Genomic DNA, 117852 nt, shown 5'->3' with positions numbered 1-117852 from the left:
AATCCCACCTCCTCGCTCTTTCTTTCCCACCACTTGATTTCCACTCCTGGATTTATATCTGGCTTTATTTTGACATCTTAAAGGACCTGAAAAAAAAAAAACATTAACGTACTTCACTCCTAAATGCAGCACTTGTGCTTATCGTCCTGCAAAAGTGCACAAATTGACCGGCGTGCTTTCTGGTCTCAGCGCAGAGACAATCTGCTATTTGTTATTTTGAGCACTGCTTGACTTTTACCTACAGCCCCCACTGATTCCTGAGATGAAGCCTAGAAGTGAGCAAGTCCCATGCTGTGGTACACTACAAAGACATTGTCTCTGTGATTCCAGGCAGAGAAAAGTGAGACGCTGAGACACAATAAGATGCACATGTTTCAAGTAGTGTGACCGCCTGCAAGTTTGTGGCTTTGTGTGAGGCTCATTAGTCCCTACCTTCAGAGTCCCGCTGTGTTTGAAGCATTTCTGTATGCTCCTAAAAGTTTTCAATCACTTGGAAATGTCCTTGTTTCAAACAAAAAACATATTTTGTTTTGATTTAATGAAGCATATTTGCTCAGAAGCAGTAAATCATTTACGATCTATGTTGGTGTAAGGAGGCCCATTTTCACCAACAATCACTCCAGTTTTTACAGCACATTGTTGTTTATGAATGCAAGTTTTAAAATCTAAAATTATGTCAAAGTTGAGTGAGCAAATATTAGAAAGAAAGCTGTATATATACGTAATCAGTCACATGCAATCAATAGAATCAATGCTTATAGACACGTGTGTTTCACAGCATATTTAAATCCTTCAGAAGCTGCCAGTCTTTCCACTGTTTACTTTCAGCAAAACAACCCATTATCTCATTAAGTTTGTGCAGGAAATAAGACAAAAATGGCAGCGCAGTCTGAAACCTTTGTAGGGTGGACATACGTGCATTACTGTGACTTTGCTCTGCACAACAAGAACAAAAACAAGCTTGTCAAATACCTCCAAACATGCTGGCATTATACACAAAGGCCAACATGAATTTAGTAGCTGTGGTTAGTAACAGGTAACAAAAGCAGGCAGTAGTGTCACAGATGGTGAAGGAAATGTTGCTGTTTCTGCAGCAGATTCTACATTTCTGGACTGGTTTCTACTTTTGCTTGAAAACCACAACATATTTTACAGCATCCTTGTAGGAAATCCTTAAAATATTACCACCGAGTGTCAGTGTGAAACACTTACCTGTCCATAAACATGAGAAGACACTGAACACCAATTCATTTGTTGCCATACTTGTATCCATGAATTTGCTTTACAAATCCGCTGGATGGAACAGTATTAACGTCACAGCCTTTCAAAAGAGCTGAGCGTGCGTCACTGAGGACAAGTCTTAACGTGACTATCTACCATAATGAAACATTTGAGGTGTTTTTAAAATTAAAAGTGTAAATATTCTTACTTTAAGGGTGTAAGTAGATCTAAAAGGTGAGGTTAATTTTGACGTATCCTTCTAAAAATACAGCAGAAATATAAAAACCCTGATTCTGCACGAGCACGACCCCCTTCCCAACACACCTGAAAACACACACACACACACACACACACACACACACACACACACTCTCATTCATAAGAAGCTGATTCAACACCTGAAGACAATGAGTGCAATGAGTAATGTAACACTCCTCAATGACCTACATACAGTACACTGCAGTATTAGCACACACTACTTACTAGCAGTGACCTGGATATTCCTTATGTTGTGTGCGCGCACACACACACACACACACACACACACAGTATGTTAAAGTGCAGACAGATATACGAGCTCGTCTCTCCTCTCTCTTTGTCGTTTTAGTGGAAGTAGGTATTTCTCTCACTTCTCTGCTGTGAGACTGAAATGTCATTAAACAGTGAGAGGCCCCGTTGGCGGGAGAAGGTGATGAAAGAACTGGCTGGTGAAGCCGGTCTGCAGCTCCAGTGGTGGGCAGCTCTGTTCGAGGCCCTCAATGGAACCTGTTTTGCCAGTCTTTGCAAATCTGGGTCAGCTCTAAAGCACTCGTAAAACACTGTTTGTCTTTTCCTCCCTTGTTCATCTCTCATTCTGTCTGTCACCGTCTACCTCATCTGCACACTGAACTCTCTGGGAAAACTTGATTGTGATCTGATGCTACAGTAAAATCCACATGTACTGATGAAATCTTTGTGTATTCCCTTTGACTTTGAGACAGCCCAGCCGACTGCCATAAACCAACTGGCTGGTCCCAGTATGTCTGGGGGCCAGATCGCTGAGTGCTTTCTCAGTGTGTGTGTTCCTTGGAGAAGAGAAAGAAACACTAGAAAGACATGGATACAGGGTAAGCAGGGATGTAGAAACACTGTGGAAAGATAGCCAGACAGGAAATGACCTCCCAGAGAGAGGGGGGCTTCCCCATGGGTTGTATTTCTCTCTCACACACACACAAACACACACAGACACTCACACACACACAGACCTATAACATCTGATGATGTCTACCAACAGTTATGCATGAGAATGAGGCCAGTCAGGGCGTGCTTTTGGTCTGTGCTGCTCAGTTTAAAGACCGCTCCATCACTTGTATCACAAGCCTTATTGAAGTATGATATCTTCAATGCCTTTGACTTTTATCCTTGAAACATTTGAGCAAGCACATTGTCACCATGGCAGATGAATCTTTAGCCACATCAATTCGCTAACTTCAGAAGAAAACACTGTTATTTACATAGAAGAGAGAACTGGAGTCATCACTCTGTAGCCTGGGTCATGATTCAGAGCATCAGCCTAAACAGCAATGATGCACAAGAGTGTGCTAAGCTAGTATGATTCGTAGGACTACACGATTATTAGTATTATTTAATCCTTCATTTAAACAGGTAGTCTCATATAGATCAATCTCTTTTCCAAGAGACACGTGTACAAAAAGAATGTGCAAAAATAGAGACAGACAGCTACATAATAAAAAGATATTTTAAAAAAATAAGAAAAACATGTGCAACAATAGCTGCAAATAGACAAATGAAATGTTCCAGTGAAACCAGAGAGTGCAGCACATTTCCTTTGTGACTCACCCTATTTATAAGCAGTGAAATATTTTAAATCCAGTTTTTCCAAGTTTCAGAGTGAATGAGAGTTACAGCTAATGTTAAAAAGTCCTGCGACCTGACATTGTAAGTACTCTGTTTAAATTCAGTCACAGAGCGGGGGTAAGCAGGCAATCTCTGCAGCAAAGCTGTGTAAATAAACATCTTGTGCTGCTCTCTTCAATTTGCTAAGGAGCACCATGCCACATTTTCATTTAACATACAGTGCTACCTTGCTAGTTGGCTGGGCTCTCTATTGCCTTCAGAACTGCAAAGATTCAGCAAGGTGCTGGAAACATTCCTCAGAGATTTTGGTCTATGTGGATGTGACGGAGTCAAACAGGTGCTGCAGATTTGTCAGCTGCACATCCCAAAAGTACTCTATTGGATTGAGGTGTGGTGGCTGTGGAGGCCATTTGAGTACAGTCAACTCATTGTTATGTTCAAAAAAACAGTTTCAGATGATCTGAGGATGGTGATGTGGCGGGTTATCCAGTTGGAAGCAGCCATCAGAAAACGGGTACGCTGTGATGATAAAGGGAAGAACATGGCCAGCAACAATACTCAGGTAGCCTCCGGCAGTTAAACAATCCCCAGCTGGTAGTGAGGAACCAAAAGTGTGCCAGGAAAATATCCCCCACATCATTACACTACCAGCCTGAACCATTAATACAAGACAGAATAGATCCATGCTTTAATGCTGTCAGATTTTAACCCTACCATCTGAATGTTGCACCAGGTTCCTGTTATTATCTGACAGGAGCGACCCAGTGTGGTCTTCTGCCGCTGTAGCCCACCTGCTTCCAGAGTCGACATGTTGTGCTTTCAACGATGCTCTTGAATTATTATTACTTTCCTGTCAGCTTGAAGCTGTCTGACCATTCTCCACTGACCTCTGGCATCAACCAAGACATTTCTACTACTCACTAGATATTTTCTCTTTTCTGGACCATTCTCTGTAAACCCCTGAGATGGTTGTGTGGGAAAATCCAGCAGATTGACAGAGATTTTGTTGTTGCTGAGAGAAAGCTGAAAAATCTAACAGTCACAATATTGCTAAGTATTGACAAATTTAAAATCATGGGCAACCTGACAGGTTATGGAGATGAAGGGACTTGTGACCACAAAAAATATGGGAAGCACTGGTACAGGAGTTAAACATGCTAAATTGGGGAGCCTGGGGTGGTCAGACATTCTTTACTGGGAAACTAAGTGTTGTCCTCTTCAGTTTTTAATTTTAAATATGTCTATGAGACTAATAATATATGAACTGAAAACACGGGTGCTGATTAAAGATACAAAGCATTTTAATTGGGACTGCCATGTTCAATTGACTTGATTTGTCACAAATATCTGTATCATAGCTACAAACATGCAACTCTGACACACATTTTGATGCCAAAAATACTTAATTTTTAGATAGTAACAGTAACGTTAATGACACACTTTATTTACCACTGATAATTTTGTTCTATTCATGTAAAACAGCTGCCATGGTGTAATTTTGTTTTTAATTTTGAATAAATGAAAGCTTTATTAGGAAAAAGAAACATAATCACAACAAACCATGTGATTAAATGTTCAATAAGTTTCTGAGCTTCTACACCAACCCCCACATGGTTTCCCTTGTGCCACCCCACTGAAAAATCCTAGAATCGCCCCTGGATTTAAGCTCTCTGCCTTGTGTTCGCAGATGTCTTGGCAGCAACATTTCAGAGCGGCCCTGAACACGAACCTCCGCGCACACTGCAGCTAATGGTTCCTCCGTCTGCAAAACCGTGCGCTAAATATCCGCACGCTTCACTCACTCTCTGTGAGACGATCTCTAATCTGGCACCTCTCTTCGCCTGTATTAACACACGCTTTAGAATTCCTGCCCTGCAAATGCGAACCATCTGTGCCCCCACGAAGCAACAAAAGGCGCGTTAATGAGAAAATGGTAAATCGGCTGAGCTGCATGTTGGTGGTATTCCTACTGTAGCAAAGAGAGAGAAAGAGGGAGCATGCAGATGTGTTTATTAAACTTTTTTTTTACTAAGCTTGTTTAATGAGTGACTGCTCTGCTCTGCCTGAACCGTTCTGCAAGAGAGAGAGCTGAAATTTTCGGGGTTCCCTGGGGATTCCGTGGGAAGGAAATCTTGCTGTCTGCTTTGTCCATATACCAGATCTCAGACCCCCGGTGAATGAGGGGGCGCGCAAAAACTCGGTCAAAGGGTTTCTCAATCTCCGTTACTGCACGCCGTGTGTGTCTCATTACCTGCGTGCACGCGCAGATCTCTTCTGGATCTCTGTGCACATCTGGTTTTGGCGGGGTCGCAGAGTTGCGGGGGAGGGACTTTCAGTGTGTTTGAGGGTGTGAGTGTGCGATCATGCTCAGCGTCTGAACTCTGTAATTCGCAGCAGATGACCACTTGGGGGGATGTAGGCTTTACTTGGGGAGGTGGCTGTTCCCTCGGACAGCATCAGAGCGCATTGGGCAAATTCACCGCGCTCCATAGATGATGCTGCTCAGCGATGGCGCTGCGCGCTTGAAATGTACACTTTACAGAGCGACACGTGAAATATGGAAGAGTCCAGCGTGACAGAGGAGAGGGGCGACTGCACCTGAAACACACAAAGCGAATGCCGCTTCAGATCCGGGCTGTGCCGGCCGCGCTGTGGGAATGGATACCAGCAGTTTCCTGGCGGGGATGTGCTTTTTCCTGCTGTCGCTTAATGGGTTTCTGTCCTCCTCGTTGGCGACGGGCTTTTGCCCAAACCGCTGCGACTGTCAGCATTCACAGCATCTCATGTGCACCAATCGCGGATTGCGCACTGTGCCCAAACCCGCTGCGCAGATGCCCGAGGAAGTGCAGATTTTCAGCCTTGGGGGCAACTTCATCTCTAACATCTCCGCCTTTGACTTCACACGGTACAGTAACCTCGAACGGTTAAATCTGCAGTACAATCAAATAAGAGTTATTCACCCAAAAGCATTTGAGAAACTTCCCAAGTTGGAAGAGCTGTACTTGGGACATAATCTTTTAACAGCTATACCCGCGGGAAGTTTGCAGCCCCTAAAGAAATTGACTATTCTCTATGGAAACAACAATGCAATTAAGAAAATCACACCGGCGCTGTTTTCCAACCTGGATAATCTTATTAAATTGCGCCTGGATGGCAACTCTCTAGAAGTTCTGCAGGACTCTGTTTTTAAGAGTTTGATCAATCTACATTATCTTCATCTGGAATCCAACAAACTGCAGCACATTCACAGAAACGCTTTCTCTAAACTGACCAGCCTCCGCTTTTTAAACCTGGCCCACAACAAGCAATCAGCCGTGCGCAATGTCCTCACTTTCTCTCAACTCAAAGCTTTGACGACGTTGCTGCTGTCTGAGAATGAAATTCGTCATATTGGCAATCATGTCTTCCAAAACCTGAAAAAACTGTCCAAGCTTTCCCTCAGCAACAACAAAATCTCCCAAATGGACAGTGGTGCTTTGAGGGGCCTGTCGAGCCTCACGGAGCTTCTGATTGACGGCAACGAGCTGGTGGAAATTCCTGCCGTCCTCCTCGACCCCCTGGAGCGTGTCGAGGAGCTGGACTTCAGCCGCAACCGGATATCCAGCGTGGACTCTCTGGCTTTTTCGAGACTTAAACACCTAAGAGTATTGAAGCTGAAGGACAACTTTCTCACCAGTCTGTCTGGGGACATGTTTACCCTCAACAGCGCACTTTACGACTTGGATCTCCAAGGCAACAACTGGACATGTGACTGTCGCCTGGAGCAACTGAGAAATTGGATTGCTGCTGCACACTCTCAGGGCAAACTGCTGACTGTGTTTGTGCAGTGTCATTACCCAGCAACTCTGAGGGGGAAATATCTGGACTATGTGAACAGCTCCCAGCTGCAGCCCCTTGGGAACTGGACTCACTTATGTACGAGTCAAGCTAGGCCTGAGGAGAGCAGGGCAGGGGCAGTACTAGTGAAGCTGGGTGGCACTGAGAGAGGAGAGGGAGATTCACGGTTGCAAGAGGGTGGAGAAAGGACAGGTGAAGATGATCAGAAAGGTGTGAGAAAGAGAGGGGAAGTGGAAGAAACAGGACGTTTAAGACCAGGGAACAGGGGTAGAGTCATGGTATGGAAAAATGGAGAGAAGAGGAAAAAGGAGGGACAGGAAGAGGTGGGGATCCAAGGAGACCAAGGAGGTCCAGAGGTGGCAGAACCTTCTTCTTTCCTGGACATAAGGAAACCAAAGAAGAAGCCACGGCCTGCTGCAGAGGCAGCTGAGAAACGTGTTAAGGGGAGACCGAGGTCAAAAGTTATTTTCAAACCCAGTCCATCAGCCACAATGAGCCAAGCAAGCATCGGGCTAACCACCACTGTTTCTGCTCACTCAGGAGAGCAGTTAGATCTCCTTAGGTCAGATCAGGATGACGCCCTACCTGTTATCACAGACCCTTGTGTTTTCAACCGCCATTTCATCACTAATGTGTCTGTGGATCACGTCACATCTAGTACCGTCACTGTGTACTGGACCACCAGGGATCATCAGCGCTACACACCAGGGCTCAGGCCAGGCCTTGATGAAGTCCACTACCGGGTTCTGTTTGACAGGTTTGGCATCCAGGATCGTTTCCCCCGCTATGTTTACGCCCACGGCACGGCTCGCTCCGTGACCCTCCGAGAGCTCAGCTCAGATGTGACCTACATGGTCTGCGTGGAGGGAGTGGTCGGAGGCTCCGTGTGTCAAGTTGCACCACGTGACCACTGCGCGGGGCTAGTCACCCTATCTGAGGGAAATGGCCGTGGAGCTACGCTGACCTCTGACCTCCAACTGGTGACGGTGGCGATGCTCGCTGGGAATGCCGTGCTGCTGCTGGTCATCGGCGGGGTGTGGCTGGGGAGAAGTCTGAGGAGAAAGTTGCAGAGGAGGAAGTCAGCCGTGCACGTGCGCCACATGTACTCAACCAGGCGACCGTTTCGCACCGCAATGGCCACGGCGTCTGTCTCCACCGACTTCACCAGCTATCAAAGCAGCCGGCCAGCACGGCTCGCACCGCTAGAGGAGGGGGATCTCATCGAGTTCCCTGGCGACCGCTTTCTGGACAGCAGCAGTGTTCGCAGAGACAGCGAAATGCAGAGATTCTCTGACTAGAACCATTAAAACGCCAAATTAGCCTTAAAAGAATCTTGACACTGAAAAAAATGGGAATTGCTTCATGTTTCCATCTGTGATGTAGCCTTTTTAACATAAACTCCTCTCAGCTGAGCTCATGAGACACCAGAGGAAGTCCATTCACTCTGACTTCCCCTTTCCCAGTTTGGAGCCTTCCTCTTTAATTTCCTTGCTTCTATGAGTCTACATGCGTTGTTTTTCTTTTTTGTTTTTTTGTGTGTGTACGTGAATGATGTACCACTGATTTCAACTATGGTGCTAATATTCAGTTTGCAGACATCATATCGTCTCATATTTGTACAGTGTGTAACGATGGCTGCTGGGTGGCAGAAAAATCTCCTGTTTTTACCACATCTACCGTGTTTTATACTTTTATAAGGAACTTTGTATCATTTTGCATTACATGACAAAGTAAAAATCCCCAACAATGTGACTGATTTGTCATTTGAGTGTGTATGTTATTGTATCTGCGGGTACTAAAACCCAGACTGTATATAAGACTGGGGACAAGAGCAGCAACAGAACATTAAAGAAGTGAGTGAGCTGTGTGCGTGTCAAGATGAGGTCTGGCAATAGTTAGGCAGTCCCTTTGTTTGAGTCTACAGGGTGGAGTGCCGCCTACATTTAGTACAAATCATACACAGACACACATATTGACAATTGCCTGCACACAAACTTTTCATAGCATCAGACAGTCAAGATGTTAGACATTAAAGCTTCTTGGTTTGTGACAGCTGACCTTAAAGGGACAGTTCACGCCAAAATCAAAACTGCATATTTTTCCACTTGCCTGTCCGTCATTTTTTTGGTTGTTTGTTTATTTGTGTTTTAGTCCAAGCAGGTTCCTTCCATTGAATATAATGGAAGCGAATATGGCGGGCATATGTTTAGACACAAGATTTGGGAAAATCAGTACAGATATTACAATAATAACACATAACTTCTTGAAAGCAGCTGAGTCACAGTGTTGCAGACATCCAGGGTCTGAAACATGTCCATGGATGCCTCATCAGGCAAGTTGTAATAAAACATTTAAGATACTGAAACTAGTATTCTTTCCCTTATATTTTTATCTTATTTCAGTTAGTTTCCAAGTTCACAAAATCATTTAACTTAGCTTTAATTTCTTTCAAAAGGCCAGTTTTTATTTTTATTTCAGTCAACTCAATGTTTTTTGTATTTTTTATAATATTTATTTTTTAGTTTAGTTTCAGTTAACTATAATAACCTTGGAGCTAGCGTATGAGGGAGGACATCATGCCTCTAGTCATGGATAGATGATGCATAACAACCCCACAGCGAAGCTTGTGGATATATTTGAGTAACTAGGTCATAAATCATTAAAAGAGTTTAGTAAAATACATTTTGAGGGGGTCTTTGGGCATCGCAAGAAAAGTATCGCTTACTTTTACTATTTTCAAGAGAAGCCAGTCATGTCTTTGGCTGATATTTTCAAAAACTGGTTAACTCACACCAAAGTGATTTAGAGCGCTGAAGAACAATAGGTTAAATTTTGGGAGAGCTATCCTTTGAAGTCTGGGACACTTTTGTTAGTAGTTGTCCAGTTATCCAGGATCTAAGCAGACTTTGAGGTGGTACACCCTGCACAGGTAGCCAGGCCATTACAGGGCTGACCTTCACATCTCCACAGGAAGAACATGCAGAAAGTTCCTCTTAAGTCTTTCTGTCTGCGTATGAGACGAGACAGAAACAATCCTGGTCACACTTTGATGACTGCTCTTATTTTTGCTTTCACTAATAAAAAACAGTCACTAGATGGCAGGATAGACCGCACCGTGAGTACAGAACCACAGTCTCACTGCTCACAGCCACCAGCTGACCAAAATTAAACACAAACAAATATGAATCTGACAGATCTGACATTGTAAAAACATATTTCAATGATTCACAAAAAGATACCAGAATAATATTTTTTTTATTTTTGCATTACGTTTACAGCGATTGTCAACGTCTTTACAGTACAAAAAGTGTAACTTCTGTGTAAATTAAGTTAAACTAGCAGGGACTGAGACACGAAGTGTAGTTTATAATTACTCAGTGACTCAGGGCAGTCACAAAAAAAGTGCCTTAAAGAAAATACTGTTTTCAGTGGCTTTCCAACACAGTTGCGGGTTTAATTAACTAATATTTACAAATCAATGAAATGGGAAATTTTAGGATAAAATATTTATCTTATAATTTGAATTACCTGTAGAAAAAACACCCAAAACAACAAAAACTTTGTTGTGTTATTTAAGGTAAGCTGCCTCTGCTCAAAAATGGAAAAAGGTGCACTTGGAGCTGCCCAATTAAAACAAACAAAAACAAGTTATAGTCTCTTTTTCTGAATTAGTGCAAGATATGCCAGAGAACGATACTAAAAAGATGTGTCATGACTGTGTATGTGCATAGCGAGTAGGTAGGAGGCAATGTTAGGCTCATGTCAAAAGAAAACAGACATTATCTGAATAAACACAGGATCCAGTTGCCATGTAAAAATCACAGTTTTAACAAGGCTTTCAGAAAGGGCATTTTATGCACCTGTTTAGAGAAATGAAGCAACAGATTTCTCTCTCTCTCGCTCAGTGTTTCTGATCTTTTCACAGAAAATCTGCTGATCGTGTTGAAAAATACCTCAAGCGTTCACGTGGATTTATAAATTCATCCTATCCAGTTCGGGATTTCACCTATACGTTGCAGGCTAGTGTCCGGGCTGGAGGTCGTGGCCCGAATCGCCTCCAGACGTCGAGGAAGTGGAGATGCTGTTATGCTGGATGGCTTGCAGATGAGACCCAGGACCTGCAGGGGTGGGACTTCCTCCTGGGCTCACCCCTGCAGCTGGACATAGAGACAGCTGTCAAAGTCACTTATAAAGTGCTGACTCTCTGCTTTTTGGTGTTGGAGATTGTAGGCACGTTCAAATAAAAAGCCACGGCATTTGAGATTAAATGAAAATAGCTCCTTTATTTTAACAATTGAATACTGTACATACATGTATAAAGAACAGTAGAAATATATGAATATGAAATGTGCCAATATTGCATCTCTCTTTGTTCTATGAAACTCTTGACACATATGTCTTTGTTTGCTTAGGCCACAGCGTTTCACTTTTTAAATATCTTTCATTACAGGTCAGTTTCAGTCATTGTTTGACATAAACTTGAAGCTGCCTGTGGAGTGCAAGAAAGGCAACTTGTTCCCTGCTAGCTTCATGCAAGGCAAAACAATGCTAGTAGCATGGTACTACAAGTTATCTCAAATACCATTGCGGTGTGGTTCATTAAAACAGAATGACAAACTTGATATTCCTTTAAATTAAATCAAGAGTGCAGTGCTTTTTTCCCCCTGATCTCTTCAAAAGTGCATTGCTAATTTTTTTGGACACAGCGGGGTTTAAAGCAAGAGTTACTTTACTCTTTTGTGCTGTTTGTTTAGCACTGTAAGACACAGTTTAAAGTGGACCTATTATGCTCATTTTGCATGATAATTCCTGTTTGTCCCTTCGTCTCCCTCCCCTTAATAGTCAGCTTTCTGAAACAACTGTTCTGCACAGAACAGAAGATTTGAAAAGCAGGTTGGGTGGGGCTTCTGTGCTCACAGCCATGGCTGCACACCTGACATAACCACATAAGGATATCCCCTCTTTTTGACATCATACAAACCCATGTCCATGAGGAGAAAACAAACTTTTTGCTCACATGTACATACATAAAAAACTGGCACCAGTTTTAATAACAGTGCGTATATATGACAGAAAATACGAGAAAGCATAATAGGTCCACTTTAAGGTCCCGGGTGTGTAGAGCAGTGGTTCTCAAAGTGGGAGCACCAGGTGTCTGCATCCAAAAGTCAAAGGGCAAATAATTTGCAAAAAAATAATTTTATCATAAAAAGTGCATATTTACAGATGGGGACATTTACTCCTTCCTGGGTTATCTTTGGGCTGACAGAAGCTCGCCATCAGATGTGATTGTGACACATCATGTCAGTCTATCATCAGCTATCACACACTTTTCTCAGGGTGTAATTAACCATTCCAGCTGTTCGGCTTCTTGTCTTTTTAACATGCAGGCTAGCAAGTAGCTTTAATTATTATCTATATTAAGTCCCCAGGTATAGCTACATTTAAATCACAAAATATGAGGGGTTTCTTAGGACATTTTCTCCCCTCTTAGGGGTTCTTGGCCTCGAGAAGTTTAAGAACCCCCTGTGTCATAGCGAGTGCATGTGTAACTGTGGGGAAATCCCTTCAGCACAAGGTTTAATGTGTGAATTACACCCTCAGTGGTGGATGGAGATGACTGGTGTCAGGCATCTGGAAAAGCTGGTGAGATTTCTACACAGGGTTGCAGGGAAGGGGGGTTTTACTCACTGGGGTACCCCTGTGCCTCCCTCTGCCGAGCAGTGACAGGACAGTCCTTGTGGGTGAGCAGAATCTGCTTCAGCTGACCCACCTCCGACCTCAGTGACGTCACCTCGTTCTGGGAGCAAACACAGTGAAATGGTAAGCACTCTCGAAGTGTAGGCTGTGTTGATGTGAGTGTGTCTTGTGCGCAGAGCACATCCCACCTGTAGCTGAAGGTTCGTGTGCGTCAGCTCTTCAGCTTTCTTCTCCAGCGATGACACCCACAGCTTCCTCTTCTGTCGGCAGCGGGTGGCTGCGGCCCGGTTACGTTCCAGAAACTTCTGCCTTCGCTCGTCAGGGTCCTGCTCTACTGTCCTCCTTCGACGGTTTCCGCCTCCTCCTACACCTCCTCCACCACCTCCGCCGCAGCTACCCACTGCCTGCATTGCATGAGTGTGAGATGGCTGGGAAGGCTGCATCTGCTGTGCAACTGGTGATAACTGCGGAACAAAAACAACAACTTTTTCAAGTAACTGTGCTTGAATACACAACAAACCCAGCAATCATTAAATATAAAGCATTATACCTGCGCAGGAGCAGACAGTGGAGGTGCAGGCGGTGAGCCTGGGTGTAAGTGTGAAGGCGGTGATTGGTGAGCCTGAGCGTGAGGTGGTAAATTCCCTGCCTGGTGTAGCTGGTGGCTCTGGGTGCTTCCAAGATGCTGTGGGTGGGGAGCATGGCACCGCTGTTGGTAGGTAAGAGGCACAGGTGGAAGCTGTGAGTGATGAGGCTGAGGATGGTGATGATGGTGGGGATGGTGGTGGTGCTGCTGCTGTTGTGGTTGTTGCTGTTGTAGTGGAGGTGTCTGGTGACGCTGTGGCATCATCTCTATCATGTGGCCCATGGGTGGCACATTGTTATTGATGGTGATCATTCCTGGGTGATGCTGTTGGTAATGGTGGCCCAATGTCTGCTTGGATCTCTGAGCAGAAATAGATAATAAACAAAAAAGAGCAAGTCAATTAATCATGTGATGCTATTAAAAAAGTTAAATTATTATCACTTGTACGTGCAATGATTTAGAAATCTGAAGAGATCTAACCACTATCCACTCTGATATCAGCCTGCAGAACTGTGTTCAGAGGATAATAAGTCTATACAAGCAACTAGAGTAAGAAAATACAAACAATTAACATGAATTCATCTGAGGAAGATTTTCCTTTTTCTTTTACATGTTGGATTATAAAGATAATTATTTACCCCTGACATGGTCAATATGTTACAGAATGCTCAGAAGCCCTATAGCCACATGGAAAGGCCGTAAAACTGCAGTTCCTCAAATGACCACATGAGGCTGGCTTGCACAGTGAGACAATCCCAACAGACAGCTATTCAACTCAGTTCAACTGTATTTATATAGCACCAAATCCCAACAACAGTTGCCTCAAGGTGCTTTATACTGTAAGTTAAAAACCCTAGAATAATTCAAAGAAAACAGAGAAAACCCCAACAATCAGATGACCTCCTATGAGCAAGCACTTCGGTGACAGTAGGAATGAAAAACTCCCTTTTAACAGGAAGAAACCTCCAGCAGAAACAGACTCGGGGAGGAGCGTCCATCTACCGTGACCAGTTGGGGGCAAGGGGAGGAAGACAGGACAAAAACACACTTTGAAGGAGAACCAGAGATGAATAATAGCTCATGATTAAAATGCAGAGTGTGTGAAAACACATAGGAACGGTGAAGAAGAAACGCTTGGGAAGTCCCCAGCAGCCTAGAGCTATTGCAGTGAAACTAAAGGAGGATTCAGGGTGACCTGATCCAGCCTTGACTATATGCTTTGTCAAAAAGGAAAGATGACTATGTTAAAACACCCAACTTAACAGAACTAAAAAGCAAGATTAAACTCTCCTGGAAGAATGGTTTTGGTCTCTGTGAATACTCCCCTCATACCAACTGTATGGTGGTTTCATTTCTTTGTATTTCTGTGGCCAGTTTTGGCCAGTCATTGAACTGGACCTCTGGATTGAGCATTTTTAATGGAATTATCAATTGTTGTGTGGTTTATGCCACAAATGAGCAATTCAACAAGTGACTGTTTCCACTTTGTTGGGTGAGGGTTTCTTTTTAGTATTTTATTAGTACTAGTGTATGGAAAAAATAATAATGCTTCTGTGGAAACAGCATCTACGATGCTTTTATCAGGTGTTATCAGCGGATAAACACTACAAGTTGATAATTTTAGCCCTTTGGATGTGTAGCTGCTAGGCAATATCATGACATCATAATATCTGAGCTAGATAAGAATCACAGACAGTATAAAAGATGGCCGTAGTTACCCTGACGTCACACACTGCTTTGAGATCCCGCTTTGAAGCCTCAAGGTGGCGACGGTGTTTTTGCTTGTGAAGAATGGACGTGACAAAGAGAGGGGCAGGTCTGACTATTGGCTACTGACTTGTGATTGTCAGCTCAATAGCCAATGTGGTCTTTTGAACCATAGTATGATCAAGATTTATGAAGCAGACCTCATTTTTTTATTATCTGTATGACGCATAAACTGAGTCTATAAACTCAAATGGAAAATGTTTACAAAGGTCAAGTGAGCAGCTGTTTTCCTTTCCACTACTTGCCTGAAATTCCTACATTTCATTTTATATATTATAGTAAGAAAATTACTAATTAGCAGCCATCTGTGGCTGTGCAGTTCACCCATACAGTGTATGGATACAGCCTTCTAAGAACTCATCTTTTTTTCCCCAAATATGGTAACTTCAGACTCCAAACTAAAAAACAAAATGTGGCTACAGTCAAAAGACTTAACCTAATGAGTCATAGTGTTCAGTCTATGGTTTATCCTTAACGCCTGCTAAATTAGTAACAGCAGGTTATCTCTGAAGCAACGGTCCACTTCAAGCCGCGTCCCGAGGCACTGCACCTCGATGCAAACAATATCTGCGGGTCAAACCCTCCTTCTTTTCCATCCTCGCCACTTCTCCTCAGCGTCCGCAACTGCGAAGACAACTGTTGATGAGAGGGATAACGTGTTCCAATAAATGCTGCCGTCTGCAGCTTGATACCTTCACACTTTATCATTCCCATGTATCATCTGACTAAACAGACTGTACGAGCTAAATTAAACCTCATCTCACCTTTCTCCAACACTCAGCAGAGAAAAGCAAGAGAGGGAGAGGTCATGTTTGGAGCATGACATCACCCCCCCCATTCCAGTCCCTCCCTGGCAATACTGTTATCTGCTCCCTGTTACACAATATTTCTTTAAGAGAAGAAGCAGATTTTTCTCTCTCTCGCTCTCTCTCTCTCTTCACCATTCAGTGAAGTAAAAAGAGAGCACATTTAACTGGTGCCAAGGATGAGGTCATTGAGCTGTCTGTGCCAGCTTTACCAGCCAGCCAGGCTGCCAGTCATACACACACGCACAGCCACACACACACACACACACACACACACACACTAAATAGAGCGGGACACGAGTCCTTCAGTTGTGTTTACTAGATAGAAACACCCTGACACTGAGGCCGGCGATTACATCATGGGTCTCCTTGGCTTGGATGACACACCACGTTGATATTTCTGTCTGAAGGGATCAGTGAATGAAGACACAAAACTGTACATGAAACACTGATCCACTTGTCAAATGTTTACATTTCCACTTGAGCTGAGTGTAGCGTTACTGTACAACAGAGGCATGTTAACACACTTTCTGATGTTATAAAGAAGCAGAGGCCTGTTTCGAAAAAGAAAAATCTTCCCGAGGACCAATATAGTTCCTTAGATTTATACTACAAGACACATTCACCTGTTCACACACACACACATTCATGCAGCACTTTATTCTGTGTACTTTAGGAACGTTACCTATAACACATACACTCACACACCAGTAGCTGCACTGGGGGGTTAAGTATCCCGAACTGAACCACTGACAAACCAATTTGTAGATGACTCACTCCACCTCCTTGTGTCCACTGAGGACATTTGTGGAACAAATGTGTTGCATTTTGGTGAATGTTACAAACCTGACAAAATGTCAAAGTGTTGTTTGAGGGTTAAGATTCTGCATCAGGGTTAAGGTTTAAAGTAAGGAGTTACTTCAGTTATAAAAGCTAAGGTAAGGTAAGAATGTGTTGGGTCAGCGGGTACCCTTTTATATGTGTGTGTGTGTGAGAGTGTAAGAAAAGAGGGTCAGAAGTGAACCTGCCACCCGAGTGGCTCCGCAATCTGAAACCACTTTTCAGTTGCCACTCTGTACGCGAGCTCCTCCACAAGAAGCCGCAACCTGCGTCCATGCCTGTGTGTGTGTGTTTGTGTGTGTGGGGCTATTTCACAGTTTTCCCTTTTAAAGTTGCTTTTGATAGCAAAATATCTTTAACTATTAATTCCAGATGCAGGTGAAATGAGGAGATGTAAAATTTACAAGCGAAAAGATCGCACGCTTGTTGACGCAAGGGAAATAAAACAACTGAGAAAGCCACGGGGGAGCATGTAGACTGTGACTTCCTGTGGTCCAATGTGTGTGTGGGTGTGTGTGTGTGTGTGTTTGGGGGTAGAGTTACATTCTATTTCCTGTCTGTCCTGATTAGAAAGGACCATGGCAAAGGCAGAAGGTGAGGCCGGGTGTCTTTTTTGTTAAGTGTTACATAACACTATGAATTTGTCTTTATTGAAAAATCACCCACATTTTGAGCCACTTATAGAACAGATTAGAATAGAACGCTACTATTTGTCATTCTACAGGAGTACAACCAAATTTGGAGCAACTCTCTGAGCAGTGCATAGAGTTAAGACAAAAATATATTCAAATACATATATATCAATATAAAGATATCAGAATATGAGATCAGTATAAGTTATAATACTCACACAAACACACTCCTACTTGACAGAGTTTAGTAATATTGCACCGGATGTTCTGAGTGATGATGGTACACAGTGTTATGAGCTGGAGCATGATGGTAAAGGGTATATATAATGGACATCTCTATTCTAATTGAGCTTACTATAAGCCTCAGTCACCCAATCACAGACATTCATATAGCACTTTAGTTTACACCTAAGTGTATCTTGGCCAGGTCTCCCTTGAAAAAGAGGTTTTTAATCTCAATGGGATCTTCCTGGTTAAATAAAGGTTAATAAATAAATAAATAAGTGCTTTGTCTAACAATAAAACACACCGAGTGCAGCAGGGTTCAGAATCCTGCCACAGAAGGATTCAAAGTGCAGACTGGGATTGAACCTCCAACCTTTCAATTGTTAGCTTACCTCACTCAACCTCACTCTGCCTCCTGAACCACAGACACCCAAAACATTAGGATAAGATAGAATATGCTGGGAGTTGATAAAGCATGCAGAAATCCACTTTTCATAAACAGCTGTGGTGTAATGTATTATTAGTGTAATGCTAATATAATGTTATTAGCTCCAATAATGGAAATAGTGGGAAAATTAGTCAGACTGACTGATGATCACCTACCTGGGGTGAAGAACAGGAGGGGTTGTGTACAGGAGCCGGTATACCCATTGCACAAGACATCTGCTTCTCTATCTGAAGAAGAAACAGTCAACACAAAAAAGAATCTTTCAGCTGTGACAAAGGGAAGCAGCAGCTTGTATCCACATAAACCTCAAGTATGAAGAGTTCCCCCAAAGGTCACATCCATCTGGAGTTTTGACATTTTGATTAATTTATCCACAAAAGTGAATTTTCCTGTCTTGGGTCCACTATACCTGCATCTATAAATCATCAGGCATGCGTGTTTGAATGTGTGGGAGTCTGAACATGACAAACACCATCCTCTTCCATACTTACAGTCATGTGCTGAGCAGATGCCCCTTGCATGGCGGGGTCTGGCAGGGTGCCAGGTAAGGAGGCTGGCAGCGGCTGCCTGTGTCTGTTCCGCATGTGAAGGAGGCACGACAGCGGCCCGGGAACCGGCCTGTGGTGAGCCGAAGAGGGAGAGAGCGATAGAGACGGGTCATGCTAGGGAGCCATCCACAGCCAAAGTTTCATAAAACCAGGTTCAGAGAGAGGTGCAAGTTGAAACATTTATAGCTGGGTCTTAATGGCAGATGGAGGTGAGATGTGAGAATGGTCATAGCGTCTTATTTTTAGGGGAAGCTGTATCCAAATCTACAAACAAAAAATGCAGAATGGCTCTGTTCTGGGACCTCCCTGCCCTTTAATGTGTAGGACCTTTGCACAAAACAGAGCTGGTATCAGTGGCAACAGATATGCCACTGAGGTAGGGAAGAGGTGGGTTGCAAAGTGGCTTGCAGATGTGCTACAGCAGCTAAAATAGCCCTCCCAATGTTTACAAGGCAATCAGCTGAGCCATCAGCTGATGATGTAGGCTAGCACTGAGATCAGCTGATCTGCTACCACTGCAGGTGAGGGTAACTTTGCCTGAACGAACATCATGTTTGATTTCTACTACTTACTTCAAGCATTTTTTCAAAAGGAAAAGATAAGTGATGTTAGCTGGCTGGCTTACCTTCGTCTGAGCAACGAGTTGGCACAGTTTCCTAAAGTAAAGCAGGAGTATGTCTTTCTAGGAGCAGCGTTTCAGTCATCCTGTTTATTTCATACACTTAACAGATTTTACTGGAACTACTTTCGTCGGAGGAAATAGTCCCTTACGAAACTGTTGACAGGGTGTTCTGCTTATCGTCCAGAATATTAAGATCTCTAGGCAAAGATGTTGCTGTTCAACTTTTTTGACATGGGGAGTAGCACAACCTAAATTCCACTGAGCCTCATTGTTTTGGGATGGTGGAGAAGTCTCAGAGGCAGATGTGTCAAAACATTGGCAAGCTGGCAAATCAAAGCCGCCAACCACTAGAAACAAATGTTACTGAGGAGTCTCGGAGAGCCCTTAAACACTCCAATGTGATCAAAAAGCATTGATGTGTTATTGTATGCCAGGAGAGAGCTGTAAACAGAGTTTTGAGGTGAAGCGCTGACAAGAGAAAGAGTGATGAAGTTTAAAAAAATGGAAAGAAAAGAAAGACGTGGAGAAAAATGACAGCTCGAGTGGGAGGAGCAAAGCCTGCAGATCAGAGCGGGGGGGATCCAGAGACCCAGGGTGCCATGTGCTGACCTAACCCCTCTGGCTCTCTGCCAGTCGGACAGCGTGGGCCTGCATGGCCACGCTGAGGTCATCATCAATGAGGTCATCACCGAATCTGGGGGTATGCGACCCTTTTAGAATACAACAAAGCGCAGACAAACCAACAGCATTTCCTAACATAACCACAACAGTTCTACCAGGCCAGCAGCCAGACACTCAGACCAGGTCACTATGGAAACCGGTGGTAAACACTTGGGGAAACAGCCAGACGCCCGATCCAGAGTTCACTTAGTAACTCTTAGCGGGTTTCACTGACTAACATGCTGTCTGGATTCAGCTGGCACTGATTTATGCTGCCATAAATGACTGCCAGCTCGCTCCCCACTGTCCTGTCACGTCCTGTCTGAGCCTGGACAGATGTTTGGAGCTAATTATGTCACTGACTCACTTGTGGCACCTTGGTTCATCTAATCAACAACAGATTCGACAGAGCCTTTTGTTTGTCTACAGTATGCATTGCAAGCAGAAACTATTGGTGGGCAAGATGATGGAGGCACTTTTATGTAAGACTGACATTTGGGCGGGAATCACTATTTACTATATTTAGCATAACTAAGCCCCAGAAAAGGCACACAAAAAATCTTTTTTTAATCACAACGTGTTCAGTTTGATCTCAGAATACCATACATCTGATCTCCTGTGAATGAATAAGGCCTTAAAATAGTCATAAATGCTAAAATGACATCGCTGTAATAACTAGGACTGGTAGAGGAAATGTTACACTAAAAAAGGAAAAACTATAAAAGTCAAAATCTTCTCAAGCAAATGTAAAATGGTTCCAACTTGTAGAAATACGTGAGTGCACCCAGGTCTGTACAGGCGTATTTATAGGTGGGCTGTTTTCATTGTACATGTACAATGACAGTAAAGAGCTATTCTTGTCAGGTCGTTGCCAGTCTAGAGAGTAAGTGTGAGTAAACTTTATCTATGCAGCACTTAGAAAGAAAACAAAGAGCAGGAAAAGAAGCAGTATAAGAAACAAAACTGATTAAAAGACCAATGAAACCAACAGGGATTATAACCAAAAGCTATATATTAGTCTATACCAAGGTTTTACCAGATTTAACTGACCTGACAATAAGGAGAAGGCACTTCCACAGCTCAAGCATTAAAAGCACTGTCCGTTCCTAACTTTGAGCAAAGCTGGTGGAAAATTTAAGTTAAGGGTAGGGTTCCCTCTGAGGTCACAAAATAAATCTTTAGGATTGTATGATTACTAATGGCACAAGAATAAAGACAGACAGGCCCAAAAATGCTTATTATTATTATTATTACAGGATTAGGGGTAAGGTTAGGTTTTGGTCCTCCACATTCTAAACAGGCAAATGTTTAGACACTAGAGGCTGATACCTTTCAAATGAAGTCTCATGCAAAAATCTTCTGAATCCAGTTTTTCCATTTAAAGCACAGCAGCTTAGAGGTTAAAGCAATTAAAGTTTACACTGAAAAAACAAACAACAGAAACATTCTAGAAACATTCATAGAGTTAATCTGGATAATCCACCGGCCTAACTGTGAAACGCTTTAGTCCCAATAAAGCTGTAGGCTTCATGTTGTGCTTATTGTCCAGAATATGAGGTACACCGTTTCTGTTAGCGATTAAAGCTGACTGAAAAGGATAGATTTGTTGTATTAGCTGAAAAAAATGTTAAGAGGCAGACAAAGAAATATGTGAAAATGCAAATAAAAGATTTTTTAAAATAAAAATATAATTATTAGTTTAATGTTCAGTTTTTTAAAGTTTTATTTTTAAGGTAACCTGTTATACACGTTATTATAAACAAGTGAAATTATTTATTTATGTTGCTGTGGCAGGCATGAGTTCATTTCTCTTTATTTATGAAATTAGAGATGAAAATGATTTGTATTACCTAAAGTTGCAAGTAATATTAGTCAGTAAACAATTAAATAAGTACTTGAAAACACTTTTTTTCCTTATCAAACAGAATGCTGTAAATATACAGCATAATGAACAGCAGAATACATAATGAACCCTGTATGTGTGTATTATGAGAACTTGTGACGCCGGACTGTTTACTAGGTTTCACAAATCCATAGCCGGACTGTTAGGAGGAGTGGGAGCAGCTGCAGGGAGCTGGTCAGATGAAAGACAGGAACTCCTCTAATCTGTCTGTAGAACTGGGTGATAACCAGGGAGCCAAGGAAGCTGCCCAGGCGCTGAGAGACTCCGGTCTGGTTCTGAGTCTTTGCAGACATGTAACAGAGACAGTAGTTGCATGGTGGGGTGGGTAGCGTCTAAGGGACTGAGTGGCTTTTTATGCAGTGGTTCTTCATCACTTTTGGAGTTACTCTATTCTCTCACTAAACCGACGTATAATTTTTTTTCCTGCTCCTTCCTCTCACTTCGTTAATGAAGTGATGAATTATGCAGCGGAAACGCCAGCTTGTGAGCGACGGAATGATTTATAATACGTCCATAACAGGAGGAAAAAGAAAGAATGAGAAAAGGAAATGTGTTTGCGTGTGCGATGAAGGGAAAATGTAAGATACACATATATGTGTTTGGATGCCTGTAGGTAAATGTGTGTGTGTGTGAACTTACTCGGAGTGTGTTAGGGTGGAGGTAGCCTGGGTGATGACTGATCCAGACTGGGAGGAGGACAGGGCTTGCTGGGCGGCCAGGCTGCAGCTAGGGGCCATCATGGGGCCATGTGTCTGGGGATGATGCAGTGCATGAGTCTGGGGATGATGCAGCGGTGGTTGGGGATGTGGGTGCTGAGGCTGGGGTGGGTGCTGGAGCTGAAGTTGGGGTTTGAGCTGGTGCTGGCTCATACAGGAGGGCCCATTATGAGAAAGCGACTGTGGAAAGAATTAAAAAAAAGACAAACAGCTGGGACCATTGTAAACTTGTGGGGCAGTAAATGATTGAAGTCATTTACGATCAGAGATTACGGTGCCAGTCAAAGTCCTTTTAGACACTAAAGCAGACACATAGCAGCCATCTTGAGATGCGTCAGAGCAGTTTTTTTTTAGCATTACCTATATTAACTTTAAATTCATTGTTCACAGGGAGATTAATATTGCTTATATACACTCACCTGTCAAATGTGTCAAATCACTTAAAAGGTTTCTGTCTATCAGTCCCCACCGTGTCTTATAGACCTCATAGTACCATATCATCCCAATACAGCACTTTGGTCTCAGACTGCTCATTTACTTATGGTTCCTAGGGTACTTAAAAGTAGAATGGGAGGAAGAGCCTTCAGCTTTCAGGCCCCTCTTCCGTGGAACCAGCTCCTATCTTTAAGATTACGCTTAAAACTTTCCTTTTTGATAAAGTATATAGTTAGGGCTGGATCAGGTGACCCTCTCATGATGCACTAAGTGTTTCTTCACTCACTACGTGTTTATACACCACTGTGCATTAAATCATTGGTTATTATTAATCTCTGGCTCTCTTCCACAGCACGTCTTTTGTCCTGTCTCCCTTCCCTCACCCTCAGCCACCCCCAATCTGCCCCCCTCTGAACTTAGTTCTGCCAGAGGTTTCCTCCTGTTAAAAGTGTGTGTTTTCCTTCCCACTGTCACCAAGTGCTTGCTCATTGGAGATCATCTGATTTGGGGTTTTTTGCTCTATTATTGTAGAGTCTTTACATTAAAGTGAGGTGAGTGATGCTGTGATTATGTTCCATATAAATAACAATGAATTTAACTGTCTTTGCCCCCAAAATCAAGCTTTAAAAAGCTTTTTCCCCCCCTGGTAGTCATACTACTACTCTCTATACATGCTCTTTTAAAAGTCTCCCAAATATTTTGATTTAATTGCTTTGAGTGCCACATTTGTCTCTTATAATTCCTATGGTGACAGCGATGAGAGTGTGTGCACTTGTTTAGTTGTCTCGGAGTGTGACGACTAGCTGTTTAATTTACAGGGTAGAATGTGATCGCTCGGTGTGTCTTTCCTGCAGCAGGTCAGATATCTGCAGCCGTCTGACCGGGCCTGACTCCCTCACAAACAAGTGTCACTCAAAACACAAACTCTCAGCAGCACTGGGGGATGGATCTGCATCGTGTCTTAATCCTTGCTTCTTTCGAGCTAACATCAGACTAGAACTGATGGTTTATTTTAAGTGAAATAAAATAATATGATAATAAAAAACTTGTCAGACTTACCTGCTTCTTGTTTTCCTCCTCTTGTGCTTGAAGAAATTCTTCCTCGATCTCCTTGAAGAGACCAACCTCTTCGCAGTTCTGCAGAAATCGCGTCGGCGTCGGAGTCTGGTCTAGAGTCATTGCATCCAAATGGAAACAAAAGAGAGGAAAAAAAAAAACGTCTTTGCTTTTTAAAAAAAATTGCAGCACTTGCCAAAACAGACAGTAGTTTAAGCTTTTTTTGCTTTCTAAATTAACAGTGGTGCAGGTCGTTATGAGAAGAAGAGGAACGAGTCTCCTCTCAGCTGAGCTCTCCGTCTCTGTCTGATAACATCAGTCTGTCTCTCCCTGTGCCGTCTAAACACATAGGGGTCAGAGGTCACATGAGGGTTTTTGTTTTGACAGGGGAGTTCCTGCAGGAGGCGTGACAGGCTGCAGGACGGAGGTGCAGAGGGAGAGTCTGCAGAGGCCAGAGCTCGTGCTGTTGTTTACATCCAGACAAATCTTTGGGGAAAACATTGACACCAACAGCCATATTCGCCTCCGAAATTGTCACAAAAATGAAGCCAAAACATCGCAGCATGGCTTCCATGACTTTTATGATTTCACCTTTCTTGTGTAGTTACACTTTTTTCAGCACCACGACTTCCACTGGCGACGGGGTAATACTTTGGTTGTATTGCTTTGCATTGATTCCTGCACCACCGCAAAAGCCAGCTTACACTCATATGTTGCTTTAGTCCGGGCTGAAGATGAGGTGGAAATTCTTCTTGTTTTGGCACTGGGGCTCGTACTTACTCATATTTTCTACAAGCAGCCAAGCCACTGCTTCCTGCTCATGGTCAGTATGTATTCACAGAAATGTTAATGTGGAAGCACAATATTTAAAAACTGTGTTTAAATGATCATCTGGAGGTTGTTTTGACATTAAAGATACTAATACTACTACTGTAGCCTCAGCACTTACTGCATAACACAGAAATGTGAGGCTTGCAAAGTTCATTTAGATGCAGAATCAGCATTTTACAGCCATTCACAATGGGATTAATCTTAATGGGGCATTTGTTTCCCTGGAAATCACTGCAAATGTGTTTGATATAGTCTGAGTGAAACTGTCAACTGTTGTTAGAAGCTGACTTTTTTTAAGAGCAAACCTTTCCTCAATTCTTATTTTTGCCATTGAAACGCATGACCGGACTCTGAATCTACACACAGACACACAAAACAAGCTAATGAAATTTTCTCTGACTTAGCAGATCTTGAAACAGGAAGAATCCTTATCTTTCCTCTTGTAGAAAAAAACATCCTTAAAAAAATAGGAAGAGGATGAATTTACAATATCAGTGCTTTTAAAACAATTGGAGAAGGTTCAGCAGTCTTGCTGCTATTATCAGTCTGTTGCATAGAAATGAATTAGAAACAATTAAAAAAATTTGGAATTTTATTTTCACTCCTTATTCATATTTGTGTTGTAAATACAGAGCACAGTAATGATTAATATACATCTGAATGATGGCTAAATTGTGCTAAATTAAAAGCATGAGCTCTAGAAGCAGTGAAATACTGTGTTTTACATGGGCCGTGCAGAGACCGGTGCACCTACTCTCCACGTTTTTAAATCAAAGTGCTGTTATCTGTATTTTGGCTCTAATCTGATGGAGTATACTGTACATGCTGCAACACGAGACTATTTGCAGTCTGTCTGAGGGAAGGAAGCTTGCTTCAGTGGGTTATCTGATTTCATACTGTATAGTATATCGTCATCTTTTAAAAAATATATATATATCAAGCATTGATCTTGAAAAGGAGGAAGTTTCACCACAGAAATGTGCAGCCAGGCGACACCTGAACCGAGTGACATAAAGCGCGACTTAGAAGAAGATGCGGTCACTGGGAGACCAGGATGAAATCTCAGAGAAGCTCATTTTCTTCCTTACCTGTGAATGCTGCATCTGTCTTTATGGAGGGGAACTTGAGGGTCATCTCATGCTTGTGCCTGTGGATGATCAGATGTTCCTCTAACTGGAAGCGCTGCAGCACACCAACACAGGAAGAGAGATGTGAAGGGATGTGTGCAGCTGTGTGACACGCAGGATGATTTTCTCAGTTAAAGCAGCTGATTACCTCTTAAGCTGACTAACAAATCATGATGCTCTTAGTCTGTTAAGTATTTTAGGGTATTTATCACTTCAGAAACATTTGTATTTATCAGCAACTCCTCCTATATTCTACAGCTTGATCGTTACTCATTTCATTGATGATTAAGTCTGACATCCTGGGGTTTTTTTTAAATTACCATTACAGTCCTTGTAATGCCACACGTACATAGCATCCTACTGACCTGAGAGCAGCCTGGGGCGCCGCACAGATAAGGCCTGTCCTGTTTGTCATTCATGTCATACACAAGCCTGCACAAACAGAAGAAGTGAGAAGAATTTATTTACCTGCAGTCTCAGATCACAGCTCAGATGAGCTCACCCAGCAGGCAGCCTGAGGTTCTCTGTTTTATGTTTTGTATTTACACGGATAATTCACATACTGTTCACCTATTATCGTGCCTTTATTGTGGAAGCCGTGTGTAATGAGATAGTTGCCACAGATGATGGATGTTTCTTCCTGAGACACAATATTAAGTTGAGGAAAATGATCCCTTTGGTGCCAACGGAGGGGGGGGTGCAACAGTCTCGGGTTGTGAGAGCACACACTAGGTATTCATTTTTATTAGGATGAGCGCTATAGCGTACAAACCGTGTTTTTTCCAGCCTTTCATTACTCATTAGTAATTACATGTAAACACAAAAAGGGCATCAAAGCCTTCCAGCATTGTGAGCTTTACTTTTCACTTGGAGTGGGGACTAAGTGTAGTGCAATTGTTTCAGGCTACAATTAGGCTTTCATCGGGGTATCAGTTAATAATACTGGTGTGATGAAAGGATAAGTGCTCGCCATGTCTTACATCAAGTCACTGGGATAAAATTATCAACACAAATGCAGAGGAGAGTCACAGTAATAAACCAGCTTGCAGTGCCAACCCAGAACCGACCCAGTCGCCTCTGCTGCGAGGATATTAAGCCGCCGATGTGGGGCAATTGCGAATTATTTGAAGCGCTACTGCTGTTGAAGCACAAAGTAAGAAGGTCTTCAATTCCTCAGCCAGGTGACAAGACCTAAGGGTCAACAAATGTTACCGGCGTCGCTCTGGGAGGAGATGGTGGTTATGAGAAGCATATTCACAGGTTGCACACTCCCCCACCCCTTGTGTACGCGTGAGCCGAGAGCAATGAGAAGACAGCAGCGGGTGCTGATGTTATGGGAAAGACTGAGAGCTGAAGAGACAAGTCGGGAAAGAGAGGGCGAAAGTAAAGGCTTCCATAAGAAGTGGAAAGAAAGTGTGTCTGTGTATGTGTGTTTGAGCGAGAGGACGGGTGGGAGGTGGAGAGTGACATTAGGTTGATGGCGAGGAAAATGGAAAGGGCAAGTGGCAGTGATCGAGAGAGGGAGAGGAAAGCAGGAGGAGGAGGACACAATGAATGGAAGAGAGAAGGAATGAGGGTGGGAGGCTGCGAAGGGAGGGCTGCACTTCAGGCCTACTCGTGACAGGTTTGAACCTGCCTCAGCCCCCATTTTCCAACCCCAGGCAAGTAGAGGTGACTTCATAGGTGTGCGTGTGCTTGTGCGCTTGAAAATAAACCAGTAACTAGGTGATCACAACACCAAAATTCCAGCTAGATCGGAGATTGATCAGAGTATTTAAGGTTTGGATTCTCAGCCAATACAGAAAGCAGGTTTATTAGTAGTTTTATGTATCAGCACTATGTAACAGCTGTACTCTAAGTGTTTCATAAGCTCACATTTTACAGACAAATGTAAAAATTTAAAGCCCAGCATCCAGTTTTTAACCCCTCTGCCCCCTCTTTCTGCTCTTGTACAAGATTAGCAGACTCAGCACATTTCCAGCAAAACCTTCTGTCAGAGCGGGCACTTCAATGCGCAATGACGTCATCTTTAACGGATGAACTCAGCAACAGACCAGACAACATACTGTCAGTTTAAGACAGGATTTACGTTGACAAAAAAAAGTTTTCCCGCCTCGTTTTTTAACTGTCATTGTTCTACACTTACGCTCGGTTACTATGATTCACAGAAAAACACGCATAACTTTTAATATCACCTGTAAGCATCAAAGAAATAATGTTTAAAAAGATGCCAGGTTTAGTTACTCACTACATTTCTTCAAGTCCCCCATATCTGATGGCTGAATCATGACAGCAGTTGGCATGGAGCTCATTCTGCTCAATTTAAATCGCGGTCCTTAACCAAAAAGTCCTCCGGACGGTCACTGCCTGCGTCTCAAGAACATGACCGGTATTTGTGTGTGTGTTTATGTGTGTTTGTGTGTGTGTATGTGCGTTGTCTTTTCCTCCTACCGCTCCGTAAAGGAACCTGTTCAACTCATAAACAAGCCCGGCACAGCTGTACAGAGAGTGCTGTCACACCCCCCAAATAGACAGGAGCGCTCAACCTTTCCGCTGGGTGATGAGACTTCATCGGGACACCTCGCTAAAAAGTTCCGCCGTCAACTTTTCTTTCCTTTTTCTTTTTCAACCGTCAAAATAAAAAATAAAATAAAATAAATAATAATAATAATAATAAAGGTACCCGGGCAATTTCGGTCAGCGTCAGGAGAGCGGTTGCCGCGGAACTAAAAAGTTTTGTGAATGGAAGTAAAAGACTTACCTACAAGTAGAGAGTGGACGAGCGGCGCTCCAGAGAGGAACCACGTTGGACTGGAGCGAGATTACAATACGTTCTATTTACAGAAGCATTACATCACCCTCCCGGTGACGTCACGTGGGATTCCTGAACTTCTAAATCATTGCGGTCCCGTACGGAGAGAGGGCTTGAGAGGGGCGGGGTTACGACACGGTGAGGGGGACGGGACGGAACAGCAGCAACAGCAGCAGCGTGGTGCTGGACCGGAGTCAGTGACAGACCCACCGGGTAGACACACCAACGGCAACGTGACGGGACACGGGGCAGACCGGGTGGGCGGATGAGACCCAGTTAAGTGTTTTTTTTTTTAATCCTGTCCCCACTTTTGGTGTGTGTCTGAAACGGGACGTTCCAGCGTCTGTATCGAGTTTACGTGTCTAAATGAGCGAGAGCCTCCGGGTCTTTTTCTTCTTCTCAGAACTTTAGACAGTTAACGGTATGAGACTATTTGCTTGAAAATAAATCTGAAACCCTGAAGTGATTTCAACGAAACTTTAAGTACGTCCTGTCATCACCCAAAGCAACATAATAATAATAATAATAATAATAATAATAATAATAATAATGTAGGGGCTTTTTAGAAAGTACTAGTCTTCCATTTAGAAAGTCAGTGTTAGGGTCCAGACAGTAGCTACTTTCAGCTGCTTTATTCACAAGAGATTGTCACAGTGGGTAGCTCCCCATGTTTGATTTGGCACAGTTTTTACGCCGGATGCCCTCTCTGCCCCAAAGCCACAAGGATCTGTGGTCCCTACTGGGACTCTTTCGTTTGAAAGGTGAATGTGCAAACCACTACAGTTATACTTTTTTTTTTTCTTTTTTTTTTTAAATAAAACAATAATACGCATTATTTTTTAAAATACGACAGCTTAAGACATGGTGATAAACTTCTAGAAGTAGTTGAGTACTTTTATTTTGAAAATGTGAGAGTTTAAAAAACCTGTCCAGGTCATACATCCGGTATACATAGACATACAGATATAATAATAATAATAACAATAATAATAATAATAATGATAATACCAGAAATAACATGTGACAATAAAGACAATATTACAGACTACAAACTAATAATGTAATAATAATCCATTATGAGCACTTGGAGACAGTAGGAAAGAAGAACCATCTTTAAACAGGAAGTGATTGTAAAAAGAAAATCAACTCAGTTTTATTTATATAGCATGAGACCTTGAAATCTTTTTGCAGGTCATTCTGCTGACCTAAATATCACTAAAGCTAATGGTTTTATTTATGTCTGAGATTTAAAGTGAATGTTCAAACTGTATAACGCAAATTAAACATAAGAAACAATCAAATTGAACTTGTTTGTAAAGTATATGTAAAGGTGTGTCCCTTACACCAGTGACCTAATTAAAACAAAGGTAAAATAAACAAGAGAAAACATAAACAAAAGCAACAGAAATATAAATGTAAATTTAAGATTTAAAGCACTTTGAGTAACTTATTATTGACTCTAAAACACTGCTATAGATAACGTTTAATGTTAGCATCACCTACTGCACACTGGAAGCCATTGTGTTGGTGATATGATGTCATATGTGATTATCAGGGCAAAGAGTCATACTCTGTCTATCTATCCATGGAAGAACGGTTTCAAAAGTTATTCTGAAGGAGTGTATGAATCATTTGACAGTTTTTGGCATTTTAGGATGATGCATTTTTCATACTTATCAGAGAAATTTCCTAAAAAAGGGTGACTGTTGTTTAAAATAAATACAAAAAAAATTATCCCATCAAAATGGCATCAAAACAAAAACACAACAAATCATTACCACTAGCTAAACCATGTTTGGTCAGCTTTTTCCGGTGCTTCGGCCAGGCTGGAGCTGAACAGGGGGATTCTTGTTATAGTTAAATTGCAAAATGGGACCAAACCCTACTGACTCATCATCCACCAATCGTTTACAGTATGCAAATTCTCATCACCCCGGCAACAAGTAGAAATAGGAAGTTGTGATGATGTCACTCTGTGTTTTGAGCTTCTCTTCCCCCATGTGAACGTGAGTCACAGAGTTTTGTTTTTCAGCGAAGATAAGGGATGTTTTACAGCAGATGTACATGCCCGTGAAGAGTGCACGGGCAGACTAAAAAGTGTATGACGGCAGCCAGGAAGTCTCTGGCTGGTGCCCTGAAGCAGACAATGCCAGTGAGATTACAGCTACCTCCATAACTCAGGGGCTCTACCAGCCATTACCATCTGGCATCTTCACCCCGGATTGGCTTTTAACAGCCAGTCTGGGAGCTTTAGAGAGCTGCCTACTCAGAGCCTGATGTCACCCAGTCTGAAAAAATATGGTGTTTCAGGTTAAAGGTAAAACAAACTTTCTGACCTCCATCTCTAGGTAGCTTAATCCTCACTTTGGCTACATTACACATCTGGCTCAGCTGGCAAAGTCTATGCATGTCATGCATGGTTGATTTCTGACTATTCCTATTAGGTGCACTTAAAAAATAGCTAACTGGTAACAGATACTTTAAAAAGTATGCAACTTGCAGAGATCTGATTATGTAATGTAGTGAGTTAAATTTACATGCAACCCATCCCTCACATGCAGACCCACATAGTAACAGAGCCCCAGTGTGTGTGCGTGTGTGTGCCTGTGTTTGTTCTGTGTGTATTTGGTTTGCAAACTGTGTTGGGCATTGGTCTGTGCACTTGTTGGACTATTCATTTCCAGCAAAAAAGAAAAAAGAAGAAAAAGAAAGGAGAAAAAAAAAGGGTGTCTGGCAATTCCAAATCCCAAACTATAACCTAAGATTGTGCGCCACCCACAGGCCTCAAAACAGGTGATGTCATGCACCACAAACTCTCGACATGTTTCTCCCTTCGCCTTTTTACAACACATGCTACCACTTCTCATTTACGTAATGGTGCTTGGAACTGCGTCACTCTCACAGTTCTGATACACGTGTGCGTAATGAGTGTGTTTATCCCGAGTGTGTTTCTGTATGCTTGTGTGTAAGAGAGAACATCTGTGTTGGGCTGATGAAGTCACCGAATTCATGTACTGTACATGTGTGTGTATGCGTGTGCACTGGTGACGCCACCATGTTTTGGCATGTTTGCTTTCAAAGGCTGTTGCAGTGTATTTTATATTTCGTGTTTTAGTTACTGTGTCTCGTTTTGGTTGAGTAGACAGAGAGCAGTCAGGAAAAAAAAAAAACGTATCTCCGGGTCTTAAGGTTGTTTGCTGAAGTCACTGGCCAGGTTTATGACAGTCCATTTTAACGCTCGATTAACAGGTCCAACACAGGCCAGCCGGCTCTGGTTAGCCAACCCCAGTGATTTAAGAACATTCTCCTCTCTCTGGGAGCTGCACACAAAGCTATGCGGTACTCTTCTCATCACTGAGCCCATTATAGGGTAACATTAATCACTTAGCTTTATGGATGTCATAGATTCTGTTGTCAAAGGCTTATCCATGTCATTATACATACACACACCTTGGTCTTTTGAAGCCCCTTTAGACAAAAGCATTGACATGGTTTAGAAACATGTAAGCTGCTGGCTCTAGCCCACGACACGGCAATAAGTGAATCATTTCCATTAAAGCTAAATCACAAGGCAAGGAAGGTATTTTTATGGCACATTTCATACACATTTAAAGGGATTACGTACAGCATAAAATACATTAAAAAAAGAAATACAGCAGACATTTACGCTAAGCACACTGCTAAAGTAAATACTTGGAGACAGGTATTTACCATTATGAATATATAAAGAAGAAGTCAGCATCTATTCTCTTCATGAGTTATTCAGGCTCCTTCAGATTCCAGATTGTATTCACCAGAAGCAAATATGATAGCTGCCATAATCTGTTATGTTTTATTAAATCTCGTAAGACAAAAGTAGTCAATCTTACATATATATCATATATTCAAAAGGTGGTTATTACCTGTAATTAAGGGGTAATAATGTATCAACACAAAAGCTGAAAAGAGAACTGATCAGTGCCTGTGTGTGCACTATTTTTTTCAGGTGTAATAGGCATAGTCTTTATCAGTGAAAAAGACAGTGTAATATACATGTACAGTACTGTATATAACCCACTATAAGTACTTAGTTTGACCAGAACCCATTAAACTAAATATGTGTAAACAAAGGTGTTTGTAAGAGATAATGTGGGCCCATTATACTGAGAGGTAGTTTGAAATTGTGATATCTAGCTTACAAAATAAGCACATACAAGTTGATGTTTAAAAGTTTGGCACTGATCATGTGAAGGACAAATATGCTGTATTTATTAATGCAATTTGACCAACTTCTTAAAAGCAGAAATAGAAGCTAAAGTTTGTTTTTATGATCTTATATCACTGCGTTAGTAGACTTGTGAATTCTCTTTTTATGCTAAAAAATCTGTTAAAACCATAACTGTGATTTCAGATGTTGCTCTTTTTTTGTCTTTGTATTGCAGCAGGGAGGCACAGGTTAGCACCAAAAAATTGGGACAGAGACAACAAAAGGCTGGAAGAACAATTTGCAACTAATTAGGTTAATTGGCAGCAGGTCAGTAACATAATTGGGTATAAAAAGAACATCTGAGAAGACTTTAAGTATCACATCATCTGCAGTGCAAAATACCATCATAAGATTCAGAGAATTTGGAGAAATTTCTGTGTGTGAGAAACAAGGCTGAAAATACTGGACACCCATGATTTTCAGGGCCTTAGACAAATCACTGCAATGGTTTCAGGAACACTTCCTGAAATTACTGTCTGTAGACAAGGTTTGAGCTCTATCAGGCACAGAAAAAGCCATTTGTGAATATGATCCAGAAAAACCATCATCTTCTCTTGACCATAGATCATTTAAAATGGACTGAGGCAAAGTGGGAAACTGCTCTGTGGTCAGACAAATCAAAACTTTTAATTCTGTTTTGAAACATGGACATCTCTGTAGTCTTCTGGTCTAAAGAGGAGAGGGACCACCTGTCTTGTTATCAGCATTCAGTTCAAAGGCCTGCATCTCTGAACATATGGGGGTGTATTAGTGCCCATGGATTGGCAGCTAGCACATCTGGAATGATAAAATCCTCTAACAGACAGGAATAGGACATAGTCCAGCACCTGGTCTCCCTACTTCCTAGACGTTAAAAAATGACAAAACATGGCCCCCTCCAAATATTTTTTGAGATGTTTTGCTGCCATCAGATTTTACATGAGCTAATGTTTTTCTTAAAATGGTACATTTTCTTACTTTGACAATTTGTTATGTTTTCTGTGTTATACGGTGAATAACATATGGGGTTTTGTGATTGTCAAATCATTGCATTCTGTTTTTATTTACATTTTTAGAGCATCATAGCTTTTTTGGAATTGGGCTTGTATTTATTTATTGTTATTATTTATTGGGCTTGTAAATATTTTATTTTTTTTTAACTAAAAAAGAGAAATCTGTTTTCTTTTGTTCTACTTGTGTGGTTTGTATATTGTGTTTATAACGTATGTATATGTGCCAAGATTAGACTTTGATTTTTGATATCACTCCACAGTCAGTGCGGGCTCACACATGATACCAACAGGTAGGCAGGTCGTGACGTATGCCACCAGCCACCCCTCCTCCTCCTCCCACCGCCCGCCTGCCTCCCAGCTGCGTCCGCCGCTGTCCTGTCTGGCCGCCCGGTGTCTGCTCCGCTGCTCCGCGCTCTGCCCCGTTCCTATCCCCGGACCCGAAACCTCTGCCTCCTCGTTCACCACCCCGGCTCCCGGACCCCCCCTCCAACCCCCTCTCCGCCCGGTGAATGCACCAGCGCCGTGAACATGACGGGCATCGCCGCCGCTTCGTTCTTCTCCAATTCCTGCAGGTTCGGGGGCTGCGGACTCCAGTTCGAGTCTCTCGCCGAGCTCATCGTCCACATCGAGGACAATCACATCGGTGAGTGGAGCCAGAGGGGGAGAGGGAACTAGACAGCTAGCTGGTATTAGCTAGCCCCCCCCACTCCCCTCTAGCTAGCTAGCTAAACGCAGATAGGCTCAGCTCTGCATTCCGCTATTCCTGCTTCTTGCTCTCCGTCAAGGCTCGCCGGAGAGGGAGTTATTTATCAACTTTTATATCTGGAAAATAAACTATGCTTTCTGAGATGTTGGGGCCGACTCGTCTGATTAGGAGTCAGCTACAGCAGTTACCTTTGCAGCGGTAACTCGACTAGGAGGGCCGCGTAGGTCTCATAGGTGAAACTAGCATCCCGACCAGACAGCGGTTTCACAGCTAGCGTTGCTGAGCACTGTTTACATTTCCAGGCCTGACGCAGTGCAGCCGTGGCTTTTCTTCATACCGCTTGTGCATTTGAGCTGCCGAAAACTCTTGACTGTCACATTTCTGAAAGCGTCACTCCCCCGTGGCTTTTCTGTTATTTTGGTGTCTAATTCCCACCGGCACTCCATCAGCTGAAGTTGTAGCAGACATGCAAGGACATAATCAGATTTTCTTCCACAAGTACAAGCGCTGACTTGTTGCACCGCTTATTAGATTTTGGTCTGACAGTAAACACTGATGACTGCCCCCTGGCACGTATAAATACACTCGTAATCAGTTTGCCCACCATTTAACATAAGAGGCACAAAAAAGTTGCAGGGTAAACACTCTGGATTATAAAGAGTCATGTATTTTTTAATGAAGTGGTAATTGGTGCAATTAGTAACTGCTATTATAGCAGCATTGTATGCGGATTCTCAAAAATGGGGGGAAATAGAGCTGGTTTAGGTGCATTTTTGAGCTGTTAAATATAAAAATACCTGTCCTTGCATGCACAATAATTAAAACCTAAGTGAATAATTTGAATTCTTGATAAGGGAGTGCTTTCCTCCTATTGCCTCGAGGTGGCAGAGAAAAGCATGCAGATTTAAAGAACAGAATAAACTGTCACTTCCACCTAAACACACAATAACACAGTGCGTTAGATTAAACTATGATCCACCATAACAAATAAGACTAGAGATGCATTTACGCATCTCTGAATCACTCAGTAATCTGATGTGGGCTAATCATTATTTGTGGCGAGTATCCATCCTCATGAGGCTGTGTGAAGGGGGGGAGCGAGGGGTTTACATAGATGCTTCATTGAGCCAGTCTCCATGGCAACTGGCGGTCCCTAAAGGGGTTAGGGGCAGTGTATTGGGCTGAGTTATTGCACACCTGCTGTCTCACTGACAAAGAGTGCTGTCGAGCAACCAGCTGTGTTGAGGACACCCAACGTGATGTCGCGTCACGTGGAGAACAGGACTGATAAACACGAGTGATGTAGTTGGTGTGGTGTTTCCTGGTGGGGAGACGGAGGAGCAGGCAGGGTGGGCTGCTCTTCATCTTACCCATATGCTCCATGGATCACTTCCAAATAAACCCAAGGGTGGAAGAAATCAAAACATGATTTTTCACCATGTCCTCACAGAAATACAGGGATTAATATTGCTTTCTCAGTTCAACAACCCAAACACCACAGACACCGAGTGATGTATGCCCCATCTGGCTCTTAGCCTGACCTTTGACCCTAACTGTCAGATGAACAGAATAGCGGTTTACCAGTCAAATATCCCGGATTAATGAATTGCCCCTCTCCTGGCTTTGTAGCACGGTTGGTTATCAGGGGCGGCACAGACATAAAGAGTCTAATCAATACTGCTTTCAGATCAGTTACCATAGGGCTTAGAGTGACACATGGAGGGGATTGAGAGTGTGGGGGGTGGGGAGGCAAGTGACATTTGGTTTTGACTTCCTTTTCGGTTGTGAATTAGTGCAGTGGCGTGTGATCAATAATCAATCAAAGGATAAGCTAATTTGATCGTCCTAACAGACATCAGATAAGCTGTTTAAGGTCTTACAGATGACAGACAGATGTGATCGTCCTTGTTCTTGCAGTGCGACAAGAAGCTTGAGATATGAGATGCTAGTAGTTGTAAAAAGTGAGTCAGTGGGACTTAAGTCAGGCGTGGAGAAATCAGTGTAGGCCTCTGCTGGAAACAGTTAGTTTTTGCTGCAGGCTGTGGTGCCCTCTTGTGGTAGGGCATCTAATGTGCTACACGACCAGAAAACTCCCAAATTTCTGCCTTGTGTTTGGACTCCTGTTCTAATCCGTTATCTTCTATATCGTTTTTTTTTATTTGGACTTCTGCCTTGTCTGACACATAATAGCTGGCAGCAGGCAGGCCAGATGAGTGTGTCGTGATCCCATCTGTGAGAAACCTAGGAAACGTGTGGATCTACAACACTGATCTCATCCTAGAATAAAGGCCAGGAGCCTACCAATGACATGCCCACACTGTTTAGATTACAGCCGAATGCAATAAGGAAGTGGGGTTAGGTGCACTGTGTTTAGTGTGGTAGATTTGTTGTGCTGGGAGTGTAGGTAAGGTCTGAGGAATGCAATGATGTCAGGCTTCTCTGCCTGCGTGCACGGCGGCAGCAATGTTCTCACCTGCACAAGCACGTACCTGCCCCTTACCTCAGCAAAAAGGACAGGGAGGGGGGGAGGCAGGTAGAGATTAAAAGCGGGGAAAGAGGTTTAAAAGAGAAGGTTGTGAAAGTCAAAACACGGGTGTGAGCTGAGTACAGGGAAATCCCAAAAGATATCACCTTTGTTTGGACAGATTTTACTTGAATCCTTGTTTTTCTTCTGCATTCGGAGTTAAAGGTTGAGCTGAAACTACGGCCTTGTAACATGATGTAAACTCTGCTGAGGAATGCTGATCGTTAGTTTGCAGTGATTTTTTTTTTAAAAGGTGTTGCTTTTCGATTACAGGGATAATTTTGTGGGTACGATTGGCAAACCACTAGAATTTATTTTTGCATTTTTTTCTTTGTGATGTTGCTTACAGGGAGACAGCATGTTTGAGGATGTGTAGATTATTCTGTTATACTATGTAAGTTAAAGCTGAATATGTTAGATATAACAAAATTTGTACCGGTAAGTCATGTGCTGAAAAGGTAACTGATCAGTCGATTATTTTTACAATTATTTTTCATTTTTAATTTACATTGTAATTATTTTTTGGACAAAGTTTCTGTATTAGACGGATCATTTCAGCTCTATGTATATGTGATTTTTATCATTTTCTTTTGTATGAATACATGCCAGAATGTATGTGTGCATTAAAAGAAGGATTTCAGCTGTTTGTTCTTGCTTTAGTTGCCAGGTTGTTTCCCATCCTGCTCCTGTCAGAGGTGTGAGAAGGGAAGGGGTGCATGTTTGTGCATGTGAGAGGCTGTGCTCACTATACTTCCTGTATGACCTGTCAGGGTGTAGCGAAGCAGTTATTGGACTGGCATCCCAAACTGGAAACTGCAGACCCTCTCTTTTCCTTCACACACACACACACACACACACACACACACACACACACACAGTCACACACACTGTCTTTCGGAAGTCGCACGATCTGAGCGCCCCACCAACCACTGGGAAGCGTAATTACAGAGGAGTTTGCCTTTCCCTCCACCCATATGCCCCCATCTCTCTGCTCCCACTCCTCCTCCTCCTCTCCTCTCCTCTCCTCTCCCTCCATCCGGTTGCCTGCTGCTTTAGAAACACGTTAAAATGCTCTCCGAGGCTTAATTAGCAGGCTGCATAACAAGCCATGCATTCTTGGTCTGGTTTCAGCACATACACACATGTAAAGAGACACATACACAGACCTCTCTACACAATGGGCTTGTGCATGTGGACACATGCAGACGGAGTACATTCAGCAGGTGGCAGCAGTGTGCTGTTTGTGAGAGGTGGATGTGTGTGTTGTGAAATGAGTGGCTGCAGATTGGGCACAGCTATTAATAACTAAAGTGTTTCCACACTGGTGATACGTTGAAACAAAACAGATAAGGAAAACATGTACTGAATTACAAATATACACATGCATGTACATTGCCCTGCTAAAATACTGTACTGTAAATGTGAAATTGGCAGCTTTGAGGTTCAGTTAGCAAATATATATATATATATATATATATATATATATGTGTGTGTGTGTCTATCTATGTATGTATGTATGTATGTATGTATGTATGTATGTATGTAGCTTACTGGGTGTACATATGCAGGTCTTCTTCTGGCCACAGCAGCAGGATCAACAGCATGCTCACTTTCTGTCTAGCTCGGTGAGTGGAAGTTGTAAAACCGGCTAACATTTACTGCAGTTCTCGCTCTCCGCACCTGGCTAACCCCATTTCCACCAACACCCCTCCCCCTTCTCTACACACACTTACCTCATCCACAATCCTCAGCACCTTGAACATCCCAAGATATTAATTCTGGCATTTTTTTCGTCACATTTTTGCCATTCTCATATTAAATTGCCTTCAGCTGATGTTTCTTTCACAGTTAATCCTTTGAGTCAGTCTTATCCTGCAATGTAGTTGGAAAAAAAATGCGGAATTAACAGAATTTCTGCATTGATTACTCATAAAATGTGGCCTAATCTGCATCTTTACAAAAAAGTTACAATTATGGACCGCGATAATCTGACTAAACTAAAACCACACAGTTGTGGTTTTCCTGTTTTAATTGAACACATTGAGTGATCACTAACAGTATCGGCTAATAAAAGTAAGTCAGCTTTTGAATTTAGTCACTCATAGAAGGAGCAACAGTAGCTGCTGATACAGTGAAGAGGGCCCATATAAAACTCTTGATTGGACAGCACTCTTCAGGTTAGCCGTAGCATCTCAGTTGGATTAAAGTCACTGTCTTGGCCATTAAAACACTTAATACTTACTTTGTGTCCTTTGGGTTATTATGTTGTTGCCACTCTCCTAAGCCTCAGTTCATGGACTCCTCCCCTGACACTTTATTGTATTATGTTTTGATAGCGTTCAATGTATTGTTCCTTTAATGATTGGCATCAAGGCTGTGACGTGGCAAAGCAGCCGCAAACCATGATGCTTCCTCCTGCTCGCAGTTTGTTTGCCTACAAGGTATTGCTGACTTTTCTTCTGCTTCATGTGCTGGTTTTTTGATGGGGAAGTGGAGTGGTGGAAGTCCTGGTATTAAGTAATTTTTTTCTAGTGAAGATGAACGAACATTTTAGCAAGACTTCTGCAGGTGTTTTGTTGTAACCCTTCGGTCTTGTTCTCACCTCTTTCAGATGTGTGCTGTGGTTTGATATTTGCAAGACACGCTGTCAGCTTTATGCATCTCTGTACTGCTTTTTCTTGCAGTCACGGAATGGTTCAGACCTGATTGTAACAACTACTCTTACCAGTAAAGGTTCATAAAGAGATACAATTAAAATGAAGCCGAACTGAGTTCAGCTTATTGCTGCAGCCCTCTACAGTAGTCCTAGTTTCTTATATAGGCCCTTAGGAACATTATTTGTCCACCTCTGGTTCAGACTAGCCAGTCATTCTTGAGATGAGCAACCTACATTAGGCTTTTCATGCATGTCTTTAAAGAAAGGGCTACAGCTGCATCCCAGACTTCCAGTCCCGTGTCGTTAATTGGAACACCTGACTTTCAGTAGCTTTTGGAGAATTTGGTACACTTAGTGTTTTTCTAGCCTGGACTGTGAGTAATTACTCAGTGTGTTCAATAAAAGCACGTAAAGTGCAAGTTTTTGTTTGTTGTTAGCAGAATCTGACCAATATAAGATTTTTCAGAGTGATATCTATAAAAAAAATCTGATATTACAATATATTAGCTGAACATATTTCCCTAACATTTGTTATGTGTAGTTATTTATTTACTACACAACCTCAACACACAGAACATGGTTGAAAAGCGTTTCTTCAGTCCTGTCTTTATTTTTCACATTTATTGGCTTTTATAAACACTGATACCGATAGACTGATACACAGATAACACTGGCTAATCGTATGGGCTTGGCTCTTGTTTTGATTTTAGTCAGACTTTTGATTGTTTTCAATTAGGACAGAGGGAAAAATCAGTAGCATTGAAGTCCTGGTAATATGAGGATATTCACAAACTTTTTCTTGCAACTGTATAAGTTTGACTCTGATTGACTATTTTAAAAAGATCACACTAATTAGGTTTGTTTCTATCACCTCCTCAGATGTGTTTTGTTCTTTGGTTTAAGTTTGTGAAGCAATGTGAAGATGCGACTGTGGACTCCGTGGAAATCTTTTAGATAAAAAAAAAGGTTATAAATACTCTAATCCAAACTCACCTGTCATTCCTGTCATCTTTTTGCTTAATCTCAGAGCATATATAGATTTTGTTTTAGTAGATTTTCCCCGTTGTTGTCTAGTCTACTCAGTGGTTTCCAAAAGGTTACTAAAAGATGCAGGTAGCTCTCACTAAAACATGTCTCGTGACTCAGGGATGGAGGTTTATCTGTGTGTATGTGTGTGTGTGTTTGTGCACAATTATGCGTGCACAGAAAGCTCTGGTCTCTGCATCTGAGCAGCAGGTAGGATTATTAAGTCTCAGCTATAAAAAACTGTCAGAGACCACCTCTGCGGACCACCTTGGTATATAATCTTGCTTCCCTTTTTCCCCTTTGCCTAGTCTTTTTATTTTGAAAGTCACATATATAGGACTATGTTTTGCACCAGTTGAAGTGGGCAAGTTTCTTTTTTTCTGGGTTGTTTTCTTGTTTGCTGGTCTCCTTAGTGTTCCTCCTCCCGCACGGTGGGAAGTCTGCATTCTTTGTTTAATTATGAGGTGTGAAAGCCTGAAAACTGAAGGGCTGAGAAGGCCAACACACCACAGTTGGAAGCATCCAGGGGTGTGTTGTTAATTTTTGCACAGAGATGATCTAGTCCTTGGATCTAAATTGAAATACATCTGCTAGCTATTAAATATGTTGCTGCAATTATGCCTGCTAGTGCACACACTCACACAGACATAGATGGCTTGGCTTAAATCTACTGTTTTTTTTAAGCTCCTTCTGAACATTCCCAGGTCGAACACTTGATGGCACTGGTAGTTCACATATGTAACCCACCCGCAGTGTTTTCATGCACACTTGCTTCTGTTTTCCCGGGGGTGTGAGATGGGACTTTGAAGTACACACTGCTTGCCTCAGGCGGTGGAAGTTGCCGACTGTAGCGTTACTGACTTAGCAAGTCATCTGGAAAAAGCCTGTATGTACTCCTCAACTCATACAGTGTGTACATTCATCACAACCGCCTTTACTCTCAAGTAATTTTTTTCGTAACCACATCCTCCCCCCGGCAACGATTAAGTGGTCTTGGGTCACTTCAGCAAAGGCATTGGTTGTAAATTAGATAGGGCTTGGTCCTGTGTAATAACGTGCCGTTTATGAAAGTATCTGAAATGTATCTGCAGGGTGCCACACATTGAGACTAATACAGTGAACGCAGTGTGAGACACATCTAGTAATCTATCAGCCTGTCTGGCAGAAAGAATACATGTGTGAGTCAGCTACATACTTAGAGTATTCACAGAACATTTTCCCTCCACAGGGAGTGGTGATTAATCTGAATGTCTCCTTCTCACACAGACACAGATCCGAGGGTCTTGGAGAAGCAGGAGCAACAGCAGCCCACCTATCTGGCCCTAAGCTACATCAACAGGTAATGCACACACAATCGTACACATTCACACACGCTCAAAAGCATCCGTCTACAGAGGGCACCATTGTTCCACCAGTGAAAGTTAATGTGCGTGTGAGTGTGTGTATATGTGGCTTGCGGAGAACATCTCCAATGACTTACTTTTCCCATACCCACAGCAGTGACTCATCCACAGACCAGCACAGAAAACCACACAAGACAATCACTTTTGACTCCCTGTGCAGCCAGAGGATTACGGCATGTGTGTGTTTGTGTGTGGTGAACCGATGTGTCACGTCCCACTAAATGCCTCGTTAAATCCCTACAAGATGTAACACTGAGAGAGATAATGGTGGAATGAAAGAGAGAGGTTTGTTTTCTGTGATAATTGTTCAAGTGGCGAGGCTATAAATGTCATTCGTATTTACTGTACATGTTTTGACAGAATATTTAAGGGACGAGTTCATTCAGCAGCAAGGCCCTGTCTTCTCACACAAACGGACATTTTTCTCATAGCAACAGTGGAGCACAGCTTAACGCCACATGTTAGAAAAACGAAATTAGGATATGAATCACAATTTATGAAAAAGGATAATAAATAATAAATTAACAGGGTTTTATTAAAGCGGCGATACTTCTGTATTCAACAGAGGGTACGAGGACAGATTAGCTAAACTTAGAGTAAAAATAAGTAAATAAAAAATAACATTTAAATAAACAGTTAGCAGCTGAATAAACTGTGCAAAGACAGCTAAAAGAATACATATATTATTAAAATCGTAACAAAAAACCTAAACTGTGAAACAATATATGAAATTGCTAATTACTACTTAAACCTGTTAGCTAAATCCTTATTCAAATTTAGCTGTATAGCATAAATTTGAATAAGGATTTTGATTGCTAATAGTATGGATAAACATTTAAACAGCATTACTAAATAAATTGCTACAAAAGTAAGCTGAAGTTAGGAATTAAGAGCTAAAAGTAAAGCTTTGAATTGAATCCTTTAGCTAAAAGCATGGATTTTCCACTGCAGTGACTAGCTAATGTCAAGATAAACCGTTCAACAAATTTGAACTAGCTAAAAGTGACTTATTAGCTAAACATAATAAAGAGGTGAAAAAAGCTGGCTGAAAATGTGTCTATCAGCTGAAAATCTTACCCAAAAGTATAGATTAACACATACAACTAAATGGAGTGGAAAAACTGTTGAAAGTGGTCAGTAAACAGTAAACAGAGTTGTAGCTAAAAGTTGGGATTAAAATGGGCTACATCATTAGATCAATAGTGGATCTGTGGCTGTACATCAGTTTAAAAAGTATGAGAACTACTGTTTTAATGTATAATTTCATGTAATCACAAGCAAAATCTGAGTAGTTAGGCCTCAGCTGCACAGGGCTAGAGACCAGTGGCAGCCTCTAGTTGGTAGGGTTTGTGCCATCCATGCAAACCACAGGCAACAGTTGCAATCTGCAAGTGACCAAAGCAATCACTAGGTTTTTGGTGCAGTACTGTAGCATGGTTGCTGGGTAGTTATCAACCAGTCTCTAAACCTCTGTGGCTGTAGCCTTAGCAGGGAAAGGGCAAAGCTACAACAATTACCAAAGTTATAATAAACTTTCAATTAATTACCTGATTACCTTTCAAATTAAAAGGTCAAAGTTATTAAAAAAAAAAAAACAAGTGGAAGAAAATGTGTTAACATTTATTTGACCGACATTGCTTATATTTATAAGGTGTTCAAGTTGATGAGAACACAGCTGTCACATAAGTTTAGTATTACATGCAGGTAGGAGACGTTTCCACTGATTAATAATGAGAAATCGGATAATGCGAACTAATAAAATAATTGTGCGACGTCAGGTTCATGACGGATGCAGCACGCCGGGAGCAGGAGACCATGAAGAAGAAGGCCACACCCAAGTTGTCCCTGTCCATCACGGGCGGAGTGTCCAGGAACAGCACGGCCACACCTCCCCGCCACACCAGCGGTAACCTGACGCCTCCCGTCACGCCCCCCATCACCCCTTCCTCCTCATTCCGCAGCAGCACACCTACAGGTATAACCGGTGTGTGTGTGTGTGTGTGTTCAAACGTATGATTGAAAGGGAAAAAGATGGATTGCTTATATGTGTGATGGGAACGGATATGTTGAAACTGACTAGAGCAATTTAACCCTACTGACAGAAGGAGAAAAAAACATGGGAAGCATATTCATCAAACTCAGACAACGCACTGAAGAGCGAGTGAAGATATTTGTAATGCAAATGGAATGCAGCTTATTTCATAGCTGTCTAATGGCTCTGCATCTCAAAGTGAAAACTACAAAATACCTGCTAGGAGAGCACAAGCCTGCTAATCTTATATTCAGCAGTGTCTCTGTAAACATTGACCATTATTTTTTCGATATTTCTGGCCAATTTTACGCTAATACTTGCTCTTTTGCAAATCATCAGGAAAATCTGCTGTCACAGTGGAAACCACTATGCTCCTGTGTGTGTGTGTGTGTGTGTGTGTGTGCGTGTGTGTGCTGTTTGTGTCTTGGGAATGGTGGCTCCTGCAGTGAGCAGACCAGTCAACACTCTGCTAATTACATAGCAGCTGTCACGCTGTGTGTTCGCATGGGGCCGTGTGTTGCACAGCCTAGAAGCAGATGTCCAATTCCAGCCCAAATGGTTCCAAACGTAGTGTTAGGTCTGGGCTTACACATCAGCATGGCTACACACACACACACACACACGCACACGTATATATATATATGCGCGCGCGCACACGCCCCCTTTCAACATGTGCCAGGGTGCCATCCATTTCCTCAAGCTGAGGTGCAGCATTTCCTGTGAGATGGTGGGGGGTCAGTGGGCCTTTATGTCTATGTGTGTGTGTGTGTGTGTGTGTGTGTGTGTTTGTGCATGCATGTGAGTGGAAAATGTTCTGCACTTAGTAAAGCACTTTTTCCAGGCTGAGCAATGGGGATCACTCCCACTTAATGATCTCTTTCTCAGTGCCAATCCCCACATTTTGACTCACAGGCACACACGGAAGCACATCACACCATTTCTGGCTTGTGCGTTCTGTGATATGTGGGCTGCTTATGCATCCGAGCAGGGGACAGCACGCAGAGAAATGTGTTAATAAAAAGTCACTTATCGTTTTCTGCTTCTCAAATTCCCAGGGCGTTGCATTCCCTTGGGTATGTCGCTGTCCAAAGCTGGGTTGACAAGTGTTTTTTTGTTCTGCGTGGCTCCATTATGCCTTTAGGCAGCGAGTATGATGAGGAGGAGGTAGACTACGAGGAGTCGGATAGCGATGAGTCGTGGACCACAGAAAGCGCCATCAGCTCTGAGTCCATCCTCAGCTCCATGTCCATGAACGGGGCCGATGAAAAGCCGTTCGCCTGCCCCGTCCCTGGGTGTAAGAAGAGATACAAGGTAAGGCTGAACCTGAGGGCCGAGCAGGCATTTCCACGAAGGCATGAGGTTTTACTTCTGAATAAATCCACACTAGAGCTTTTGTCTGAGTATCACATGTGTTTGAAAAAGCACATTATAAAATCTGAGGGTGATTAATATTTTCTGCTTCACTTAATTTTTTTTATTCATTTTTTTAATAACAGCTGGCAACAAAAAACTCATTCAGCTTGCTCACTGTCCAAGCTGCTTAACTAATGGACAGTGTGGGAACATTTCTCCCTAATACCCTGAAGACAAAAACAGCAGCGTGGGAAAAGCGACCTTTGTTGTTGAGGGGCATTCACAGAGGATGAGACTAGCAGTGATATAACAACCAGACACCGCAGGATTTCAGCGAAATTCAGGGACTGATGGTGACGACACTGAAGTATCCATTAGTGATGCAGTGGGCGGGTACATAGTTGAAGTTATCCAACTTTAAAGCGGGCAAAGGAAATTGTTGATTGACAGAAAAATGGTAAAATTAGCATGCAAACATGCTAATATGAAGCAGTCTTAAGGTTTACCTTCCTAGTTTAGTATTTCAGGACGATAACTTTAACTCCCTACCACTAAACACAAAATAGCAGTTTTGCTGATCTCATGTAAATCAGTGATATTTCTGGGCGTTTTTAGTCTTTATTGTCTTAGGACAGTGTATAGAAGACCACAAAGCTGGGAGAGAGAGAACTGGGAAAGACATGCAGTAAGTGTCCTCAGGGTGGATTGGCGAGACATCCATCCCTGCATCTGTCTGTGCACTATTCATAAGCAGTACTGTTCAGATTTTAGTGAAACTTGCACCCAGTAATGGGTCTGCACCCAAATTGTGCTTAAGGTCAAGTTCATATTTGCAATTCTCAGTAGATTTTAACTTGGTGGCTTCATGATATAAGGAGACTCAAAGTATTAAACAGCTGGTGCACATGGGATTTTTCTGTTGTGTACCACATGATAACTGACAACTGATCTGCTACCTATTGTTTTAAAATAAAAAAGGCTCATCGATTGAAATCTACCATGTTTTATCATCGTGAATGAGATAAAGTCAACTCACTGGCGCTACTCTATCGTGATGTGTGTAGTGAAAAACGAGAGAGGAAAAACAAATGTTGGATGAAACCTATGTTTAGTAAAATGTTTCACATTCGTATTTTCATTGTATTTTCATTGGAATTCTGTCCATAAAATCTGGGATAATGCTCTGGTGTTTTATAGATGCTGTGTGCAATCAAAAGTGGTAATTATAACCCCATTTTTCTTCTTCATCTCTGCATGCGACCACTTTCCTCAGAATGTGAATGGTATCAAATACCACGCCAAGAACGGCCACCGCACACAGATTCGTGTGAGGAAACCCTTCAAGTGTCGCTGTGGCAAAAGCTACAAGACCTCGCAGGGCTTGAGGCACCACACCATCAACTTCCACCCGCCCGTCTCCACCGAGATTCTTCGCAAGATTCAAGGCTAAGAGCCTGCGCTCACACCAATCAACTTCCCCTAAAAAAAAGAAGTCCTGACTTTCCTTACCCATCCTACGTACACTAAAGGATCAAGTGCATGCTTTAAGTTTTTTTTTTTTTTTTTTTAAATCATCATTTTTTGTGTGTTACGTTAGTATTTTTTTCTATCTATGTTATATCACTTGTATTTTTTTGGGAAACAAAAAAACTATCTTTGTAGTATTTTTATTGATGTACATTTGCACATTCGTATATGCTATCACATTATTTTATTTTCTATCGTTCGACTTAAATAAGGTGCTAACTGTAAAAAAAAAACAACAGAAAGAAAAGACAAAAAACAAAATGATAAGAAAGTAAAGAGGAGAAAAGACGGAGACGTGAAACAGGAAGTGCAACCAAGCCCTGCCTTCCTCCTGCTCAGCTCTGAGTGGGATGAAGTTGGCCTCCAGTGCTGATGTAAGCTCAGCGGTTGTTACACTCCCTTTTGAGCTGCAGAGTCCAGCTGAGCTTAGATCTGTGCCTTCACGGTCATTTGTGGGGGTGAAAGCGCTGGAGTTAAGTTATACTTTTAATAGATATATCGATATATAAACAATAGACAGATATGTATGTGTACATAAAAATATATAAAAGTATTCATGAGCATATACATAGTTACACTTTATTTTCAAGCTTTATTTTATATATTTTTGTCAGTGTTTTAGATTTAGTGTTCATTTTTATGTATCAGTAAGTGTTCCTTTCATTCCTCATTTGCTGATTGAGCAATTCTGTCACCTCAGAGGTCAAAGGTCAAACAGCTGGTTGACTTTAGGTTCTGAGTTTTTGTTTGTTTGTTTTCCTTACATGTTCTAGAGATTAAGAGCTAATGCTCCTTTCAGTTTGACACCGATCTGTGTGTCGTTTGACCATTTTATCACGCGGAGAACGTATTAGAACACGGCCCGATCCGTATCCGCATTAAGCCATCGTTATCTCCAGCGTTTCTTCATTCACAGTGCCAGAGCTGCGTTCCACACGCTTAGCCACAAAAGTAGGTTAAGCGGCACACTGTATTCCAGTTGCCAAGATCTTTGTAGTTGTTTTGTTTTTTCCATGATCGTTGCCAACAGCTCTCCACTGCCAAACATTGACCATACCATGTGCCTGATGAGGGGATGAGGAGAGAGGGAGGGGGAGGGGGGGAGGGAAGGAAGGTGGATGGGAAGAGTGTTGTAATAATTCCACCCCGGAGGTCGCCCCAGACGTGTGGCAATGATTTTCTTGTACATCGCACCTCCAAAAAGAAGAAAAAGAAAAAAGTCACGGGAATGAATGGATGTACACGAGAAGAATGTTTTTCACGCATGTTTCTGTGTCGTATGGAGACGTGTGAAAGAAGAGGGTGGGTTTTGTATTTGAAAGAGATTACCATCTACGTGTCGTTTTTGTGCGTGTGTGTTTTAGACAAAAGCATTCCAGTCCATTGTGTGTGCGCGAGAGTGTGAGAGGTGTGTGTTTTCAGCAGTATCCAAGTCATCAGCCTAGAGAGTATTACTGTAATCTGTGTCTCATTGCTCGGATGTGTCATGTTTCTGTGCCTGGCTGCTGGTTCAACTCCTATGGAGCAGGGTGGTTGGCTGGCTTGTTGCTCGTTGCTCCTGACTGGGATTTCATCATTCCGAGCAAGAGCGCAGTGCTTCAACTCGCCAAGACACATTTGTTCATTACATCATCATTTCCCTCATTGTACAAAAAAGTTTAGATTCTGCTCAAGGCTTGCAGCATGAGCCCCCCCGTTCATTTGATAGGTACAGTGATCTCCGACATGCACACACCATCCTGTCCTCCAGTTTGGCTGTAGGGATTTTTACTTACACAATGTTGTTAAAAGGCAGACTGCAGGATCGCCACATACCCTCAGCGAGTGTGCTACTACATAAGCACAAATCCATGCCTATTTTAAACCACCAGGAACCTGGATCTGTAAAATCTTGGCACCAGGTTACGAGGACATCTGTGGAGCTGCTAGCCTGAGATGATGGTAGAAGACGCTTCAGTCCGGCCTTTGAGCGTAGGAGAGAAGGTTCTCTGCGGGGACAGACTGAAAGCTGAGCTGTCAAACACTCGTAAAAACAAAACCCATCCTCAGCTTCAGACTCGGGAGGGCCACTCAGACATATGGGAGAGGAGAAGCGGAGGGTGTGTGCTGGAGGGGAGATGAGGGAGGAACTTCAATATACCGTGTACAGTGAATGTATCGTAACGTGCGTCTGTTGTCAAGTGCTTTTAAATTATATTTTCGTATGTAACGTGGAGACTGATGTTTCCTTTTTTTGTACGGGGGTACAACAGGTTCTGAGAAGAGTGACTTGTAAATGATGTCAAACTGTCTTTCTATATAAAAGAGAAGCTGCTTAAATGTAAACAGGAAACGACTGAAAAAAAAAAAACAGCAAAATAAAGTAAAAAAGCTCCACATCTCAGACTCGTGTTCATTACTTATTCAGCTCAGAAATGAAGAACAAAGCATCAAAATGCATTTAGACAAGCTGACTTTATTCATAAAGATCTTTGCAGCACACACTTAAACCATTCTCACATGAAAAGGCCTGCGTCGGACACGTGACATACATACACAGGTTTGTCTTGTGATGATTGGGCATGTGCGTTTCTTTTACTATTTCTTTTAAAAAGCCTGATTACAACACGCATAATGACTGAAATAAACAAGCGGTGGTGATGAAGCCCCGTGAAAACGCACATAAACGACATTCAGTCATAAGGGCTAACAGACTGTGACTTTAAAACATGAAAGTACGTAACAAGTGTAACCCCGTGTCCGGCCGCCAGTTTAGCCAAAAACGAGGTTCATTATCTCCTAAGCCCAGCTTCGTACGCCCGACCTAAGATCAAGAAAGTGCACGCCAGGAAGTAAAACATCATTGGTCCTGTCTTCTTTTAAATATGAGGGAGGTAACGATGAGGGGAGGCGGGTTCACGACGTAATTCACAGGTATCGCCACAATTTATATTTCTTTTCATTTATGTACAGTACATTCAGAATAAAGCCTTATTTAGTGCAGATACATGAAAATGTAGTGCTGTTTTCTTTTGTGTTTAAGCCATCATCATACGTACAATATTTCATCTCCACCACACACTTCTTCACTTTTTATGTACACACACAGGCGACTCTTTTAAGATGTCACATATTCATATTCACTCTGCATTTATGCTCTTATCTCTCGCGTCTTGTGAAGCGTCATACTCTGAGGACAAATAAAGGACGACTCACTGCCTTGGATGATTTCTCACTTGGTGTATGCATGTTCAGAGAAGTTAAAAGAACAGGGACGTTTAGGATGCTTTCCCTCGGAGTCCCAGTTCAGCTTTGTGGCTGTGAATTGTTTTGGAACACAAAATCTATATATTTGTGCATTTAATCCTTTGGAGGAGAAAGATGCTAGAAAAGCAAAGGATTGTGGCACTATTCCTGAATGTTAATGATTGTATGTTAACGTGAAAGCTGCTAAATAACTTGGGAGGACTAGCCGCCTCAGTACAAACTCTGCTTCCTTTCAGAAGTAGACTACATTCTCTTAAACGTTCCAAACAAAAAGGGAAAAAAAAGAAAGAAAACCCAGAAAAATCACAACAAAAGGGAAAATGATTGTATGTTAACAAGATAAATCAACCAAACCCGAGTCAAAATCAACTAATAGCGACACACATTTACCCATACAGTATGCCGGAACCCCCTCCCCTTCATTCGATTTGCTCAAAGTTGAGGACGTGGCCGTCAAAGTGCGTGAGGACGTGCCGCTCGAAGAGCTGCTGCTGACAGTTGAGCGGGAACTGCTCGGAGCAGACGGGACACACCTTCCAGTGGCTCTCGACGTGCTGCTCGAAGCTACGCTGCTCAAAGTGCGGCGGGAAGATCACCTCGCACAGCGGGCAGCGCTTGTGAACGTCACTACTGCGGAAGGGGATGAGGGGAAAATGGATGGGGTAGGGGGTTGGTGGAAGGGGTGATGGATATACGAGAGAGATAAAAAATTGAAAAAGAAATGTGAGTTTCCGTGTGGATCATTGTAATGGAGTAGGCCTCTTTTGCTCCACAGACCAGATTATGACTAACTAACAAAAGCCAGAGACGTGTGCCTCTTGAAAAGCAGCTGTTGAGTCACTTGCAATAAGCAACTGTGTTACCCCCCCTGCAGGGTAATTATTGGCTCTGTGCGCTACTCTTCCCGTAAGAGCAGAAACAGATAAATTAATTCTGTCTTCATGTGATCCTCTGTGTTCATAAGGAAGAAATCTCTGACTGTGTCATTTAGCATGTTATGTCATATATACCAGGGTTCAAATTGAAGAGGTCTTATTTGGAGCAGTTTAAGTTGTGGAGAGAAAATTAATCAACGGCTACTTTGATACAAATCTTTTTTTTGTTTTTCCAAGGCAAAAACTCCCAACAAAGCAGCTGTCTGTGCGTCTCTTTTTATTGATGCTCTTGTGTGTTCTTTTTGTTTCCTTCTTTATGTGTCGTGTCTTCTAGGACACCTTGTGTTGAAAATGAATGTCCTACCTGGAGTCAAAGCAGAAGCTGCTCCTGGTTTCACTGCGTCTGTTGGGCTGATGATCACAGGACTGCTGAGCCCCATCTCCCACCTTTGGCACCCACACGCACACAAAGAAAAAGAAAATTTCCAATATTTGCTCACAGATCTGAATGCTTTAATGAACACCACCTCTAAAGACAATTACAGGAAGAAAGGAGCGCGACTAAAGTAAATGAAGCGTGTGTTACTAAACTATGTGTACCTACGTTTCTATTATGTGACAGTAAACAAGGATGCCCCATTATCCGACAGTCTCTAACTCATCTTCTGCCTGTCCTTATGCAAAACCTCCTCTAATTACTCTCCCCCAGCTCTTGTTATCTTCATCTCTCTTGAGCTCTGAAGGAGTGACATTAATTAGAGCTTCATGCAAATGAGTTCAAAGCGCCGTCTTTTAAGGCCAAGCTGCATTTCCCTCTTTTAGCGAGGTAGAAATCCTCTAGAGACGGAGAGAGGTGAAGTAAACGCAGGATTAACGTGGCAACAACAAAAAGCTGGTGTAGGAGAGCAACGGCTGCGATCGCATCACAGTCACAGTGATTTAAAATATGGCTCCAAAGTTATGTAGAGAGGTCAATTAAAGCTGCCAATCATGGTTTTGTATTTATTCAGAAATACAATGCATTATTTATATATAATACCACTCCATACACTTAATATAAAATTACAGCCAACAATGTGTTTTCCAGTTTTGAGCTAGATACACCACTTCTCACATTTTGTGGCTCCTCTGGTGGATGCTCGAGGGTCTCGGGGGGACTTGTGCTGCGGGAGGGTTGGATGCAGACCACCTCTCGATCCCAGCCAGGTGCTCCCGGACCCGGGCTAGACGGTGAGATCGGAGGTGCGCAGGGAGGGGTGCAGGATGGAGCCTCAGGTGGGGGACGGGACACGTGCTCAGGGGAAAGTGCAACATCCACCCGATCTAAAAAGATTAACACATTAAAGCAGCAGGGGAGCAGCAGGGACACAGAGTGTGAGTAAATCATTTCAGTTTCTGACCCGACCTCTTGTGGTGTCGGTGGAGTAGGGATTGCCGTACTGCAGCTCAGCGGGCCTCTGTGGCACCAGCGGCGGAGGGGAGGGATCCTGGGGGTAGGGCAGAGGGTAGCGCAGCACCATTGGCTGCCGGACCTCAGCACCCTGAACAGCAACCTCCTGCTCCCTCTGCCTGGACATGTAACGCTGCAACTGCTACAGAAGAGATGCGAGAAAGCTTTACACTTTACACTTCACAGCCACACCTCATTTAAAAAGTCCTGGATATCCTCCTGATGCTGTAAGTACAGAACCACAGTCAGTCTCAGTTTTATAAGTCGTTCAGTTAACATTTCAGCAGAAACTTTTTCACAGTTGGAGCCACAAGATGAGTAAGTGCTTTCATCTTAAGAGTTAAGTTTCCCGTCTACATTGTTTCTGCCCTTTGTGATTATATCTGAAGCAAGCGCATTAGTACCCTACTCATTACTGTAATGGGTGTCAAACTCTGGCTCCCTCTGCTCTGGCTTTGCTGATAGAAGCACTCACCCTCTCCCTTTTTTGTACCTCCCTCCTTACTCTCCCTATTCCTCCCTGATCTCCTCTCTTGATGACTTCATTAGTGCGCTGCTATCAGGTTTAACATTTAAACCAGGGTTGGGAAGGTGAAACAGACACGTTGTGTGGCATTTGCACCATCTAATGGCACTGTACCAGTGGGCGAAAGAAGCAAGTATAGATGTATTAATTAGAGGAGAGTGGGGAGTGTTGAGTAAGGAAGAAAAAGCTATGGAAATGGTTCATACACCTCCTATAATTGAAAGCAATGATACTGGTCTGGGCTTCAGCTCAAAGTCTACATTGTCTAAGTATGTGAATTTGATTGTAAGTAAGAGCTATGTTGAGACTAAAGTTTTATAACCTTAAGTTGCGGTCATTGATGCATATGCACTGTTTTACCTGCAATGAATAGATCCATTTATGCACAACTTGTGCCTGCTTAGAAATCAGAGAATGCAAAAGTTTCTAGAATGCTCAGGCACTATGTGTGTATTAATATAATATAATATAATATAATATAATATAATATAATATAATATAATATAATATAATATAATAAGCACTTCAATTCAGGCCAATATGGCCACAATTTATGTGCAGACAAGTGGAAAACCTGAATGAAACTGCTGAGTTGCTGTTAAAGCAACAATGTTGCAATGAAATTCATTTAGATAGCGCTGGTGGTTCTTTACCTCCTGTAATTGCGCTTTGTCTCTGAGAGCCTGGGCAAGGTTGCGTTTCAGTTCGGTGACCTCGCTGGCTCTCTCTGCCATTTGGACCTAGTGAAATAAAGAAAGAAATGATAAAGACAATCAACTCACAGCACAGTACATCTCAGCATTTTTTTTTTCATTTGACGTACAGACCTGTAAGATGGGCTCAAGAATCCCTTTATCAACAGCTCCGCTCATGTTCAACTGTATTAGCTTAAACTCATTTAAAACCAGGATTTGCCTACACTTTTTTTTTTTAGTCATAACAATTTTATCAGTTTTTCCATAACTTTTATTTTTATTCTAACTGCCAGTCTGTATGGCTAGCCAATAACTTTTAATTGCCAGCCACAGCTATTAATTTTCAGCTTTTTACCTCTTAGTTGCACAATACCACTACCCCGGGCGGGGTTAGCATGGACACCCAACTTTGTGAACATGATGACTTAAGGACGAGGCAAAATAGGATTTTCAAATTCATACCATAGGTTCATCTACTAAAAATCTCAGACCAGTTTGGATGATTTTGATCTTGATCTCAAAGTCAAGATTAGAGGTCAAGTTATCTAGTATTAGACACCAGTATTTTTATTCCTACAATTCATACAGCTTGTAGTTGATAATAACCTCTTTATTTGTTGCTTTTATTTTGTGCCAACTGGTGAAGACCGAAATCAGCCTTCATACATCCAGGTAAGTGAAAATATTTGGTTTTAATTTCACCTGGTGCAGCCTCAGATGTGTGGGGCTTTCTATAAAACACATAACATAACATAAAGCTGAAGCGGACCAGGGGATCATAGTAAATCTCTTAGCCTTAACAGAACTGACCCTGTGGGATAGTTTACATGGCCCGTTGCCCGTCTTCTCTAATTTCACCCCATTTCAAAGGTTCCAGATTCCCTCCCTTCCCATGGTTTCTCTTTCTGCTTCATGTCCATCTGTCTATCCCAATTTTTTCTCTCTTAAATTTAGTTCGCTTCTTTTGCTTCCCCCACTTGTTCTCTTTCATCTCCTTTTGTCCTCTCTCGCGTTTTCCTTCTATCATAAATTTACGGCACGGCATTAGAAGGTTAAGTTCAGGTGAAGGGAGTCCGCAGCAATGTAGTACTATGCACCCCCCCACACACCCCCCACTTCAGCCTATTCCTCTCCCTCTCTCCTTCCTCTGGGTGGCTGATGTAAACAGCCGTAAAGCATGCCGCTCTGCGGCTGCCTCGCTTGTCAGTCTCCGGGGCTATTAAGAGCAGCTTGGGACCCGGGGTGCTCGCCCCAGACAGGAGACTCTATCAAAGTTGAGGGAGAGCTGTATTTACAGCGCCGATAAACACACACTCACTCATGGAGATTAAATGCTATTTGGTACTTTAGTGGAGGTTCACATTCAAAATGCAAGGTCTCTACTGAATCACGCACACATACCACACATGCTGGCTCACCCATTGGAAGGTATGGTCCATACTGTAAGTACTAGGGCAGTTAGACATTTGTTGTTCTTCAGGCTTTGTGGTTCAGCAAATTCCATTTGAATGAATGGGTATTACATTAAAGTGTTTATGCATGGCACAGCAGTCCGTGGTACAACAATGTTTTTCAGGCAGCTGTGTTTTATTTTAATGGTAGATTGTGCATAAAAGAGCATTAAACTGAATTTGACAATGAAAGCAGCACAGAGGGAGCCATGCATGTTAAGTGAAGATTAAAAAAAGAAAGAAAGAAAAAAATCTACCAATAGTAGAGGTACGAATCCCCACGATATGATATTATCACAATACTTCACGCATGATACGATATTATTGCAATTTTTAACAATTAGTAATACACTGAGTATAGATGTATAACATACAGGAGTGTCCCAAAATGCACTATATACTTCCTTTTTTCTATTTAATTCCAGGTTTTATTTGGAAAGACTTGAGGCCATGAGCATATGACAGTTTTGGTTTTACAGTTTTTGTAAGCGTATCATTTTTGTGCCCATGGTCCGCCAAGCAACACTGGAGCAGCATTGCTCCAGTGTCACCGACTACACTGCTCCAGCGCATAACACAATTTATGCAATCCATGGCAAATTTCTCGAAACAGGATCTGCTCTTGACAAATCACGCAGCAGAACACCTGCTATTACCACCAGTGATGAAAACACCAAACTCCTGGAGCAGGCGTTTGCGCAAAGCCAGGGAAGTCTATATGGAGCACTGCACTGGAACTGCACATGTGGCGGTATACAGCTAGTCTTCAAGGTGCTGGAACATGAAGGCAAGTCTAGCAAGTAAAACTGTAACGACTCCTTTGTTGATGCTAAAAATATGAATAAACTCAATTTCTGTAATTTTTAGGAATTTATTAAAATCGTATAGTGAAATCTGTATATTGTGAATATACTGCAAACTATGTCCTCAAAGTTATACTTTGTCAGTATTTATTTTAACCAGTATATCTCATTTGTGTTATTTTTTTGCTGTGGAATGAGACCCAACATCTTCACAATCACATTCTTTTTTAGCTTTACTTAATCTTAAGGTTATGTCTTTGTGTCTTACTCTGAATCGCTCCTCCTCGTCAGCCAGCCGTTGTTTGAGTGTCTCGTTGATTGCGCACTGCTCCCTCCATTTCTCCTCCATCATTGCCAGTTCCTCTTCCACTGAACGAGTCTGCTCCTTCTCTGCCTCTTCCATGCACCTCTCCTCTACCTCCAGCAGCCCCTGCTCCTCGACACCGTCCCTTGACTCCTCCATATTCAGGGCCCCTTCCAACTCACTGCTTTCCTCAGCGCCCAGCCTCTCGTTCTCCACCTCCACCCAGCTCGCCATCCTCAGGCTCTCTTCCGGCAGGCTCTCCTTCCTTTCCTCTTTTTCATTCTCTTTGTCTTTTTCATTATCATCCATTTGTTTCACTTGACTTTCCACCTTCACCTCAGCTTTCTCTTCAAGGGTATTCAATGTCTTCTGTTCCTCCTTCTCTGTGCACACTTTTGTATCAGCATTTGTGACTTCCTTGTTGCTGACTTCTGGGGTGATTGTCATCTCAACAGCTTCTTGTAGGACTGCAGCAGCTATATTTCCTGTAAAAACCCAAAGTTACAATTAAGCTTATTTAAGTGTAAAGAGTTTTACCCAGAGAAATATGAGCTGAAGGCATTAACCATAATTCAGTTCCTTAGCACTGGGTGGAAAACAGTGGGTCTTTCACTGAAACCCTGTGGAGAAAACTGCAGCAGCACAAGTACAAGGGTACAGGGTGGAGTTTTTATGAGCGAACTTATTGCAGCCTGGCAGAAGTGATCCAGAGGTGCACAAGGACACGAGAAAGAGACTGCCAAAATGAAAATTAGGTGTTTAATTTTTAAAGAAAGGGCTCCCAAACTTTATGATTTTTGAATGGAAGACATATAAAATAACCATCAGTTGCCCTTAGTCGGGAGCTCCATTCAGTCCATTTAATGGACTGAAATCTTGGAGCACCCTTAAGGTCCAACTGATCAAGAAGGCACATGTAGAAGACCGCCTTAAGTTTAGCATTTACCTTTTAAATGATTCACAGAAGGCTTGGGAGAAAGTGAAAAGTCAGATGAAATCAAAATCAAGCTCTTTGGTGTCAATTCAACCCATTGTGTTAGAAGGAGAAAAAATGCTGAGTATGTCCCAAAGAGCACCATCTGCACAGTCAAGCACGGAGGTAGAAACATTATGTTTTGTGGGGTTTTTTCTGCTAAAGATACAGGATGACTTTCCGCATTGAGGGACCATAGATGGGTCCATGGATCTGGACAAGAACCTTCTTTCCTGTCCAGGTGAGTACAACCTGGACAGGTCGCCAATCTGACGCAGGTCTAACAAAGACAAACACACAATGATGCACACTTACATTCGCAACTATGGCAAAATAAAATCACCGATTAACCTAACCCCACTAATTGTATATCTTTGGACTATGGGAAGAAGCCCAAGTACCCAAAAAGAATCCACACAAACATGTGGCGACCATGCAAACTTCACACAGAAAAGCCCTGGCCAGATGGTGGAGTCGAACTGTAAGGCAACAGTGTTTTAGCAGATGACGTGGTTCTGATGAATTCATCAAGCCATGACCTCCAGCTTACAATGGGGCAGAAGGTGAAGTGATTAGGTTAAGAATTACTGCCTTCAAGTCTGAAGCTGGAGTTCTCAGCTGAAAAAGGGTGGAATGCCCACTCTAGGTTGGGAATAATTTGTTGTCTCAAGTGGAGGAGTTTAGGTATCCTGGGGTCTTGTTCACCAGTTAGGGGAGAGTGGACAGAGAGAGTGACATGTGGATTGGTGCGATATAAGCAGTGATACGAATGAAAAACTGGTCTGTTATGGTAAAGAGAAAGCCAAGTGCGAAAATGAAGCTGTCAATTTACTCACTGATCTTGTTCCTACTGTGTCAAAAAGAGAGGGATTTGAGGTTTAATTTGTTTAATTTGAAATGGGTTCTAGGATCATTTTATGACTTTTGGAGTTTTGGATGATTTAGAAATGGTAAACTAAGGTAGGAAGTGTTATTTTCATGTGTAAGTCAAAGGATTAAAATGAATTGAATCCTGTTTAGAAGATAAAATGCCGGTGTTCATGAGAAGTTGTACACCAAATTTAAAGGGAAATTGTGGGACATTTTTGAATAAAAAGATATGCTTTGGGGAAAACTAGCGAAGATTTTAGGAGTAGAAAAGGTTTTATTTCTTTTTGATTTCTAGAATAATGCAGGATTACACACACAGATATTACATAGATTTCTTTGTAGGGTAGAGGAGAGAGCTTCTTAAGAGAGTGTTAAAAGTGTCGCTGACTCAAATGAATAATATTGGAGATTATATATGTAGAAATGATTTTTTCTTACACATTGCGATCGTGCTCATTAACAGAGTTGATGTTCGGTCCATTTAAGGTCATAAGCTTCGATGAGCGCGATGTCTCAGTCGATATATTGCGGGGGACTTGGAGCAACAAAAGGATAAACAGCATTCACGCTTACAAACACACATGATTTAAACATAGGCGAGGCCAAAGGCCTGGAATTCATTTAGCTTTTAACTGTATAGCTCCTAACTTGCAGGGATGGCGTGGAGTGTAATGAATGAATGCATAACATGCTTACAGACACAAACATGACATAGATTTATTTTATAGGGTAAAGGTGGAACACATGTTGCTTTGTTTCTGCTTAGCAACTACTGAGGCGGGTGAAACAAAATGTTGTAGATAATGGAAACTTGTCTAACCGGCATTAACAGTAATTTTTGCATGTTATGTATATGCTTGAAGCAAAAAGAGGCGTAAATCCTGATGGAAAATTTTGAAGTGTGCTTTCTAGCGGAGAGTTAGGCTGACATGGGGATGGTGTATATTTTACCCTGGGTGTGTTTAATAGAACTAAAAGTGCTGCTCACACACATAAAGAGCATTGAGATTAAGTAAAGTTAATATAAAGGATAGAGCCCAGAACATGATATTGTGAACCAACAGTGAATAATTAAGGGAACAATAGATGAACACAGTAGATTAGTGAGGTGTAGCAGAGAGAGGCTGTTTGTTTTTCTATCCTTTACAGGAGAAGATTTCCACTAGAGAGGGACCTAGAAAAGGAGCAGAGACCACTTAAGCATGAAGTGTTTTCAAGTGGGAGCTGGCGTTTTATTACTGGACCACCTAGATGACCTGAGGTTGTTGTCTGATTTGCTGAGTCAGAGGACGGCTAGAGAGGGTCAGAGCGAAGGCAGTGGACCTGGGAATGGTGGTTTCGGGGCCCATGATGCCATTAATGGATCTAGAGGTGACAGAGTGGGTCGAGGAGTGACACAAGAAAACGGTGTGGTGACGTCTGAGAGGGAATTGTAGGATTAAAGAAATTATTTTACGGTTACTGTTCATAACCATCATCTTTATCGTTGCATTAATTATCATTTCATCAAAGCATTTATTGAAGCTGTTGGCATTATGTTATAATTTGTATTACAGGTGTTATCATAATCACATATTAACATGTTTATTACAGGTGCAGTTATAACCACTTTAAATCATTGAGTTAAATCTATAATCTTAAAAGCTTATATGCTGAGTATATTGTTACAGTAAAATAGTAGCTGAGCAAAGGCCTCAGTGTATTCAGCAACATGTTGCACTAGAGTTTACTTGACAACAGGTGACGGAAGGAGGACAAGTCCATGGGGACCTCAAAGGCCTGAGATCATCACCATATTCGGAAGAGGGTGCCAGAAAGGGGAACTTCTGTGTCTGCACTTATCTCTTAGAATTGATCATTGTCTGTAAAAGAGGCAAACAATGTTCTTAAGATGCAAATTATGTGCTTGTAAACGCAAGAGGGGGCGTTATAATACCCTGATGTTATAAAAGCAATCTGGAGTGTATTTTTGGGCGGAGATTTACAACTGATGTTTTGCAGTTTACACCTCCCCACGCTGCGTGTATTCATTAAAATCAATTGTTTGACCAAGCTCTTCTGGACCATCGTTGTTTTACTCTCGTCCTCAATTTCGGACCCTTAACACTACTCTCACCTATGGTCGTGAGAAACTGAGATTGTGAATACAGGTCCTCAGAAGTGTGGGTGGACTCTCTCCTAGAGATAAGGTAAGGAATTCCCATTCAAGAGGGACTCGGAATAGGGCTGCTACTCTTCCACATTGAAAGGAGGCAGTTGAAGTGGTTAGCCTCAGGAAATGCTAGAGAAATTACATTCTCAACTGGAGGAGGAGGCTGGAGAGAGGTCTTGGCATCTTTGCTGTCTCCCCAACCTAGACCTAGATATGGCAGAAAATGGATAGAAGGAATATACCCTTTATCTGAATGTATGTACCTCCTGTTGGTGACTCTGGACTAGGGGTCAGTGGCTCCAGTGTTGTCTCAGTAGATGCATTTCTCTTCGGCTCCTGCAAAGACACATCAATGAAATGCAATTTTTGCTGGTTTAGGCACATATGGAACAGAATGTAATGTTTCTTTTCAGCCTGATGAGCACTGCTAAACATTACTCACCCCTTGGGACTCCGCTGTGTTCAGTTTGGCCACCTGTCTGCGGAGGCGCTGACACTCCCGGTATTTCTCCTTATAGTGCTCAGCAGCCATGTGGAGACGCAGCTTCAGCTCCTCCACTTCCCTCTGCAGCTCAGCCTCTGCCTCTGACACCACAATCATGCTGGGTGTCATGTCCCCATTGGTCCCAACACCCTGAACACACAGTGTTAAAGAAATCGATTAAATAAAAACAAACAAAAAACAGTATTTGTGAATTTTTATCTCTATTTTAATATAACAAATATTTGAGACTTAGAACGACTTAGGCAGGAGTTTTGTAATCTAACACAGTTCAAACTGTTCAGCAATAAATTATAAACAAACAAAAAAAAGGCTCAATTCCAAAATCTTCTTTGCACTGTGTTCTTTGTTAAAATGGTAAACAGCTCACATTTCTCTTGCTTAAATCGGCTGTCCTCAGCTCTCATATAAAAATCATCCTTCTAAATAGAACTGAAAAGTGTGAAAATTCCTTTCCATGTTTAGCTACAGAATTCCCTAAACTTTTTTTTCCCTAAACACAGGGACAGATATTAAGGAAGTCGACCACTGACCACTTCCTTCTGTGCAGTGCTCCTCATGCGGTCAAGCTGGCTCTCCATCCGTTGGCACTCTGCCTGGGCATCAGCTAAACTGGCACGGAGCTTGTCGGCCTCTAAGCGGGCGCGGTAAAGCTCGGTCATCGTGTGGTCGCGAGTACTGGCTGAGTCACGCAGCTCCGAGGCTAGCAGAGAGGCCTGCTGCCGGGATGCCTGGAGCTGCTCCTCAGCCTGACGGAGCTGCTCGCGTACACGGGCCAGCTCTGCCTAAAGACAGAAGGAAGAAATTTAAATATAGTGCAACTGATTTTACTAAAGCTATACCATCAAAGTGCTAACTCTGCGATTAGTGGACACTTTTGTTTAAATTTTGAGTACTATTTTAGTGTTGGCAGCAATAATATGCACAAGCACTTTTACTTTGTCAGCTTTGTGTGCCAGCAGCTCTTTCTCCAGGCTGTCTCTCTGTGCAACGCAGGCCCTGAGCCTCTCCAGCTCCTCTTGGAACTGAGCGATGGTCACCTCCCGGTTCAGCTCCACCGCCTTTAGCATCTGAAGCTCTGCGCTCAGCTTAGTGTTCTCCAGTTCTGTGCTGCGCAGGTGGGCCTACACATATGGCAAAACAGTTAAACAGAATAGGTCAAGTAAGAATGCAGACAAAAACACACCCTCCGTTGGTAAAAAAAAAAGAAAAAAAAGTCAGCCTTTGATGTAAAACACTTCTTCACCTTATAGAGATCTCGCTCATCCTTCTCATTCTTCAGCTGGCTCTCCAGACTGTCTCTCTCTGCTGTCAGCTTCTTTAAGCGATCACGCAGACTGAAAGACATATTGAAAAACAACTTCTTTAGTGCTTTCTTGTGTCTTATATTATAAATCTAAAGTTTTTCTTACAGAAAGCTATTTAGTAATTAAGTGGACACCTTAAACAAGGCTTTACTGATGGGTATAACCTGTGTGTATAAGGCCAGAAAATATCAAATGAGAGCCATCAGATGTCAGTGAAATATGTTAAAGCCAAGCTGACATATTCCTGTGCAGCATCTGGCACAATTTTGTATGCATGTTTAAACCTGGGAAGTAAACATGCATGCAAAACTATTCTACACATATTCCACATCTGTGAGGCTGATGTTAAGCTCGCTTAGATTTATGTAAACAGTCTGTCTTCAGATGGATGACTGATGGTTACATGTTGCCATTCTTCACTCACCAATCCAGCTCTGTCTCCTTTTGCAGGCCCCTCTGTGTGACTCCCAGCAGGTCCTCCTCTAGCTGGCGTACCCGGTCCGTAGCCTCTGTCAGCCTCCGCCTTACCTCCTCCCTCTCTTCTGACAGGCCCTGTGAAGAACGCAGCAGCTCCTGCGGGCCAGAGAGGTAGCTGTACATCAGCCTGACAGCCACTACAGTCAATCTCAGTAGCTGAAGAGCTGAAGTTTGTGAGAGTCTCATGATTGATAACAGATGATAATATTTCATTTAAGGCTAAAGAGACATGTGGCTATATTGCATGTAACACCGCTGTACATTTTCTTTATATTCTTAACCAGAATTCTTAGTAGAGCTCTCTATTATAGCCCTGCCAAACCTATTTTCATGGACATTCACTATATTTCAAATACTACTGTATCTACACATTTCTTATCATTTGTACAGCATAAATAGATTTTTTTAAATCAAAAGTTGTGGTCAGAAGCTTACACACACACACAGAAACACACTCCTCTTGGCCATGAACGTCATGGTAATTATGGACTTTTTGTGATTTTTTTTAACTGTCCTTTTTCCAGGATAGAATAACTTTACAGTATACATATTTAAGGACTGTCAAAAGCTACATACAAGCTCAAATATATTCATACATTCACTTAAATCTTTTGTGAAGTGATCGTTAGTTAGAACTATGGGAAAGTCCAAGGAACTCAGTGAAGAGAGGGAAGTCTAAATTTACACAAGTTGGGAGGGTCTTTGGGAGACATTTGCAAAGAACTACAGATTTCAAGATCATCAGCTCAAACAACTGTATGTAACTCAGCTGTGTCTTTACCAAGGTTTGGAACTATCACCCTCATATGAGAGGAAATTTGTTATGATGTTCAGGATCAACCCAGGAAACACAAAGCACCACTGTCCACAGTGAGCAAGTTTTACACTGCCATACACCTAGAGGGTGCTGACCAGGAAAGAAACCTCTGCTCCAAAACTGACACCTTGAAACTTGACTGAAATTTGTAGCTGCCCACATGGACAAGCCAAATGCCTTCTTCATCTCTTGTGACTTTTATGCTCACACAAAACAAAGATAGACAAGATAGATTACTGGAGGAATAAAGATGAGGCTTTCAAACCTAAGAACACTGTACTAACTGTCAAGCATGGTAGTGGTAAGATCATGCTTGGTGGCTGGTTTCCTGCCAGTCATACTGGTACATTGCATAGAATGGATGGTATAATGAAGGAGGACTATCTTCAAATTCTTCAACTTGGACACATGGGTGTTCCAATGGAGCAATGATCTCAAACATACATCAAAACTGGTTTGGGATTGGATTAAATTTATAGAATAGCCTTCCACAAGTCTTGATCTTAATCCCATTGAAAACTTGTGGACTATCCTTAAATGCCAGATCCATGCCAGGAAGCCAGTCGATTTAAATGAAATACCAACTTTTCCAGGAAGAGTGGTCAAATATTAATTTGAATTATGCCAGAAAAAAGTCAGATGGAGGTATTATTTGTTAAGGGACATTTAAATAAATATTAAAAGTATATATATATTTTTAGTCTGTGCAACTTGTGTATCCAATTCTTGTTTGTCATTAAAGATCTAAACTATGCAATCATGCTATCCTGGAAAAAGTTGAAAGAAATCTTTTAAAGACCCAAATTACCATTGCATTTGTGCCCACGATGACTGTATGTAAACTTCTGACCACATGTATTTAATTATTTATTACTGTTCTTGACCTCTACGGCATATTTCTAGTGCAGCTGTAACATGTGAAATCCCCTCTAGGGGTTCAATAAAGCCTTATCTCATCACTCATAAATAACTGGTTACAAGTTATGACTCATTAAGTCTTTTGTTGGACACAAAGCACAGAATAACTATGTAGATATCAAAAAATGTTCAGTAGCATTCAGTGGTGAAGTACAAAACAATTTACTGCTATCAAACAACAGATGATATCAGTTTTGTTTTCTCCGTGTGGTGTGCCTGCAGAGGAAATACCTTGTTTGAACTTGCTGCGAATTAGCAGTGAACGACATTAAATCATGCATAGCTAATATTGGTTGTGACAGGACAACATACCTGTGCACACACCCTTACTTTATTTTGTAGTATGAGCCCTTAACACACCCATTCTCTTTCACACACTAGGAAAGACAGACACACAGCTACACAGTCAAGGACATACAAGAGACAGACAGAGTGCACATGCACACTCCAACGCATACTCAGGCCCGTCTCCCTCTGGGCTTGGCTCTGCATAGATTACTGTATGATTTTTACGGCTGGCGTTTGGGAAGCACTTTAGCAGTGCGTAAAGACCTTATAAAAAGTATAGTCGTAAAATTAGCAGCCACAAAATATGTACTTATGTTTTCACGTTAAGAAACTCAAAGGATATTTTCATCAGCGAGCCACGAGCTAACGCACCTACTGTAAATGTTTTACAAATGACACACACACCCCTATTCACACAGGTCGTATATCTACAGATGGACATGCCTGTTGAATGAAAAGCAGCATGGTAATAACAGAGCGTGTGTGTGTAATTTATGGCGATTTTGTCCTTCATAAAAAAAAAAGAAAGAAAAAAAGAAAAAGGGGGAAAAAAAGGAGCAACAGACTAACTCAAAGCAGCCTGTGGACCTACACCAGGAAGCTGCACTAGGGGGCGATAAGAGACTGGCTTCAAGCTCAGAAAAACCTGGCAACTTTCTGGGTTTCACTTCTCTCTGCCAACTCCCCTCTCCTACTTTTATTGAGCTAGCTTGAGGTGACTGTTTTTGGGCGTGTGTGCCAAGCTACTGCTTATCAAATGAGGATCTCATAAAATGCTAAAATGTGACTCATCCTGGTGAGTGAGTGAGTGAGTGAGTGAAGAAGGTGTGAGGGACAGAGCGGATGAATTGGGTGTAGAGGTTCACTGATTTTTTTTTTTACTTTATTCGTTTTGACAGATGTTTCTAAACGTATCATTTTAACTTGGATTAAAAATTTATTTCCTCGTCATGCCAATTAAGAAACTCTGAGGGAGAGAGAAAAAAAAGGGAGAGGGAAGAAAATAAGACAGTGAGAAAGCAGTGGCCACTGCATCGCGTGACTGAGTGGTGTTTGTCCCTCAGGCTGGGCAGGGCTCTTTTTTCAGACAGGCGGTTTTGCGGACTACCCTCCTCTCATTCCACACACAGACTAAAAGGGTTTGCAAGCGGGTGGCATAATGAGTGCGTTTGTGTGTGTGTGTGCATGTGTGCATGCATGCTTGTGCATGTGTAAATGCACATTAGAGGGGCCCTGTTGTGTAGAACCTGAATGTGAGTGTGACAGCGTAAGGGGACGAGGGGGACGGGGGTTTGTGCAGGCGCATGCACGTGGGTGTGTGTGTGCGTTTGACGTCATGTTTGTTCACTCTGTGGTTGCGATGGCATCGTCCCTGACGCCAGATGCCCAAGAAAAACTGTGTCCCAATTCCGTTCTGGCCCACTGAGTCAGGTCGTTAAAGAGGGAGAAAAAGACACACACACACACAAACACATGCACAAACACACACACTGAGCAGCTCTTTGTGTGTCTGTCAAACATGGAAACAGATTATACATGAATTTAGCCCTTTGAAGTTTTCAGACCTATGATCACTGGTGAGGAACTGGCTCCAAGCCTGTGTCCATCTACACACTCACCTGTACACACCCATACACTTAAATACAACTACACACACACACCCAAACGCACCGAAACTGTCTTAACTCTGTTCAATCTCAAGGTTGCATATATACCCTTATCGTCTTTATTTATTTTATCCATGTATGGACATTTGAACTCTATTGAGTATTCCCAAATATTTTTGCTACTACAGGGCTTAGGGCGAGAGAAGACTTTGGATTTTTTAAATACCATTCTAAATAAAACTTGTGACTTTTAAACTGAAGACAGAATGAGCTCTGTTACTTAACGTTAGGAATATTAATTGCTTGGTTTGTGGGTTGGCTGGGCTGAGGTTACCATCGGACATTAAAACAAGTTCATCATTGTAGGCGATGACAACAAGCAGATGAGAGATATAGGCTACGGGGCTAATCCAAAATTGCTGACGTAGGCCTGTCATGTCACAACTGGATAAAAACCTGTGGGCTATTTTAAGGCTGGGAACATTGCTCAGGGTTCCAAATTTAACCGCAATGTCAAAAAAAAAAAGAAAAGAAAAAACGAGAAATACCAGTTATTTATTTTTAGATTCATTAATTGGAATGGACACTTATACAGGAGTTTTCTACTCCTAATTGAGAAACTCAAATTGCTTTTTACTACAAGCCCCTTTTCACTTAATCACGCACACACACATTCTTACTTTATTCTAGGCCTAAGCTCCTTGTCTGACATTCATGCACGCACTCACACTACGATGAATGCATCAGGGGAACTCAGGATTCTTGAAATGTTGACTGCAGGAGCTGGGGATTGCACCACCGACCTTCTGATTAGTGGACGGCCCGCTCTACCTCCTGAGCCACAGCCGCCCTACAGGTTTCCCTCCCCCTCCGTGGGAGCCTGTACTATTCAGAACTTAGCCCACTCCCTCTAACCTGGTTATGTGTCCGCAGCAGGCAGCACGTCTCCCTCTCCTGCTCCCTTTCCCTGGCCAGTCGCTTCTGCTCCTCCTGCAGCTGTTGCTTCTCCTCTTGCAGGAGACGCATAGCTTTGAGCAGTTCCCTGCGCTCCTGCTGTGCTTCTTCCACACGCTAACAGGCAGAAGGAGAAGCAGAAAAACAATCAGATTGACTCAATTTGAAGGTGATAAGGTTATAAAAGCATTTTTGGTCACTTTTATCTTCTGGTCTTCTGCAATTTATTACATTTACCTCTCATTTTTTCCCCTATTTAGAGTGCTGATTCTATAGTCAGTTACACTGCAGATCGCTGTTTGGTGACTCAAGACCAGAGGGGTTAAAAAAACTGGGGAAATAAATAAATAATAAAATTTTGTGCATTCTACCTCTAGCAGGCCTGTCTTGGTGGTGACGACCAGTATGTCGGAGTTGCTGTCATCCTCAGTAACAGTCAGCAGCTCTTCGGTGGGCGTGGCTGACCTGAACTGGAAGGGTGTGCTGGCTCCTCTGATGTCACCAGCGTGAGTGACATAACAGAACTGGTAAAACTCCCCGTCAGATTTAGGAACATAATAACCTGCACAGCAAAGAAAAAAGAACCTAAGTTGGCACGTAAGGGGGGCATGTTGTGCCCTTCCTTATAATCGTTCACATATACACTGTTACTCTTCTCCTGAACCAAAAGCGTAAGTGTCAGGTGCAGCACGAAGAACTTAAACTGTGAATCATGCAAAGCTCCTTCTTTATAGACCAAGAATAAAAACACGCAGCTGGAAATTAACATAATGGGTTCTTTTATAGACCAAACCTGCTCAAAACTGTTCTAGACTGCCTATATTTACAATATCACCCCAAATATCCATCCAACTGTTCTGCTTCAAAGCAGAGAAAGAAAAAATCACCAGCACTGAGAAGACTTATTCAGAGGATTTAGCTAGAAAATACATTACATATGCTGGTTTCGAGCATTCCAACGTTACACTGGAAACTAACTGAAGCACATTATTCAAGTGTGAGCCTTGGTCCTCTAGGGCAGTAGAGGAATATCCAGAAGCCAACCGGTTTTACTGACTCCTGACACACCGCAGCGTGCTCTCATATTTTCACTGTGTAATATCTGACCGTTCCAGGCCCAGTAAAACCAGTTTGCAGGCCCTCAACTGTCTGTGTCTGTATGTGTCTGTGTGTGGTTTGAGAGGTGCTCAGGTCCCAGGCCTCTGTTTGCGGTCGTGTTCCCTTATTAAATAAAAGTGCTGGTTTTTATATGCACTGTAAAATGGAGGAGTAACTTTGGAATACCCTGGGTTTGTATAGTGGTTTAAATAGTATGTAAGTGTGCGTGCGCGCGTGTGTGTGCGCTGTACCTTGAAACACCACAGCCCTGTGCACAGTACTTCCTGGTTCATAGTTTTCAGGCATAGGAGACCAAACGAAGGTGTAGTAATCTCTGGCTGTGCTCCAACCCACCTGAGGAGACATTAAAAACAAAAATAAACAAACGATCCCACAGTGTAAAAGTTGTGTGCTGTAGTTCAAATCACGCTGAATAAGGCCAGATTTCCAGCAAACATGTGTTAATCGTTAGATCTGATTTGAAAAGATGCTTGATGAAGCATTCTGGAGGACTACATCCAATGTTCAAAGCAAGAATGGAAACATTTAAAACCCCTCATTTCTCCGCACACCTCCTCCCCCTTTCACTCCTTCCCCTCAGTTCCTGCCCCTTTTGGACCCACAAAAAAGAGGGGCAGCAAAGGTGTGAGAAAAGGGTGGGAGGGCAAGGGGGGCTGGTCTGCATACAATCGTGGGCTCGTGGGGGCTGCAGAGACTGGCCCATGAAGAAATGGGGGGAAAAAAAGGCGAGGGAAGCAGGAGTGTGGATACAAATAAGGTGAAAATTTTACAGAAAATGAGAAGGGAAATGTAATTCCCTGGATTTCACGTGTTGTTAGAAGACAGATGATGAAAGGTCATCGTGCCCGTCCCAATTCAGGTCCGTGCATCGTAAATCTGTCACGTACAGCCGCGCACGCGCCCCGTCTTGGACGCACGTGCACATGCATACCTCGCTGTAACTCAAGTACGTGATGCATGATTGTGACATTACATAACTACGTTTCAGCTGTGGCGAACTCAACCACCTGTGGAAATGCAGGACGTTTTCTTAAAAGACAAAAAAGAAAAAGAAAAGAAGAGTTAACCAAAGAATATCACACTTAGATGATCAACAGGCAACGCTTGCTGATTTTCTTTTTAATGAGCCAAGTTTTTAAAAAACTATTTCTGTAGGAAAATATTAAAATAAATGACTTTTAACTGATTAAATCATTAAATGACTTTCAAGTACAAAAAAACAGTCAACAAAAACAAAACACGGAAGCTTCAGGTGACGACAGTAAATCACCCACGCTACTCAAAACGTTTGTCAGGCTTTCAGGATGATAATGTTGTTGCACTGAAACGTAATTGCAGTGTGTGCTGCATCAACCCCATTACGCTGCGTATAATGCTGCTCCAAACAAATGGTAATTGTCAACGTGAAATCTTGCTGCCAAGAACATTCCTTCCACCCCCAACAGCATCTGAGTGGGAAGCGGGGCTGCGATGGGACTCCAGCCAGGTTTGTTCGTGTGGTCATGTGTATTTGCTTAAGACAGAACAGACATAAATAATTTTGCTAATTGCAGAGTGAAGTTGACTGACACTTGGTTAGGTATGGTGTGGCATTCCAACAGATGAGTGCTGTTATAAAATAATCACAGGCAAAGCAGCTATCAATCATTCATCCAAGGTGTGAGGGAACAGCACGATGACACTTTAATTATACACTCACACAACGGGTTTCTCCCTGCCGACCCAACGAACATGCCACAACCAAAAACCTCCACGGGGCTTTTCAGGGAGATGAATGTGTGTGTGCATTAGTGTGTGTGTGTGTGCACGTGAGTCAAACATCAAACTAAATCAGGCTGTCAGTAGCCAAATAAAACAAATATGTTGAAATGTTTTTCAGTGACGCAAAGAGACGAAAGAAAGAAAACTAAGCAAGCTTGATTGTAATGGGAACTGTTGATCTTCACTGTGTATGTGAGTACTGTTTCAATGCAACCCCATCTAGGAGCACATTTGTTATAGCAGGATCCTTATTGTGGGCTAGAATATTTTCGACCACTAGGGGGTGTCTGTACACAACTCAACTGAGCACTGCCTCTCTGAGCCACCTGAGTCATCCTCTTAGCAAGTCAGCTTTGTTACTCGGTCTCTCGGCTTCATTACTCAGTCTCTCTAGCGTTCAGGTAATGCCTGTGGATGTCGGAGGTAAGAGGAAGAAAATATTCTTTTCCTGAGTCATCTCTGTGGAACAGTTTTGCCTCCAGGACTCACAGCAGAGAGTATTCAACAGTGAGTTCAAGACGTTTGAGGAAAAAGTAAAATGTAAACAGTCATTTTTTTAAAATTAAGCAAGCTTACAGTTTCCAAATACCCAGTGAAAACCATGCAGGGGAAGTCTGATATTTCATACCTCTGCCAGAGGCTCTGAGGTCTCTCTCTGTGCCATGTACAAGCTGAGTTTCTAGATCAAAAAGAATATCTAGGACATCAAGGCGTCTTCCTATTTGATATGTATGTAGAGATGATATTAAATGTACAATTCTGCTCACAATGGTACAAAATCCTTCAAACAAATTTCTGCATCCAGATCTTGACTGACTCCAAAAGTTAATCACCTCTAATTTAGTCCAAGTCCCTTGGAAGTCATCCTTCCAACAGAAACAAACAAACTAAACCCACCAAACTAAGGAAAAAGGAGGTAAAAATCATTCAAGTGACTTCCAGTGGCCATTACCATTTGTAAAACCCCTTTAAATACTAAACTTGATTACCTGTCAAAAAGAGAAAAAAAAAGGAATAATTATTAGCTGAAAGGGTTAAATATTCTTGTAACAGACAGTATACACTGATACTGCAGAGATTTTGCTGCTGTAAAATAACATCTCTGTGAACACACACAAAAGACAGACGTATACGTCAAAAGGATTAAAGAAGCGTGGTCTGCTTGCTCCCTGCCATGAAGCTCTAACCATCAAACAGGTTTCATTAGCACGGATTACAATAATTACATTTTCCAATCGACTTTTTTTCCAAATAAACGCGGCGTCTTTATTCCTTTTTAATTGAGCTGGTGGATTTGAAGTCAGTTCTTAAACAACGATAAAATGTTTGTCTTTTGACTTTACGAGACATTAAGCTTCCTCGTTCACATTTCCTGTTAATTACGTGTGAGATTTGATGGCCCCGATAAAAGGACGGAGCACGGGGGGATGCTGCTTAGCAGGAAGCAGCGAAAAGGATGGAAAGAGATGGTGAGCCAACATGCCAAAAGAGTGTGTGTGTGTTCTTAATAGGAATCAGAATGGTTCATAAAGAGTACCAAATGATTGCCTCATCCCCCCCCTCCAGTGAGACCTACTGTAACCAGCCCACCATGCACACTCTTCCTCCTTCTGCATGTAGAGCAACCACACCAAAGCTTGCGGTGAGGTTTTAGGCATGTAGAGAAGAGCTCAGCCATTAGCGTCAAGGCGGATGTACGTGTTAATGTGCCAAGTACAAACCTATGGCCAATTAATAAAACGCTAACACATAATCCATGTCAAAAAACACTCGTATAATGGGCGGGAAATTGTTTTATTCACTAAGTATGTCTCAGTAACACAAATGATTCCTATTATATAAACGTCTGGTCTTTAACCGATTATGCCTGCCTTTGTCTTTGAAGCGTGGTCTGAGTAATAGCAGCTGTAGAGTGTGTGTGTGTGTGTGTGTGTGTACGTGCGTGTTGTACCTTGAAAATGCCCACCCAGTCTTTGGGGTGGGGAGTAATGTAAGGGGTCAGGGTGTAACGACACTCCAAGGGTGCCTGGGGTAGGAAACTCTTTCCCACATTCTGAAAGATAACGTGGGCAAAGTTGGACGTTTCCATCACGCTCACGCTGCTGCCTGGCGATGAATCCACCACCTGGAACGATGACATTGTTTCCTGTTGGTCACTTCATTTGTCTAGAAAAGGGAAAACAGCATAGACAGAAATAAGTATGGAGTGAAAAAGCAAAAATTTAACACAAAAACTGTTCCAAAATGATGCAATCTACTAGAATCAAATGATTCCAAGTGTCTCAATTCCTTTATGCTCTGCTGGCATGTTTTTCTTTGACAGTTGTACGTTGCAAAGCAATGACGTGCCATAAAGCTACATGCCAGTTAGCTTTTGCACTCCTGAGTCACACGCAATCCTTTTGTTGACACTGTGTTCAGACTTTGAGATGATAAAGCAGTTGCACTTACACTAAAGATCTGCGTAGGCCTGACTTTCTCTCCCACTCATAAAAGTGATGACACCATGTTTACCCTTTCTGCACCTGAAACAGGTAAAAGTGTACACAAGTGTATCTCCCACAGAGTGAAGAAGCAGGCAGTCATGCTGAATGTCTAATTGTGTACATCAAACTGGAAAATTCAGTTCTTCAACTATAGACTTTAAGGCTCACTGCTTCTCAGGAACCAAGTGTGCTATACCACCAAAGCTCTGCCTTACGGATAATCCTGTCGCTGTGTTGCTATACTGTGGCATGCTTAATTTTAATTGCAAAGTCAATTCACTAATCATAAAAAAGATATTACGCAGGCAGTAACAATCACTTTATAATTTTTCTTCTGCAGCTCTGGACTATCAGGAATGGTGATGATATGATGAAACCATAGCAGTGAAGGTCGAAGGAAAAGTAATTATTACTATTATGTTTTATTCTAGAAGAGTAAGTTTATTAACATTTGTTTTTCTATGGAGAGAAATATGTCTCAAAAAGGTTGTAAATGCGTACAACATGATCCACAAGCATAAACTGAGCTTTGCAAATGTGTGCAATGATTTGTGTGTAACTTTTGAGGACTCAACACACAAATACAAAGGAGTCTGAGCACAAGTAAAATGATTTTACAAATACGTACATCCAAACTGATACTGATCACTTACACACAATATATTAAGTTTAGCTCACAAATCCCAAATTTTTGACTTCTAAAAATCTTTCTATGCGTACAAATGTATAAAACCACACGTAACAGCTCTGTCGCTCACTTACAAAACTTTAAATGCAAGTGAATGAATCGCCTGATACGGACAGACCATGTTGCATGCCCACATTTAAGACAAATTGAATGCTGCCAGCTGCTTTCAAGTGCCAGTGCAAAACTGGGACATCTGGGTAGTTGGGGGGGGGGGGGGGGGGGTCCAAAAAAGAGAACTTTTGTTTTTCTACAAAAACAGAGAAAATGTGATTTACCAATTACAGACATTACACAATAGCCTATAAATATACTTGCATAGTTCACATTTCTGTATAACTGCATATCTCATATTTCTGTATAGTTTTTTTTCATATTTATATCCTGTTCATAGCCTGTACATAGCTTGTACTCACTACAGCCTGTACATACTTATAGTTAGAGCATATTCATAACATATTTCATACCGTGTACATTATAACATACCCATTTCTGTAATATACTTACATATCTATATTATTGCTAATATATATTGTAATATATCTATATATATATATATGGATGCAAACTGCATTTCGTTGCCCTGTACCTGTGACATGTGCAATGACAATAAAGCTGAATTCTATTCTATTCTATTCTAAAATACAATATGCGGTTTCGATAATCAGCTTTTACATGTTGAACATTCTTCTGCTGGGAAAAATCAGCCAGTGCTTACAAACAAATCATTGCACACATTTATAAATCTTAGTTTATGCTAGTGGATCATATCCTATGCATTTGCAACCCATTTTGAGATGTATTTCTCTCCATATTTTTCCTTGCTTTAAACATATTAGACCACTTGATTAATTACCAGTTATTACTGGGTTGAACCCTCTTTTACTGGAAACAGTTCTCCTAGGTTTCAGTCAATATTGACATGATAGCATCATACAGTTGCTGAAGAGTTGTTGGCTGCACTGGGTGGGAATCTCCTGTTTCACTACATCCCAAAGGTGCTCTATTGGCTTGAAATATGGTCACTGTGGAGGCCATTTGAGTACAGTAAACTCACTGTCATATTCAAGAAACCAGTTCGAGATAAACAAGCTTTGTAACATGGAACAGTATCCTGCTGGAAGCAGCCATCAGAAGATGGGTACACTATGGTTATGAAAAGATGGACATGGTCATCAATAATGGAATAATGCAGTAATAACAGGCTTTTTGTTTAAAAGATGCTCAGTTGGCCAAAAGTGTGCCAACAATATATCCATCACACTGTAGCAACTCCATCAGCCCGAACAACTGGCAGAAAGCAAGATGGATCCATGCTTTTATGTTGTTTGAGCCAGATTCTGACCCTTCCATCCAAAAGTTGCAGCAGAAAATGAGAGTCATGACGCATCTTTTTTTCAATCTTCTATTATCCAATTGTGGTGACCCTGTGTGAACTGTAGCCTCAGTTGCCTGTTCTGAGCTGACAGCAGTGGTAGCTGATGTGGTACTCTGCTGGTGTAGCAAACCTATAACAAATTTAGCTTTTTTGCATAACTTAGTTGTAAAAAGTTGTTATTTGAGTTAGCGCTGCCATCCTATCAACTTGAATCAGTCTGGCTATTGTCCTCTGACCTCTGGAATCAGCAAAGCATTTTTGCCCAGAGAACTACTGCTCACTGGATATTTTCTCTTTTTCTAAACAATCTCTATAAACCCTAGAGATGGATGTGGAGGTAATTACCATTAGCTCAACTATATCTGTAACACTCAGACCAGCCTATCTGGCAACCACAATCACAAAAAGTCACTTTCTTCCTCTTTCTGATGCTTGGTGTGAACTTCAGCATATCACCTTGTCCATGTCTACATAGATAATGTGTTGCTGCCACGTGGTTGACAGATTAGGTATTTATGTAAACAAGCGATTGAACAGGTATACCTAATAAAGTTGCCATGAGTATATATGTCATTATCAATTAAGCAGACAAAAACAGGCCATCCTCAGGCTGTGAAAACAGAAAAAAAAAAAAAACATCTGAGAAATTGCTACAATATTAGTAATGAAAAAGTTTGGTACATCCTGAGAAAGAAAGAAAGCACTTGTGAACTCAGCAAATCAAAAAGGCCTGGACGTACATGGAATCCAACACTGTTGCATGCTTGCAGAATTACTTCTATAGTAAAGAGAAACCCTTTCACAACAGCCAACCAAGTGAACAATACTCTCTAGGAGATAGGAGTATTGATATCTAAGTCAACCACAAAGGAGACTGCATGAAAGTAAATACACTGGGTTGCTAAAACAAACAACAACAACAACAAAAAACATCTAAAAAAGCCAGCACTGTTCTGGAAAAACATTCTTTGGACAAATGAAACCAAGATCAACCTCTACCAGAATAATGGCAAGAATAAAGGATTGAGAGGGCGTCAAAAAGCTCATGATCCAAAGCATACCACATCATCTGTAAAACACAACGGTGGCAGTGTGATGGCTTGGGCATCCATGGCTGCCAGTGGCACTAGGACACTAGTGTTCATTGATGATGTGACACAGGACACAAGCAGATGAATGAATTCTGAGATGTTCAGAGATACTGTCTGCTTGTTGATTGGGCGGTGTTTCATAATACCGATGGACAATGGCCCAAAACATACAGCCAAAGCAACGTAGGAGTTTATTAAAGCAAAGAAGTGGAATATTCTTGAATGGCCAAGTCAGTCACCTGAGCTTAACCCCATCGGGGATGCATTTCACTTGTTAAAGACTAAACTTTGAACAGACAGGCCCACAAACAAACAGGAATTGAAAACCTCTGCAGTAAAGGCCTGGCAGAGCATTAAAAAGGAGGAAACCCAGTATCTGGTGATGTCCATGAGTTCAAGACTTCAGGCTGTCATTGCCAGCAAAGGTTTTCAACCAAGTATTAGAAATTAACATTTTATTTTCATTAATTTAATTACCAATTACTTTTGAGCACCTGAAATGAAGGACTTGTTTTAAAAAATCCTTTAGTTCCTCACATTTTTATGCTCTTTTTTTTTTAACCCACTGATATCTGCACTTCAACTGCATATGAGATGTTTCATTCACTGTGGTGATGTACAGAACATAAATTTAAAAAAAGGTGTCTCTCTATTATGGGCATCTCTTTAAAGACATTTTTATGCAGTACTACACTGCTGAAAAACTAGGGTGTTAAATAGGAAAAAGCAGAGGTATCAGTGACATTATAATTATAATCTCTTGACATTGTTCAGGAGTGTATAAACCCCCATATATGGAGAAACCGCCCCACCACTGTGATGAAACAGCTGACTTTAAACTGCACAGTCAGGGCTATTGTTCGTGGTCAAGAAGAATGATGCAGCTGCTTAGCATCACGGTCACCAAGTCATCTCCGTAACTGCGAAGCAAGCTAAAACGACAAACCCTAAATCCCTGCATTTCCTATACACCCAACCCCGGACTCATAAACATAACGTGCAAGTGTCTAAGTCATAAACTGATGCTCGGTTAAGCTAAACAGCTAACGTACAACGTCTGACCACTGATCCGCTTCGACCAAAACACGACGAAGGCAGCACACAACGGCTAAAGTAGAGCGCAGCCCTTTGAAACGAGCTCAGTTAGCCTGGAGTTAATCTTATTTGTTATGGCTAAGGAGCTAATATTAGCTTGTGAACAGGCCATGTCCTGTCAAGTCACCAGCTAGCTAAACATTATACTAGTCGGACAGCTAGCTGGCTGGCTGAGAAAGGAGACCAAAGATTTTCACAAGCGTTATTTTAGTCTGAATTTAAAAAGGGTACCCTTTTCATTGGATTTCCACTTGCAAAACAGAGTGAATGTCTGCCGGCCTGGCCGATGTTTTTGCCAGTGTCCCCGTTGTTGTCAAAGCTCTGGCGATGATGCGTCTCTCTCTTCCTGAAAGAGAAAATGATGCTGGACTTCCGGGATGCTGAGAAGTACCAGTGATGCTGCTGAGAATAGAGGAGACGACAAGAGGTCAACGTAACAACTTTATTATTTACTCGGGTGACTTAAATTACTTTAATTATTATCCTCGTTTGTTTTCACTTCGCAAAAATCGCATCTGACTTAATACGATAAATGTTTAGGGTCATTTGCCAACTCTAACAACATGCCATTAATTTAAAAACATTAAACAGACTGCGCATTTAACCTCGGTTTTTAATGTAATGATTTTACGCTTTTTTTTTTCATTTAGAGTCATGGCAGTGAATGATTGTAAAGACTGGAAGAGCATTTATAGGTAAAAGCACAGGATATCCCGCTTTTGCCTCGTTTTCATTGGCTCGGCAAACTTATCCCCCGTTACGATTGGTGTAAAATGCTGTCGATCATAACCCTTCGGCGTAGCTTTCCTGGCTCTGACAGCTGTCACCGTACGCCGAGGTCAAGGGGAAAGAAGTATGGCTTCGCTGTTCAGAGGGTCTCGATATATATGGTTAAGGTGGAATAAGCATGTCGACGTTGCCTTCGGTAATGTATTCGCTTATGTTGACGGGTTTTTTTTCGTGCCGTTTCATTCATTTACGAATGTGTGTTCACAGGTAAATTCAGGCGGAATAGTCCTGTACTTGTTAGCTAGCTCGTTAGCCCCCTGAAGAAAGTATGAATACTTAGGTGTTTGCAGTGTGGACGATGTCACCAAGTGAAACATCACTATGCGCAACGAAGACGAGCACACTGAAATAGCAATGGCACGAAAAGCTAATTTTGGACCTCAGTAGGAATTTGCGATATGTTGGTTTTAGGTAGTTCATATGAATATTTATTTGCCACTCACAAATCTGCACTACATAAAAACACTAGCTTGCATTGCATCACTGTTGCAAACACATACTCTGTTCATGGCTCCCACAGTGCACACAAGACACGCTAGGTTGTTTCTTATGAATTATCTACAGTGAATATTGATTTAAATGATATTAGTGTGGTTTAGAAGATAACCCATCAACCTCTTTAAATGGGCTGTAACCATATTAAATTTCTATAAATCAAATTAAAAGTTATTCAGATAGATTGATGTACTGGCATGACTCAGTTAATTTAATAATTGGTGCGCAATTAATAAAAAAATAAAAAAAATAAATGTATTCACTCCACTTTCTATTATCTGGTTTATATGTTTCTGAATTAAATGCCGTTTTAAAAATGTTTCAGAACCAAACATGTGCTGTACTGTGTTACATCAGCTGAGTGTGCTACCTTAGAAGCCATGTATAGCAAGCGATACCTCAGAAAGTAACATCCTGTTATAAGTATTAATGTTTTATTAAAAGTTGCCGTTGGCAGTTCAGTGTAATGCACTGTGCTATTATACTAATAAAGTGATGCAATATTGGAATAAAATTCAGTGTGTAAAAAAAAAAAATTAAAAAAAATAAGGTGCTGTCATCTTATACTGCAGAATAAGATGACACTTTTTTCTGTTGTGTAGTACCTTTTGGTTCCATAAAATATATGGTGATTTTGACATGAGAGATTTTAATTGAGGATTTTGGTGCAGTGGTAAATGTGTTTTTCAATATGGACCATAAAGCATCCTCATCTTCTTTTTTTTTTTCTTTTTTTGTAGAGCTCTGAATAGATATGCCTCTGCATTAGATGTCAGTGTGTCATTAGCACAAAGCTTATTCATTGTTAAGTATCCAGTACTTGAAGCTTTGAAGTGTGGTCATTTTAGTCCAGCACTGGAGAATACTGTGTCGTCATTTAAGTGTTACAGAGAGATGGGAGAAGTTGGTCTCCTGAGTATGGTGAAGACTTGGCTGAATTCAAGCTTTAGGGCTTTCGTTTGTGCTTTTTCTTCCCTTCCTAATCCTGTTGTTGCAGTCTGGTTGGTTTACTGCCAGAGTTTCCATTGTGTTTTAACCTGTCTGGATCTTGGCTAAGCTAGAAGTGGTTAATAGCCTGACTGGACTGACTGAGATCAGAGATATTTTTAACCACTTTTAATTAGTTAATTTATTTCTGGATAATGTTAGAATTTTACACTAGGTATTAGTCATAGGGAAATGTCTACAGCACTTCCTGCAGTAGAAAGCAGTATTGTCTTCATTCAGATTTCGTGATTTTGCTCCTGATTTCAACTAAATCTTGTTTTTACAACAGTATCAACACGATCAATGGCCTCAAAGACACCAGTGGGATTTATTGGTCTGGGAAACATGGGCAGTCCCATGGCCAAAAACCTGTTAAAAAATGGGTATCCTGTCATTGCTACCGATGTCTTTCCTCAGTCTTGCAAGGAGCTGCAGGACACTGGTGCCCAGGTAATAAACCCTCAGTAACACATTGCATTTACACATGTAAACACTTATTTGTGCAATAATTTACAGCTTCTCTTAAAATGGACTGCGCGACAGTTGACAGGCTGTCACAAAATCAAGTCGGGTATTTTGTGGTGATGGTTTTCAGGTAGTGGACTCCCCAGCAGACGTTGCAGAGAAAGCAGACCGCATCATCACCATGCTACCCTCTAGTCCCAACGTCATAGAAGTATACACAGGCCCAAATGGCATCCTCAAGTAAGAAATTTTATTGTTGGTGTCTCTGTGATTTCTGTGACATTCATGTATCTTCTCCTTGTATTTTTAAAATCTATAAATGGTAAGTGGAGATTTCATCGTGTTTAAAAAATAGATAGGACTTAGTTTGAGCACCATATTCCTTGTGTTCATTTATTCTCTCTTACTCGGTGCAGGAAGGTAAAGAAGGGGACCTTGTTAATTGACTCCTCCACGATTGATCCTGCTGTGTCTAGAGAAATGGCAGTTGCTGCAGAGAAGAAGGGTGCTGTGTTCATGGATGCCCCAGTGTCAGGAGGTATTGTGTCTAACAAATTATTAGTAAGCAAGCACACCTCAATTGGTGTCTTCAATTCTGTAAAGTCTTTCCCTTGATTTATGTGTTTTTGATTTGCTCATTCTTGATTTGAAATACACAAAGAAAAAGAGAGAAGTTAGTTGGCATTGTGAAAAGTAGAATTAGGCAGCTGGTTTATTTATTCAACTGTGCCAACCACGGTATTAGGCCTGTGACCCTTCAACCTTAGTTCTGAACTGTCTCACACTCTTTTGTATATCTAAACTATTGGACCTTTTGGGTTAATGCTCAGACACGGGTTGTAATTACTGAGCGGGCCAGCCAGTAGGTGCCCTCTTGAGGTTTTTATTGCAGCTTTTGACCAGGGGTCTTAAAGGCAAGGTTAAGGTTTTAAGTCCTCATTATGTTGGCGCTGTCTACTTGTGACAGCTTCTTGACAGAGCACAGGATCGCCAGTCGTCCTTAATGGGCTGAGCTGCAGTGGAGAATCCCATGTCAGGGCTTTTCATGTTGATGGAGCCGTAATGGCGGGTATCCCATGTTAGTGCCTTTCATGTCAGATAAAGAGTCATAAAGAAGAGAGAAACTGCCCTCACATGGAGGACAGGAGAAGAGGGGGAGAGGAAGATAAGACATGAAGGAGATACATCGCAGTAAAACTGTCCATCTTTCTCAGTCTTTCTGTCTTTGTTTCTTTCTCTCTTTCGCATACACAACCACAAAGTTCTTCTGATTCAGGTATGCAGTTAAGGATTTCAACATGCTGACACCCCTGCATGTCAGAGTACGAACTCTGATCACGGTCTGTTTCCTTTTTATTGCACAATCTTTAATTCGTAACCCTGAAACTCCCGCGGTCTCCCATACAAACATAGACTTAGCCCATTTTTGGCATGTTTACCAGCTGGCGTCTGCAGCACAGAGCGACTGCAGTGAGTGAGATCAGAGCCTTAAGCTTGTTACTCTGCCTTAGCACATATACTGTTTAAACACTATAGACAGTGTTTGTGTGCAGTCCCCTGTCAACGTTCTTCCTCTCCTGTTCCTTACTAGGCCTCTTTAACTGGCTTGAGGTGACCAATGATTTACCTGCTACCTAGCAGGTCTCTGCAGCTAGACATTCTTTCCTTATATGCACCTGCCCATCCAGTGTAACATTAGACATTCATAAGTCATATCCAGAAATCCAGGTACTGACTTTAGAGCACAGTGCCAGCACATTCTAAGTAGAAAAATGCATTTTTGATAATAAATTATAGTTTTGATCCATTTATTTATGCATTCGGTGAGCATAGTCCCCCGCCAAGGCACATGCCTTATTTTGCTATTTTAAAAAAGTTATCCAGATCCACATAAAAATGAAAGTGTCCCTCCTTTACTCATACTTAACCTTTCCACAAAGTTTAATGAAACTCAGCCATGTAGTTTTTGAATAAGTGTGATGGCAAACTGCACCTTTGCTTTCACTGCATCCAATCTCTACAATCTAAGGATTGTTATTTTCCTGTTGTTGTAAATGAGATATATTTGGTCGGGGACATCTATCTCATCTCGGTGGTGTTGCCAAGCCAAACTTGTAAAGACAGGTTGTGAAAGAATGTCCCAGTGACAACTTGGTAACCAATTTCAGACAGCTTAACAACCCCCCTCACCCCACCCTCCCAACCCCATTGCCCTGCTTTACACACCTCTGGGCAGTTACATGCTCTGTTCCAACCAGGAGATGGCACCCTACCCAAACAGGGCACTGTCATACTTTTGAGTTAGGTGTGTGTGTGTGTGTGTGTGTGTGTGTGTGTGTGTGTGTGTGAGTGTGAGAGAGAGAGAGACAGGGGGAAAATGTGGATGAAAACGCCTTAGTTCTGAGAATAATTATTTAATATTGGTTATACTGGTACAGTATGCTTAGTAAAAGAACGATAGTTTAAATTAAAAGTTAGGTGAAAATATGTCATCTGACTTAAAAAAACATACATGTCTTGTATCAGCCTAATAAATGGTATCAGTATATTTAATTTAAAGTACTTCTCACAGTTTTCTGTCATTGAGTATCACTTATATCACTCTATCATTTGAACATGTTTGATCTCACTGACTTAAGGCAAAGTGTTATCCAGTCAGAACTGGTTCAGTTTTCCTCTGAGCAGACTTGCCGTGATCTGCTGTACTCTTAAACTTTTGCAGACACAGGCTGCTCTTTTTGTGGTTTGAGCATTGTTTTTATTTTTAATGTAGAATTTCTTTTGACATAAAATAAATCCCTTTTCTGTGCTGTGTGAGGTGGTGTTTTTTACACAGAAATGTGTGTTTGTATGTTGTGTGCGTCACTAGAGGTTTGGCAGGCAGGCGTGGGATCTGAATTGCACAGTCATAACCCTTCTTAAAAAGAGCAGTCAAAAAAACTTTCACTTTCTTCTCATGGGCATCCTGCTGGCTTCCATTCTTGCACATTGACCAACATCTTGGCTTTAGCCCTGCACTAGCCAGCTGTGCAGTGCCACAGCCAGCTGTGTTCTGGTACACGCAAACACATACGTGGACACACACACACACACAGTGTGTGTTCAAATGTTCTTATCTGCACTCTCTGAACATCTTTTTTTATCCAGACACAATTATATTAACTTACATTGTGGTTCTTTATGCATGCTGATGTTTGCTTGTGCACACACAACACACGTCTGTCACTGTCTGGAGTCATTAAAAGCATCCACATGCAAAGTTGACCCACAACAAAACAAGCTCTGATGTCACAGGCCAAGGGTGTTGGCACAGCGATGGCAAAAATAGGAGGTCTGGCTGACAAGCGGTGGGTCGTTAGCAGTAATTACCCAGAATGCCTGTGTTTGTGTCTTTGTGCCCATGGTGGGCTGCCACATTGCTAACGGACGATGGCTTTAAAAAGGCCCTAAAAACCTTTCATTGTGTTTTTCCCAGTGCTGGGAAAGTCAGCTGTCGGTGCAAATGAAAGCAAGAGGCAGCCTAGCTGCTGTGGGACTGTAGGAATTTGGGCTAATGTTGCTTGTTTGCGAGGTCTTATAATTCTCAGCTAACTACCTATTTAGGCTGAGTCTCAACACCACTCTAATCATATCCATACCACATCAACTCAACCTTAGCTTTGCAGTGTGTCATTTGCTGACAGTTTGAACGTCATCCTCCAGCTTGTAGGAGCTTGTTCAAGCCAAGGCTGGCGCTAGTTTGTTCATCAGTCAACACTTCCAGTCCTCTAGAGCTTCTTCCAAAAAAATCAGCTTTGACTATGGGTTAAACTATGATATGCACAAATGATAAAACAGAAAAAGCAGTATAATTAAGATTATTAGCATTTATTAGTTTACCTTTTCCTGAAGACTTTTTAATTGTAAAGCAGGAAAGCTTTTTCTCTTGTAATAGTAGTTGGAAAAAGCTTTTCTTGTGCATTTCTTAAGCAAACATGGACCAGAGGCATTACAAATTAAATTTGACCAGTGACTCACCCTCATGTCAGCAGTTAAGTGAGAAGTGGGCAAACTCCAGTGTCTGATGAAGACTGTGTGATAGAGTTCATAGCTCAGGGGAAAAGCTGGCCAATAAACCCTTGTTGTAAATGTAACTATCAAAATGTAACACTAACTCCTTTGGTTACATTTTACCGATTCAAAACTTGATTTTTGGAAGTTTTCAACTGTGATACTTGAAATAGTCTTCAATGTGTCATTGTGGTACTTACAAATCTTAATTTCTTTAGCCACAATTTATCATAAAGTAGGGACCAAGTTGTTTTTTGTCTCTAGAGATTTGCAGAAAACCACTCACTCGTTCACTCTAGCCCTGAAATGTTACTCACAGTCTGCTGAAGCTGAAATTCTTTGAGATTGTCAGAGGTGGAAAAAGTACAGCCTCTGAAATGTACTCAAATTAAGAAAGTAAAAAGTAGCTCATTGAAGGATAATTTTACTAACCATTTTTGTACAAAGGAAATTGAACCTTGTGCTATATTAATATAATAATAAAATAATATTAGTAGATGTGAATACAAACCTTATTCAAGTCCAAATTCCAAAACATACTCATCTTAAATTTGTTATGTAGGACATAAGCACTGAAAGATCATTTTAAAATATAACTATTTTCTGTTGCCCTACTTTGTAGTGGGGGACTACATTTTACTGTCCACAGCTAAACAGTAAAATGAGTAGAGTCAGGGGTTACAGTGGGATCCAGCAGGTGGGCGAGCACTAAGATCTGTGTAGTGTCTCAGCATAGGGAAAAAAATCACAACTCCCAATAACTTCCATTGTGAGCTTTAGTAGATTTTCGTAGTGTGCAGGCTGTGATCAGCTGACCTGCTGCTCTTTGTAGATTTACGCAACTGAATTCAACAATATGTCAGCAATTTCACAGCTGTCTTGGCTGTTGTCCATTCCTTACACTGGCGCTATGCTGTTTATACTGCCTTTATACTAGAAGGTATACAATTGGTATAAAGCCTGAATTCAGTGAATAAATCTAAGCATCATCAGCTTAAACGCAAATTCATCCCTGCTACACTTGATGCAACCTAAACCTGACCATGAGCACCACAGCCACTGTGCACCAGTCCAACACAGTGCTTTACTGTGAATTCACCACAGTACAGATCATATACAAATCCAATATGTGATTAAAATTATGACATTACATGCAAGCTTTAAATTTTTAGTTTATCAAGTGAGCAGTCCTTAGCTTTAAATCCTGTCCTGCCCTGTTCTGTCTGTCTTCCTACATTTGTCTCCATCTCTGAGTGAAGTTAGTTCTCTCCCTGGGAAATACAACAGCTGTACCTACAACTGCACACAAACAGTTTGTGTGTTTGCTGATGTTTGTTGAGCTGATAGAAATGTTGCATTTGAAATTACCTGACACTTACGACATTACCACAACTTACGAACACCTGCACTCCTTCCAGTCCAGTTAAACCCTATAGATGATTCTGCTTAACCTTAAGTAATGTGTTTGGGGTTTTTTGAAAATGTAAGGAGTAGAAAGTGCATATATAAAATGTAAGGAGTAAACATAAGTTGTCCAAAAAAAATAAATACTGGAGTACAAATACCTGAATACTCTCCTTACATAAAGTAACAAAGTATTTGTGCTTTGGTTCTTGGAGATTATTTATTGATTAATGACATCTCCAAAAACAAGTCTATTTTTGTTTTAAACATTTGATTAATTTCATGGCTATGTTGGTAAAATTACCAACTTTTGTTAAATTTTGTTGCCTGTCCCTGAATCTGATTGAAAAATCTAGCACTGGTATCCGTTAATCAATAGTAAGCAGCTAACATAGATTTGTAATCACTCTGCACCATTTCACTGTTGTGTTGCCTTACTACAGCACAGCTTTCAAAAGCTTACACTATATGTCTGTATTTTCTGTCTTTGTTGAATTGTTTTTAAAACTTTTTACACTATATATTTATCCATGTATGTTTAGTGCTGTATTTTTATAGATATTTCACTTTGGTATTTTAGAAAAACTGGCAAAAATCTAGAAATGCAACATAGTGTGATAGGTAGGACACTAATAGGGTAGCACTTGTGTCTCTCATTAAAACCCAATCTAAATGTTTTTGTGAAACCTAATCCAGTCTGAGAATAGAATTATTTAAGAAGATGAGCCTGAAGGTTGGTGGGGACTCTAAGACTGAGTTAAGGAATCAGGTTGGACAGGCAGGGGGTGGTGCTGTCGCAGTCTGTCATGGCTAACCAGCACTAGAGAGTGGCCATCGTCCAAAGACTAGATTAGCATAACAAGCGTCTTGCTGACAGGCCCTGGTGACATGGAGGGGGAGTGAGGGAGTGTGTAGGGTGGTTAAGTGACCAGGCAGGGTGATGATGACGATGATGGAGCGGTGGTGATGTGGGGGTTCTAGCCTATGCTCCAGATGGAGGTGGACCCACAGCAGCTGGGAGACTGGTTCTCACAACTCTGCCCCGTGTCATCTGCTGTGGACGTGAGCGTGCAGACAAATAGTCAGCTGGTCTACATGTCATACAAAAAGTCTCTGTCCATCAAACGTAGCCCAAACGTCACACTGCATGTCACTCATCTACTTGTGAATTAACATTTTGTCTGTAGAAAAGTGTGTGTGTGTGTGTGTGTGTGTGTGTGTGTGTTTGTTTCTGCCTGCTAACAGCCTAATTGAGGATCATTATTAACTTGGTCTATCCTAGATGAGTCTCATTGGGCTGGGCAAAGGATTGATTGTGGCTCTCTCTTGCTCGCTCCGTTCTGTCACTTACCATTGACCAGGTACTCCCCTCTGGAAAAGATCAGTTACTGATGATGATGATGATAATAATGGTGATGATCATGATGAGGCCTGACCCGATGGTAAGTGGACAGGCACTGCAAACCAAATTCTTAAGACTGTCGTAACTCTACATGCTACAATTTTGTTTTCTCAAATTTTTTCTCCCCAAACCCAAACTTTTTGCAGTCGCCTGCTCACACGAGGTTCTCACAGAGTATATGTGTGCAGGAGTCAGTTCTCATGGGGCTGTGCTCGTTAAGTGGAGCTGATAAAGTGTCTGTTTTTAACACAACAGAGTGGCATTAGTAAAATTGGCAGCAAAAAACTGTTGAAACTGCTGATTTTTTTCCTGCCGATGTGGGCTAACGCACACCCTCGTCCTGTTTCACTTATTTACTCGATATCCGTTCCACTTTTTACGGGGGCCCATTCAGGGTTTTAATTTGTTTGAGAAAAAGATCTGCTCTCGCGTGTAATTATGATGGTGGATCACATGAGGCTGCATTGTTGGCCTGTAAACATCCTACCCCACTGATTTTAACTCTAAGCAGTCAACTCTTATTCATTTAAGCCTGTTACTCTATTAAGTGTGAAGGCACTTTTCATTCTGAATTATAGATGACTGTGGTTTTGCCAGAGTAACTTTGCATGTGCATATAGTTAAAGACAAACAGTCTAGTCTATTGCCAGTGCCAGAGTTTGTTTATACCAAGCACATTCAAACTCAGAGGTGTGATATGAAGTCTGGCGTATCCTTAAAGCTTTCGTGGCATTCTTTCAGTAAGAGCAGTTACATTATCATTTGAGGAAATTGTGTGTTTGGTGGAGCTCTAATGATATTATAGGTGTTGCCTTTGCTCCAAGTGTTTTTCCGTTTAATCTCTCCGCGGGGAAAAAAAAAAGCAGGCTTGTGGAACGTTGTCAAATGCGTCATTCATTACCAAACACTGGGAACATCCCTTCTTGTGTGTGCATGTGTGTCTGCCATTTTGTGTTGTTTGTGTAGCCTCATATTCACAAATGTAGTTTAATTTAAACCCACCACCAATAAAAAGTGGCTACTGGTTTACATGCGGCTCGTAACTCCGAGACGGAGCCTCAGAAGCTCCAACTGACGTCTTACTGGCGGCCAACTCTGAGATCTGCACCTGCCTCTGATACTCGCATACGTGCACAGATACTGCGTGCACATGTGCACGCTTATTGTCACTTGCTTTGTACTTGCACGCACCACTTCAAAAAAGGCTCAGTTTTAAAAGGCTTATATGGCTGTCATGAATTGCTTTGGTTGATTCTTTCGTGTGAAATGAAAGAAGTGCTAATGAACTTAGCATTTACTACAAACAGCCCAAACCAGAGCTCTTTCTCTGATCTTCCTTTGCCCTCACACAAGTAGTTTCAGTCTCTTATGTTCATGGTTAAAGGCTGTCATCGAAGCCTGCTGTTGAGCATCTGTCCTAACGGCGCTTGATTGCTTGCTTATTAAGTAGTCTTTTGGTAATAGAGGATTTGAGATAAAGGGGCTTGCATGGGCCTCACAGACACTCAAATAAGCACATTAAATGTCTTGCCCTTCCATCCTTTCTACAATGCTTTAAGAGACACTTTTTTTTCTCCTTTCATTCAACCTTTTATGTCAGAGTCAAAGTTAATAGTCCAGAAAACTTCAGCTCGGTCTGAGAATATTTACTTTGGTTGATATTGGGGAGAGGAGGAAGGCATCCACCACTCTGTCAACCCAAACATGTCCCCTGGATGTTGGTAAAAGAACGTGACCGAGGAAGGTGGTGGTTCTGCTTCAAGGGAGTTATTTCCCAGGAAAGTATTGCATACCAGTTTGGGAATAAAGATGAACATGCCACTCTACAATTTTTTTGGAGTGCTTGAAAGAGTTGACATTGTGTATTGTTTGTAGCACTCTGGCATAATTGTGTATGCCTCCATTTATTATTCAATATATAGTTGTTTTGTCACTCCTTGTGGATATCTTCTTAGCATCCTCATCCCTCCATTACTGTCTCTACCCTGAATCTTCTATCATAGGTGCCCCCCAACCCCACACACATATACACACACCTTTTCTCCTTCCCCCTAGGGGGCGTTGTGTAGTTGTGCAGTGCTAATGATCCAGGACTGTCACTCCCGCTGGGATGGATGAGCCAGCATACCCGGCGCTCAGGAAGCCTCATTAGGATTCTACTTTAATCCGTCTCTGACAGGACCGGCCCGAGAACGGGACGTCCCCTCACACATACACCACACACAATAAATACCCTATGAAAGTACATTCACCGCATAGACACAATATTAAAATCACACTTTATACAGACACATACGTACAGACACAAATGCACTTCAGCCCATGCACAAAGAATGGACCCACTGATACCCACACAGTGTATACACACAGTAACACACACACATACACACACTGTTATGCTAATGATGTGTTATTCTGCTACAAACAAGGATCTTCGATCATCCTGGTGTCACTCCTTATAGAAATCCACTACACATCATAAGAGCTTATTATGGGTGATTAGTTAATTTGAGGGAGGGATGCTGGGAGGTAAAAAGAGAGAGATCATTTTCCTTCTTTGCTGTCATCTCTGCACCGCTCTCTGCTCGTACTTCTTTCTTTATCCCTCTCTCTTGCTCTCTTTTGGCTCACTCGCTTTCTTTCTCTCCTCAGTGAGATATATCGATCAGCACGTTGACTGTGTTATCAATAATCTCCTCTTTAGTCGTCCGCAAACAGTGATCTCCACTAATGAACCAGCACAGTTGTCACACTGCTCTTTCTCAGTGTGTGTGTGTGTGTGTGTGTGTGTGTGTGTGTGTGTGTGTGTGTGTGGCTCAGCCTGCAGCATAGAAACTGCAAAAAAGGGATGGTGAAAATATCAGAAGAAAAAAAAAAGTGCTGTTAATTGTACTTATTATTATGATTATTATTATTAATGTTTTTCATGTATTTATTTATTTATTTCCATTACTTTAATGAAAATGTGAAGAGAGTTCTGTGACTTCACTGCACGCCACACTGTTCACTGTGTGCTTGATGCTGGAGTAAAATGCAGTTTCCCTTTTTTTTAGACTAAAAAAAACTGAGCTGTTCTGCCATTAAATAGAAACTTTGTTACATCAAATAAAACTTGAATCAATTATGCTAAAAAGAATCCAAGCAAATAAATAAGAAGACATCAAATAGCAAGAAGGGAAAAAAATCCATCATGTCTGTGGACCATATGTGTGTATGATTGGTGTGTGTGGTGGCCGTATGTTGAGCGCATGTTAGCTGTGGTCCGTATGCAGCTGCTGCAGCGTGGGCTTTGGGCTTCATTATGTGGCCCTAATGACCTTCTGACAGCTCATCACTGACATACACATGCACAGACACACACATACAGTGTAGTGGCATGATCATATATGTGACAACAGCACAGCCAATTAAAGAAGGGGTGTGTGTGTGTGGGGGTGGGGGGGGGTATTTGAGCAATGGAAATTTAGTATAAATCCTGTCTTTCCTCTCCTTTCCTTGCCTCTGCAGTGACATCTAACAATTAGATGTCAGCTGCTTTGTCCCCAGTAATTCCCTTTTAATTATTAACACTGACATTATTAGGCTTTCACTGTTAAGAGGGCTTTCACTAAGGGTGGATGGCACCCATAAAAGACAGTCAAACTACATATCCTCATTGTACTCTTTCCTCTTGGTTTCTTTTTTTCTTACAGGAAAAATAAATAATAACATATTTTTTTATGCTGCTCTATTCTCATTGTGTTTTTGTTGGTATTTCAACAAAAACATATTTTTTGTTGGGGGGGGGGCTTGTTTGTATATGTTTATTGTATATCATCTTATTTATCTGTTCCTCTGTCTCTCCTGCTGCTTTGAGCATGTACATGACAAAAGAATTTCCCTCGGGATAAATAAAGTTATTCTTATTCTTATTCTTATTCTTGTCTCCGGGTTCATAATCTGGTGATTTAGGCTGTCCCAAAAGCATATTTGTTTATTTAGACAAATATTAATAATAATCAGCTTTAACTGCATAGTAGCCAGTCACATAATGTTTATATATGTTCTGCATAGTGTTTACTAACCATTTTTTAAGTTTAAGAAAAAATTTGGTGCAACTTTACAGAAAATGTTTCTAGATGGTTTACAGACAAATTATTAACCAGTGAGATGTTATTATTATTACATTATTATAACATTTTATAACATATTTTTCACTTACATTTTATTAAACGGAAAAGCATCCTGACTAAATTCTAATTATATATTAATTTGCCATTTATTAACAATGATTGTTAAAAAGTACTTCCTTGGTGTATTTTTTTTCTACTTTGCGTGTGTGTGTATTTATCCCGCCACTCTTAGTGTGACACTGGCTAATCACTGAAGCATACAGGGAAAGGAGCCATTGCATAAGAGACTCAGACCGGCTGGGTTCAGCCTACTCTGAAAAGAGGTTATTTCAGCATTAAGGACCCTGTGGAGAGGGTAGGGTGTGAGTCAGTGGGGTGAGGTTGCCTCCTACAACATGGCACGCTCCTTAAGCCATCAGGCACGGGGAGGGACGCCTAATTGAACATGATAAAGTGTAAAGTTAATTACCCCTCACGCCTGTCAATGATACCCCCATGAGGTGGGGGGCTGGCCTCAGGCACAGCTGCTCGTGTGTCCGTGTGTGTGTGTATATGAAAGAGAAGGGGTGACGAGACAAAAGCCAAGGGATCCCATGAGAGTTGTGCAGTGGATGATGGCAACAATCGGCTTTTAAAGATGCCTCTGTCCCTCTGGTACAGCACTACTTAACACGTCTGTCCCACTAAGAGTTTGGCATACACATGCACACAGAGAACAGAGCACAGCTGACCTTTTAGACACAGTTGGTAGTGTTAAACCAGTCATATGGCTGATATATTATGTCTCGTGTGGAAAATTCACATATTTTAGTTCAACACGTATCCACACCTGAACTTTCTGTTCCACCTTTCATTAACTATTTCATGTATTTTGCAGGTCTGCACATTTGTGTTGAACTGTTAAAGACCAGACATCAATATGTGAAATGTGTGTGTCTTATCAGTGATGTGCTCACCTCAGTTAATGTTAATATCAACATGTGGTGTGTTTAGGTGTTGGAGCTGCCAGCATGGCCAAACTCACCTTCATGGTAGGCGGAGTGGTTGAGGAATACAACGCAGCGAAGGAGTTGCTCACCTGCATGGGAGCAAATGTTATTTACTGCGGACAGGTCGGCACTGGACAGGTAATAAGGAATGTCTAAACATAATGACTGCGTAAATACAAACAGCATTTCACACAGGGACATCAGAGGCATGAGGATGACATTTGATGCCTCAACCAGTACTTCTAAGACACTATGGACAAAATTATAGGAAGCCAAGGCAAAAAATTATCAATGGAAAAGTGTGGACATTTGAAAGTCTGGTCTTTTTCTATATATATGTTTACAATAGCTTCCAAAATTTGAGCAGATAACTATATAGTGAGATTTGTAAGTTTCTACTCATGTTGTGCTTTTTGCCAGAATATGTAGTTATCAGTACATATCATATTTGCTGGAGTATATTGGAAACTGTTTAGAACCTCCAATTAAAACTCTTTAAATAATAGCTCTTCCAAAAAGTTTTGCACCCCACTGGCTTTGGTTCATTTTTCAGAAGTCAAACACAACTTTAATCAACTATTAATTTCACGTTTTACAAATCCCAAACAAACCTTACCTGAATAGCTTAACAAGATTCAGATTTCCAATTGTGTTTCACATTTCAGGACCATGGACAGCACACAGCGTTTACTCCAGATTTCTGATGTTGCGTTAAAGAAAAACAAAACAAACAAACAAACAAAAACACCAGCAACAAAACTTCTATCAACTTTATAAACAGAATAAATGTAGGCTAGAATAGCCAAATTATGATTTCTTATGATAACTCCTATAATTATAAAAGTATTAGTTGTTTCTGCTGCATGTAGCATCATCTATAATAATATTTTAACATGCTGGACTATGCAATTTTGAAATATCGTGCTGTAATGGGTAGAAAATGCACTTAAATAATTGCACCTAATTTGACCAGAACCTTTCTGAACACAAATTTCCACTGTTTAGTAAATCTCCCCATAAATGCTACAGCATTAATAACATAGTTTTATAAGAACATAACCTCTTCCATATTATTATAATTCCTCCAGTAATTTATTTTCATAATGATTTATCCAAAGGATCTTATGTATGTATATTCCCTATGTCATCTTAGATGAGTGGACCAGTCCAGATGAAACTCTGCATAAACATTTCCTAAGATGTTGTGTCTATATGGCATATACAAATATTTTATACAAATCCCACAATTATATATATTTGTACATTTGACAGACAGAGACATGTGTTGTTGATGTTTAGTGTCCACATGCTATGTTTGTTTACTTGCACATTCTACATTATTTATACTATGTGTTACCCCATGCATATCAATGGGATTAGCATGTTTTACTGAAATGAAGTCTGTGACTTGGGAAACCCCCCAAAATAAAGTCTACTCAAACTTCAAACTAACACTAAATCTGTCTATTATGGATAGACATGTTTTGTTTACATGTTAAAAGGTAATTTGCTATATTGGCTATATTGGGCTGGAAGTCCAGATTGTTGGGCCTCATTTATAATTGGATAATTCACTTAAAAACTGTTTTGGAGATAGAGGTGGGCTACTTCAGTATTTCTTCATTAGCTACATGTATGGGGATTATTCCAAGTGTGGCGCTTCCATTTGGAAGCTGTTGTTGAATCTAGGAGCTGTCATTGCAAGTGAAACAGACCGTCTTTAAACTGCAAATCCAACAGAGAGATGGCAAGAACAATAGAAGTGAGAAACTCAACAGCTTGATGCATTTTGAGGAAAAAAAACAACATCCGGACAGCCGCTGAGAACAATAGTGCTGGTTTGTTCCAGGATCCTTTCCATGGTTGAGAGGGAAAAAAGCCTTCAGGACCAAGTCATTATTATTATTATCCTAGTTATCAACCATAACAAAAGAAATGCCAGATTGGATTTGACCAAAAAACATCTAAAATGATAGAATATGTTGGATTTTCTTGAAAAGAAGTCTTAAAATAATTGAAATGATCCCATTACTCCAAAGATGACTATTAAAAATGTACCATTTAAGGATTAGTGGCCATAGAAGTGTTTCACTCGTCTGTTCCAGAGTCAGATCATCTGAGATTTACTGTTGTGTGTTATATTTTGTTTTGCATACTTACATAATACATAATAATTCCTTTATAATAATCTTTATTTCACACCCTTCTAGGCAGCTAAAATCTGCAACAATATGCTGCTGGCAATTGGGATGATTGGGACCGCAGAGACCATGAACCTTGGTATCAGGTACTGTAAGCAAATGCTCTGCTAAAAGATAAAATAAGAAGGAAGTGTATGATCAGTGGATTCATTTACATGGGAATGGTTAGTGTAGAGATAGCTGTCTGTGGGTAGCACTAACACAGGGATGCATATGAGTTCATTATCAAACATAGGTGTACCGGGATTCAGTACATCCAGATCCAGATTTCCTTATTGTTGTTGATGAATTTGCAAAAACGAAAGAACAAGTACAGTGAAATTACAAGGGCATATTTTGAGGTTACTACCTTTTAGCCACACATTAACTCTGCTATTATTGCCCTTAGATATAGTTGTCACAGTAAGGTCAATTACTACGCCAGTGATGTAGCTGTAACTGTAATTTACTACTACAATACAGGTTTAGAAATGTGTGGGTGCATGCGCGTGTGTGTGTGTAGTTTATGGGAGTGCGAAGGGGTCAGCCCTGCCCCAAGTCAGAGCTGCCTCTGGTAAAGCGAGATGGATGAGGGGGTGGAGCCACATTGTCTGATTTACATTTGCTGATTGAGCTCTCACCAGAATCCTGCCACACCTCTGCTACTGAACACCACCTAGAAAACCCATCATTCATCATTCCTCCTCGTGACACAAAGCTTCTTTGGCCAGGAAGCTGAGGATGATGGGATGTGAAGTCTTGTGGATTGCACTGCAATCTTTGACTAGAAATCATGTGAGGACTTAAAATGCACCACAGCACCCATACTTTGTTTTGGTCTGTAGAATTTTTAAGTGCAGCTTGCATACAGGAAGCTTATACATCAGTTTTTATAGATTTTATACTCTTTTCAGATTTTATATTCTGTTCTATTTATGCATTTTCCTTGTCAATAATGGACTGTTTCTTCTGTTTACTGTCTGGCTATAATGCGATTTTACGGCCTTTACAGTGTAAAATGGTATTTGCATCGAGTTTTCTGCACGGGTGTTCATGAGTGTCCATGAATTCCTCTTTGCACAGTGCAGCTGTGTTAGTGCGACTGATTTATCTGTGCTGAGACAGAGGAGGAAAATTGGCATGAGCAGTCGAACATAAATCCCCTCACTAGGCCTCTGAAATATGGAGGCATTAAGGGAGCAACGCAGATTTACACATTGCCACACTGTCTCTGAAGCACACACACACAGACACACAAATTTACATCCAGATATACTGAAGGCAGCAGTTTTCTACCACTACAACTTCTCACAATTCACATCATTATAATGTATTCCTATAACAAAAATAGGAATACTAACTACCGCATGTCTTCACTTTGACTGTGAATTATCTTCATATCTTTTCAAGACTGACCCATATTCAGTCTTGATTCCATTGTGTGTGTGTGTGTGTGTGTGTGTGTGTGTGTGTGTGTGTGTGTGTTTCCCCCTCTTCTTGCTAGCCAATCTCTGGGGCTTTATTAGAGGGCTTGACAAAGACTGTCATCGTTTAGAGGGAGCCCACACCCGTAAATCTCCCATGCTGCATTGCGGCCCAGCCTCTTATGCAGAAAGAACGCTCTCTTTGGTGCATGTGTGCAGACACACACACCGACACAATTCAAGACAAAGGAGGCTAAGCACTCACAGGCAATTTGCAGGAAAACGGCAATAACATTTTATCATGTTGGACTTGGGCCTGATAGAGCTGCCCTTTCTTTAATATATGTGTGTGTGTTTCCTTACCTGTACATGCAGGCAGACACACACACACACACACAGAGTTCTGTTCATGGAGCTAATTTGTTGATCTCAGATGGAAGCTCGGGCCGTCTCCAGCAGAGCGTGACGTTCTCTTAGTGCAAGGAATGGCCACGCATGACAATTATCAGCACACACACACTCACACACTCAAACACACTCTCCCATGCAGACCGTTCCTTTCTATGTATTTTCAATTCCTTGCTTTTGGCTTTTCCTTCCCATCCATATTTGCTTTACATTCTTTATTTTATTATTTTAATCCATTTTTTTTCTTTCTTTTTTTTTTGGGTGACTGCTGTAATATCTGAAAGCAGCCAAGCAGTCAGTAAAAGAAGGATGAAAAGCTGCACAGAGTATCATAGAGCAGTGGAGAGGAGCAGCAGTGATTTTAATGATACATATGAAGATAAGAGTAGAGACGACTGGCCCATGTGACACTCATATGACACTTTTACAGTTCACCTTGCAAACCTGTGTGCCTGCGCCCATTCATGCGTACAAATACGCAGTTGCCGATGCCCAAGTAGGAGCACACATATTTGCTCCTTTGTTCTTTTTATGGGGAGAACAACATGCAAATCAGAGTTTATAACAAGACCCTTTTAGCAGAGAGACAGAAATAGGTTCACCACAACATACATGCGCACAAACACATCGCTCCCTTCCTCTCGCTATAGTTGAGATGAATCGTGAGCATATGTTCAGATGAAGATTAAACTCGCGTGATAAACGTGCTTGTTGCCTCTATAAATGGAATAGTAAGTGCTTGTGTGTGTGTGTATGTGCTCGTTAGCTCTTTAATGATATATTAAATGGGGAAGAGGCTGGGCTTCCTCTCTTGTGGCGTCTGATGAGATCGAGAAGCTAATCATAATGAAAGAGATGGTTAATATTAGCGCTGCAAATGAACTCCACCTGCTAGAGCTCCCAGGACATAATCACCCTCCCCTCTCGTTTGAATCTCCAGCGCCATCTCTCTTACTGGTTTTTTTTCTTAATTTTTAATTTTTTTTATCTGCACCAGCATTACACAGCAACACCGCTCGTGTCTGCTTATCCATGTCAATCTTGTTAAAGCGTGACATGTCCTCTTCTCCACGCAAATTACCGCAGGCGAGGAACAACACCACTGCGTCAGCTAATAACCGCAGCTGAGTGTGAGTGTGTGTGAACAGTTTGTCGTGTGTGTCTCTGTGATGGGAGCAAGAGGGGAACTTCATTGATTTATCGTTAACAGAGGACAACAGCTCCCCGTCAGCGTCTATGGCCGCTATAACAAACGATCTGCGCGCTCGGACGCGCTTTATTGTAGCTCAGCCAGTAACCTTTTCAGCTGCTGACCCAGAACGCAGGGAGGGGCTGCTTGCTTGCTTGTGTGTGTGTGTGTGTGTGGGGTGGGGGGGGCTTGTGCGATGTCAAACATATGTCCCCATGAGTCCTTAGACAGGAAGGTGTCAGCATGGAAGAGGGAGGAAGGGTAGAGGGGAAGCAGGATGGCAAGGGATGCTTAGAGACATAAACTAAGAAAGCTATCATGAGCTAGACTACCATTAAAAAAAAAAAGAAGAAGAAGAAAAAACCCAGCGCGTGCAGAACCACTCATGCCACACTTCCAAAACTGTTTGTTAAAAAATTAGGGAGTCTGAGCGGACACATAAGAGATGAAGGGGAGAGGAAGGGGGGAGGGAGAGACATGGAGAGAGTGTAAATGCAATTCCTTTTCTTAATTAGTTAGTAGACAGCTAATAAAACTGCAGCAGTAATGGCAGAATGAGAGCCAGGTGGAGAGAGGGAAGGAGGGAGGGTGCTGGCCTTAAAGACCTATGATAGTTTAATAGTCATATTGAGAGCAGAATAGAGTTACAGGCCTGTAAGTAACAGTAAACTGAGGCAGCCAGGACTTGATGTGGTCAGCTTTATACTGGCCTTAAAACCATTAATATGGCATGTTGAACGGTCGACACAGACGCCGTTGTTACACCCTCCCTGCTCGGTTTCACTCATTGCTTCTGTCTGTCTACCCTCAGTCTCTTTCTTTGTCTCATTTGCCTTTGGTTACTTCTTATCATAGCCCGGAGGTTTGTCCTCTTGCATATGAAAGTAGGTTGCTGCAAAATGGGGCAGCAGAGCTAAGAATGTGCCTCTGTGTGTGACAGCAAGGTTTATGGCTCCCCTGTGCTGCTTAACCACTTCTCCTCCTCCACTTTCTTGAAAGAGGGATGAAGGATAGATGTAGTGGTAAACATCAATACTGCATTAGCCGGCATTACAAAGCCTTCAACCATTAACACTGAGGAATGGTCACAGTGAGGCATAAGGTTCATTGGGGGTCACTACAATCACCAGGCACCCCCACACCCACCTTTTGCCACATTTCGTATGTCCCACTGGTCCTCTTCATCCCAACTCTGTCCCATTTCCTCCCTATATTTTGCATAACTCCTCTTTCCTTGTTTGTGCCTACCATTTTTTTAAGTTTTCCTCTCCATCTCATTCTAAGATGCTAAAAGTTTGAAAGTAAAGTAATTTTCTGACTTTTTTTTTGTCTGAAACATATTGTAATAGTAATATGGTGTTTTAGGTTTCTTTAAAACCACCATATTTGGTGTTATTTGGGCTATTAACAGCTAGAATTGTTAAAACTGTAATTTAGTTGCAATGTAATTTAGTGTTGTACACCTTCAGACAAATAAAACCATTTCACGTGTCAAAGACAAATAGTCCAAAGAACTTACTTAACTCTTTTTTCTTCTTTTTGCAGACTGGGTTTGGATCCCAAGCTGTTGGCAAAAATCCTAAATATGTCCTCAGGTCGTTGCTGGTCCAGCGACACGTACAACCCTGTCCCTGGAGTAATGGAGGGAGTTCCCTCTGCCAACAACTACCAGGGCGGCTTTGGAACCACACTAATGGCAAAGGTACTAAGCCTGTTTTCTGGTTGTATTATTTGTGATTCTTAGTGTCTGATGTGTTTAATAATCAGTTCATCTTATCAATACATAAACTGATAATGAAAGTGTTCTGAAATCCAAGAATCTGCATAGAGAATTCTTGGGTTGTTGGGTACAGTGGGGAGGAAGAACCCCCCTTTTAACAGGAAGAGAATTGTCAAGAATAATTTTTTTTTTAATCCAGTATGTGTTCATCATCTAATGATATCCTACACACTAAAATAAAGATGTTTCTGGACACTGGTTTTCTTGAGCTGTTCATAGGATCCATTTGCACCTGTCACTTTTTCTGACTGCTTGTCCCTCTCTTCTCATGGCTGTGCTTAAAGGATCTTGGTTTGGCGCAAAACACTGCCACCAACACTAAGACACCCATCCCTCTGGGTTCCCTCGCTCACCAGATCTACCGAGTCATGTGCTCTCGCGGCTACGCTAATAAGGATTTCTCATCCGTGTTCCAGTTTCTGCGTGAGGAGGAAGGACAATGAATGGAAGGGGAGCACACTGACTCTGCTGTTACAATACACAAATACACAGAAACGCACATCAGATCTGCACACACCCTGTGCCCCTTATCCCAGTATGCTCAGGAGATGCTAAGGCCTTGCAGTCGAGCACAGACCTGCTACCCAGTTGTCATACCATTTCGACCCATGTCCCCTCATTACGTTAGCTAAATCATATTTTCACTTTATGCTCCTCTGTCTATATGGAGGAAATCATAAAACTGACTCTGATCAGGCTTACATGTAACAGTGAAAAATATATGTGGTTTTCAGGGTAATGAGTAATAACTGAATTAATGTGAAAGCATGATTATGTTCTTTTTGGTTTTGTTTTATGGGGATTTGTGCTGTTTGACTGTTACCCTATTACCCAAGTTACCTCAGCCTGTTTATATTAAATTATAAAGGTCAGGAAAAAAATGGTATGGATTCACATAATAATTGAAATTTAATCTAAGAGCGTGAAGAGGTTGCTTCATACTTACAATACCTACATACCAGCACTACATTTAAGGTTACAAAAATAAGCCACACTTTTTGCTCAACGTTTACTGAGTTTGTTACTTTTTTGTTTTTTTGACATTTTATTTCTCCTTTCATTATTCAGTACTGCATTTAATTCATTTTTTTACCTCATGAGTACACTAAAGTTGCAGTAAATCTTCTTCTCTGGTACACCATTCAAGTATTTACTCACTTTATCGACCAGTTCTGCTCTACTATACTGTGAGATAAATATCTGGTTATTTTTGCACCACGTGCGTCGCAGTGCGATGTGCTGGGCTGTTTTGATACAGTCACAGAATCTCTTTAATGTTACTGCTTTTCTCTATCTGCTTATTGAGCCACTGAAGTATTATTTTTGTGACCAGTGCTGTTAAAACTTTTTCTAATCACTGCAAAATGTTCTGTCAAGTCCATATTTCTCCTCTCTCTCTCTCTCCCTCTATGCGTGTATGACAATCTGTGTAAAGTCAGAGAGGAAGGATTCGTCCTGCTCTGTGCATATTTCATATTGTTGTGTAGCACTGAAGAGGAATCTGAATGGACTGCCATTTTTTGTAGTAAAATTCATTACAAGTCTACAGTTTGTCTTTGCACTGTGAAACAGATCCAGTCACACTGTAGCCTAAAATAAAAGCTGTTCCATGTATTAAGTGTTTGTATTTTCTTGTAACATCATTTTTATTTTTATTTTATAGAATATCTACAACCTATCAAACTAAATCAAAGCTCAAATGGCTAGCTTCATTTTGAAATGACTGACATGCACAAACTATGAAAATAGGCATTCCTGATATTAATAGAAGTATTATTGTCATTATTTTATTGAATACAGCGTTTTTACACTAAGAAAGAAGCTCAGATGTAATATTACCTGATAACCAGAGATACTCTTAAAATTCTTGACTGTCCCACTAACTCTAGTCCATTTACCATGTTTTATGTTAGTTCTTATATTGGGTTTTTCTGCTCTACTAAAGCACTCAAAGCACTTTATACAACATCTCTCACCCATTCATACCCAAGTACTTTCTATCTAACATTCACACACACTGACACTCCAAGGAAAAATTGAAGACCAGCTTGAAACTCAGTATCTTGCCCAAGGATACACTAGCATGCAGACTGGAGCAACCAGGGCTAACTCTTGACTCTAATTCCCAGAGGATAATATAAATATTGGTAGTTATTTAGGTATTCATTACTAACAAAAAGGTTATTGTAATGAATCCTGACAGTCATGTGAGTGCTGGTACTAAATTTAATGACATCCTGCCCTAAAACTGTTGTGATATCAAATTAAGGAATCAGGCATGGCAGTATAAATATTAAAGTTATCATCTCGTTGTAAATTGTGTGAATTCAAAATCCTGCTCCTCACATACAAGGTCTTGAATAATCAGGCCCCATCTTATCTTAATGACCTTATAGTACCATATCACCCCATTAGACCACTTCGCTCTCGCACTGCAGGCTTACTTGTTGTTCCTAGAGTATTTAAAAGTAGAATGGGAGGCAGAGCCTTCAGTTTTCAGGCCCCTCTTCTATGGAACCAGCTTCCAGTTTGGATTCAGGAGACAGACACTATCTCTACTTTTAAGATTAGGCCTAAAATTTTCCTTTTTGCTAAAGCATATAGTTTGGGCTGGACAAGGTGACCCTGAATCCTCCCTTAGTTATGCTGCAATAGGTGTAGGCTGCTGGGGGATTCCCATGATGCATTGAGTGTTTCTTTTTCAGTCACCTTTCTCACTCACTATGTGTTAATAGACCTCTCTGCATTGATATATACTTGTTATTAATCTCTGTCTCTCTTCCACAGCATGTCTTTTATCCTGTCTTCCTTCTCTCACCCCAACTGGTCGCAGCAGATGGCCCCGCCCCTCCCTGAGCCTGGTTCTTCCTGTTAAAAGGGAGTTTTTCCTTCCCACTGTCGCCAAAGTGCTTGATCATAGGGGGTCATTTGATTGTTGGGTTTTTCTCTCTATGTATTATTGTAGTGTCTACCTTGCCTTGAGGCGACTGTTGTTGGGATTTGGCACTATATAAATAAAATTGAATTGAATTGAATTGAATTGAATTGAATGGAATGGAATGGAATGGAATTGAATTGAATTGAATTAAAGCTTCAAAATCTGCTTCAGTCTTTGTCCTGAAATGTGGCCCTGGAGACACCTACTGTAGCAGGAACTACCACAGTGGCAGTTTTGAGTACTGTAGAAAGTGTCTACATGTCTGTCAGCACACTGTATCACAGGTATGCAGGTATGATGTTGACATGAAAATGAGAGAGTTTGAAGATGGGTGTGGTGTGAGTTGGCTCAACTTGTTGGCTCAGGTCTTTGTATTTATGCTAGTATTCCTTATGACATCATACACAGCCTGTCAGTGTTTCGAGGAAAGGGTTAAGTCGGACTTGTTTTTTCTCTCAACCTGTAAGTGGGGTCTCTTCTTGGAGGTCATATGTTGTATACATCCTAAAGCCTTCTAGTGCACACTTGCAAAAGAACAAGGAACAAAGATCATGTAACAGACAATAACATACCACCAACTTTCTGGTTTCATGTCTTAGATCCTGTTTCACTAGTTTTATACCTCTTAATGTTGGAAAATCAGCATATGATCCTGTCATCCTTCTCAGTGGGTTGTTGTTCCATCGTTCCTTCAAAACCTCTTCAACAGGCACTCGTATAACGCTTATAGCCAGCCGGGGAGAAATAGCAGCACTAATCTCAGAATGATGCCCTTATTTCCATCATTACAATGAAATGGGAGGAAAAAAAACAAGTGTGGTTTTGTTTTATTTCTCCCTCTCTTTTTTTTTTAGGGTTGATGTTTCTTCGACGTTTTATGGAGCTGCTGTTGTCTAAGTGGCAGCCGCAGCTCTAGCAGACTGTGGCGAGCCGTTGGTGGCAGGAGTTGTGTTGTGGGCTTGTGACTCACTCTGTTATTGTTCCTTGGGAAGTTATGCACTTGCCTCGGCTGCGTGCTTTGAAGATTATCTTCATCTGATTGTAATAGAGTTGAGGTACTTAGAGCTTTAGGTTAAGAATCCCTTGTTATCTCTTCTATTTTTCAGTGTCTTTTCTCCATCAGGATTTTGCACCTTGGCCTCTGCAGACAATAGGATCTGGTCTTCCTGAGGTCTCCCTTAAGCAGAGCTACGCCTCTGGCTTGGCCTGCTGAATTAGGCAGCTTAGCTGATTCATATTTGGGTGTTTTAATTCGCCTGTGTTTTATAGCAGGCTGCTGAGCCGGCGGTTTCCTCATTAAAGGACACATGAAAGCAGGCAGTAAAGGAGCCGTGGTGAGCCCGGCCTGTGCTGACGTCTGAAGGGGACGCGAACGACTGAGGGACCGACCAAGTCTCGAGCCAGCCGGTCTGAGCCGGAGGGCCTCACCCTCTCGGCTGGGCAGCCAGTGGTGGGACACCAGACACACCACACAGACTGTCTCGACACCAGCATACAACACTAACGTGTCAGCAAGAGTTCAGCGTTTGATGCATAGGTTGTGACTGTACAAACATGTCAGTCTTACAACACCAGAGTGATTTATTTGGGGGTTTTTTTTTAATTCTACAAGGAAACCTAAATCAACCTGAGCTAAACTAATTTAGAAATTAAAGTTGTGCATGTTATACACAGATGATTAATTTTTGCCTCACTCTATCACTCCAGTATCTGCTTCTGGTTAATTTCCCACCTGGTTAACCCCCCCTCTGCCATTTGGAGATTAAAACAGCCTCGGCACTGAGAGTTGCAGCTGTGATAAATACCTGAGGCAACAGCGTTCATTATTTCCCCATTATAACGGCGGGTGGATCCTCTCTGCTGTTTAACGACTTGCTCTTTAAGGAAGTAAGAGTGGTGGGGTCATGGGGCAGGGAAGGAGGGGCTAGGCTAAGCACCCCGTGATTCATATCAAACGCACGTTAAGTGGCATGCGGCTAAATTAGTGGCTGAAATCTAGCAGGTATTACAGCTCGCCCAGTGGTGTGTAACAACCCAGCCACTGTCTCGCTGCGTAGTAATGTGGTCTTGATATCTTTTACATGAACCCACCAATAATATTCAGGCCATTTAGCCCTGGTTCATATCCACACCCACAGCGTCTGCACATCAACTCGACACCCACACGTCTTCTTCCTGTTTTGTAGACATCATTCCCCCATTTTGAGTCACTGACTCCGTTTAGGTTCATTAGTGAAGATAATTCCATTTCAGACAGCGGGTCAGCACATTACATGTCTTGTCGACAGCAAGGCGCATAACAACAACTAATTATAACTGTGAAATCCTCATTAGAATATTTATGGGGGTGTAATGGCTTGGAGTGAAACATGGACCCACTACCTGGTTAAAAGGTTGCATCACAGCAACATGAGTAAATACCTAAAGGCAAGTGGGCCCTTTAAAATATGCCCCTGCGTCCCTTGTGAACTTGTTCTCTACTTTTCCCTCCCACTATTTCTGCCATTGCAGTTCATGTCTTCTAATTAATCTAATCAGTTTCCCCTAATTTTTTAACAACACCCCTGGCTTTCTTTAGCATTATAGATTCATACTCATAGATTCATAAAGCCATACATACCTGGCTTTCTTTTTCTACCTTTTCCTCCTCTTACACTGTATACTTCCTTTCTCACATTACCTCCCACACACCCTCTGTCACCTGTGAATAACGACAACATGCACGCACTATTCATCACATCCTACTGCACATGCTCAGTAGCTCTTCATTATATTAATTACTCTCATTGGAAGAGTGATCATCAACCCCGTCAGAATCTATCACGCCGGTTCCCACAGAGGCCCGGGCCCGGTAAATAATCACTAGTGTTGGTAAAAGGGCTCTGGCCCTGCCAGTCCCGTCGGACCCACCACGGTGGGCCCCCAAAACCCAGGGGGGGTGCAGCTCCCACCGAGCTCCATTCATCTCTGCCACCAACTAGGGGAGAAAGTACCAACAACACCTGATCCAGAAGTGCTGCTTCAGACTTGTTATTGGATAAGAGTTGCTGAGAGTGGTGTAAAGGCACTCTTATCCAGACTTAGCAATCAGAGAGGGAAAACACATTCTGAGGGGTAATAAGGGTCCAAATTTATTAACTTAACAAATGAACCATGGACCGTTAAAGAGACAGCACATTCACACCAGACATGCACAGTGTAGTTCATCAAGCTGTGCAATAAAAACTTTCTGATTTCAATTTTCAGTTTCCTCGCCACTAAGTATTCCACAGTCAGCTGTTGGTGCAAGGTTCATAAAGACATGGATGAGTAAGTTTGGTGTGGAAGAAATTGACTGGCCTGCACAAAGTCCTGGCCTCAAACTGACAGAAAACCTTTGGAATAAAACTGCGAGCCACTAAATATTCCTCAGGCAACTGTATAATAACAAAGTGGAAGGAATTGGGAATAACAACAACTCAGCAATGAAGTGGTAAGCCGGGTGCTGAGGTGCACAGCGCACAGAGGTTATCAACTTTCTGCAGAGTCAATCGCTACAGACCTCCAGACTTCATGTGGCCTTCAGATTAGCTCAAGAACAGTGCACAGAGAGCTTCATGGAATGGGTTACCATGGCTGAGGAACTGCATCCAATCCTTACATCACCAAGCGCACTGCAAAGCATCAGATACAGTGATGAAAAGCATGGCTCCACAGGGCTCTAGAACAGTAGAGACATGTTCTCTGGAGTGATAAATCATGCTTCTTCATCTGTACAAATCGGCAGGATCAGTGTGTGGAACCCTAGATGGCTTTTATTTTGAAAAGACTCTACAGGAATTATATGAAGTTATGGCCTGCAGTGCCCCTGACTGAGTTGTGTTTTAGGGGTTAGTTTGATGCATAATTCATAAAGAATAATAACTATTCAGGAGCCATGAGTACGTAACTTTTTTCTTTGTGCTATTTAAATTTGAAGGAATAGGTCTGTAATTTTTTTCTTTTGTTTTATTTCCCACTAACCCCACTGACTGCATGTCGTTAGACTGCAGGACAATGCCAGAGTACCTGGAGAGAACCCACCCAAACACGGGAAGAACATGCAAAGGCCACACAGAAAAGCAACATTGGTAACCAGCAGGGTTAGGTTAAATGGCGATTCTAAATTGCCCATAGATGTGAGTGTGAATGGTTCGCTTTCTCTCTGTGTTCACCCTGTGACAGATTGGCGACCTGTCCAGGGTTTACAATGCCTCATACCCTATGGTAGCTGGGATAGAGTCCAGCCTTTTCTACTGGTCACTGGAGTCCAGGTGCCACACCTTAAATAATAATAAGAGAAAAAAATTCTGGCCCTCAATAATTGCTAAACCCTAGTTATGGTCATGTGCGGCACAACAGACAATCACAGTTTAAATAGCAGTATGTTAATCTGATTTTGTCAATGTCACTGCAGTGCAGCGATGCAAAATAGGCAATAAACTTTACATGTGTGTAGCTGAGGTCAAAATGACTGCTGAGTATGAACCTAGGTATGATGGAACCCCACTTTATATCCACTGTAACACTTTTTGTTGTTGTTGTTTTTAACTTATGAAGTACCTATAGTTTTTGAAGGTGGGTGTGCACTGGGAACTCACTGGTTGGTGTGATCCCACCATGACAATGTCTTTAGTTAAAATCTGTGTGGAGCTTGTATTTATGGAGTGTACTCCCAAATCAATGAAACACAAAATGCAACACAACAAAATATTTGCACTGGGGCTCAGGCATAAATTGGCAACAGCTGCAGGACCTGAAATGCTGGCCAAAAGTGTTTGGAACTTACTCTAAATATACCATAACCAATCTTTTAAGACTTACACTCATTGTCCTGAGCATAGCAACTTTCTGATGGCCTCATCTTGCTCCGTTTAAAGCTCTCTTCATGGCCAATTGGCCAGAAACCTCATTCTCATCTCTCGCTAATTGAATGGAGAAAGAATGGGAGAGAGAGTGAGGCACAGAAGGGGGGTGGGGGGTGGCAAAGAGGAAGGAGTGATGTGATAAGGGATGAGGAAGAGGAGAGAAAACAAGTAGTGGTGTAGCATGCAAGGCCTCATTGATTAGGTGGTGAGCGGTGCAATGTTTCTCTCCTGACACTTACACGCATTAAAGCTACATAAACACCCATAATTGGTTCGTTTAGAGCAGAGTGGTGGGAAACAGTCCACACATACACACGAACACAGCCATCACTGTCTGCATGTGTGTGAGGAATACAGAGGGAAAAGAGGAGCACAATTAAATGCTTGTGAAAAAAAAGCTTGCTGTGTGGTTTGTATGGGTAAAAGATGCCTGAAAATATTTGTGTGTGTCTCATAAGTCCCAGTGCTGCACAAAGTAGGAATGATAAAACCATCCTTAGAGATTTGGGACGACAATAACACTCACTCCAGGGAGACGAAGAAATGGGAGGGACGCTGCTGACTGTGACAAATTAGCTCTCAAATATTGAGGTAGCCGATTGGCTGTGGTCGTCAGGAGGGAGAGATACGGTTGGCTGGCTGAGTTGATGGATAGTTATTATGTCATTCTAATAAAAGAAGATGCAACTTAGGGGCTTTTCAGTTCAATGATAGTTGTGGTGGGCTGTTCAGTGCTGTCATACGGGATCCTGGGAGTATCGGTGCTCATCTATGCTCATCATCTCATCTTGTGCAGCTCTAAAATGAGAAAGCATAAGAAAACTGTAGAAAAGTGAAGGCACAACAAGAAATTAGATGCAAAAAGCAAGTGCATGTGTGCATTCTACCGCGCTGCAGTATTGGAGCTTATGAGTTCTTGATAACAGTGTGTGTGTGAGAGAGGCAATATTCAGGGTGTTCTCTTAGTCCCGTAGCACCACATCCATCAGGTCATAAGACCCCCTGACAGAGTGTAACTAGCACCCTCCTATCCCCACCCCAGAGGGCCATGCCAGTGGCTGAATGGAGTGCTCCCTGGATGTGGAATGATGGGATTCCTCAGTCTTGCCTGTCATCTCTAATCCGCCACTCTCACCCACACAGCTGAATCTTCTCCCTCGTTCTCTCGCTTGCTCATGTTGTGCGCTTGCTCAAATGTTCGCTCGTTCTCCATCTCCACACAAGGTAGGGCCACAAATAAATTTGCATTCACTGCCAATTCAGATGCTGCATCAACATCGCTGAATCTACATAGCGTTGACACATCCAGGTGCTAAGTCACCATTATGTCTCCCTCCAAGGCGCGGACACACCCGGGCAGGCAGGTCACAGTGGCCCCAGAGCACTGGACTGTGCTAAGCAGGTAAATATAGCGAGGACAGGCTTTATTAGAATAGAAAAGGCTCTGTTACTGTCAGGGGGAACACAGCCAATTGGGACGTATCTTTACCTCAATGTCCACCATCAACAGCCAACCTCATCTGTTCTAAAAGAATTTCTACATCTGGGTTTTGCCTTTTCTGTACTACACCTGAAAGAAGAACTTTATCATTATATAATTCCTTTTGGGTTTTTTAAATTCTGTCTCCTGTGCATCCTCTATGATTGACTGCAATCTCCGTTCATTAAAAAAAAGCATGTGTGACATGTCTCTCTAATGTAACTGCCCAGCAGATTACCGCATTACCTCCAAATCAATAACCTCAAAGGCGAAAAAGAAGGCTGATGTTTCATTTCATGTCACCTCTATATGAACACACAAACACACACTCTATGCATTTGCACATTCAGGATCATTTTGCTGTTAGAATTTATTGATAGAGGTAGAAAAAGTAGAAATAAAAAGGTGATGACAGTAAGGTGTACAATTGCCTGGCCCTGTCACTGCTAACAGAGCGTGCACACAAGGATGCATCCATTCTCGATCCTCCAAAGCTCATTGATCCCACCAGCGTCAAGACGGAGTAAGGACCCCTCTCCCTTTCGCATCACTCCGTACTCAGTCTGTTACTGGGATCAATATTGATTATCATCCTTAAACTGCCTGTTTTTGACCATGTGCTTCCATTTAGAGCTGCTCCACTTTAGCCAAAAGAGTTTGTGAATGTTTGAGGAAACAAACAAGAAAAGAAAAATGTCCAGAGTCACTTTTTTTTTTTTTAGATATTTGTGACCTAAAAGAGAAGTGGGAAATACAGGATATGAAAGGAAATGAAAGAATAGAAGGGAGATAGAAAGATGTGGAGGATGAGATGCAAGGTTAGACTTTTTGAATGCAAAATCAGGCTTTAATCACCTGTATATTTTCTCTCCACATAGATCTGAACTGGTCATTAGATGGCTGCCACAAATTTGCCAATAAAGACAGGTACATATAGGCATCGGGATCAAGAGTCCATCTCCTTTCTGTCCTCTTTTATCCCACACTCCTACCTCACATCTTTGGCTTCATCCCGTCAATCATACCTCTCAGATAGCCCCATGATTACAATCGACACTCAAATGATGGAAGTGAATAAAACTCATTACTGACAGTCAGCGTGAGTCATGGGCGGCCATTAAAAGTTGCGTCTGGCCCACAGCTGTCCATTCCTCAGCCGTGCTTTATGATAGGAGACCTGGTTGGGTTCCCGTCGCCTTTCTGCGCCAATCTCCATCAATCCGCAGCACCTCTGCAGAAACCCCTCTTTCTTCATATTTAATGCACCTTGCGTTGCCAGGCATCGACTCTTTTTCGTCCCAGTGGGAGAGCTTTAGCTGTGGGGTTTTGCAAGAGATGTCACAGGGATTGGTGTCAGGGTTTGCAAATGTGGTTTTGCTGTAATAAAACAAATGAGCTACTAGGTCTACTTTTTTATGTACAATTAAAGACCTATTGCCAACCTCTGGAAAGCGGGACCAATTATTTCCTGTGCTACAGAAGTAATGGCTGGACAAGAGAAACCCCCGGACCTTTACATACTTCTCAGCTGTTAAGCCATTAGACTGCTGCTGTCCATACTGTCCAGCTGACAATGCTAACCACTACCTAAACAAGTCTTTACCTAATGTCAGCTAAGCCAGAGCTGTGAGCCATCCACTGGAGACCTCCTCCAAACCAGTTCTGTCCTCATAAACGAAGTGCAGTGAGAGAGCGAGAGCAGTGTTTACAGAAACAAAGGAGCGGCTCACCTCTGATCTGCCCTGCAATAGGGGGTGGGAAAAAAAAGAGAGACAAGGATGCAGAGAGAGAAACAGAAGAATGGAGACGCCAGGGGTTACATGATTGCAGAACAAACTCATAAAAGTTCCATTAACCCGTGAGGAGTTAAAGAGGCCCTGTTTTCATTCAGCAGACAGCCGTCACAAACAGAGCATCACCATAAACCTTCCTTCCTTACCTCCATCTTTTTCTTGATCTTCAGAGCCTGTACTCACACTTTGTCTCATTCCCCTCCTTTCTTCCCCTCCTCGCCCACATATTTGTTCCTCTTTTTAAAAATATTTTACCCATCTGTCCTTTCGCCTTCACAGTGAATAACAGACAAAAAAAGACGAAATCTTTACAATGAGGAATCCCAGTGTATTTCCATCTCCCTTCCTCCCACACAGATGACCAAAACAAGATTCCCTTGTTAAGTCCGTTCCCTGCTTAATCTGGGTTCCTGGTCTGTGAGTCACAACCTGAGGACGCCACAGGTCTATCTGTCAGCGTCAGTCTGTCTGTCTTATTAAACCACTTCGCCATTCATTCACTAACAGTTTTCATTTTGATCTGACCGCTTCAAAGAGGCGCTCACATCCAAATATGCTAGACGGGAGATCAACCGTGCACGCTGTTTAATTATTAGAAAAAACTGAACCGGAACACATTTTGATAAATTAAGTTATGATCTCTGTTGCCATCTTCGGTAATGAGTTGAGATCTTGAAGAAGGGATTACTGTAAAGATGGTGCTGCCTTTTTGTGTTTCCAGTGCAAAATAAGCAGCATTTTTTTTATTCTAACCAACCCAAACACAGCCTTCTGTTAGCTTAGGTTCCCCGGTCAGACTTCCTTTTCTGAACAGTGTAGCCATTGTAAAAATTTAACTGAAAAGGACAGGAGCTGATTCATCAGGAATCCACTGTGTTTTATCACTATATATGGAAAGAGTAATGACTGTAAGACGATCACTCTAGCTACAGCGCATCAGTTTAAGTGAAGTAAATCTAACAATAATTCTTTGTTTTGGTCATTGCATGATAGACTTAAAATCTACACGTAAATGTAAGAGTATTTTGGGCAACACTTTTTCTATGATTTGTTTACTTTAAATATAATAATATGTGGAACCAATCAAGATGATCATTTGCTCAATTTTGCAACCATACAGTGTAAAAGCCATTGCACGGGCCTGTTTTAATCCCACTGCCCAACAATGTTTTCGTCTGGACATTTAAAACACTGAATGCTCAAACAGCTAACCCCACCTCTACATTGTCAGTCACCAAAGTTTTATAGTTTTAGGGAGGCCTGCTCCCAGCCAAACAGTGTGAGTGTTCTTTGAAATGATCCATTAAGGCACTAAGCACAGGCTCTTAGCTCCTCTTCTGATACCCTCACTATCTGGTACCACCATCTCCCCTGCTCCCTTTCCCATGGTGTAACCTTACCTCCCAAACTGATCTTGCTCTAATGGACACACACTTGCATACAGCCTGCTTCTCCGGCTTATTTAGTAGGCTATGAATATCTATCTATCTATCTATCTATCTATCTATCTATCTATCTATCTATCTATCTATCTATCTATCTATCTATCTATCTATCTATCTATCTATCTATCTATCTATCTATCTATCTATCTATCTATCTATCTATCTATCTATCCAATTTTGTGGACAGCTACACTATAAAAAGATGTGCTGATGTTAATGCTTGAGGAGGATTATAACTCAGCAGTGCTGGAGTCTCAGCAATCAGCAACCCCACTCTGAGCTGCTGTGGTTCTTAAATGCTTCCACTTTGCAATAATGTCACTTATAGGTGATTATAGGATCAGGAAGGGAAGAAATTTCACAAACTGGCTTGTTGCAGTTGTGGCATCCTGCATGGCTAGGTGCTTGATTTTATACACATGAGGCAAACAGACTGAAAACACCTGAATTCAATGATTAAGAGGAGTCACAAAGTACTCTTGTCCATACGGTGTAGCTAAATAGCAAACCTAATGTTAGTGTAAAAAGCTAGTTGGTTGGTCTGTCTTCAGATCAAGCTTTGGATTTGCGCTGTCTCATTTTACAACAAATATAAAAAAGCAATCTTGTAATAATGTCTCCTAAATATCCATTTGATGGCTATATGTTAAAAGAGTAAAGTCTGCCGAGTAATTTTAACACTATTTTGATGTCATTACACTTGAGTCTATAGCCTGCAGCACTTTCAGAAGCGAACCTTTTTAAGTTGAGTTGACATCACCAAACCACAGGTCAGCAGCAGCAGTGAGAGGACAGCACGACTCAGCACTTCACAGTCAGCGTAGGTTTGGGGGTTTTCGTGTGTTGAGTCAGAAGGTCAGAGGATTGGGAGATGGCGACGTGGACAGAAGGGGAAGCCCAGATTTCCCAGTCACCCCCCACCCATGAGAGACCCAGTAGACTGGGTGTGACGGTCATGGGACAGGGGCATAATGAGGATACATCACTGTAGCAATGAGATACTCTATCACCGGCACACACACCAAGAGACAGGCACTCACAAGCAGGCACACTGTGTACCTACTGCGCAAAAGCATCCACGGAGGCCAACATCACACTGATATATATTGTTCTTATTATGCACAAGACATCAAATGATCCTCAGCTGCAGAACATTCCCACTGTAAGAGACAAAAATAACCATTTTGAGTGATCCAAGCCCAGTGCGACTGTGGGAACACTCTTTTCCCTTATCCCTGTCACTGGAGTTGGTTCGTTTCTCTGGGAAAGAGGGGGAACAACTTTGCCTGTCGCCTTTAGTCACCGCCACTGCCGAGCAGTAAAGCAGCCAGCGTGCAGTAAAATAATGCGAGGTGCGGAGAGAGTTGGACTGATGTGCAAAGCTATTGGCTGCCGAGAGGCTCGTAAAATAATAACACTCCATCGTAAAACAAAGTGCTTATTAAATCATTTTAAACAATATCGCACAATGTGGTGCACTCTGTGAGCGGCTCCACAAAACACAAAGATCTCATGGGGAAAGAAGCCGAACAATCAAAAGAAATTTAATAAGCTGATAATCATCGTCACAGTGGGGCTCCTGGGAGACCCTAGTGCTTCTACCAGCACCATCAATAAAATGACACTTGGCCATTATGTGGCTATTACTTGGACTTGAAGAGAGAATTGTAATCTGTATCAGAGGAGTTGTGGAGTAGGTCTTCAGTATTTTCTGCATTTCTAACAAGGCCTGTGGTGTAAAGAAAGACTTATGCAAACACAAAAACAAACAAAAACACTCCAGGTCATGCGTGTGTGTGCAACACATTTATTATTATTATTACCTGTTTATGAACAGGTTGTATATTCGATTTTTACCTCAGAAGAAAATACACCTTTCTCTACACAGGTGGCCCATAAACACATAGACAAATACAGCAATCTTTTTTCCACCATCAGTGCATAGGAAGTGTTATTAAAAAAGTAAGGAGTCATGATTTCTGTCAGCAAAAACGGGATTTTCTTATGGATCAGTGCAGAACGACACTACACTACACATGACAGCATGTAAACTGGGTGCAGCCTGGGAAAACAAACCATGCTGAGTACACTTATCAAGATGGGACGGCACCTTTGTAACAGAATTATTTCAAGGCAAAATACTTTTCCTGGCTTTTCCTTCCTTTTTATCATTTTTATCTTTTGTTTTGATAAAAATCTCTCATATTACATTAGTATAAAGTGCACAAATGCCTCAGTTTATATGGCTGCCAGCATTTCTGTAAAAAGAACACATTCAGTCTTTTCCATTAAGTATCCAAATCACTACCAGACAGGAATAAGATCTGATGATCTACTGGTTACCTCAGTAGTTCAGATTTCCCTACGGGGCTGAATTCTAAAATGAATCAATCACCGCTGATAGAAAGGAAAACCAAATAAAGTTGGATATTTGGATGATTTTGGATGATGTTGTGCTGCTGCCACCTTCATTACAGCTACTGAATGTAAAACGGTATTTTTTGTGGACTTTATTTAAATTTCCTGCTCTCGTGCACGCTCTCTCTGTCCTCATATTTACTGTTTGTGCTCTGGTCAGCATTGATATTCTGCTATCTTCTTTTTTCCACTTTTCTCACATAATGACTTTTCTGTTCCTCTATCAAAACAATAACCATGTCCACTCATTTCCACAATCAAGGGTAAATCTGTTTTCCTTGTAAAATTTATTGCAGCAGTAACATCAATCTCTGCTGCTTTGTCTCAATTGATGCAGAGTAAAGAAAGAGAAAGCACAATTCCTTTTTGTATCTGGATTAGATTGGACTGGACTGCCTGTGGAGTGAATTATAAATATCGCCAATTTGTGTTCTGAAGAAACAAACATAAAAACAGGAAAAACAATTCACTTGCAGTTAACACAACCAAACCGTAAGGCTTAAGCACTCTAATTCACTGAGCGTATTGTACAACACCTGCATGCTCTCTGTTACACTACCTTGTACATTGTACATATATAAGACAGTTTTCTTATATAGACTGCAATACTTCGTGTTTGTTGTCCAAACAGTTCTGCCACATGTAATCAACTCTAGCTTCTCCACATCTTGAAAAATGTAATATCTTGAATCCTGCAGATAATTTTTCTTTTCATTGAGATTAAATGCAAAACCACTGAATGGGTGCAGCTTATGTGAACAGCAACGAGCCAAAATTCAAACCTTTTGACAAGCTGCATTTTAAGTAAGTAAAATCTAGTTCTATAGCACATTTAAAACCAAAGTCCTTTACACAAAAGTAAAATGGAACAGGTTCTTTAAAGAAATAATGATGCTACACACATTCACAGTTTTAATTTGAAATAACCCAACTGTAGCCAGCCCTCCAATCACGGCTCTAGAAAACAACAGTTTCCAACAGCTTGACTGGAGAGGTAAGTCTTCAGCTTAGGTTTGGAAACAGTCACACTTGATCCTTGTCTGAGGTCATTTGGGAGGTTATTCCAGAGCTTTAGTGCAACAACAGCAAAGGCACAAACTTTTTTTGAAATAAGCAGAGTGATTGAGAAGCAGACCTTAATGATCTTCAGAGGGTATGGATGGAGCATATCTACCACATATGCAGGTGCGAAAACCCTTTAAGACTAAACACAAACAGTGTCACTTTAACCAGATCCTCTAATCCACAGGGAGGCAGTGAAAAGCTGCTAACACTAGAGTAATGTGGGCTTTCTTTTTTGTCCTGGTCAGTAATCTGGCTGCAGCATTTTGGACTAATTGGAAATAGGCAGGAGATGACTGGCTAACTGTGGTATAAAGCACGTTTCAAAAGTATTTAGATATATTAGAGGCATGCATAACCCTTTCCAGAACCTTAATTTTTATTTATTTATTGTTTTTAATCTGGAGATTGTTCTGAGCTGGAAGTCACTGCTGTTAACCACTTCATCTATTTTTCTGTGAAATTTCAAATTTGTGTCAAAGATTATCCCACTGTTCTTAACCTGTGTTTTAATTAAAGGAGTTAAAAAGTCCATGTTATCCTTTAACCTTTAGTGGAGGGCCAAACAATATGACCTCTGCTTTGGACTCATTTAACTGTAAGAAACTGCAGAAAGTCCAGTTTTTATTACCAAAATGCACTCATTGAGCCTTCTTATGGAACAGTGATTTCCACGATTCAAGGGTATATACAGTTGTAAATCAGCTGTAGTGAAGTTTTTAAAATGGACAGTCAAAGGCATCCTTGTATCTTCCATCCCAGTCTGAAACCCCTCCAGAACCAGAAGCTCTAATGATGATAAAAATGAAACACGGATCCCAATATTGTTACCTCTAAGAGACTGAGTTCACCACAACAGCTGTTTAATAGGAGATGACAAACCTGTACCCACTCTAAACCTTTTATTATACTCTAAGCAGTGGATAATAAAACCTTTCAGCAACATATTTACAATTTACCTCACCAATCGTTGTCATCAGGCTTGTCTTCCCAGTACTTCTGCCTCAGGGATAGATTGCTGCACTCAAAACTTACAGTAGACTTCTTACTCTACTCTGTAGTTTTGCTTCTTATTTTCACGATACGCCTGTTCATAACCTCGTGGACACTATTCATCCAATCATGTGCAATGTAATGTCATAATCGGTGACTATTCCTTAGACACTCAGAGCTGTAGATCAGATGGAGAAAAAGATGATGGCTCAGTTATTTTGTTTTAGTCCTTAAATTTAGCATTTGTTTGTGTGTGTGTTTTGCAAGAGGGCATATTTTCATAAAACCATTCACTGTACAGAATTGGTTAGAAGACACACATTTGTTGTCACCATCTTTAACATGCTGCGTGGGTCAGCATTGTTATATCATTATGTTTCTTGTCATTGCACACAGAAGATTACAGGGTAGCAGCATCTGTGCTTTTCTTGAAGAGTTGGGCTTTTCAGTGGGTTTTCCCAGTGCATACAACTATAACATCCTCGTTTCACTAGCATTACACACTTACGCTGACACCTCTTTGGACCACATATTTTAAAATGACAGTGAAAAGCTATAAGTAAATATAAAGTAAACGCTTTGACTCAACTTCATATAGTATGTCTGAATGAAAAAGTAGAAGAGAGACCATAAAACTGCTTGTCAATCAATTGTCCAATTATTTTTAAACCTCTGAAAATGCGAGGCTGTGCACAAAAATTGCTGTAATTTCTAAACGGTTATTCCAGATTTTTTGTTTGTTTGCTCTTTAAAAAAAATAATAAAAAACTTGAGTCTTGACTTAAGACTGGAAGTTTGCGCTTCAATCACATTTTGGTTGTATGATTTTAAATCCACTGCTACAAAAATGGTATCTTTGTCGACCACCATGGACCTAACTGTAAGTTTTGGTAACTCTTGAGTATTTAACACATCACGCCTTTGTTTAAATTTCGTCATATTCAATAGATGAAACCCTGGAAGGTTAACAAATAATGTTTAATGTGTGCTGCAAAGTTTGGTGTCAGTAATTTAAAACACTGTTTGTTCCGTGCTGAATATAATCCTTTTTCTGTTTGGATGACGTGTATCAGTAGGTCATTTTCCGATGCCTATGTATATTTTTTTTTATTCATTTTGCACTGAATATAGCCTAAACCTGTTGTGTAGAAGCCCCTGATAACATTTAACAACTATAATTGCCGTTGTATTTTGTCTCCTCTGTGGTAGATGGGTCTGCTGGTTGGTACTTTTCAGTTGCAAAGTTGATCCGGCTTGCAACACAATAAGAAGCCTGCAAACTAGATTTTCCTTGCTGTTTGAATTAATTGAACCGGTTTCCAAGATCTGCTTAGTACTCGCGATGTTTTAGGCCCAAACGAAAGACTTTCAGTTATCATATGTTTAAGGAAGTGGACATTTACAAGGGATAATGAGAGTTTTTGTTATCTCTTGAGTCGTTAGGGCTGTAAACTTGTGTTGAGTTGTGCTCTGAGCCACAATTCTTTCCAAATTATGACACTGAGCTCTATATTGCTTCAAAGAACCACTCTACAAAACCAACCCAGTTCATCTGGATTGCTCAGGGGACAGATTCTATCTTGGGTCTGCGCAGACACCCTGAGAAACGGTGTGGCCGCCACTTAATTTGAACAGCTAACGATGAAGATTTAAGTGCATCTTTTGATAGCCTGGATTCGTCCTGCGCTGTCTTGCTTGCTCTTCTTTGTCACATAAGCACGCAGCAGCCGTCCCATTTTCTTGCTGCACATAGCTGTCTCCGGTGCACCGTAAATAATGTTGATAAAGACGCCTCCGAAAACGACTTTCACGCGTCCCCCGATTGATTTAACGTGACCTCCGTTTTCCAAATGATATTGGAAGCCTATTTAAACAGATGAAGGCTCAAATTGTCTTGCTTGTATGCGCATTAATCTCTCATTCATCATCATTACTTGGTGATTGGTCCTTCCACGCCTCCGCCAGCCTCTTGCGTTACGACAGGGGTCTGTAAATTAGGATGTAATCCAATTTAAACAGCGGTAACAGCAGCCACAGATCCTTTTTTTTTTTTTTTTTTGTTGAATTTGCTGTCGGTGGACAGCTGCACTGCACCGCCCCTATCAAAATGCTTTGTGTTGGTTGTGGGAGCTGGGGAGACCTGAGCCAATTCGCACTAATAGGATCTTATAAGGCTGATGTAATTGCTGTTATGTGCGCAATCTACGAGCCCATCATATCTTGAAGCTCAGTCACACGC

At 41.6% G+C, this 117852-nt stretch overlaps 5 protein-coding genes across 13 annotated transcripts; 3 read left to right on the top strand and 2 right to left on the bottom strand.

Annotated features, from left to right (window-relative positions):
- Window positions 1-4371: 4371 nt before the first annotated feature.
- Window positions 4372-8667, top strand: tril (TLR4 interactor with leucine-rich repeats). Its single transcript, XM_005453840.4, has one exon. The coding sequence runs from the start codon at window positions 5736-5738 to the stop codon at window positions 8211-8213; it is 2478 nt and encodes an 825-aa protein (XP_005453897.1). The 5' UTR covers window positions 4372-5735; the 3' UTR covers window positions 8214-8667.
- Window positions 8668-8847: 180 nt separating this feature from the next.
- Window positions 8848-42032, bottom strand: LOC100707290 (cyclic AMP-responsive element-binding protein 5). Of its 8 annotated transcripts, XR_003216004.1 has the most exons (12): window positions 38831-42031; window positions 26183-26249; window positions 25779-25872; window positions 23863-23972; window positions 22292-22548; window positions 18411-18537; window positions 18075-18146; window positions 13166-13561; window positions 12804-13079; window positions 12607-12715; window positions 10869-11072; window positions 8848-9922 (listed from the first exon to the last, which is right to left on the bottom strand). XR_003216004.1 is itself a non-coding variant. In XM_019350621.2 (11 exons), exons 1-11 carry the CDS (start codon window positions 38833-38835, stop codon window positions 10936-10938), a joined length of 1644 nt encoding a protein of 547 aa, XP_019206166.1. In that variant the 5' UTR covers window positions 38836-42032; the 3' UTR covers window positions 10323-10935. The 8 variants fall into 8 exon arrangements, 7 of the variants coding, with proteins under 7 accessions (XP_019206166.1, XP_005453889.1, XP_005453891.1 ...); XM_019350621.2 differs by lacking the exon at window positions 8848-9922 and having other exon boundaries at window positions 10323-11066; window positions 38831-42032; XM_005453832.4 differs by lacking the exon at window positions 8848-9922 and having other exon boundaries at window positions 10323-11072.
- Window positions 34097-49457, top strand: jazf1a (JAZF zinc finger 1a). Its single transcript, XM_013273575.3, has 5 exons — window positions 34097-34510; window positions 42046-42118; window positions 43961-44157; window positions 45356-45525; window positions 46841-49457. The coding sequence occupies exons 1-5, from the start codon at window positions 34396-34398 to the stop codon at window positions 47015-47017; spliced, it is 732 nt and encodes a 243-aa protein (XP_013129029.2). The 5' UTR covers window positions 34097-34395; the 3' UTR covers window positions 47018-49457.
- Window positions 49458-49529: 72 nt separating this feature from the next.
- tax1bp1a (Tax1 (human T-cell leukemia virus type I) binding protein 1a) lies at window positions 49530-77331 on the bottom strand. 2 transcript variants are annotated; one of them, XM_005453831.4, is made up of 18 exons: window positions 77156-77331; window positions 72641-72714; window positions 72141-72355; window positions 68659-68761; window positions 67681-67871; window positions 67271-67426; window positions 62673-62821; window positions 62188-62278; window positions 61880-62065; window positions 61475-61726; window positions 60882-61073; window positions 60703-60775; window positions 56409-56929; window positions 53845-53931; window positions 52621-52807; window positions 52330-52538; window positions 51580-51662; window positions 49530-50970 (listed from the first exon to the last, which is right to left on the bottom strand). In XM_005453831.4, the coding sequence occupies exons 3-18, from the start codon at window positions 72327-72329 to the stop codon at window positions 50760-50762; spliced, it is 2880 nt and encodes a 959-aa protein (XP_005453888.1). In that variant the 5' UTR covers window positions 72330-72355; window positions 72641-72714; window positions 77156-77331; the 3' UTR covers window positions 49530-50759. The 2 variants fall into 2 exon arrangements, with proteins under 2 accessions (XP_005453888.1, XP_005453887.1); XM_005453830.4 differs by lacking the exon at window positions 72641-72714 and having other exon boundaries at window positions 77156-77330.
- A 372-nt stretch (window positions 77332-77703) lies between these two features.
- hibadha (3-hydroxyisobutyrate dehydrogenase a) lies at window positions 77704-100212 on the top strand. Its single transcript, XM_003448871.5, has 8 exons — window positions 77704-77849; window positions 79485-79645; window positions 79791-79900; window positions 80077-80198; window positions 91622-91755; window positions 93828-93904; window positions 98364-98520; window positions 98883-100212. Exons 1-8 carry the CDS (start codon window positions 77780-77782, stop codon window positions 99039-99041), a joined length of 990 nt encoding a protein of 329 aa, XP_003448919.1. The 5' UTR covers window positions 77704-77779; the 3' UTR covers window positions 99042-100212.
- Window positions 100213-117852: the final 17640 nt, after the last annotated feature.

The sequence above is a fragment of the Oreochromis niloticus genome, linkage group LG22 (assembly GCF_001858045.2).
Source record: "Oreochromis niloticus isolate F11D_XX linkage group LG22, O_niloticus_UMD_NMBU, whole genome shotgun sequence".
In the NCBI taxonomy this organism is placed as follows: Eukaryota; Metazoa; Chordata; class Actinopteri; order Cichliformes; family Cichlidae; genus Oreochromis; species Oreochromis niloticus.
Note: the sequence above shows the minus strand (reverse complement) of the source record. Positions and strands in the feature narration are given on the sequence as shown.

Excerpts from the sequence above, each read along its gene's own strand:
- tril (XM_005453840.4), top strand. The coding sequence starts at position 5,736 with ATGGATACCAGCAGTTTCCTGGCGGGGATGTGCTTTTTCCTGCTGTCG.
- jazf1a (XM_013273575.3), top strand. The coding sequence starts at position 34,396 with ATGACGGGCATCGCCGCCGCTTCGTTCTTCTCCAATTCCTGCAGGTTC. Across the intron at positions 44,158-45,355 it reads CCGCAGCAGCACACCTACAG|GCAGCGAGTATGATGAGGAG; the intron begins GTATAACCGGTG and ends TTATGCCTTTAG. Across the intron at positions 45,526-46,840 it reads GGTGTAAGAAGAGATACAAG|AATGTGAATGGTATCAAATA; the intron begins GTAAGGCTGAAC and ends CACTTTCCTCAG.
- LOC100707290 (XM_005453832.4), bottom strand. Across the intron at positions 22,549-23,862 it reads AGGAGGAAAACAAGAAGCAG|TCGCTTTCTCATAATGGGCC; the intron begins GTAAGTCTGACA and ends TTCTTTCCACAG. Across the intron at positions 18,147-18,410 it reads CATCTGCTCAGCACATGACT|ATAGAGAAGCAGATGTCTTG; the intron begins GTAAGTATGGAA and ends TTTCTTCTTCAG.
- tax1bp1a (XM_005453831.4), bottom strand. The coding sequence starts at position 72,329 with ATGTCATCGTTCCAGGTGGTGGATTCATCGCCAGGCAGCAGCGTGAGC. Across the intron at positions 61,727-61,879 it reads TGGCACACAAAGCTGACAAA|GCAGAGCTGGCCCGTGTACG; the intron begins GTAAAAGTGCTT and ends TTCTGTCTTTAG. Across the intron at positions 52,539-52,620 it reads CTCCACCGACACCACAAGAG|ATCGGGTGGATGTTGCACTT; the intron begins GTCGGGTCAGAA and ends TAATCTTTTTAG.
- hibadha (XM_003448871.5), top strand. The coding sequence starts at position 77,780 with ATGGCTTCGCTGTTCAGAGGGTCTCGATATATATGGTTAAGGTGGAAT. Across the intron at positions 79,901-80,076 it reads GGCCCAAATGGCATCCTCAA|GAAGGTAAAGAAGGGGACCT; the intron begins GTAAGAAATTTT and ends TACTCGGTGCAG. Across the intron at positions 98,521-98,882 it reads GAACCACACTAATGGCAAAG|GATCTTGGTTTGGCGCAAAA; the intron begins GTACTAAGCCTG and ends CTGTGCTTAAAG.